Genomic DNA, 144179 nt, shown 5'->3' with positions numbered 1-144179 from the left:
ATCATAAGGAAGAGAAAATACATTTACTATTTATTAAGTGGAAGTGGCTCATCATAAAGGTCTTCATCCTCATAGTCTTCGCCTTGAGTAGGCTGAGGAGGAAGAGGGGTTTGTCTTGTCTTGGGGTGGCTGAGGCAGAAGAAGTGGAGGAGGTAGAGGGGAGGCGCACTCATTGTAACTTCTATTGAAAACAAATTTGTGTATAAGAGGGGGTGACTGAGTTGGCCCAGGGAGAGGGCAGGCTCAGAAGAGGGTTCGGGACAGACCTTGAGGAATCCCAACATTGAATGGATGGAACCAACCAGGGAACTTGCAGGGGAGGCTAGGGAGGGAGAAGGGAGTTGGAGGGGGAGACATAGGAGGGAGCAGAGCCCTGGGGGCCGAGGAAGAACAATTTCCAGAAGTCAGGGTGGGTGTGGGGGTGTTTTACTAACTGGAACCCAGGCTACTTTTAAAAAAATTTACTGTAAGTTCTGGGATATATGTGCAGAATGTGCAGGTTTGTTACATGGGTATACATGTGCCATGGTGGTTTACTGCGCCTGTCAACCCGTCATCTAGGTTTTAAGCCCCGCATGCATTAGGTATTTGTCCTAATGCTCTCCCTCCCCTTGCCCCCCACCCCGCGACAGGCCCCGGTGTGTGATGTGGAACCCAGTTGATTTTGACTCCTGTCCAGAGGTCCTTAGGACCCGCTGGTGATCTCTGATTTCATCTCTAGGGCTCTGCAGTGACCCAGAACCTTTGCGTTTCTGCCCAGGCTGGAGAGGCACAAAGATCCTCACCTCTGGCTGGGTGTGGCAGCTCACACCTGTAATGCCAGCACTTTGGGAGGCCAAAGTGGGTGGATCACTTGAGGTCAGGACTTTGAGACCAGCCTGGCCAACACGGCAAAATCCTGTCTCTACTACAAAAATTAGCCGAGTGTGGTGGCACGTGGCTCTGATCCCAGCTACTGGGGAGGCTGATGCTGGAAAATTGCTTGAACCGGGAGGCGGAGGTTTCAGTGAGCCAAGATCGCACCACTGCACTCCAGACTGGGTGACAGATTGAGACTGTGTCTCAGAAAAAAAAAAAAAGATTGTTGTCACCTCCTTGGCTCGAAGCTGCGGTGGGGAGCTGTCCCCTTCCCTCCAGCCCTGCACTGTCCCGAGGCAGGCAGGACTCCTGAGGCATGAGGAAGGACAGGGCCATCCAACGTATTTGTCTCACATGCATGCTCCGCTGCAGGGAGCCCCGTGTTGGCTTTCTAGGAATTTTGGGGGAACAAAGTCAGGAGGAAGGTGGAAGAGTGGCCGTCCTCAGAGCCCAGAGGCGGGCTAGGCTGGGGGCTGGGTGGGACTGTGTCCTATTTTGAGGCAGGTAACATCAGAGGAGAAGGAGCTGGGGGGAAGCAGCTGTCGGGGTGCAGGCCTGCGCTGGCCACAGGCCAGCTAACAGCCATTCTAGCACGGTGCTGGCCACAGGCTGACAAGCCCAGGAACACGGGGTTGGTTTCTTTTCTTGCTGAGGCTGGTGGTTTCTGCACGGGGGTTCCCTGTCATTACCTGGGGCCTCCGCCCTGCCCTGGAGCTTTGAAGTGGAGGGACATCCTACCAAGGCCTGGTTACATGTGTCTGCTGTGGTGTCCCCCGTGGCTCCTGGTGCTGCCCGAGGCTGTGCGTGTGCGTGCGTGCGTGCGTGTGTGTGGGCGCGTGTGCGTGCGTGCGTGCGTGTGGGCGCGTGTGCGTGCGTGTGTGCGTGGGTGTGTGTGTGCGTGTGTGTGTGTGCGTGCGTGTGTGCGTGCGTGTGTGTGTGCGTGTGCGTGTGTGCGTGTGTGCGTGTGTGTGCGCACGTGTGTGTGTGTGTGTCTGCATGACACAGAGACAGAGGAGAACCAGCCTGGCTGTGCAAGCGGGGAGCTGGTCCCCTTCAGAAGCAGGTCAAGGGAGAGCTTATGAGTTTGTTCCAGGTCGCTCTGCTAAGCCACAAGCCTGGTTGGTGGCCAGCTCTCCTCCACTTCTCAGGGGCACACTGATATGAATGTGCAGTCCCTGCCAGGCACCAGAAAGCCCTGCATGGCCAGTGGGGACCAAGATGGAGAGCGTTTGCCTTTCCCTCCAAAGACAAAGAGATTTCCCAGGGCAGGTTGCCAAGGTGTGGGAAGCCTTCCCACTGCAGGGCGATTCTGCAGCTATTTTCATGTGACCTTCGTTTATCATCCCCATTTTACAGATGAGGGAAGTGAGGCAGAGAGTGGCTTAACCTTACCTTGGATCAAGCTTGAACTTGAGGGTGTGGGAGGCCTGCCTACTCAGGATGGATTTGGCCCCATCCCGAGCCAGACCACCACGTTGTGCGGCAGGAGGCACACAGTATCCAAGTTTCTCTCCAATCCAATCAGTGGCCCAATCTCAGCAGCACTCTTTGGGAGCCACTGGACCTTGTCCTCAGATTCCAGAGCTCTGGATCTGCTCCAAGCTGCCCAGGCAATGATGAGATCACGAGCAGGCAGGGCCATTCCCGAGCTGGGAGCATCCTCGGAGGGAGATTGGGCCTGGGCACCGCCTGGGTAGCTGGATGCTGTTTCAGCACTTCCAGCTGTAGGATCCTGGGTGAGTCACTTCATTGCTGTGTGCCTCGGTTTCCCTATCTGTAACGTATGATGATAGTACCTCCCTCATAGACTTGCAGGGAGAAAGACATTACCTGCAAAGGACTGGGGGTGTCTGGGGGAGGTAGGAACTCACTGAATCTGAGCTGTTAGCCCACCTTGACCTTGGCACTGCGGTTCTGCTGTTGGAATGGCTTTGGTGCTGCTCTCAATCAGGCAGCCCCGGAATGTATAGCATCTTTTCAGAGTGGCCCTCCCCGACTCCCCACTCTGTCTCAAGCAGAGCCTCCTCTGTGATTTCCTTTCTCAGCACACTCTTCCCACTTCCTTCTGTGCATTTACCAGGGCTAGTAACTGTTTTGTCTGTTAGTTTACCTGAATTTTTGTCTGTAAATTCTGGAGGGCAGGGGCCTCGTTGGTCTCTTTCATAGCGAAGTACCAGGAGTCTACCCAAAATGAACCTTTGTTGAGTGAATGAGTCTGGGGAGGCCTTGCCCTGGGCCTGGGTTAGCAAGCTGCCTGGATGCTATGATAAAAGCTACCATTAGGGGCTGGGCGCGGTGGCTTACCCCTGTAACCCCAGCTTCTTCAGGCTTTGGGGGCTTGGAGTAGGTGCTGTTGACATTTTGAAGAACATGGTGCTCACTCCCAGCCTGGGACCTGCCTGGGGTTCCTTAGGCGGAGAGGGTTTGGGGCTTGTGCAAAGGAGTTGGCTTTGAAGACCTGGGGAGCGAAGGCCAGCTTTGTCCCGTGCACACTGCTGCCAGTACCTGTTATGCACGCGTAGAGGCGCGTGAGGACTCAGCGGTGCCAGCTCTGCTCTTCCCAACAGCCGCCCTGTGCAGATGGCTCTTCCTTTTCAGGCCTCTGTTTCCTCCGTGGTACAAGCCAAGTAGTGTGTGACATGCCCTGTGCACTCTACAGGGATCCAAGCCTGTTGGAAAAGGGCGTCCATGCAGAGGCAGCGAGGGAAAGAGCACAGGCCGGGCACGGGAGGGTGTGAGTTTCCACTCTGCCACCGCCAGACACCAGCTGGAGATCCTGAGCGCCTTATCGGATGCCTTCAGCCTCAGCTTTCTTAGGTTTACATCAGCTGCTGTCTTGTGGGCTCATGTGGATAAAGGAAATAATGGGCTTGACCCGCAGTAGGTGCCCACCCATGACCCTTGAGTCTTAGTTTTCTCTTGCACACAGGGGTTGGAGCTGGAGACAGGGAGAGAGAGGAGACCAGGAGGCAGAGAGAAGGCCGGCCAAGGGGCGATGGTGCCTGGACGCTGCTCCGGGTGCGGGCATGGCCTGCTCCTGCGGTTTGCAGCGTTGTCCTTTCTGCTGTTTCCCTGTCACAAGGGTGTTTTCAGAATAGGTACCTGTGCAGCTGTCAGCACCTTTTCCTAGGTTAAGGGCAGTCAAAGAAAGCAGGGTTTGACCAGGCATGGTGGCTTACTCCTGTATTCTCAGTACTTTGGGGGTCCAAGGTGGGAAGATCGCCTGAGCCTGGGATGTGGAGGCTGCAGTGAACGATGCTTGTGCCGCTGCACTCCAGCCTGGGTGGCAGAGTGAGATCCTGTCTCCAAAAATAAAAACAAGGTTGGCTGGACGTGGTGGCTCATGCCTGTAATCCCAGCGCTTTGGGAGGCCGAGGCAGGTGGATCACTTGAGGTCAGGAGTTGGAGACCAGCTTGGCCAACATGGTGAAACCCCATTCCTACTAAAAATACAAAATTAGCTGGGCATGGTGGTGCATGCTTGTAATCCCAGTTCCTTGGGAGGCTAAGGCAGGAGAATCGTTTGAACCTGTGAAGCAGAGGTTGCAGCGAACCGAGATTGCGCCACTGCACTCCAGCCTGGGCGACGGGGAGACTATCGCAACAAAACAATACAAAACAAACCAGGGTTTACCCATGTTTGTGGGCAATATACTGAGGCCTGAGTGTGCCAGAGGGAGAGTGGGAAGAAGGGAAGGCCAATCAGAGTGGCAGGGACCCAAGAGGTGGCCACTGCACATCACCAGTGCCCTAATGTGACAGTACCATTCTCTCCCAGGTGTTTCTGGTATAACAGGAAAGAACCTTCCCATGGGGCTCAAGAGCAAGAAATATGTATATATATATATATATATATATATATATATATATATACACACACATATATATATATATACACACACACACACACATATATATAATTTTTTTCGAGACGGAGTCTTGCTCTGTTGCCCAGCCTGGAATGCAGTGGCACGATCTCAGCTCACTGCAACCTCTGCCACCACGCCCAGCTACTTTTTTTTTTTTTTTTTTGAGATGGAGTCTTGTTCTGTCACCCAGGCTGGAGTGCAGTGGGATGATCTCAGCTCACTGCAACCTCCGCCTCCCGGGTTCAAGCGATTCTCCTGCCTCAGCCTCCCGAGTAGCTGGGATTACAGATGTCCACCGCTGCACTTGGCTAAGGTTTGTATTTTTAGTAGAGATGGGGTTTCACCATGTTGGCCAGACTGGTCTCCAACTTGTGACCTCAGGTGATTCAACTTCATTGGCCTCCCAAAGTGCAGGGATTACAGGCGTGAGCCACCACGCCCGGCTATATATATGCATTTAAATCCAGCAAAGAAGTTAAATGAAATTTGGCTCTGAGCCCAGTTGGGGACAGGTTTGGCTCAGTCATTGTGGGAACCCTTCCCCCACTGCATTGGGCCCCCTAAGAAACCTGGGCCGTATGTGATCCTGGAAACAGAGTGAGGCCCTGTCACTTTGACTGCCCTGTGGGGTGTGCCAGTGCGTGTGGGGTCCCAGGCTGGCCACTGGTCTGTGCTCCAGGGACTGAGGGGATTCCCCTCTTGGGGCCTCTCCACAGACCTCCTGCTTGGCTGAAGAGCCCCGGTGCCCTTCAGTGTCCAACCTCCACAGGCCCTGTGAGGCTGGGCCCTGTGCATGAGGCCCACTGGGTTCCAGGCACACATTCACTCCTCACCCACGTACTGTGCAGTGTCTTCCCCATCTCAGGTGAGCAGGATCATGTGCCTCCCCGACCCCACCACCCAAGAAGCCTCATCCTAATTCCCTGAACCTGTGAATATCTTACCTTGTATTGCGAAGGGGAATTAAGAATGCTAATTAGTTGCCTTAAGATAGGGAGATTATCCTGCGTTATTGCAGCAGTGAGAGAAATCTGACATAAGTGACTCCATCTTGCATCTAACCTCACAAGCTAACTGTCCTTGTTCATTTCTGCACTGAGCCAAGCTAACTACAGGAGGAATTTAGTCTACAGTTTAACTTTAAAGCAAGGATAATCATGATCCCTTCCCAAAACGAATTCCAACAAGACGAGGAGGGTGTACACACAGGTCACAATGTTGTGTTGAAGATTTATACAAGCACTGTGACCCGACCAAGGACAAAGAAATTTTGCAAACTCCTTGGACCCCTGCTGATGCCCAGATGTGTGTGGTCACTAGTTACCTCCTGACCTCAACCCTCTGCCGGTTCCCCTTTCCTATTATAAAAGGAAGCTTGGGATTCCTGCCTTCTGAGATGGTTCTTTAGGACAGGAGGCCCTAACCCCAGGGCCACAGACTGGTCCTGGTAGGTGGCCTGTAGGAACAGGGATGCACAGTAGGAGATAAGCGGCAGGTGAGTGAGAAAAGCTGCATCTGTATTTACAGTCGCTCTCCATCACTCGCACGACCGCCTGAGCTCCGCCTCCCGTCAGATCTGTGGTGGCGTTAGACTCTCATAGGAGCATGAGCCCTATTGTGAACGGCGCGTGTCAGGGATCTAGGCTGCTTGCTCCTTATGAGACTCTAATGCCTGATGATCTCCCACTGTCTCCCACCACCCCAGATGGGACCATCTAGCTGCATATTATGGTGAATTGTATAATCATTTATTACATATTACAATGTGATAATACTTGAAATAAAGTGCACAATAAATGCAATGTGCTTGCATCATTCACACCCTGTCCACGGAAAAATTGTCTTCCACGAAACTAATCTCTGGTACCTAAAAGGTTGGGTACTGCTGCTTTAGGACACAAATCTGCCATCTCAGTTTGCTGTTCTCTGAAAGTCTCTTCCCTTGCCTCTCCTCCTTGTCTCTTGACTTATTGGGTGTTGTGCAGCTGGCAGAATGAGTTTCGACTCGGTTGCATTATCTGGTTATCTGGGTGGGCTCAATGTCATCACAAGAGTCCTCGAGGGTAGAAGTGAGGCAGGGGAGGGGGACAGGGATGCACTGTGAGAAGAACCTCACTCAGCGTTACTGGCTGTGAAGCTGGAGGAAGGGTCAGGAACACCGAGGCCTTGAAAAGCTGGAGGCGGGTAAATGGGTGCTCCTCTCGGGCCACCTGGAGGAGCACAGCCCTGCTGGCCCCTTGATCTTTTCCCAGTGAGATGGTGTTGGTCTTCTGACCTCTGGAACTGGAATGTAATGAATGTGTGTTGTTCCAAGCCAGTACATTTGTGGAAATTTGTGACAACAGCACTAGGAGAATGAACACAGCCTCCATAGGTCATCCACCTCCTTCCCAGGTCTCCTAACAAAGGCTGGATCCAGGGCCTGAAACACCAACAGTGGCCTCTGGGCCGGGGAACCTGGACTCAGGAGCAGAAAGGCCAGCTTCCCTCCAGAGGGGTAAATTCCCTTTCCTGATTTGCGGAGGGAACCACAGCTACTGTGGGCTCGGCTTGCTGCAAGGGCTTTGCTGCTGGAGAGGGGTGAGTCCCTCATGCTCCTGCTGGTCCCGTCCAAACCAGTGAAGGGCTTCACCTCCCCAAGAAGCCAGACGGGCTGAAGGGACAGCTGCCTGGAGGCAGCTCCTGGAGTTTCATGTTCCCAGTTCAGAAATATCTCTGATGAATGAATTTGCATCTTGTTTATCCCCAAATGACTGAAACAAACACAATTTTAGAAGCAAAACTCTTGGCTGTATGAAACATGTTGGGGGTGGAGCTTTGTGGTTCCGCCGTCTCTGAGCTGGGCGTGGGTCTGGGGGTCCCAAAGAGGCCCAGCCCCGTACATTGGTCTGCTGATATCGATAGCAGGGCCCTTGGGGTGGGGACCAGGGAGCTGTGCAAGACCTGGTGGCTTTGGGAGGTTTTCATTGCACTTGGCTATGCCTGTGCACAGCTGTGTACATGGTTTCTTGTAGGCTGTAAGGATAAAATTAGAAAATTCGTGAGCATCAGTGTAGCTCTGGCATGGCCCTGGGGCCCGTGTTCACACAGGGACTCAATGCTGACCAAGTATGTGGCCGTGGGAAGTCACAGGATTTATCGGAGCCCTAGTTTCTCACCTGGAAGATGGGGCTAAACTAGACCAACCCTCCCTAATAAGGCGTTGGGGGAAGAAAATAAAATATTTCACCAAAAACCTTGGAACAGTGCCTGATAGTGAATCTAGAAAACCGTTGTATGCGTCCTCCTGATATCAGGTGAGGAAACAGGTTCCGAGACAGGATGAGGAGGTGCCTGTGGTCAGGTTTGCATCTCTAGTGGGCATTCCCAATGGATGGCAGTGTGGCAAGTGACTGAAAGTGAGGTGGGAGGGGCTGAGGGGAGGGATGAGCTTCTGGACTGCAGGTCAGAAAGAGGCAGACATCAGGGCCAGGTAGCTACTGCAAGAGAAGAGATGACCGGCACACTTGCTGCGTGAGGCATGGTGCTCGGCCCACAGTGAAGACGCCACGAATGTGTGTTGTTACGATGATGCTGTGTGTCTCTGTGGATCTCCCTCAGCGGCCTGACCACCCCTGGACAAGGTCATTTGCAGTCACCTGGTGGGTGGGCAGGCACTGGGGAACAGGCTGAAGTGGGCCCTGTAAATGAGCTGATGTCTCTCGACTATGAAGGCCTGGCTTTTGGAGCCCAGGACCAGTCCCTTCTCTGGGGCATTTGCCTTTGTGAAATCAGTCTCTTCTGCTGGTCGCAGGTGAGTGATGCCTGGGCTGAGCGGCCTGAAGCAGGGCAGCCAGGGGAGTTCATGCCCTAGGGAGTGGGTGACGCTGGCCATCTGCCTGAGGCCATCTGCTTCTGCTGGTGGCTGGTCATGAGGGAAGTGGCCCTGGGTCGAGGGGACTGGTGGCTTTGTTGGCTGTAGGTTTGAGAGGAAATGACCCCTGGGAGCAAAGGTCCGTGAGCATGGACACATTTGTCCTATTGGGAGGCGTCCGCAGGCCACCTGCTCCTGGACTGGACAGGCCACGCATCCAGAGATTGAGGCCAAAAGTCGATCCACACAAAATCCTGGGCACAGCGAAGGGAGCCACACAAAGCTTTCAAACTGACGGCCCTCGGGGATCTGCAGCCAGTGTAGACGGCCCCACCCTCCGGGGCTGGAGATCTCTGTCTCTGCCGGCAGCAGAGTTTCAGGTGGGTCACTGGGCATGAGTGGCTTTTCCTGAAAATATTTTCTCAGCGGCTATCAGCAGGACCTGGAAAACTCTTGAGAAGAATAAATGGTGACGCGGGGTGTGGTGACAGGGCGACAGGGTGACTGACATGTGTGTGATGTGGTGACATTGACTCAATGACAGGGAGATGGGGGATGGTGTGACAGTGATGGTGTGACATGGTGGCACTGTGATGTGACAGAGTGACAGCGATGATGCGACACTGTGACTGCAATACAGTGACAGGGCAATGTGGACACAGTGATAAGGTGGCACTGTGGTGTGCTGATGCTGTCATGTGGTTAGGCTGTGACATGGTGACTCAGTGGCACTGTGAGGGGTGATGCGGTGTAATGGCTGTGACTTCCCTGAGTCAGCCCACACGGTCTGGGGGGGCCTGTGGGTCGGAGCCAGAAGAAACCCTACTGCTAGCCATTCTGGTATTGTGGGTGGCTCCTATCAGTCCCCATCCTGGCCAGGAAACACTCATCCTGGGGATCCCCGGTGTCCTCACCCTCTGCCTCTCTCTTCCTCTGCCCCCATGTCCTAACTCCCTGCTCTACCCCTTGGGCTGCCCAGGGCCTGGGGGTGGTAGGAGGGCAGTACTTGGGCTAGGAGGCTGGCCTGTCTCTCAAAGGTGTTGTAGCACAACGTGGATGCATGACTTTCACCAACGTCCAGAGACCCAGCTCTCTGGGGTGATTGGGGCTGGGGGGGGTGTGCAGTGGAAGAATGAGGATGTGCGGGCAGCCTTTGTGCAGCCCAGCGGTGTGGCCCCACTGCCTCCACAGTGTAGCCTCTGCTCCAAGCTCTTGTCTTGGGAGTCCAGGCTTTGCAGCTGGTGAGCATTTTAGCTTTCATATTGCCGTCAGTACAGGGCGAGCTCCTTGTCTTCCTGGGGCCACACCCTGGGGATTTCTGATTACCCTGAGGGGATGCCACACCACTGAATGGGCTTTACAATAGTCCCTGCCTCTTAGAGCTCTCAGGAAATGAAGCAAGATAAAGTGCATGGAGCATCTAGTGTGACGGATGTGCTGATTGAGGGCAGCTGCTCCGGAAGGGGCCCTGGCCCCAGCTTGCAGGAATATGCTTTAACTACGTTCCTGTGATCTGCAGGCAGCTCACAGCCATGGAGGCCTGGCTCAGGAGCGGTGCTGGCACTGGGATTTGGTTGCCTCTGTCTCTGGAGCGTGCCCCGCAAGAGAACAGGACACTCCTCCTGCTGGACTCCAGCTCGATGCTAAGGCACTGAACGCACATCGCATAGTATTAACTAAATTAATTCAGCGGCTGGTGCAGGAGGTCAGTGAGTCCTGCCTGGCCCCCCATCTCCAGTGTTGACGGCAACACTAGCTAGCATGCCAGGCTCTAACCACTGCCCTGCACCATGCAGAGTTTCACACTCAGGATGGAAGCCAATCCTTGGGGCAGGGCTGCTGGTGCCTTCTATCATTCATATTATTATCTGCAGTTGACAGCGGAGGACATTGAGGTTCAGACTTTGAGTGACTTGCCAAGGTCTCCTGGCACCTGCTCCTGGCCTCCTCTCTGTGTTGCCTTTTCGGAAGGGCTTGTCACCTGGACACAAAGTCCAAGCCCCTTCCTTGGACTTTGCTGCCTAGAAGTGCCTTCCTGGGTCTTGGAGCCCCCAGACGGCAGGTGGGGGCTTCCCTTCCTGCTTCTCTGGGTCTGTCCCAGGCCACTTGGCTACGGTTGCCTTGGCAAAGAGCTGGACCATCTGTGCCGGGAAAGGAGGCAGGGATACTGGTGTCACTCTGGGGTGGTCTCAGACCACACTCAGCAAAGTAATGCTGAGCAGGGAGATCGTGGTTACTCTGGGGCCTGCATGGATGCATTCACAAGGGTTTTGAGCAGCCTGGTGCCCCATGATACAGTCATAGGGCAGTATCAGGGTCAGTGCTCCAGGCTCACTGCTGTGGTCTCAGCCTCCACCAGGCTGGCGTGGCTCAAGAGCAGGATGCTCAGCTGTGGCCTGCAGCTGGCTTCTTGCTGGAGGCCCGTCAGCCCCAGAGGGTGTTTGCAAGAACGTGCCTAGAGAAACACAAATGTTTTGAAAGTAAACAAGTTGATGCAGCAAGCACACTGGGTCAAATCATGGGAAAATGGCAAGTCATGGTACAAAAATGTCTGTGTATGGAAACTGTACAGGGTCAGGGCGAGATTAAATACAGCTTTACAGAGCCAGCCTCAACCCCAAGCTCCTGTGAAAATCTGTCAGCCATGTGGTCACCGTGGAGCAAAGATTCATGATGGGGAAATGGGAAAGGACCTTTGAAGAGGGTGCGTTTCATGCAGCACCCACTCTCCAGGGTAGGAACTGCCTCAGATTCCAACAGTGGAGCCAAAACAGAAGCTCCTTAGTGTCTGGACTCAGACCTGCGGTCATACCTCAATTGAGCCATTGGACAAGTGACTTCCCATCTCTGAGCCTCAGTTTTCTAGTCTGAAAAAGGGGTGACAGTTGTGCCATATCGGGTATAATTGGCCCAAACCTAGAAGTGAAGTTGCATGTGAATTGTGTTCACAGTGCTGGCCCCAAGGTCCCTGCATGGTGGCTGTCACTGTCACTGTTTATATCAGTTGTGAGATTGCTGCCACCTGGCACCGGGTGTGTATGTCAGGGGGACCCTGGGGCCCATTATTCCACTGAGAGGCTGCTGACAAGCCTTGTGCTGGCAAGCACTGGGGTACCCGGGGTGTCTGTAACACCTGAGAGCATCTGATGCGGGGTTGGTGGAGCCTCAGGGACAGGAAGGGGCTGGCCAACTCTCCTCTCCTTCCTGCAGCAGCCTGCCTGGCTTGTGGCGTGAGCGCTCCAGAACTACAGGCTGGAGAGATGCATATCTGAGGTGGTGGAGGCACAGCAAGCCCGCATGTGTGGATCGAGCTTTCCCATGCCCCACCTTGTGCTGTGGGCGATCCCAGCTCCCCATCTCTTATCCAGCTCCAGCCCGCTGGGGGCAGCTCTGTGGTGGGAAGCTGTTGGCTCACAGCCGGGCCAGCTGCCCACTTTCTGCTCACCTTGCATGGCTGGGGAGCATCAGGGGGCTCCCTGGTCCCATTTAATGAGGAAGGGGTGTATAAGCCCCACTTGAGTTAAAAATGGTCAGGATGGGGTGGGCATGGTGGCTTGTACCTATAATCGCAGCACTTTGGGAGGCTGAGGCAGGCGAATCACTTGAGGTCAGGAGTTTGAGACCAGCCTGGCCAACATGGTGAAACCTTGTCTCTACTAAAAGTACAAAAATTAGCTGGGCATGGTGGCACATACCTGTAATTCCGGGTACTCAGGAGGCTGAGGCAGGAGAATCACTTGAACCCGGGAGGCAGAGGTTGTGGTGAGCCAAGATCATGCCACTGCACTCCAGCCTGGGCAACAGAGAAAGACTCCATCTCAAACAAAACAAAACAAAACAAAACAAAAAACAAAAAAAAAGCAGGCCAGCCCCAGCGGATGGAAGAACTCAACTATGGCTCTCAGCCCAGTGTGTGAAGGAGAGGTGCCCATGGCTTCTGCACAGGGGTGGCACACTCACAGTAACTGCTATAGACTGGATTGTGCCCTCCCCCCAGTTCATACAGCAAAGTCCTAACCCCCAGTGTAATGGTATTTGGAGATGGGGCCTTTGGGAAGTGATTAGGTTTAGACAAGGTCATGAAGGTGGGGCCTTCATGGTGGAAGAGCTTGCTCTTTCTCTCTCTCTGCCACGTGAGGACACAGCGAGAAGGCGGCCACCTGCAAGCCAGGAAGAGGGTCACACCAGACAGCAACCCTGCTGACACCTCGACCTTGGACTTCCAAGCTTCAGAATCGTGAGAAAATAAACATCTATTATTTAAGCCCCACTCTATGGCATTTTGTTATAGCAGCCTGAGCTGAGTGAGACACAGACCCTCCAATATTAAAAGGGAAGGACTTCTGCTCGGGTGCCAAAAGTGTGCAGAGCTGCTCTGCCCAGGACCTGCGTCATCCTTTTCCAGTCTCTTCTACACATGCTGGTTCCCTCTACCAGACTCTGGGCTGTTCTGTCTGCAGGGTGAGTGCTGGGTGCTGCCAGGTGTCAGATTGGTTTGTGAGGGGCTGTATTAGTCCGTTCTCATAGTGTTATAAAGAGATACCCAAGGCTGGGTAATTGATGAAGAAAAGAGGTTTAATTGACTCATAGTTCCTCAGGCTGTACAGGAAGCTTGGCTGGGAGGCCTCAGGAAACTTACAACCCTTGCAGAAGGTGAAGGGGAAACAAGTATGTCTTTACCATGGCAACAGGAGAGAGAGAGAGAAAGAAAGGAGAGAGAAAGAGAGAGAGCCAAGGGGAAAAGTGCTACACACTTTCAAACAACCAAATCTCATGAGAACTCACTATTGTGAGAACAGCAAGGGGGAAATCTGCCCCCATGATTCAATTACCTCTCACCAGGCCCCTCCTCCAACACGTGGGGATTACAATGCGACATGAAATTTGGGTGGGGATACAAATCCAAACCATATCAGGGGCTCTTGGTGACCCTGCCCCTTGAGCAGGGAGTCCCCCGTCAGTGCCAAGCAGGGCAGAAAGCATGGTGAGGGGTGAACTGTTCCAACACCATTGCTGAAAGGATTAGCCTGTATCCATTAACTTGCTTTTGCACCTTTGCCAAAACTCTATTGGCCATATTTGTATGGGTCTATGTCTAGGTGCTCTATTACGTTCTATTGATCTATGTATCCATCCCTCCACAATACGACACTGTCTTGATTAAAGTGGTTTTTATTTTTACTTTTTTGAGACAGAGTCTTGCTCTGTCACCCAGGATGGAGTGCAGTGGTATGACCTCAGCTCACTGCAACCTCCGTCTCCCGGGTTCAAGTGATTCTCCTGCCTCAGCCTCCTGAGTAGCTGGGATTACAGGCGCCCACCACCATGTCTGGCTAATTTTTTTGTATTTTTAGTAGAGACAGGGTTTCGCTATGTTAGCCAGACTGATCTCAAACTCCTGACCTCGGGTGATCCACCTGCCTCGGCCTCCCAAAGTGCCGAGATTGCAGTCGTGAACCACTGTGCTTGGCTGATTAATGTAGTTTTTAGTAAGTTCAAAAATCAGGTAATGTGGTTTTCCCAACTTAATTTTCCTTTTCAAAATTGCTTTGGGTATCTAGTTTCTTTACTTTCTATTAAAATTTTGGAATCTGCTTGCTTATATATATATATAAAGATCTTGGCCCAGCACAGTGGCTCACGCCTGTAATCTCAGCACTTTGGGAGGCTGAGGCAGGTAGATCAAGAGGTCAGGAGATTGAGACCATCCTGGCTAACATGGTGAAACCTCATCTCTACTAAAAATACAAAAAATTAGCCAGGCATGGTGGCACGTGCCTGTAGTCCCAGCTACTTGGGAGGCTGAGGCAGGAGAATCGCTTGAATCCAGGAGGCAGAGGGAGGCTGAGGCAGGAGAATCGCTTGAATCAAGGAGGCAGAGGTTGCAGTGAACCAAGATCGCACCCCTGCACTCCAGCCTGGGTGACAGAGCAAGACTCTGCCTCACAAAAAAGAAAAAGAAGGTAAAGATCCTTGTAGGATTTTTGATTAGAATTGTGTTAAATCTACAGGTCTGAGAATTGACTTCTTTCTTTTGTGAGTCTTCCCATTCATGACCATGGTATACCTCTTGATTTATAGGGAAGTACCAGCTCTCTTGGTAATTAATAGAGTGAGAACGTACTTATCGCCACTCCTGTGTACCCCCCATTCCCACAGGGATGTCATTAATCTGTTCATGAGGGATCTGCCCCCATGACCCAGACACCTCCCATTAGGCCTCACCTCCAACATTGAGGATCAAATTTCAACATGAGGTTGGCTTCTTGGATTTGTTCCATCAGCTTTTGTAGTTTCCAGCATGCAGATTCTCTACATATTTTGTTTTATTTATGCTTAGTATGTTTTTTCGAGATTTAGTAAAATGTATTGGTTTTTCGATTTTTGGTTTATAATTGTTCAATACTGGTATATACATGCATATGTGATTGATTTTTGTGTTGATCTTTTCTCTTTCAACCTTGCTAAAATCACTAGTTTTATCAGTCTTCATTTTTAGATTACTTGGGATTTTCTATGTAGATAATTATGTCATCTGTAAATGGGCAGTTTCATTTCTTCCTTTCCAATGTGTATGCCTTTTGATTATTTTTCTTTCCTTATTGCACTGGCTAGGACTTCGTGTATGATGTTGGATAGGAGTGGTGAAGAGTGGACATCTTTGTCTTGCTATTTATCTGGGGGGAAGCATTGACGATTAAGTAGGATGTTAGGAATAGTTTTTTTGTATTTGCCCTTCATTGAGTTAAGGAGTTTCCTTCTATTTCTAGTTTGCTAAGAGTTTTTTATTAAGACATCATAAATGCATTTGAATTTTGGCAAATACTTTTCCTGTACTAATAGATAATGTATGAATTTGCTAGGGCTGCCGTAACAAAGTGCTACAGATTAGATGACTTAAACAACAGAAACTTATTTTCTCACAATCCTGAAGCCTAGAAGTCTGAGATCAAGTCCAACAGGGTTATTTCCTCTGAAGCCTGGCCCCTCAGTTTGCAGATGGCCATGCTCTCCCTCTATCTCCACGTGGTCTTTCCTCTTTGCATATCTGTGTTTGTTATGGTCTGAGTTTGCGTCCTCCAAAAGTTCTGTGTTGAAATCCTAACCTCCAAAGTGATGATGTTAGGAGGTTTGGTCTTTGGAGCCCTCATGAATGGGATTAGTGTCCTTATAAGAAGAGGCAAAGGCTGGTTGTGGTGGCTCATGTCTGTAATCCCAGCACTTTGGGAGGCCAAGGTGGGAGGATGTCTTGAGCTGAGGAGTTTGAGACTAGCCTGGGCAACATAGCAAGACCCCGTCTCTAAAAAAAAAAAAAAAAAAAGCTGGTGTTGTGGTGCATGCCTGTGGTCCCAGCTACTTGGAAGGCTGAAGTGGGAGGATGGCTTCAGCCTGACAGGTCGAGGTTCCAGTCAGCTATGATAATACCACTGCCTTCCAGCCTGGGCAACAGAGTGAAACCCTGTCTCTGAAAAAAAAAAAAAAAAAAAAAAAAAAAAAAGAAAAAAGAAGAAAAAAAAGAGGCCAAAGCTAGCTTGTCCTGTTTCCACTATGTGAGGTTACAGGGAGAGGTCAGCTGTCTGTAGCCTGGAACAGGGCCCTCACCAGAACCCAACCATGCTGGCATCCTGATCTCTGACTTCCAGCCTTCAGAACTGAGCTATGAACGTTTATCATTTAGGCTACCCAGTCTATGGTTATTTGTTATAGTGGCCTGAACTAAGACAGTCCAAATTTCTTCTTCCTTTTGATATGGTTTGGCTGTGTCCCCACTCAAATCTCATTTTGAATTGTAGTCCCCATAATCCCCACTTATGGTGAGAGGGATCTGGTGGGAGGTAATTGAATCATAGGAGTGGTTTGCCCCATTCTATTCTCATGATAGTAAGTTCTCATGAGATATGATGGTTTTATAAGGAGTTTCCCCCTTCACTCAGCTATCATTCTTCTCTCTCCTGCCGCCATGTGAAGAAGGACGTGTTTGCTTCCCCTTCTGCCATGGCTGTGAATTTCCTGAGGCCTCCCCAGCCATGCTGAACTGTGAGTCAATTAAACTTCTTTCCTTTATAAAGTAGCCAGTCTCGGATAAGTCTTTATTGGCAGCATGAGAATGGGTAAGTATACTTTCCAGTAGGACACCAGTCATATTAGAGTAGGGCCCACCCTAATGATGTCATTTAACTTACTTACCTCTTTAAAGACTCTGTCTCCTAACACATTCATATCCTGAGGTGCTGGGGGTTGAGACTTAAACATCAGATTTTTTTGGGGTAAATAATTCAGCCCCATAATAGAAATGATCATGTAATTTTTCTTATTTAAACCATTAATATGGTGGATTGCACTGATTTATTTCCAAATATTGAAGCAGGCTTGCATTCCCAGGATAAATTGCACTTTTACTTATGACATATAATTCTTTTTATATATTGCTAGATTTGATGTGATGATATTTTCTTGAGGACTTTTGCATCTCTCTTTATGAGGGATTTTGGTTTGTAGTTTTCTTTTCTTGTATTGTCTGGTTTTGATTGCATAGTAATGCTGGCAACGTAAGATGAGATGGGAAATGTTCTCTCTGCTTTTATGTCCTGGAGGTGATTGTGTAGAATTGGGGTTATTTTTTAAAAGCTTTGTAGAACTCACCAGTGAAACCCTTTATGCTTGGAAATTTCTTTTTTGGAAGGTTTTTAAAAAATTATACATTCAATTTCTTTAATCGTTATAGGACTATTCAGATTACAATTTCATCTCGGATGAGTTTTAGTAGTTCCTTTTCTTAGGGATTGTTACATTTCATCATTGTCAATTTTATGTCCATAGAGTTGTTCAGAGCATTCCTTTATATTATCCTTTTAATGCCTGCAGCATTTGCAATGATATCCCTTGTTTCATTCCTGATATGGGTAATTTGTATCTTTTCTCTTTTTTAATTTATCAGTCTTGCTAGAGGTTTATCAATTTTATTGATCATTTCAAAGAACAACTTTTGGTTTCACTGAGTTTTCTTTCTTGCTTTTATGCTTACAGTTTTACTGATTTCTGCTCTCTCTTATGATTTTTGCCTTCTGCTTGCATTGAGTTTGTCATTTTTTTCTACTTCATAAAATGGAGGTTTAAGTTATTGATTTGATACCTTTCTAATAAATGCTTTAATGTCTCTTTCTGCTCAACCTTCCATTATTTCTGGGTCTGTTCCATCATATGATATTTCTTTTGACCTAGGAGCACATTTTCCTGCTTCTTTGTCTATGTAATAATTTTTTGTTGGATAAAGGACTTTGCAATTTCGTACTGAGTGCTGGATTCTGGTGTATTTTTTTTAACCTTTAACTGCCCTTTTTCGGAAGGGCAGTTAAGTTACTTGTTAAGTTAAATTTGATTCTTTGGGGTTTGTTTTTAGGATTTGTAGGTGGGTATCAAATGTCCTTTATCCTAAGGCTAATTTAGCCTCTGCTTTGAAGGCATGGCCCTTCTGCCTTCTCTTCCAAATGCGCTCTGCAGATCTAGCTCCCTGCAGACAGAGTCCAGAGACTCTGTGTGTTGAATGAGTCTCAGCACTCTGTTTGCAGTGAGCATGATCAATTCCTGGTCCTGTGTGAGCTTTTGAAATTGTTCATCTCACAGTTCTCCAGTAATGTCCCTTTCCCTGGAAGCTGTTCTTGTTGGCCTTGTGTATCACTCTATTCATGCCTAGATTGGTATTCAGCCCAAGACTCAAGAGAACCCCTAGTCAAATTCCTACTTTGTTTCTCTCTAATGCTCCCTTCTTTTGAGTACTCTCCCCATGAATCCCAGTTACTCTGGTTTTCCTGAACACCAATCTCTGTCTCTTCTACTCCATGAAATTGTAGGTCTCTGGGTTCTTCTTGCACCACAGACCAGAAATGATCTCTAAGCATAAAGCCTGAGTAATAGTGAGATTTGCCTTATTCACTTCCCCTTTTCTCAGGCATCATAGTCCTATGATGCCTGTTTTCCAATGTCTGAAAAGTTTCCTATGTTTTGTCCAGTTTCTAGGTCAAACTGGTGGGATGGGAATTCCAGACACTCTTGCTTCCTCATGGTTACCTTGAAAAATATCTTTATTTTGTCTTTATCATTGAATAATGCCTTAGTTATGCATACTATGCTAGTGAAAACATATTTGCCCTCAGTACTTTGAAAATGTTGTTCCACTGGCTTCTTATTTCTGTTGTCATTGAGGAGTTTATTGTCCGTCTAATTGTAGATAATCTGTCTTTTTCTCTGAATGCTTTTAAGACATCTTCTTGGCTTGGATGTGGCTTTCTTTGACTTTATTCTTCTAAAGATTTGTTACATTTCCTGAATATATGTATTCTTGTCTCAAATAAGTTCTGGAAAAATCTTTTTTTCTAATATGGCCTTTCTTTCATTTTCTCTATTCTCTTTGTCTTCTAGGACTTTAATAAGAAGTTTGTTCAACTTTTCTTCGTATTCTTAACCTGTCTTTCTTTGCTGTATTCTGGGTACTTTCTTTATGTCTATCTTCCAGGTCACTAATTACTTCTTCAGCTCAGTCTAATATCTCTCTCTCTCTCTCTCTCTCTCTCTCTCTCACACACACACACACATATTCCTCTATATTTTATTTGATTCTTTTTCAAATTCAAATCTTCCTTGTATCTTTTAAGAGTGTCTTATTCCTCATGTTTCTAATTTTATCTTTTATTTATTTGAATATTTTAAACATCCTTATTTTGCACATGGTATTCATTCTTCTGGGTGCCATTTCTCTTGTTCTTGCCTGTTGTGTTTTTGCGTGTGTGTTGTAATTTTAGACTGTGAGCTCATGTTGGTGTGGGATGAGGTGTTGTGTATACTCAGGATATTTGTATTTTCTTCTTCCAGTTCCCCCAAGTGTTACTGTCTAGATGTCACTTTATAATTGTTTCTCGGCTTGCAGTTTCCTGCAATGTACATATAATAGAAATTTAAATCCCAAACCCATTTGAGGGTATGCTTGCTCCCTCCTTTACCACTTCAATTTTAGGCCAAGAGAGACAAGCTTCTTTGTCATCTCTCTTTGATAATGGGCAGGCTCTTTTTCCAATCTACTACTTCACTAAAGATATGGACTTTTGAGGGTCCTGGCCATACGTGGAGGCTTAGGGGGGCCTCAGTGTAAGACCAAAGCCTCATGTCTATCCTTATATGCTTCTTAAGACTTCAGCTCCTTGATGAATAAGACTCACAATGTCCCTAAGGTAGTTGTGGCATCATTGCCATCATTCTGGCTTTTATATACTCATTTATATTTGACTGTTAATTTATTGTGAGCTCATTCAGGTAGGGATGCTCTTTTATTTTAACTAGCATTTCTATGTATTTTATAAAGAAGATGTATTAGTTTCTCGGGGCTGCCATAACAAATTGCCACAAACTGGGTTGCTTAAAACAATAGGAATTCATTCTCTCCCAATTCTAGAGGCTGTAACTCTGAAATCAAGATTTTTTTCAGGGCCCTGCTCTCTTTGAAGGCTCTAGGAGAGCATCCTTCCCTACTTCTTCCTAGTTTCTGGCAGTTTCTGACCATCTTTGACATTTTTTGGTTTGTAGATGCCTCATTCCAGTCTCTACCTCCATTTTCATATGACCTTCTCTTGGGTGTGTCTGTGCTCAAATCTTTTTTTCCTTATGAAGACACCAGTCATTGAATTTAGGGCCCACCCTAATTTAGTATTGTCTTATCTTAACTTGATTACATCCGAAAATACCTTATTTTCAAATAAGGTCACATTTATAATTTCCAGGTGGATAAGAATTTTTGAGGGACATGATTCTACATGCACAGAAGGTTTTCAAGCTGCCTAGTCTGCCACAATTTTAGAAGTTCAAATCCTGTGTGGGAAACTGGGACCAGCAGGCAGCTGAATCTGTAGGAAGATCCTGGGCTGGAAGGCACAGGCTGGGCTCTGGTGAGGAGGGAGGCAGCATGGCTGTTCCCTGAAGCTCAGGGAGGGTGGCTTGCCACCCTTAGGGCAGAGATGGTGGCTACCTTCTGTCAGCACAGTGGGGGCCTCAGTTGCTGGCAGGCTTCTGGAAAAACCCAGGGTCTGGGGACCAAAGTTCCAAACCAGGACTAGGCTTTGTAGGTGGGTGGGTGGGGTTGGATGGGAGAGGGAATTTGGAGCACAGAACATTCTAGAGAACAGAAGAGGTAGAGTGCAAAGTGCAACTAGTTGTCTTTGGTTCTTGAGGAAGAGCACAAACACAGAGTTCTCTCGAGAGATGAAAGGGATGAGGTTTGAAAGCGCTAGTATGTTCATCATTTTCCTTGAGCTTCCTTTGGCTCATTTCACTTCCCTTGGTGGTGCATATGGGGCAGGGGCTGTTCACTAGGATGTAGACATCACAGGTGCCTGGGGCTTTCCTTTGAGTCCTGACAGAGATGGGCTTTTCTCTTTCCTTGGTCACTTTCCAGACACATGGAGAGCTGGCCTTTCAAGGGTTAGGCGAACAGAAGGGAGTCCTTGGGAGGGCAGAGCAGAGACAAGACTTGAGTCATCCCAGAGTTAAGGGCAGTCGGTCTGAGCAGGGCCAGGTGATACTCTTCCCTAAGACTGGACCTGGACAGGACCCCATCTTCCATCCTTCAGGACCCTAACTTACTTTTTAGTGCTTCTCCCATTCCAGTCATATGGATGGGGCAAACTCAGTGCGACTGAAAGATTGACTAGGGCCAGGGATGGGGAAGAAGAATGGATTCTAGGGGGATGGCAGAGGTGTTAGAGAAGGATGGGATGATGGTGGGGAAGAGGACGAGAGAGGAGTCTCTTCTGCCCATTCAAGATAAGCTCACCTGGCCCAGTGGGAAAATTAAAGGACCATTTTGCTTCAACCTCTGGACTTCGTGTGTGTTCAGTGGTCTAATAGGAAGATTTTGGGGGCACAGTCTCTCTCTTGCTTAGCAAAGGGTCCTGCACTCACTCCCCAGCGTAATGGCAGGGGTTCTTTGTGCCCAACTGTAAGCCCAGCTCCGCAAGGTACTGGAACATGAGATAAGTGTGACTTCATTCTTGTCCTCAAGGAGCTCAGATATGCAACACTGTGTCAGACCCTAATTTTACAAGCTCTCAGCATGACTGGTTTTTGGAACATTTCTGTGGTTGGCTGAGTTCCCCCTCTCTTAGCCCCCTAAGGGATACCTCAAACATGGGAGGGAACTGGCACTTCTATTGCCCCATCTCATTAATAAGTTTAATTAACCCAAGGCAACATTTACCAATGTTAATTCCAGATTGGGAGCATGAAGTGAAGCATGCTGGCAAATTTCACCCTCATGAGACTCCTCCAGCTTGCTCTCAACAGCCAAAAATGGATAAAACCTATACCCTTGGGTTTTGCAACTGGTGACACATGCCTGTCCACTGTTGCTCACGTGGGCTCACTGATTTGCAGGAGACAATGCTGCTTAAGTGTATCCTTTCAGGGTTGTCACTGTGCCTTTCTGCAGAAGCATTTGCACCTCTCTGCTGTGACCCTCCATGTTGCAAGCAGGGGCCCGGATGCAGACCTGCACCAGTGTTCCCAGCTGAAATCCCAGGCAGAGGCAGTGTCCTGCCTTCCTGTGACCAAAGTGAGTCACTGTGGGGACAGACAGGCCTGCTTAGCAAGGCTCTGCCTGTGTTTCTCCTGGCCACTCAGCCCAGCTCCGTGTGCAAGGAAGGATGGAAACAGTGCCCATGGCAACCCCTGAATGTTGGCTACTGCTCCACCTCACATTGAACCATTTCCAATAGACTTTTAGCAGACTCGACCTAGCAGTTTTGGAAACTCGTCTGTGAATTCCATCTGGGCAAAGTCACGGAGCCCACCAAGGGAACTGGGGTCTGTAGAGATGCCTTTGCCAGTAGACCTGGGCCACTCTCTTTGGCTGTGGGGAGGCAGAAAAGTGATGGACTGTACCCATGACTGGTAAACAAAGCCTCACGTGGGCAGAGGGGAGAGGTCAATGTCAAATGCATGATGTGGGCCAGGGAAGGGCTATCCCACTGCTCCCTGAGAGGCGAGTCAGGCTATGAGTAATGAGAAGGGAAGAACTGCACTGGGGCCAGCCAAGGCCATGCAGGCTGCAGACCACCCCCTGCCCAGCTCAGAGACTCCCTGGTCTCCCTGCCTTCTCTAAGCCTCGTCTGAACAGAGACTGAGCTCCCACTATATGAGTTGTGTTTGAGATTTAGACCAACATGAGAAAGGGCCCAGAGCTGGAAAGTAAATCAGCATGAACAGTGAAAGGCTGGCTCAGTTAACTCTTCATTTAAGTACCAGAAAACCCAGCTCAAACTGGTTTAAGCAGTAAGTGTTTGAGTGAATGAAGAAATAAATGAAGAAGGCATATATTGACTTATGTCGCTGGAACATCCAGGAATTGATGGATTCATTGTTGTCAGGGCTTGATTTCTCTTTTTCACCTCTTTTCTCCTGCATGTTGGCTTCTTTCTCAGGTTCTATTTGTTGGCAAAGTGGCTGCCAGCAGCTCCAGGCTCGAAAGCATCCCTGGTTCAAGTACAACAGAAAGGAGAGAAGGCCTCTGGGTGGAATTTTCTCAAATTACTGCACTTACCCAGGCTGGAGTGCAGTGGCGTGATCTTGGCTCAATGCAGCCTCGACCTCCTGGGCTCAAGTGATCCTCCCACCTCAGCCTCCCAGGTACCTGGGCCTACAGGTGTGTGCCACCATGCCTGGTTAATTTTTTGTGGAAATTGACTTTCGCCACACTGCCCAGGCTGGTCTTGAACTCCTGAGCTCAAGTGATTGGCCCACCTTGGCCTCCCAAAGTGATGGGATTACAGGTATGAGCCACTGCACCCAGCTGGGAAGAAGGAATTTGTAAACAAATAATCTTGTCCTGGGAGCAGTGGGCATTTGTCCTATCTGGATGGGCCACTCTTCCCTCCCTGATAAGCAGAGATGGGGCAGAAGTTCTGAAGGCAGAGACTGGCCTGGGAGTGGAGGTCTGTAGAGTATAGAATGGGGAGGAGACCGTGACCAGAGAGGCAGGATCCAAAGGTCAAACTGAAATCCAAAAAGGTGAAGACAGCCCAGTCGTCACTGATCTGTTGAGCTGAGCAGAGGTAAACCTGGCGCCCCAATATCAGATGAGTCAGAGATGCCAGGCCTAGGTGGAAAGGTCAAAGTCAGAGGTTGGGGTCAGAGCTGAGTCGTCCAGTGCCACTGGCTGAGTGGGGGTGAAGGGGATGCAGATAGGACACCAGATGTGGGATCTCCCTGGAAGATCTTGCCTCATTCCTTAGGAGGCAAGGAACAGAGAGACAATACCCCATGGGAAGTGCTGGATGAGTAAATGGAGTCAAGGCAAAGGAGAAGCTCACTGTCGTCGGGATGATCAGGAGATGGTTGAGGAGAAAAAGATTGAAGCAGCCCCTGGAAGGATATGTAGACATTCACTGTTGGAAAGGTGGTGGGAGGCCTTCCTGGCCAGGAAAACAGCTTGAAGAAGATGGAGTGTTGGGAGAGCACTGGAAGGGGAATGGGTGGAAGTCTTCACACCAGATGGAGGGAGCATAGATGTCTTCACACCCAAAGAGGAGACCGTAGAAGTCTTCACACCAGACAGGGAGAGTGTAGAAGCCTTCCCACTGGAGAAGGAGAGCATGGATGTTTTCACACCCAAAGGGAGAGCGTGGAGGTCTTCATACCAGACAGGGAACATGTGGAAGTCTTCACACCAGACAGAGTGTGGAGGTTTTCACACCCAAGGTAGAGAGCGTGGAGGTTTCCACACCCAAAGCAGAGACTGTGGAGGTCTTCACACTAGATGGGCAGAGTGTGGAAGTATTTTCACCGGGATTTAGTGTGCAGTGAGAAGCAGTGTAGCCTGAAGAGGGAACTGTGGATCCCAGGATCTGAGAAATGGGGCCCAAGTTTGAGTGAGCTGATTTCTGAGACAGCATCCAGGCTGGAGGGGCTGGCCTGAGATGTAGCTGGTAGGTGGGACATGGAAGCCGAGTTCACATCATCATTCTCCATACAGGTGGAGCTAGGGTCTTGGGGTGGGGTCTAGGGTCCTCTTGGAGGGGGACATGGTGGTGGGAAGCCACGTGTGCACAGTGGGGTGAGTGCGGAAAGTGGTCAGCTCTTCCTGTACGCCTGGGAGCAGCGGGACCTGTCTGCCTGGGCTGCCAGGCATGCAGCCAGCTCCTACTGCAGGAGGGCCTGGCCTGAGCAGTGGCCAGCCAGCTGTGGGAGGCTCCAGTTCTGGGGCTGGGCTCTGTTCGGCACTGGCCTGGAAGGTTTGGAAGCTCAAGAGCCAGCCTGAGGGGGGTCCCTCCCACTAGCCAGGGAAACTGGGGGGCAGGACAGAGCTTTTGGGCCACACAGGTCCTTGGGAAGGACTAATGAACCCACTGTCCGTTCAGTCACTCATTTAGTTTATTCTTTTAATCTTTTCATACCTTAGTTTTTGTATTCAGGCAGCAGATATTTGTGAGGTGCTGTGTCAGGGTCTGTGGCCAGCAGACAAGGTCCCTGCCTCTTCCTGCGGTACCCACGGCCTGGAGAGGGAGACAGCCAGCCAGCAGGCTCTTCCCTCCCAGAGTGACAGGAGCAGTGTGGGGCCTTCAGAGAGAGAGGGAAGGGCATCTATCCCTGAGTGGGCATAGTCAGAGAGGGCCGCCTGGAGGAAGTGACACCCAGGCTGAGGCTTGAAAGGCCGGTGAGAAGTGAGCAGCGTGAAGTGGGTCGTGGGGAAATCTGAAGTGCAGGGCACAGGCTCGAAGGCAGGAGAGGGTAGCCCAGGGCCTGGGGGAGCAAGGAGCCCAGCACTGTGCTGTGCTGCAGGGCCCTGGCCTGGGAGCAGGTTGAATTTTCATCCCTCCTCTCCCCATGGTCATGGCTACTGCTAATTCCTCCATTGGTGCTGATGGCCTCAGGCCTGGGGTTGGCTCTGGGGTAGGGTCTGGGGTGTCAATTCTGACTCCTGATGGGGCTAACTCTGGGACTGAAAGCCCTGTTGTGTCCTGGGGACCATGGGGCCAGAGCATCTGCAGTACCTGGACAGATCCCAGCTCTGAGGAACCTGAAAAAAACATGGCATGCCTAGAAGGATGAGCGTGGCTGGGACTTACATTTGAGAACCCAAAGATGACAAATATTGCTGTCTAATTCCAGGATGGTGGAGGGAGGCAGCCAGGGTGGGAGGATCTGAGCCGGGTGTGCAAGTGGGTGCCTGCTGGGGAGGTGACCTCCTCCGTGGGTGGGCCGCACCTGCCAGCAGCTGTGGGTGCCAATGAAGGCCAATGAGGTTTATTTCCCTGCGACTTAACTTGCCTCATTCTCCTGAGCACCTTGGTGCAGATGAAAGAGGACGAAGCGTCACAGTCTCACTGGCTGAGGATCAAACACAGTGCAGATGTGGTGTGGCGAGCACCAGCTGTGGGCAGGGACCTTCTCTGTGCATGACTCCCAAGCATGGAAACATGCTCAGCTGTGCCAGAAACTGACCAACTGACGACAAATCAATATATCAATGTGATCAGCTGCCTCCTGCCAGGGAGGTAAGAATGTTCCATGAGAGCAGGTCCTCTTCCAAGCAGGAAGGAGCAGTTTTTCCGTTTCCAGCCTCCTTGGCATCCCTGAGGCTTATGGCCTGCTGTGTGCCTGGTGGAGGGGAAAAGGTCTCTCTTGATCACCCGTAGCATTTAGGGAGCCGCTGGCAGGAAAGGCCAGGACTTGATGCTGGCTCTGCACGTGCACCGCTGAGCTTTATGCTGGGTCAGTTTTGAAAGTCCTGCTCCCCATTGACCATGCAGCCCCATGCCTCTTCCACCATGGAGGCGGACAGCGGGGCCCCAGGGAATCTCCAGGGCCAGGCAGGTGGCTGGCCGTTGGCAATGTGGGCTCAGATTTGCTTTTTTTTTTTTTTTTTTGCCATAGAGTGTCTGAGAGTTTTTCAGTGGGCTTAGCTGCTGCACAAGCCTGAAGAGGGAGGCTTTGAAAGAGGGGGTGGGAAGCTTGTGTCTGCAGGCTTGGCTCTGGAAGATGGTGCATGGGGAGGGGGACCCTCGGCCTGTACATCTTGGACAGGGTCAACTGCAGAAGGTGGGCACTCAACTGGCCGGCAGGGATGGTCTGGGTGGAGAAGACAGCCGATCTGGGTCCAGGCTCTGCAGGGTTTTTATTGAGAACTATTAGACGCATTTCCTTTAAGAGGGTGCGGACGGAGCTGGCAGCATCTGGTGGATACCACCGGGCTTTGCAGGCGAGAGGTCAGACCAGGGAGGCCACAGGGTCCAGGAGGGGCCCCAGGTTCCCTCAAATTTGTTAGAGCCCAAGCCTGGGATGTCAGAGGGACGTCTTGGTGACATGCTGGGGAGCTGGGTGCAGTCTTGTGAGAGTGTAGATTCGGGGTGCATTCCAGCCCTGCTGTGTAACTGGGCAAGTGGCCCAGGCCCCTTGAGATTGGACTTCCCTGTTGCGGGATTATGTAAAGTTCCTAACAGAACCTCTCTGCTCCTGAGTACCTACTGCGTGCCAGGCCCCTTGCATCTCTCATAGGATCGTGTCCCATCTTGGAGGTGGGCACGGCCTCATTTCATGGAGGAGTTTGATGAGGCCTTGGGAAGGTCGTTAACTTGCCCACACCTGGAGACCTAGAACTGTACCTGGTCTGTCTGGCTTCAAGTCTGGGCTCTTTTCCCACCCTGTGTGGCTTTAACATGTGGGACTGTGTGTAGCTTTGTGCTGGTCACATAGTGGGTGCTCAGTGAACATTAGTAAGGTCCCTTCCTCTCCTTCCCTCCTCAGAGCCTCTTTTTCCTCCACCCTCTGGCTATGCTCAGCTCCATACACATTTATTGGGGGCCTCATAGGTACAGGCAGCTGAGCCCAGGAAAAGACCTGTGCCTCACTTCTGCAGGGCAGAGGCTGCAGGGAAGAGGCTCCCCACCCTGCAGCCCTGCTTTCCACCCCCAGGGTGTGGCCATGTGGCGAGTTCTTGTAAACAGAATGTGAGTGGAAGGGTGACGTCATTAAATGACATCATCAGAGGTGACTTCATTAAAAACTGGGTGTGCCATCCCCACAGAGAGGATTCCAAGGGCCAAGGGGAGGGTGGGGCTACAGGATGGATGGAGCCTGGATCCTAAACGAGCCCGGGGAAGGCTGCCCGGCCAGGAGCATCGACACCGGATGTGACCTGAGACCTCGGCTGTTACTGTGTTAAGCCACTGAGACAGCAGCTAGCATCACCTTAACTAATCAGGAAGTCCACCGAGATGGCGACAGAAGACCGCCTTTCCCTCTGGGAGTTCACGAGTGCAGGAGGAGATAAGGCAAACACAAGACAGCTGTAACTAAAAGTGCATGTCGGAAAAGGACATGGGGGAGCTGGAGGCGGGAGAGTTCTCGTGGGGGATCAGGGAAGAATTCAACCCATGTGGCCAGGAAGAGGCCATTTCAAAGTTGCTACAGCAGAGGAAGGGAGCCCCGTCTGAGAGCTAAGCCCAGGTGCTATGTCTGAGGACCCCAGGGAGTAGTGGGGCCAGTTGGCGCAAGACTGAAGAGGATGGGCTTGATTTTGTAGGCAGTGGGAGCCATAGAAAGTTAGCAAGAGAGAGCATGCCAGAGGCCCTGTGCTTTAGGCAAATCTTTCTATTTGCTGTTCAGTGGCTGCCTGGAGCAGGAGATGTCGGCATGGGAGACCAGCAGCGTGCGGGAGGAGAGGAGCTCTGAGAGAGTGGACTCTCAGGACCTGGAGACAGAAGAGGGGCAGTGAATGAGGGCAGGCAGCCATGTGAGAGGTCTCTCTCCTCTCTTCCAGGCTGTGCCCCTGGTGCGGGGGTGGCACCCTTTATAGAGATAGGGAGCCAAGGGAAGGAGCAGCAGGATGCTGAGGGGGACTGTGCCGGAGTCTGTTGACCCCAAGGTGGATGAATGGCCCTTCCTGTGGTCTGAGGCCAGGTCTTGGGAACCAGCCTCAGGGTTCTGCCTTTCTCTTTGGTGTGGTCTGGAGCTTGTTACTGCCAGGGGCAGGTGCCTCAGGGTGCGTTAGGTAGTCGAGGGTCCCCAGAATGCCTGCGCAGCCCGGCGCATCCCTCCTGCCTCACAGGTGCCCCGTGCACACTTGCTGGAGTGGATGATGGTTTGGAGAGGGAGTCGCTCTGCAGAGCCTGAACATGCAGGACCGCGGGGTAAAGAAAAGTGATGCCGCAAGCACAAACATACCAAGAACTCATCATTTTTGTGTTGCCTTAAAAAATCTATAGACTTTGCTTTTTGCATTTATGAGAAATCTGCCTTGCAAACAGGTTTCAAAAATAATCCCTCTCGCATATCTGTGTCGTGCTCACCATCTGCAGGGACAGGGTGTGGATGTGTGTGCATGGCCTGCGGGTCTAAGCCTGGGACAGAACAGGACAGGACAGGCTTCGGTCATGTCAGGAGGGACGGGGTAACACTTGGAGAGCTCTGCGGTTGGCTGTGAGAAGCAGTGAGTCATGGGGCCACCGCACCAGCCACGGTTGGGGGCCGGAGGGGATGCCGTGCATGGTCAAAGCCTGAAGTCAACCTGCTGATGTCAACCTGGAAGTGTCCGCTGAGTCCATTCCATCCTCTGCTTTCCTGGACTCATGGCCCAGCTTAGGCCCCAGCAGCTCTTGCCTGGCTATGGAAATCTCTGAACTGATCACCTGTGTCCAGTATCTTCTACCACACTGTCCCCAGGCAGATGGTCCTGAAAACCCATCTGCACCCCTGGCCACCACACCGATGATGCTTCAAAACTTCCCTCCATCCCTTAATGTCTACAGGATGAATTTTAATATTCCGGAAAGGTGGCACCCTGTATCCCTCGGCCCTCACCTTATTCACAGAGCTTAGAACCTTTGCAGTATCCCGGGCCTGTGCGCTGCTGCCTGTGTTCCGATGTGTTACTCTTTCTGCAACACATATATTCACTTCTCTCCCATCTCTTTGTCTGGGTGGGGGTGAACCAACAAGGCCCGACAGTAACTAGAATAGCAGTCCCCAGAGGAGATGGGCATCTTTGCACTCGAATGACATGATGGCGTGCCAGCGGGTGGAGTTGGTGGGCGCATGCATGCATGTGCATTGTGTGATGGGTGCACCTTTGCATGCACAGCCTGGCTCCGGGGAAGTTCCCGTGGCAGAAACAGCTTATGCCTGAGCCTTGCTTTGGGCTGCAGCCCCTGCAAAGTGTGCCATTCTTCCTAGGCTGTCCTGACTGTGCCCTGCTGCTGGACATCTAGTCACATCAGCCAACACCCCAAGCAGGAGACTCAAGAATTACTGCACATCCACAAGCACAGCCCCATGGACCCGTGGGTGTGGGAATTGGAGCAGTTATAATTTGCATAGGCCGACCCTCAGACGAGCAGGGAGCTGAAGATTTCTTGATAAGCAGCTGCACCGGTCTTTTGTAGCATAACAATGGGGTTCAGAGAGCAAGCATCTGAGTAGGCCTTGGCTGGGGAGCTTTTGCAGCTGGTTCTGTCTTTGCCAGCCACCGTCACTCAGCAGGCACGCAGGAGACCTCCGCTGGCCTCCCAGGGCCTGTTTACAGCCAACCTGTGGCTCTTCCCGCCAGGCACGTGGCTGTGTCTCATTCTCACCCCAGCACTAAGAGATGGCTGCTTTTATCCCTTATGGTAGATGGGGACCTTAGGGGCTGAGCAAGAGGCCTCACAGGGACTGATGGCAAAGCTGGAATTAAACTTGGGCATCTCTGACTCCCAAACTCTGTTCCCTTCTGCTATACTTGCTGTCCCGGAGCAGTCAGAGAAGAATGGGCTTCACCCCCAGCCCCTTGCCTATCTCTTTTACCCTCAGCCCCAGCCACTCCTCTCAGACCTTCTCTTCTAGGCACAGTAAGCTTAAGTCCAGAGAGGTGCCCAGCTGACAGTGCCCAGCAATGCATGCCCTGTGGTCATTACGTGCATCATGTGGGCAGCCAGCATTTGCTGGAGGCACAGTCCATGCCACAATGTGGTTGTCAACAAAAATGCCGTAGACTGTTCTCCAGGCCCACGCCTCCTTGCCATGCGCTTTGGGAGCCCTCTCATTCTGACCCTGGACTTGGCCCCGTGGCTTGCTTTGGCCAATGGAATGTGAGCAAATATGTTGTGAGTGGAGGCCTGAGAATGCTTTTGCACAGTGGGGCTGGCCCTTTGTTGCTGCTCCTGGAACTCTGCTCCCATGAGAAGATGCCCTGCAAACCTCCTGGGTGATGAGAGACCCGTGACCCAGTTGCATCTGTTGCCCAGTTGCCAGCTTGCCAACTGCCAGGCATGTAAGCAAGGCCATTCTGGATCAACCAGCCACAAGCACACCCACCAGTGGACCACAGATGCAAAAGGGAGCCCAGTGGAGATCCGCTGAGTCAGCCCTAAGCACTGTCCAGCTGACTCACAGAACGGAGAACTAAATAAATGCATGTTGTTTTACTGGGTATATACCCAAAGGATTATAAATCATTCTACTTCAAAGACAGACACACACATATGTTTATTGTGGCACTATTCACAATAGCAAAGACTTGGAACCAACCCAAATGCCCATCAATGATAGACTGGATAAAGAAAATGTGGCACATATACACCATGAAATACTATGCAGCCATAAAAAAGGATGAGTTCACGTCCTTTGCAGGGACATAGATGAAGCTGGAAACCATCATTCTTAGCAAACTAACACAAGAGCAGAAAACCAAACACCACATGTTCTCACTCATAAGTGGGAGTTGAACAATGAGAACACATGGTCATAGGGAGGGGAACATCACACACCAGGGCCTGTTGTGGGGTGGGGGGCTAGGAGAGGGATAGCATTAGGAGAAATACCTAATGTGGATGATGGGTTGATGGGTGCAGCAAACCACCACGTCATGTGTATACCTATGTAACAAACCTGCACATTCTACACGTGTATCCCAGAACTTCAAGTATACATTTAAAAAAATTCAAAAAATATGCATGTTGTTGTAAGCCACTAAATTCTGATGTGGTTTGTTACACAGCCAAACCTAACTGATACTATTGCCATGTAGCAATCCACCCCCACACTTAATTGCTTAAGGCAACCATTTGATCTTGCTCGTGGATATGGGTTGGGGATTTGGACAGGGCACCGTGGGAGCGACATGTCTCTGCTCCATGATGTCTAGGGCTTCGCTGGGAAAACTCAAGGCTGATGACTTGGGGTATTGGCAGCTGAGGACTGGAGTCACATGGAGGCATCTTCATTCATGGCTGCTCACTGACATTGTCTGAAACCTGGCATCACGGCAGGGGCTGTCAGTTGGAGCCCCTACGTGTGGCCTCTCCACGTGGCCTGAGCTTCCTCACAGCATGGTGGCTTCCGGGTACCTGGCCTTTAGTGGATGCCCAGGCTCCAAAAGCGGATACCAGCTAACAAGGTGGAAGGCAGATGCCTTTTATACCCTAACCTTGGAAGTCATGCTGCGTCACTCCTGCTGTCTTCTGTCCATCCCAGGCCAGTGACAAGCCCTCTGCTCCCCGGAGATTCAAGGGAAGGGAATTAGACTCCACTTGGTGGGATAGTGGTGAGGTTCCCAATGAGCATGTGTGGGAAAAGTGCACTGTGGTCGCCCTTGGAAAATACAATCCACTACTCACTGTCTCACCTGGTCCCCGCAATAACCCAGTGCCGGTACTATTATTATCCCCAGTTTGCAGATGAGAAAACTGAGGCCCAGCTCATTGGTCATGGGTGCAAGGCAGCATAGTGAGTGGATGTTGGAGCTGAGTCTGGCTCTAAAGCCTGTGCTTTACCCAAGCCCCTCTACTGCCTTTTACAGAATGCCTTTTTGTACTTGTTTGCTGGCTCAGTGGACTTCCAATTCCTCCGTTTCAGCTTCCTGCTCTGTCTGCACTGTAGCGAGTCACTGTCCAAGAAGCATCTGCACTTCTCAGTGTCTCTTCTGGCTCTGTCAGGGGTCCCTGTCAGTTCTGGGAGTGGCTGATGCTCAGGCTGCCTCCTGCCCGATGAAGGCACCTGTAAAACGTGGTCATGTGGGAATGGCCCAGAGAATGGGAGGTGGGCAGAGCCCTGACTTCGAGCCCAGGTGGGGTTTGGAGGCCGTGCGAGAGGTGGAAGCAGCGGCTCAATGTAGGCTTCCAAGGCCATGCAGGGTCTCCGTGCTAAAAGCAGGATTAGGTTGCGTTCCCTAATCCCGAAGTAATGGAAGTGAAAACGTGTGGACAAGCGGGGTGTGGTGGCTCATGCCTGTAATCCCAGCACCTTGGGAGGCCGACGCGGGCAGATTACCTGAGGTCAGGAGTTCGAGACCAGCCTGACCAACATGGTGAAACCTTGTCACTACTAAAAATACAAAAATTAGCCAGGCATGGTGGTGCACACCTGTAATCCCAGTTATTCAGGAGGCTGAGGCAGGAGAATCACTTGAGCCTGGGAGGCGGAGGTTACAGTGAGACGAGATCACACTGCTGTACTCCAACCTGGGCAACAGAGCGAGACTCTGTCTCTCTCTTTCTCTCTCTCTCTCTCTCTCTATATATAAAATATATATTATATGTGTGCATATATAATATATATATTATATTTGTGTGTGTATATATACACATATATATAAATTTGTGACTGACCACTGCCCTGTCTCCTACAAACACCGATCAAGTTTGAAGGTACCTAGCTGGTAGACAACTGAAATCCCTAGAGGATGGAGATGGGGGTCAGATCTCTGCACTTCAAAAGACCTTTGTTTCCTGTGTTACAAAAAGAATTATTATGTGAGTATTTGCAGCCCTGTTTCCACCTCTAACCCTCCTCCCAGCCCACTCAAAATTCTTCCTTTGCCCACTGGCATTATCCTCCTGTTGAAGGACCCAGGCTGGGAGTGGGGTTCTGTGAGAGGGTTTTGGATTTTTATTGACATATGAAATACACTTGTGATATGTGTTGATGGACAAAATACCCACTAGCAGGAGAATGGAGGACAGGTGTCACACAAACTACAGGACGCTCCATGAAATGTGAACTTCAGATACACAAAGAATACTTCCCAGGGTGAGTATGTCCCACAATGTAAAAGCTCATGTGTCCTAAGTGTACAGCTTGACAAATTTTCACAAAGTGTGACCAGCCCCCAGATCAAGAGAGAGAACATTCCAGGCTCCCAAAATGCCCCTCGTGTCTCTTTTCAGTAACTACCCACCCCACCCATTAGCTTGACTTCTTACAGCGTGGATGAGCTTTGCCTGTTTTTGGAAGATCACACACAAGGCACCATCCAATTTGTATAATTTTGTGTCTGGCTTCTTCTGCTCTTCCTTACGTCTGTGAGAATCACCCGGGTTGTACACAGCAGTTGCTCATTTTGGGTGATATTGCTGTATGGGACCTGCTTGTACTATAAAAATTATTGTCGCCTTTCTGAAATTCACATTTAACGGGGCATCCTGTATTTTATCTAGCAATTGTATTCCATTCTCCTGTTGATGGACGTTTCGTAGTTTTCAGTTTGGGGCTATTTTTAATAAAGCTGTTATGAATATTCTAGTACATATCTTTTGGTGAACATATGGACATATTTCTTTTGTGCATTTACCTAGAAGTGGAGTTTCTGGGTCATCAGGAACACATATGTTCAGCTCGGTATATCCTGCCAGACACTGTTCTAAATGGGACCAATTTATACTCCACCAGCAGCCTGTGAAAAGTCCAGTTGCTCGACATCCTTGCTGATCTTGGTATTTTTCTGTCTTTTTCATTTTAGCTGTTCTGCTGGGGGTGTTCTGTTTTAACTTCATTGCTGTTTATCACTGATGGTTCGTGGAGCTGAGCACCTTGTCCCGTGCTTAGTGGCCCTTTGGGTCTCCTCTCTCAGGAGGGGCCTATTCCAGCATGGTACCCATTGTTTGCTGGCTGTTGTTATTATTTTCTTGTGACCAGGTCTTGCTACATTGCCCAAGCTGGATGCAAACTCCTGGGCTCAAGTGATCCTCCTTTTCAGCCGCCTAGTAGCTGGGATTGTAGGCCACTGGGTCCAGCTGGCCCATGGTTTTCTAGGAATGTCTGCCTTTTAAGAAATTACTTTGTAGGCATTTCTTAAATGGTCTGGATACAAGTTGTTTGTCAGATATATGTCAAATATCTTCTCCAGGGGAGAATTTTGGAGAAGAGCTGAGAGAGAACTTCTGGTTAGTTGTAGGCCTTGCAGGTAACTCAGAGGAGGAATTGGGTGGGAAGAGGAGGAGTAAGAAGTGCTGCGGGAAATGAATTGCGTGTCATCTAATGGCCTTGGAGAGGCACAAGTGAAGACCACAGTGTGTTTCCTTTGGCTGCCTTCTTCATTCTGAGAATGAATCATTTGGGACCCTGTGGTATATTTAGATGGACATGAGGGCATGGATGGGTTTCCCTGTATTGAGCTTATCATGCATCTTAAGCTGGGAAGCACTTCCTGCAAATGTGTCTGTCTCCACACAGATGGTATTGCATATTTCCGTACTCTGAGGGCAGAGGTCACCCTTCAGGGAATGGAGATCCCTATTTTGCATACAGGTATGAACATCTAAGAACAGACATTAGATAAGAGTAAGTTGTTTAGTATTTGAACACCAGTGGACTAAAAGTTACACTTAATTCATAAATCAAGACTGCACAGCAGATGATATTTATGGCAACTCTTGCTGGAGGAAATATTAAAAGTTGTAAGAATTTTAAATGCTGTAACATAAAATGCTACAATCTCTGGTCATAATTGATGACTTCCTCTTGTATGTATTGAATAAATTAATTTCACTGCTCTATAGATGACATTAATATGCTTTTATAATTAATTTAGTTCTGAGAGCTGCTTTGGGTGCCAGGATTTTATTGGAGGGAGAAAATGGCTCAAGGAAGAAGGTGAGATGTGAAGAATAATTTTGAAATCAGATAAAGAATAACATTCTAATAGGAAGTAGCATGCTTGGCATGACCCTGTTGTAAAAGAAAATACACCAGGAAATTGCTCAGAGGCAGATATTAAGGTCATGAATGTGTGCATGTTTATGATATTGCTGCCTTTTCATTGGGATTCTGTATTAGTTTGTTCTCATGCTGCTAATAAAGACCTACGTGAGACTGGCTAATTTATAAAGGAAAGAGGTTTAATTGAATCACAGTTCAACATGGCTGGGGAGACCTCAGGAAACTTACAGTCACGGCAGAAGGGGAAGTAAACACATCCTTCTTCACGTGGTGGCGGGAGACAGAATGAGAGCCAAGTGAAGGGGGAAGCCCCTTAAAACCATTGGGTCTCGTGAGAACTAACTCACTATCATGAGAACAGGATGGGGGAGACTGCCCCCATCATTCAATTATCTCTACCTGGTCCCCCCCACAACATGTGGGGGTTATGGGAACTTTGATTCCAGATGAGATTTGGGTGGGGACACAGTCAAACCATATCAGATCTTCATGTGCTAGTCTAGCGGGTAAGAATGGAGTATTATAGAAAGCCTGCCCCTCTGGTGGGGATCATGGAACTGCCTCAGAACTCGAACCTTCTGTGTCTCGAACCTTCTGTGTCTTCCAAAGCTGCTCTCAATAGCAGGATTCTGAGGCGCCCAGGACGGGGCACTAAATTATCAGGATGCCAGCTTCTTAGAAAGCAGACTCTTTCCCAGTAGGTTTCTTACAATGAAAATAACCAAAATATAACACAGAGCTCATTTTATCTTGCCAGGCACCGTGCTAAATTCTTTGTATTTATTTTATTATTAATAATCATTTCTTTAATCTTAAAAAAGCGTTTAACTTATTAAGAATGCATGCTTATTAGATCTTCTTTAGAAAATATAGTTCGACAAATTCAGCCATAATTTCACCCCCAGAAAGTGTCATTCCCACTGCTCTGGTTTAGGAGGGTTTTGGAAGCTAGAGCCCTGTACACTGGTGGATATTAGGCCAGGCCTTTTTTTTTTTTTCCCAAAAGTTTCCCTTTCCAAAATGTGAAGGACTAGTAGTTTGCTTGGAGAGAATCTTTTCTGTTTTCTTCTCTCTCCAGTGCTTGAGTATAAGATATTGCTTGATTTGAAAAACTGTATTTCATTAAAAAGCCCTCAAGACATGGTCAGTTCAGATGCAATTGTGGGAAAGGAAAATGATATTTTTCTATTTCTGAGAAGCACGAGTTGAGGGCTCAACACACAGTGAATGCCCAGGAGCCGACGTTAAACAACTGAAAAGATTAATTGGAAAGAGGGATCCCCAAACACAATTTCCCCTGACTTAATATTTCACTAATGAAGTCAACCCTGACTGAGCACAGGCCACATGCCGGGCACAGGGAGGGTGCTGGAGGCTGCTGTGTGGTATCTACCTGTTGTGTATGTGTTGGGCATACATGTGAGTGCATGTGTAGTGGTGTGTGATGTGTGCATCTGAGTGTGTGTGCGAGTGTGACTTGTGTGTACTCACGTGTGTGCGAATGTGTGCTCATGCGGTTGTGTGTGTGTGTGTGCAAGTGTGTGAGGTTGTGACTCTATGAGTGTGTTTTCATGCATGTGTGTGTGTGTGACTGTGAGTGGGTATGTGTGCGTGTGTGCAGGACGAGAGGAGCAGATGCAAAGGGAAATAAATGCTGCTATGGGAGCCCAGGGGGCTTGCCAGGGAGACTGCATGAGACCTGCACACGGCACTCTCTTCCTTTGATTTGCAAATCCCTCCTGGAGCTCCCTTCCCACCTCCTTTCCTCCTCTATTGCTCTAAACTCTGAAACCAGAATTGCTTGGGGTTCTTCATATAACCTCTCAACAACCCTACCCTTCCAAGGGAGGACAAACTGACTTTCAAAGCCAGTATCCCCAATCTCAAGTCCTGGTCCCTCAACTGGACTTGTGGCAAAATGTTTAGAGAGCATGGTAGGCAGCCTTCAAGATGGCTGCCTCCTGAAATTCAGGCTTTTGTGAGATCCCCTCCCCTTGAGGATGAGCGGGGCCTGTTGATTCTCTTCTCTTCATATTCATAGAAGATGGCAGAAAAGACAGAATATGACTTCCACGATTAAATTACAAAAGGACTTCTGTCTTAGTGATCTCTCTCTGTCTCAGATCGTAAGCTGCCATGTTGTGAAGACACTCAGGTGGAAAGGCCCTGTTGTCATGTGAGGCACTAACTCTCAGTACCTCGGAATGTGACTATAATTGGTGATAGGATTTTTAATGAGATAATTAATTAAAATGAGGTCATTAGGGTTGGCCCTAATCTATTATGACCAGTATCCTTATATGAAGAGATTAGGAACAGAGGGGAAGACCCTGTGAAGACATGGGGAGAAGATGGCTGCCTACAGGCCAAGGAGAGAGGCCTCAGAAGAAACCAACCTAGCAACACCTTGAACTTGGACTTCTAGCCTCCAGAATTGTAAGAAAATAAACATCTGTTGTCTAAGCCATCCAGTGTGTGGTATTTGTTACGGCAGCCCTAGCAAACGAATACAGGCCCAATACCATGTCAGTGAGCTTGGAGGTCCAACAGCCACATGAGTGAGCTTGGAGTGGGATCTCCCAGCCCCTATCACACCTTGAGGTAATCACAGCCCTGGTTAATGACGCTCCTGCTGCCCGTGAAAGAACCTGAGTGGGAGGTGTCAGTGAAGGCACATCTGGACTCTCGATCCACATGGTGCCTTGGCTCTCCTGTGAGATAGTGAATGTTGGTTGTTTTAAGCTGTTGAGTTTTAGGGTAATTTGTTTTACAGCAAAGGAAAATGAATATGCCTCCTCATCCTTCAGGGCTAGCATGACACATATTTCGTTGACGGAACCAAGGCACTTTTGAGGGTGAAAAGAAATTCTAAAATAACAAGAAATTTATATATTTTGGAAATATTTCTTGATTGACAAGTTGTTTTTTATTATTTTGGTTCTATAAATGGTTCTACAACAAACTATTTTCAACAATAAAATTCTTTCTAAAACAAAAAGTAACAGCTGGGCATGGTGGCTCATGCCTATAATCTCAGCATTTTGGAAGGCCAGGGCCAGAGGATCACCTGAGCTCAGGACTTCGAGAGCAGTCTGTGCAACATGGCAAGATTCCATCTCTACAAAAAATAAAAAATAAAAAAATTAGTTGGGCATAGCAGTGCCTGCCTATAGTCCCAGCCACTAGGGAGGCCAAGGTGGGAGGATTGCTTGAGGCCAGGAGTTCGAGAAACATATGGTTAATGAATTTGAAATTATTGACATCTGTACTCCGCTCTTCACTATAGATCATAATATTTTGAATTGGGAAAATATTCTCTCTACAGATGTTGAGGCCCTAGTCAACTCAAGGGAAATGAAGGATATTTTCAATGCTAACTTTTTGACGTTAAAATGTGAAACTCTTTCAGCCTAAATATTTTACCATATCCTGTCTTTTTGCCTCCTTTCAGAGTAACTTTCTTCAGCAAATATTTTTACAAGACAAAATTCATCAAATAAGTCATATTTATTTGTGATTCTTTCAAATGCTTCGTTAAATTTGGAAGCTGCAAAGTTGTATGCTTTCTCAGTTTCGTGCCCTCCTGGAACAACATATTTCTTTCTAATTAAAATAGAAGCTCCATCAAAAGAGTCTTGTCACAAGTCAAGATATTCTGAAATATCATTATAGAATTTCCACGTTGAGGTGTAATTGTTTAACGTGCTGAGTTTCTCCTTTTTTTTTTTTTTTTCTTTTAGGGATAAATTCCAACGTCTTTTCATTTGTAGGCTTTGTTTTCAATTACTGCAATTCTTTCAAAACTTCAAAAACTGAAAGATCATGTGTTGAATAATCTGATCAAGCATCTCCAATTTTTTGAAAAGCATGTATCCAAAATTTAGAGGACTCATTTACAAAAAAGTTTAATATTGTCACAGGATACTCAGATTGACTTCAAAAGCTCAAACTTTTCTAAAATCTGATATATGGCAGGCAGCAAAGAGAGAAAGCACACGACCCATGCTGTAGCATGGTTTTTTCCATCTTTAATCAGCTTTGTCACAAAATTTTTGTTATGTAGCATATATATATATATAAAATTTGTAAATGTTGGCAACTACAGCTTTTACTTAAATTGTTAGAATATCACAGTCTATTTGGAACCAATTATAAATTATATGTGAACCATCACCAATTCCAAGTAAATTTCCACTTCATAGGTTTTTTAATTTAGTAAGAATACTGTTTTTACCATGACATCGTGCTTTACCAAAAGCTGTATTTTTATTATCATTGCAAAACAAGTACTATTTAGCCTCAATGTCAACCTTTAAATGCAATTTACAATAGTATAGCATAGAACTTTATTTTTCTTCCTGGAACTTTTAATTGTTTTTCTTTTCTTTCTTTTTTAAGAGATGGGATCTCGCTCTGTTGCTCAGGCTGGAATGCAATGGCACTATTATAGCTCACTGCAGCCTCTGTCTCCTGGTTTCAAGTAATCCTCCTTCCTCAGCCTCCCCATTAGCTGCCACTACAGGTGCTTATCACCATGTCTGGCTAATTTAAAACCCTTTTTAGAGATGGGATCTTGCTATGTTTTTTTCTTTTTGACAAGAGAACTACAGTATATACCTCGATTATGTCTTTAAACTATCTAGTCTCCAACCCTACCTTTTGTTAAAGAAAATGAGAAAATGTTCTCTTCTTAAAGGTTCCCCACCCCACCTCTGCCCCTACTCCCCCACCCCTAGGGTTCTCTTACCCCTTGTTAGGATCTGGATAGATTTTTTTTTCTAGTTCTGTTATCTAGAAGTTTTTCTTTGGATGCCTGGGATATGTCTACCCTGTTTTTAGAATTCCCATATCTTTTTTCTCGCTTAGATACCTTCTTCATTTTGCTGGAGAATATCCTGAGAGTATTTTTCAAAAAGAATATTCGGGATGCAGATTTTTAAGTATTATCGTGCCTGAAAATGTTATTTTGCCATACACTTATTTAATAGTTTTTATTCAAAAACAGAATTGTAAGTTTAGAGTTTTATTTCTTTAATGAGAACTTGGGATCATTGCTCTAGTCTGGTTTTCAACGTTGCTGATAAGAAGTCACACTCCAACATGATTATAATTCCCTTGCCAATAATCTGTTTTTCCCATCTGGAAGCTTTTAAAATCTTCTCCTTGTCCTTGGAGTTCCAGTTTTCATGACAGTTTATCTGGAGGCAGGTCTTTCTTCATTTATTCTGCTTGGTATCTAGAAGGTCCGGTCAACCAGAAGATGTGTAGATTCCTGCAGTACTTGGGAGATGCTATACTCTCATTTGTATAACGTATATATTTTCTCCATTTTATTTTTTCTGTAATTCATAGTAAATGAATATAGAACTTCATAGATTGAGCTTATATATCTCAGGTGTTTTCTCTTGTATTTTTCTCTTTGTTTTGTTGATATATATTCTGAGAAATTTCTTCAACTGTACATCTTTTTCCATGAAATTTTTCTTTTAGCAATTGTACTTCTGAGAATTCTTTCTCGCTTTCTCATCGCTCCATTTTAAGCAGAGCCTGTTTTCTTTTTAGGGACACAATACCTTCTTGACTTTCTCTAAAAGCACTAACTTTTTAAAAGTTCCTTCCTGTTCTTTGCATTTTGTTTGTTTGTTCTTACCTTCCGCATGGTTGGTGTCCTTCATTACCTGGTTTGGTTGTCGTATTTATGAAGAGAGAAGGGGGGAGTGATGAACATTTGGAGTTGGTGGGGGTTTCTTCGTCTTTAGGGCAGATGCAGTTTGGTACCTGGGGGGCCTTAACAACCTGAACATTTATTGATTCCTTCGGCACCTGGGAATGCTATTCTATCGTTTATGTACTTTACACATTTTCTCCATTCCCCCCGCCTAGAATTCCTACTAAATTCTAGTGTTTCCCCCAGAGCCTTCTGCTCAGAGTGGGAGTCCTGAGAGCTCTCTGATGTGGTGGGCAGGGCTGTTGTCCGGTTGGTTTTATACTGGTGTGAACAGGCAAGGAACAGGCAGGCCAGTGGGGCCCCACCTGCCAGGCACTCACACACATATACACACACATGCATGCACACACACACACCACACCCCACCCTCTGCTGCAGGGAGCCCCATCATCATGAGATGGGGGTCCGGGGCTCAGAGCTGGGGTCATAAAACCTGTGCGGAATTAGAACCCTGGTGATTCTGCAGCCAGGCCGTGGCATTGTGAGGAAAAGGGGCAGGAGGGCTTAAGGGAGGCTGGGTGGGAGAATAGAGAAGACTTGTGGACTGAAGAGAGAGGAAGGGGGAAAGCTGGTGAGGGGCCATCACAGATATAGAATGTGCGTGTGTGTGTGTGTATGTGTGTGTTTGGAGGGGTAGGGGACAGCTGGGCAGGGTGGAGGGAAAAATGCCTCTCCAACTCTGGACCAGGCTCCGAGGGGCCCTGGAGGTGGATAGGCTATAGTTCCTCCCCCAGTGCTGCCCCCTTTCTCCCCTGACAGTGGCCCAGGAGATGCCCTCTGTGTTTAGGGCAAGCGGTGCCACCCACACTGTGCTCCAGTGAAGGTCATGATGCCTTGTCACACACATGAGCTTATTTCTTCCTAGCTCTTGTGCCCTGAGTCGGAGCATGGACCTAGGTGTTACCCAGACTTGGGTGTGGCCCTTGGCCCTGCTGGTGACCTCAGGCAAACTGCTTAACCTCTCAAAGCCTCAATTTTGTCATGTACCGCTGGGACAATCACAGTTTTTGTCACTTAACTTTGCAAAGCCTCAGGTGCAGCGATGTTAAGTGGGGGGCTGTGATGCCCACGTGTTAGGTGGATGTGAGGGTGAGAACAGTCATGGGCAGAAAGCCTTTGTGGTGTCCTTGTGACACTCTTGCTTCCACTTTAGAGTTGAGGAAGCTCACCCGGGGCTCAGGGGCTCTCTCAGCATCACCAATGGACCCGGGTTCCATGGCTGTGGGTAGAGAGTCGGGTCTCTGGATCTTGGGGGCTTCCCCTTCTGTTTTGCCTGTTGAACTGGACAGAGCCTCAGAACAGCCCAGAATTCCCATGTTGCAGAAACGCTTTCCAAATGGGGAAGGTGTGACAATTCCTGACACCTTCCCCAGACACGGGCAAGGCTTTACAAGGGGATCTCACACCTCTGCTGAGCCCTGGCAGGAGGGAGCTGGCCTTGACCTGCCCAGCACGACAGAGCTTGACTGCAAACAGCGATTGTCTGTTTTACAGCCCAATGGCTGCTCGGTGAAACATGTTGTGATGCTGAGCTTGCTGGCTTCCTGCACACAGTTCAGAATTTGCAAGTAAAATGGATTTTGTGTCATTCACACTCATCTGGAATTCGAATCAGCTCACCGCTGCCCAGCTCCCCACTGGTGTTGGCTGCAGCTGGAGCCCGCTGTTCCTGGTGTGGCGTGCTTGCTCTGCAGGCTTGGGGGAGTGTGGCAGCTGAATATTGGTCCAGTTACGGTTACGGTCACGGTTACTGTGTGCAAAGTGTTTCCACCGCTGGCTTGTGTATAGGCCTCCCATAACCCTGTGAGATGGACAAGCTGGAAACTGTGCCCATTTTCCAGGAGAGCCAGGGCCAGCCTCATGGGCCTGAGGCCTGTGCAATCGCAAAGGGCCCTGTGATCAGGCCCTGAGCTTCTTGGGTTAATGCTCTTCTGCCATCATCTTGAAATTTTAATAATTTTATCTTTGAACTGGTGTTTTGCAGGTGAAGTCTAATGGGACCATGGAGTGGGCACATGAGCTGGAGATTCATGCAATAGACATGCCTGCTGTTCCTTGCTGCCTCATCAGCATGTCGTATTCTTGATGCCCCATGAGCAGAGTGTTCCAGGGAACCCATGATGCATGGAAGCGTGACTCAAAGTGAGTACAAGGGATGCGTGTTGTATGCACAGCTGAGTGAGCAAGGGCATAGACAGCCCTGACAGGCCACACTTTCCATTCAAACCAGAACTTGCTTAGAATGCAGAAAAAGGGCAGCGATGTTGGAAGAAACACAAACGACCAAGGAAACCTGTCATGCCTTTTCTTACTCATGTCTCTTCCCTGTGTTAGCCAAGCACTTACACCGAAAGTGATGACACAGAAGGAAAGGGGAAGACGGAGCAGTCATAGTTCCTTTTTGCTTCAGTTCTTCCTTACCCATCAGTAAGGCAAAGGCAGAGAGTGTTGGTAGAATGTGATTCTATCCAGGAGTGAAATAAAAACAGAAAGCAGTTGAGTTTTTTTTTGTACAGCATTTCTACTGTTCTAGCAACGACAAAAATATACTTGTACTTACAAAATATCAGATACAAATTATAATTCTGACGATTTCCCGTATGAGTTAAATGTTCTTATATTTGTATCTAAAACTGGTATTGTGCAATGTAATGATGAATGGTAAAATTCATGTTAGTAATTAAAAATTTTAATTTTTCTTTACTTAGAATGGCATCAAGGCATCAAATAGCAAATAAAAAGTATCACGACAAGATGAGAGAGAGAGACTGGAAGAAAGAAGAAAGCTCTATATTTTAGTAACTTCAAGGACACTTTTTTCCTGCTTTTTGAAGAAGAGGTCCCACATTTTCAGTTTGAACAAGGAGCCCCACAATTGTGAGAACAGCCTGACAGAGGGCATGGAGACTGAGGATACGAGGCCCACTCAGATCCCAGAGTTATTAAGAGGTGAGTTGGGGTAGAATGCTGGACTCTGATGGAGTCTAGGAGCAGGATCAATGATGGAGATGATGATGAGGATGATGGCGTTGAAGAAGATGATGATGGTAGTGGTAATGATGGTGGTGCTGGTGATGATGATTATGATGTTGATGGTGGTGGTGGTGGTGATAATGGTGATGATAATGAAGATGGTGGTGGTGATGATGGTGGTGGCAATGATGATAAATGATGGTGATGAAGATCATGATGATGGTAGTGGTAATGATGATGGTGGCGGTGATGATGGCGGTGCTGGTGATGATGGTGATGATTGTGATGGTGATGATGATTATGATGATAGTGGTGATGATGGTGGTGGCAGTGATGATGAATGATGGTGCTGAAGATGATGATGGTAGTGGTGATGATGATGGTGGTGGTGGTGATAATGGTGATGATGATGAAGACATTAATGGTGATGACGATGATGGTTATAAAGTAACATTACTGAGCTAAGCATGATATATGACACATGCAGTAGCTCACTCATATTCTTGGCAATCTTGGGAGGTAGATATAACTACCTTCTACTTTTCAGAGGAAGAAACCGGTGCTTTGAAAGGTTGAACAACCTGCCCACATCACTTGACTGGCAAGCAGCACAGCCAATCACCATGGACCCACAGCCTCAGCCACCAACTTCTCTCTGTCCTGCCTGCTGGGGTAACACAGCTAATTCTTTTGCCCCTGTCTCCTTGGATGTCAGGCTCCTCCTGGTAAGAAACAGTGCCATTTATTTTATTTATTTTTCTTTTAAAATCATGCATCATGAGATTCCTCTTCTTGGCATTCTGTAACTGATAACACTTCCTGTCTTGCCCTCCAACATTCTCCACACAGCAAGAAGACAGAGTTGTCTACTAAAAATGTAAATCTGATCATGTTGCTCCCTGCTTAAAAGCCTTTGATGGTTCCCAGCACCGTCAAATGAAACACAAACTCCCTGAACACAACCTTCCTTAACTTTCCATGTGATCTGCCTCAAGGCTTCTCTCCACCCTCCTCTCTGTCTCTGCTCCTTGAATCACTGTGCTCTAGCCACACTGGCCTATTTTTGTTCCTCCAATCTGCTAAGCTCTTTCCCACCCAGGACCAGCTGATATTCCTCCTTCTGCCTGTGACACTGTTCACTTCCATCGCTCTTTGCCTGGCCAAATGCAGCTCATTGTTTAATTTACATCATAACTGTAAATACACATTTGCTTTGGTCACCTGGCACGTAACTAAAGCTTGGTAAATAACAAATTACTTTGTTTTCTGTTATTTAGCCAGAACTAGCCCAAAAAAGGGAGAAAAAAAGAATAATGAGAATAATACATGATGAGTAATAAAACGTCCCAAATATACAGTTTTTCGAAGTGGCTATAAAGTCTCCTTTGCTTCCCTGCAGCCCTCCTTGGTCCCTCTCTGTTGGGTGTACATCCTTCCAGACCGTTTTCCATGCACTTCAGAGACAGGATAATTATCAAGATGCTATTTTCTTTGCATCCTTGTATTTTCCTTCCCTCAGATGTATGAGGTAGCCAAACCTTTATGAGTGCAGCATGAGTTTTGCTGACAGCTTTTGGAGGTCAGGCCACACTCTACATATAACAATCCACTGTGTAACTTAGCCAGGAATTATTTATCAACCCCCTTTCTTTGGAGAAGATGTGGGACACAGAGAACACAGACCTCACCCAGACATTTGCTTCAAAAGCCAGGTAGCCAGGAGCTGTCGGGCTTGGTTATCTCATAGTGGCAGGCCTCTAAGGGGGGATGTGAACTAACGTGAAGGAGGCATGTGGGCTGGGCTGGCAAGGGTCAGGGTTTTGTGGTTCTAGAAGGGGCAGGAACCTGGGCCCTACTCACACACATCCCCTGGAGGGGCCATGGTGAGGGAAGGGTTTTGGAAGGACATGGATGTCAGGGACACACAGAGAGAGGGACTGCAGGTGCCCAGGCTCCTGGTTCACTAGAATATCTGTTTCCAAGCTTGGCACAAAGATAGCAGAGCCATCCACCTTCACAGGATCACCTGGATTGGATCATCTGGGTAGGATCATCTGGGTTGGATCCAAGTGCTGAACTCCCAGAGCTGTTGGCAAGCCCTTAGAGAGGGCTGCTGGGGCTTGATGATGCAAGACCCCATCCTTGAATCTCATGGAGGTCTTTGACACTGGAGGGATCACCCAACACAAAGGCATTGTATTACTTAACCATTTTGTTGAATGGGGGCTCCTAGACAGGTTTATGTTGATTTAGGGTGAGCTAAGAAATGTGATATCTTAACACCTAAGTAACATAATACTACTGGACTGGATGACATTGAGGTCCCTGCCTGCTGTGGCCCCCTGGCAGGCCACATCTGGAATCAGGTCCTGCTTTTGGGGGTGGTAGAGGGGGGTGGCAAAGTTGCTTCCTTCTCAGAGCCCCATATCTGTGGCATGGGCTCCCTGCTGAGTGGCTCCCTACCCCAGTGGGAGGTGGGATTCCGTGAGAGGAGGCAGAGACCAGGCTGCAGCCTATAGAGGAGGGCCGCGACGCTCCCCCTGCCCTGGTAGAGACTGCCTTTGATAGTGGGTAGGCTGCCCACAGCTCTCTGAGGTGCTCACCTGGTGATGGCTACTGGGGTTCAAACCAGGGAGCTGGTAATTTCCTGAAAGCTCCTCCCAGACAGAGACATGAATGGCCAAGCCAAGTTCTCAAGCTAGAATCTGAACCCAGGACTATCTGGCTCCCAAACCTAAGCTCTTGAAGGAGGAGGCACTGTACAGGCAGGGAGGGCACTCTTGCCCTCTTGTACTTTTCCTGGCCACCCCGAAGGGTGCCTTGGCCATGTTGTGGTAGACTAGCCCTGCTCTTACTGGGACACATCTTGGTCTTGGGCATGGAGAGTGGGATGTAAGGATGCGGAGCCCTCCTGAACCTGAGGCCAGCTTCCTCTTTCCAGTAACCTCACAGATCAGCCCGTGTGGGGCTCTCAGTCAGGCTGGAACTTAGGCTTAATGGGATCACCAGGGGATGGCCAGATGCGGCACAGTCCTGGGTGGCCTCGGTTTTCTGTCCTGGACAATGGGCTTGATCATCTCCCAGGCCCTGTACCAGGATGTGCCTGGCAAAGCTGTTTTCAAGGCTGGGACAAGAGGCTGAAGTTTCCAGGTTCCTCTGGGTCAGAAACTGTTTAGAACGTTTTGCTAAAATGCCAGCTGGCTCTGTTCAGGACTGGACAATGGGGATCACCTGCCAGAGACAGCCCCTGACTCCTCAAGAGACTGGGTTGTGTGGGAGGGGAGCCCAGTGAACCCTGGGAGGTGGGCAGGTCCCAGAATCATGATTTCTCATGTCCAGGAATGGCCTTAGCTATGAGTGCAGAGGGGCCTCCGGTCCTAGTGGGCCCAGTGTCTGAGAGGGTGGCCCTCATGTCATTGCAAAAAGCCTTGGCTCTGATGATAAAAGGCACACATGCTTACAGAAAATTTGGAAAATACAGACAAGTATGAAGAAGACAATTCAAATGACTAATCTCACCACTGAGGGGTTACTGCATTTGGAGTTTTGGTGTATTTTATTTTAGGATTTTAAAAGTGTATATTTGGATAGATTTATGAAATCAGGACTGTACGACTTCAGGTCACACTCTGCGTATAACAATCCATTGTGTAACTTAGCCAGAAATTATTTATCAACCCCCTTTCTTTGACATTTAAATTCTTTGTTGTTTGCTATTATAAACAATGAGGTGACATTGACATTTACAGGTGTTTCCTTGGGATGACAGCTCTTTGGATATCTATATATTATTGTGGAAAATGTTCTGCCTGTTCTAAAAGTTTTTGAGATATGGTCTCAAATTGTTTTCTAGAAAGCTCATATGCCACCGGCAGGATACCACAGGTATCAGAACAGCCACACAATGCAGAAACAGGGCATTTGGGGGGTTCCCTAGTGTGGGTCCAACAGCCCTGGCCTTGATGGGTTCCGGGGTGCACCTCTCATCTCTGGGCAGTGGCCATATCCATGATGAGCCTGAGTTATCAAGGAAGCACCATCCATGGAGGTGCTGGATTGAGGCTGAGTGGGTAATATGACTTAGAAAGCTTCCCTCCCACGGTTATAGTGTGTTTCTATTTCAGCCCAAGGTGAACTCTGCTGTGAGGAAGGACTCAAGCTCTAGGCCTCCCCGAGGGTTGAGGGTTGTAGGAGCAGTCAGGCCTGGACCAATGTGACCGAAGCTGGAAGGTTCTGTTTGTGCCCAGACCTTTGCAGCCTGACAATATCCGCACTCCAGGAGCACAGGGCATCTTTTCACTTTGTGCTCCAGGGCCCCAGGGAGCCCACTTTGCCAGGTGCCAGCCCAGTCTGGGAGTGTGGGTGAGCTCATCCCCCCGGAATCTGCCAGCACTGATTGCAGGAGCTGGCTCTGACTCGCATTGGATGGGGTGGGGCAATCTCAGGGGTGTTCTGTGTGTCCCTTCCAGAGGAACCAGGTCCCCATGACCCACAGCGGTAGCTTCACCAAAGCCTTTGGGTATTCGCTTTTCCTCTTTCCTTTTCTTACTCTTTCACTCCCTCCCTCCTGCTTCCTGGGCTCACCTTCCCCTCACCCCAAATCACCTGCACCAAGTCCTTGTCTGAGGCTCTGCTTCTGGGGGAACCCAAACGTAGACAAGGATTTACTAGATGATCTCAGCTACACAGAGACCAGTGAGGTCCTATAATAATGGGGCTCACGTTGGCCATTTGAACCCTTCTTGGAAGGAACTGTGAGGATCTCCATAGCCATGATGCCGCTCAAACTGCCGTGAGAGCTGGTGTCTGGGACAGCCACCAAGTGTGCCTGTCACAACTTGCTGGGGCCTCACTGACCAGGTGCATCAGTGATGGTAACTAATTTACAATGTCCTCTTAGTAAGAAAATAAATTAATGGATTATGAGTGAAACATAAAGCCTGTATGAGCTTTGAAGATCAAACAAGAGATGCTGCAGAAATTTCAGATTTTCAGAGGGCTGCTTTGAGTTCCTGCTCCTGAGGGCCCCAGGGGATTCAAGTTTACCATCCTCTGCCGGGGGCTCCCCTGGGACCAGAGGGAGGGCTCTGAATGGTCACTAATCTTGACGACAACTTGAATTTGTAGAGCGCGTGCACATTTTTGTCTCGCAGCACCTTGCAGTGAGGTCAGTGAGCAGCATCGGTTACTTTTATCTTCATCTCAGGCAGAGACAGGTTCAACATTGTCTGAAGACTCGGCCAGCCAGGGCTCACCTAGGTGGCTCCCAGGTCTTCAGACAAGGTCTGTTACTGAAACACCAGGGGTTTGGTCTAGGTTCTGCTGCTCATCACACAGAAAGCCAATCACAGAGACAATGATTAAGGCCAAGGAAGAAGGCTTTAATCGGGTGCTGCACCTGAGGAGATGGGAGATCAGTCTCAAATCCATCTCCCTAACCGACTAAAATAAGGGGTTTATATAGCAGGGAAGAAATGTAACTATGTATGGGAAAACAGGAACTCAGGAGGGCTAAGTAGGGAATCATGATGAAGGAGGGGCCTGGTGTCTCATTGTCTGGATCTGGTGAGTTTCAAGCTTTAAGCCCAGAAAAGTCAATTTCTATGTTTATTTAAAAAACAACAACAACTGTCTGTGGGCCTATTGGGTCAGTTTTACTCCTTTCAGAATGCCACAAGGCTGCCTGGGGGCGGGGGGAGTTTGGGCTTGACCAAGACTGATCGGTTGGCTATGTTAGGAAGTTTGTGATTTGCTGGAGAGCTACGCATCCACAGTCCTGACCCGGGATGAGAGCTGATCTTGTCTGTACTGGAAGATGGCTGGTCTCAGATATTTGTTCAAGGGCAGCACCACCTGAGTGCCAAGGAGTTGGTCGTGAATGCCACTATGGCACTTTTTGCCGGAGGAATGTTCTGTCTTCCTTTTTCTCATCTGGACCAGGACTTGTGTGTGCACTGGAGACGAAATCTTGTGTCCAGCCAGGGCTGGAGCTGGCCCAGCCTGTATCACCCTGGCCTAGCACCTTGTTCTTTGGCTCAAATACCCTGGGCCCACGGATTGCTTCAGGGTCCTGGGAAGAGAGGGAGGAAGCGGCAGAGGTGGTGGCTGGGATGGTTCTAGAAGCAGACTCATTTGTTTTGGAAGGCTGCACACAGACTTGCTCCCCTCTAGGGTTTGGGGAAATGAGGTGAATTTCAAGCTTTAAGACCAGAAAAGTCTTAATCCATTGCTCACCTAGAAATCCAGGGCTGAGAAATCAGTTACTGAGTTGGTTCAGGCTATGTGGGGAGGGGGCCATCATCCCGCATGGGGACCTGAATTTGTTCCTCCCCCTGGCTTTGGTGGGTGGCAGGAGGCTGGCACCTTGGTTATGCCTGGGCGGACGCAGGCCTGGGATATGCCTGCTCCCTCTCTGCCCCGCCTCCCTTGGACCGTGCACATTTCCATTGATTAGAAAAACAGTTGCAGCAGGTTCTGGTGGGGCCGGTGCTGGTGGGAGGGAACTGTTTCCAAGTCTCTGGAATGTTGTCAGCACGTGAACCATGACCGCACCCTTGCTGGGAGAAGAGTCAGCTTCTGGGGATTATATTAATAATAAATGGCAGCCATTATCAACCCTGATCCTGCAAAGGTGATAGTAACAGCCACGGTGAACACCACGATTGGTCCTTCTCAGCACTGACTCATCACCATGATCTTATGATGGGCGCTGTTATTGGTTCTGTTCCACAGGTGCAAAAACCCGGCTTAACAAGGTAAGTGACTTGCTCCAGGTGGCACAGTCACTAAGTGGCAGCCCAGGGTCCTGAGGCTTGATCTCTGCGCCATCACCTGCCACATCCTGAGCACTTTTTCTGTGCCAGGCCTGGCATTCAGACTCCACAGGCATCATTTCATTTTTATCTCATAATGACTTTCAGGGAAGGAACTGCTGTTAACATCATCTTAATTGGGGCTCAGAGAGGTGCAGTGATTTGCCCTAGTCACACAGCTCGTGGTGGACCAGGCTCTAGACCCCTGGCCTGTCTGACCGCAGAGCCCTTGTTCTTTATCACTGAGCTGCAGCTCTTGCAACCAAGAGGCCAAAGCAGCTGAGATCACAAGACAGGGGTGATGCATAGGCCGTGGTTACACCTTCCACCCTCCACTGGTCACTGGGCAGAGGCCATGTGCCTGTGAGGGTTGCTTAGGCAAGGCTGAGGCCTGCTTCTTGGGTGGCAGTGCACAGAGCAGCACTGGGCACCTGACATGCCAGTCCATGTGTGGCTGGGAGCTGTGACATGCCAGTCCGTGTGCGGCTGGGAGCTGTGACATGCCAGTCCGTGTGTGGCTGGGAGCTGTGACATGCCAGTCCGTGTGTGGCTGGGAGCTGTGACATGCCAGTCTGTGTGTGGCTGGGAGCTGTGACATACCAGTCCATGTGTGGCTGGGAGCTGGCCATGAGCTTCTGGGTTAATGTTCAGTTGAAAAGCCTCCAAAAGAAGCACAATAACCTGGACAAGCTGACTAATAAGGATCTTTTCTATAATTAAATCATAACATCATCATCCTTCCAACAACGGATGGATTCATTCGTTACGTACTAGCATTTTTCTGTTCAACTAGAAACCCATTGCACACCTAGAAAATACAGAGATAGCCATGAGCCTTCAGGGTCATTTGCTTTGCACATCAAGGCATTGCTTCATTCATCAAATGTTGTTTGCAGGGGAGCTGGGGTCCCCATACCTGCCCTCAGGGAACTCATAGTTACTAGGGTAGATGCAGAAGTATTTTGGGTAGCTGTAGCCAATTGATCGAGTGGCTGATTAACTGAGTTAATGAATATTTATTGAGCATCTACTATGTGCATGAAATTGATATTTAAATTAGTCATCTTTTGCATTCATTTATTAGTTTTAGACTTGGAAAGTGGCTTGCGATATGTGTTCTATAAAAACCCAACAGATTTGTGACCTTGTTCACTTCTGGGATAAAGATGATCTTTCATAAACTAGAAATTAGATGAAGGCTTTGAGTCATGCTCCATAACATCATATACAAATATGAGAGCTTGACTCTACCCCTGCGTTTCTCCCCCTTGACTGCACATTAGGACCATCTGGGTAGACTTCATAAAGTGGCTATGCCATTGTCTTGGCCTCATGCCTGCAGACTCTGATTTAACAAGTTTGAAGTGGGGCTCTGGGGAAAAGGGGTGCTTTGAAACATCCCCAGGTGGTTTTCTGTGCTGGGCTCTGTGAATCATTGGTCTGTACCAGCTTTTTGTTTGTTTGTTTGTTTTGTTTGTTTTTTGAGACAGAGTCTTGCTCTGTTACCCAGGTGAAGTGCAGTGGCACAATCTCGGCTCACTGCAACTTCTGCCTCCCAGGCTCAAGTGATTCTCATGCCTCAGCCTCCCAAGTAGCTGGGATTACAGGCGTAGCCATGACACCCTGCTAATTTTTGTATTTTTAGTAGAGACGGGGTTTCATCATATTGTCCAGGCTGGTCTCGAACTCCCGACCTCAAGTGATCCACCTGCTTTGGCCTCCCAAAGTGCTGGGATTACAGGCGTGAGCCACCACACCCAGCTGATACCAGCAGTTCTCAGAGTTTAATTTCTCATGCTTAGGCTGTATGCAGTCCACTAAACTGGAGCAGAGGCGGGGGTCAGGATAAATGAATGCTGCAAGTCAGACAGCTTGGCTGCTTCCTACTTCTATGGTGAATGGCTGGAAGTGTCCAAGTAGGAAGCTACTAGACCTGCTTGTGTCATGGACATCCCTGTTGGTGATGGGTGGCTCTGAAGTAGAGGGCTAGAGGTAGGGAGACCAACAGGGGGCTTGTTAAAAGGCCCAGATGGGAGATAGGGAGGCCCTGAACCAAGCCAGAGGTCAGGAGGCAAAGGGAGAGCATGCACGTGGGAGACACCCCGAGAGGGCAGGTGATTTCCAAACACGTCTGCAAATTCTTTGACACTCCTCCGATGGAGAGGTGGTGTTGGTGTCTCCTCCTCTTCGATTTGGGCTGACTTTCTAGGGGACAGAGGCAGTGGAAGTGACGGCACATAACTTCTGAGGCTAGGCCCTGGTTCTCGTGGGACTTTCACCCTTGGAGCCTGAACATCCATCTAAAGAAATCTGACTGCCCTGTGGCTGCCATGCTGGGAGGAAGCCCTGGCCACACAAAAGGGCCTGTGTATGTGCTGTGTTCTGACAGTCCCCACTGAGGTCCCAGCTGACAGTATCATCTGTCAGACAGGTCAGGGAAGACGCCTCCGATGATTCTAAACCCTAGTCCTTGAGTCCTCTCAGCTGAGAGCCCAGACACTGTGGAGCAGACACAGGCTGTTTCTGTGGTGCCCTGCCTGGACTCCTGGCTTACAGAATCCAACCCAAGAACACAACAAAAGAGCTGTTTTGTGCTGTGAAGTTTTGGGGTATCTTTTGTACAGGAATAGTTACCCAAACAGATGAGCCCTGGGACTTGGTGGCCGGCTCGATGCAGGGGCAAAGCAGGGGGGGGTGCCCCCATATTTCTAGCTGTCTTTGCACCTGTTGGAGTGGAGAGGCCCGTGGGATACTGGCTAGAGGTTTCCAGGGAGGGGGTAGAGGAGCTCCGTGGTGACCAAGGTCCACGTCCTTCCCCAAACCATTTAGACAGATGAATGCACTCCGGGTCCCTCTTCAAAGAGCGATGCGTGTCCCTTACAACTTGCAGTGGTCGCCCATTAAAGTGTGGCCCACAGTCCAGCCGGCTCAGCATCCCCTGGGCCTCATTAGAAGTGTAGCCCTCAGGCCCCACCTGGTGTCAAGAGCAACCTGGGAGCTTGTTAAACCTCCATGGGCCAGGGCCTTGCCGCTCGTGCCCACTGACTGAGAGCCCTGGGCAGGCCTTGGAAGCTGCGTGTCTGACTTACAGGGAGGTGCTGGGGCCACAGGCCACAGGGGCTGACTGGAAACTGGCATGGGATGCCTTGCTGTGGGCCCAGGGGCAGCTTCACAGAGTGGAGCCCACGACGGGGACTCAGGGCTGTTGCCTCAGGGAGTCGAGGAGCAGTGTCTGCTCCTGTGGCCTTTCCGTGGTTCCTAGTGGTGGGGCCTTATCCGCTCCAGGGCAGGTGAGGCCTCTGGTTGCTGGTTGCGTGTAAGGGCCAGCCTGGGGGCCTTTGGGAACTTTTCCAGGTGAAGAGACAGCCCGGGGGCTGTTTCCCAATCCAGGAGCAGACACTTAGCATTGCAGGGCCTGTTTCCCTGCAGCCATTTGACCCAGAGATGTTTTGAAGAGGCCTGGAACCTAAACGGGTAGACGCTCAGCTTTGTTTTATGATCAAGTGCTGTGAAAGGTGAAAGGTGAAATCCTCCCCTGATCCCTGCAGCTCAATGTGGGGCGGGGACTGGGACAGAACAAGAGTCCACGGGAACTGTCGATGGTGGAGCTGGATGCACCCACTCCGTGGCCACATCCAAGCAGCAAGCAGCCTGCTCTGCCCGCGGGGCGTGGGAGTCTGTGTGTGTCTGTGACTCAGTGGATGTCAGCGTGTGTGTGTGTGTGTGCATGCATGCGTGTGTGTGTGCATGCACACGTGTGTAGCTTCTCTGAGCTCCTGAGGCTGCCCTGATCGCTGGTCAGAAGCCCTTCCTGTTTGCTGCACTGGGCTTGCAGTTGTCAGGCTGTGCTACCCACCCTACATGAGGGTAGATGATAGATGGAGAAAGAGCGTCCTGGAGACAGCCTTAGGTGGGCCGCCTCTCCTATCTCCACTACACAGGTGAGGAGGTGGAGCTCCAGGGGGCTCAGAACTCACCAGCATCTCCTGATTAGCAAGTGGCTCCATAGCAGGTTGATTTTGGAGATGAATGCTTGGCCATGCCCTTGAGACCTAGCAGTGCTCCTGGGCCCCAGGAAGTGCCCTTGGGCAACTGCTGTAGGTCAAAGGGTAGGATCCATTGCCCAAATTCCAGTCCCGGACTCCTGTCTGCCTCCCAAAGCCTCTCTGTCACTCATTAATGTCCAACAGGACACTCCCTATAGATTCACAAATAGGACACTCAGAACCACCTTGGACGCCTGCATGATCCACAGGTGAGCAGGGTGAGGCAGATCCATGCAGGTGAGATTGACTGCCCCGCTGAGCCAGGGATCTAAGTGCTTGGCAGTGGATATTCTCTGTACTTGCAGTGGCATGACTGCCAGGCACCGGGCCAGCCTTAGTGTCCCTGCACTGTGGGCCCACCTGTGCCAGCCAAGCAGGGTGGAGAGGACCGCTGCTTCCAAGATGTCACTTTGCCACTGAAATGTGCTGATTTAAAAAAATCAAAGAGAGGGGTTTATTTATTGCTGAAGTCATTTCAAATGGAATTAGACACCTAAATCAAATTTGCTGCGGGATCTCTTTCTTTTTTTAAGCACCTCCAGAGCGCAGTGTTGGCATTAACTCTGTGTACACACAGAAAACCAGGCTTGCTGAGAACGCCAGAAGGCCTCAGAGTCGTGCAATGAATTCAACCTCTTCCTTTATTATTATTAAAATTATATTCATAAATTAAAATTCGGTAGGACGTGGGAGCACTTTACTTTTAATAGAGCACGTCTATGTGTAATGTGGGAGTTGGTCCTCCCAGCAGTTATTTCCGGGGGAAGGTAGGGGGTGGTTTATTATTATTGCCCAAGTTGTAGGAAAAGAAACACACTCAGATATTGAGGGATTTACAAACAACGGGGGACAGAGGAGCCACCATGTGCCCAGGTCAGTCGGCTCCACATCTGGGCCATGTCCTCCAATCTGATGACACCGTGAACAAAGCCACCTTTGATCCCTGCTGGGCTCCTTCTGTGCGTTTAGATTCTGTCATTAGGACTAGTATGGGAAGAGGAGTGGGTCTGGACACCAGACCCTTCCCTGAACTCCCAACAGCGCTCCGGGAGCAGTGGGGGCGCAGGGGTGGGGTTGCCAGATAAAATGGAGACTTCCTGGCCACATGTGCATTTCAGGCAAACTGTGAGTGCTTTGTTGGTATAAGTATATTCCAACTATTGCATGTGACATACTTATATTAAAGTGGATTTGCTTCGCTGAAATGCGAATGTAACTGGGCACCCTGTATTTGTGCCTGCTAACTCGGGCACCCTAAGTGGCAGGCTGGAGGTGCTTCTCTTGCTAGTCATTCCCTCTCAGCCCTAGAACTTCTCACTGCCAGGACAGCAGGACCCATTTTCCTGGCCTGCCCAATCTTCCCTCCATGCCCTCGAGGGAGGCTGTGAGCCTGCTCTTATCTCTCTAGACAGACTATGGACCACAGATGGGAGGTGTGGGTGCCAGATGCCTCTCATGACGCTCTGCAGATGGACATGGACTTGGCCCTTCTGGCCACGACTTGGCCAAACCCCTCTTTGCTGTCATTCAGTAGCCCGGCTCCTTTGGAGAGAAGGGTTAGGGTGGGTCCCACCTTAGCCTTGGGCAAGTCACTTCACTCCTCTATGCCTCAGTTTCCTCACCAGCAGAAGAGGGTGGGCATGGGGCCTGCACCCCCAGGGTTGTCTTGGGAGCAGACGCATTACTATTGAAAAGCTCTTGGCACAGAGTCCTGCACTCATGAAGCACTGCTGAAGAATTTGTTAAACATGATGAATCCCACGGGACCAGCCGGATGCCCTGAGCAGGGAGCCGAGAGGATGCAAACCCCAACGCCCAGTGGCCTGCGGGAGGCAGGAAAGATGGTGCAGGATTTCTGGGCATGGATAAGTGTCTTTTCTGAGAAAACATTTCAATGTATTTTCAAAGAAACACGATACCTCCTGTTTATCTGCTGCTTAGAATTCCAGGTTTGGAGGGATTTATTAGACCTAGATGGTACTCTCTTTGCAGAGAAAGCATTGCTGTTTTAAATGCGTGGCCTTAAATTAAAGCTCTCTGAGACACCGGACATGATTCCAGCCCTGGGCAGGCTTAGTAGCCCCCTGGCTGAGCCTTGGCCTGGACCCTGGGGGCCTTCTTGGGCCTCATCACAGGCCCTGGTGCTGAGCAGGGATGACTGGTTCCAATACCCTGTGCCCACCAGGCTGTGTGCTGCCTGTGGCAGGAACCTGGTCAAAGCCATTGCTGTATCCCACCTGGGGTCTGGCCTTGTGTGAACTCCCCACTGTTTGCTGAAAGAATGGAGGACAGGCAGGCTGTCTCAATGGGGTCCCTGTGCTCCCTCCGTGGAGCTCCCACTCCCTCGGGTCCATGAAATTTTCTCTGACACCTTGAGATGTTGCATGACAAATCTCCTTTTGCCTAGGCATTATTGGACCCTCAGCTATATAAGCATATTTTTTCTTTTTGTTTTTTGAGACAGGGTCTCACTCCATCGCCCAGGCTGGAGTGCAGTGGTGATACCACAGCTTACTGCGGCCTCCATCTCCTGAGTTCGAGTAGTCCTGCCTCAGCCTCCCAAGTAGCTAGGACCATAAGTACACACCACCACGCTTGGCTAATTTTTGTATTTTTTGTGGAGACGGGGGTCTCACCATGTTGCCCAGGCTGGTCTCAAATTCCTGGACTCAAGTGACTGGCCTGCGTCAGCCTGCCAAAGTGTTGGGATTACAGGCGTGAGCCACTGCACCCAGCCCATTTTTTTTTTCTTTAAACAAAGGAGGTTTCAGGAGGGGTGACAGCAGGTGAGATGGCGCAGTGGCCTGTATGATAGCAGACTATGTGCCCACACAAAAGAGGGCACTTTCTGTGCATTTTATGTAAGATCAATCTTTTAATCCTCAAAACAACTCTCTGATGTGGGTTTCATAATTATTCCCCCCCCTTTTTTTTTCTGAGATAGGGTCTGGCTCTGTCACCTAGGCTGGTGTACAGTGGCACACTCTCGGCTCACTGCAACCTCTACCTCCTGGGCTCAAGCCATTCTCCCACCTCAGCCTCCCAAGTGGCTGGGACTACAGGTATGTGCCATCAGCTTGGCTAATTTTTGTATTTTTTGTAGAGACGGGGTTTCACCATGTTGCCCAGGCTGGTCTCAAACTCCTGAGCTCAAGTGATCCGCCGGCCTCATCCTCCCAAAGTGCTGGGATTACAGGCGCGAACCACCGAACCACCGTGGCTGGCCATTATTCGCATTTGACAGATGAAGTAGCTGAGGCTCAGAGGTTAAGTGCCTTCCTCAAGGTCCACAGCCAGCATGCATGCAGCTAGAACTTGAACCCAGGCCATCCTGCTCTGAAGTGTATGCTCTTAAACACCTCACCGTGGAGTCTACCTCTAAGCCCACCAAAATATTTACTTTCTGGCTTTGCACCAGAGGCCTCCTGAGGGCAGATCCTTCTTAGCACACAGCAGTGATCATTCCATTCAGCAGCCTTCTCTGAGCACCTTCTCCATGCTAGCTTCTGAGATGTGTGTAGGAAAGGGAGATTGTCGACACAGTTCTAGCCCTATAAGTGCTTGTAGGCTAGGTGGGGCCAGAGCCATGAGTGGTGGTCACCAAGGGGAGGTGGCAACCAGGTCACAGATGCCCCCACCCCAGCTAGATTAGCAAAGGGATGCCTCCTATGGCCTCCCACCTCTGCCTTGTGTTCCTCCCCTCCTGCCTGAGGCCTCTCCCATGCCCTGAAGGATGGGACCTCAGCTGACTGGCTCATCCCTGTTTCACAATCACCTTCCTGTTCCCATCCCTGCAGCTGGACTGAACGGCCCTGCCCAGTGGGGGCAGCTTCAGGGCCCTGACAACACGTAACCTTTTGCTTTCTGCAACCCAAATCACCCACAAGCCCATCCTTCAGGGACATGGACCTCCACTTTGTGGCATGTGCCTTTCATTCTTCTTACTCTGTCTTTGTCTATCTGTGGGTCTCTCAACATATGTAGTTAGATCATCTTGAGTAAGATGTTTAATCCCTGGCCAGGAAACCCACACCCAGAGTAGCGGAACCATCAATAATCACAAGATTTATTGCATCAGTTCCCGGGTCAGTGGAAAGAATGATGGCCTCGTGGGGAAGTCTGGGCAGCTGGTGCCATAAGTCCAGCTCCCTCAGCCGGGATGAAGGACACGGCTTTCCCCATCGTGGCTGGGGGAGCTGGCAGGGGTTGGCTGCTGTCTTTGAACATCCTGGGCACTCCTCTCATTCTTACTGTCAGAATTTGATGTGTTCCATCTTGATGCTAAACTCTACAAGAATATAAACTCTTTGAAACCAGACACAGTGGGTAATTTGGGGGAACACATTTCAATATCAAGATGGATTATAATCATGGAAATACTTGGAGCGCTTCATTTTGTCTTTCTACATGGGTTAAACAGACACTGGTTACCATGGAGAAGGTTCCAGTCATTTACAAATGGCCATTCAACCGTTCTCCATTTGACAGTTACTAGCTGAATGCCTACCGTGTGCCAGGCTGTGCACCCAGCAGTGAGGACTGAGAGACACTGACTCTGATGCCTGCCCTGGTGGCCCCCACCTGGCTGAGGACTATCCCAACCAGGGCCAGCTGGGTCCTTCCCCATGCTCAAATGCAACGTGCAGTGGGGTCATCTGGAGGAAATGACTCAGCAACTGCGTTAAAGCACAGCTGTCAGCCCGTGGGTCAGGTATCTTCTTTCTGCCCCGCCAGAAAGAGGGTTAGAGAGAGTGTTTAAGAGCCTGGATTTAAAGCCCTGGCCCTGCCACTTCCTGGCTGGGTGGCCTTGGGCAAATTACTTAACCTCTCTGCACCTCCGCTTCTTTAGAAACATAGGGCTTTCATATCTACCTCACAAGGATAAAGGGCAACTGCACATAAAGCAGTTTGCACGCAGCTGTCACACGGTGTGCACACACCAGCTGGCAATGACTGTTGTTTGCATTGTACCCTCTGCCCCTGAAGAATGCGGTTTCCTGCGATCTCCCGGTTCTGATCATGCTGCTGCCCATCTTGGAGGTGCCAGCAGGCTCGCTGCGGGGGGACTCCTCTCCTGCCATGCAGGGCCCTTTGCTGCCACCTGTCCCCAACCAGGTCACCCACCTGAGGCTCTCCCAACAGGCAGACATGGAAAAGGAAATACCCCTGGAATATTTTCTAGGCTTTCCTGTTCCCTGCCCTGGGGTAGGCTGTTCCTACTCTGAAATGCCTTTCTGCCCTTGCACTCTCCCTTGTTAACACCCTCTGTCCAGGCATGTCTCTGGAGCCACACTCTCCAGGAAGCTCTCTTGGGTTTCTCCTCTCTCGTAGCACTTTGCCTGTCCCTCCGTGGTTCCTCTCAGTTGGGCTGAGAAGCCCTCCAGGGCAGTGACTGGGTCTTCCTGAGCCTGTGCATGGTGTAAGCAGGGGCTCCTGCGGTGCTGACCCTGCCTGGGCTGGGACGGGGATGGCCGGACACTGGCAGCGGTCACAGCAGGGTGTGGAGGGAGGCAAGGAGGTATCAGGACAGCCGGAGGCCTAAGGCCAGAGGAAGAAGCAGTTGCTTCCACTTGCTGGGCTGGTCCTTGGCCAGCTCAGTGCCTCAGGGCTGAGACCCTGGTTGGGTGAACAGTGTTGAGCGGAGAGAGCTTGTGTCTGGGTTTGTGTCCCCATTTGTTTCTTGAAAGGAGCAATGACTTACGTGGTCAGGGTGCTGTTGGTGAACACTGCCAGTTTTGTGACCATCCCCTGGCAGGAGGACTGACCCTGAGGGCCAAGCTTCCTCTGAGGGGACACTGCTTCTGGTCAGTCTCCAAGCAGTTGGCCTGTGCCCTTCTGCCACGGGCTGCGTTTTCCTTCTGCCTTCAGTGAGTGGGGCCAAAGTTGGAGGCACCCTGGAGCTCGTGGTTGGGAGAAGCGGGATGGAAGTGCAGGTCAGGAATCCGAGAGCCTCCTCCGCATCACCGGGGCTGGAGGGACTCCCCAAGAGCCTCCCTTTACTCCAGCCCCTGTTCCATGGCGCCCTGCTCAGATCACAGCAGGGCCTGTGTGGCCAGCGCTCTGCGCATGCCAGGCTTTGTGAGTCACCCTGGGGAAGAGAGTGTTTGTCATCCAAGGAGTTTGGGAAAATCCCTTTTGCGGAGATTCATATTCCCCAATAAATAGCCCTTCAAAGGCTCCTGAGAAGTCCTGCAGAGAAGAAGCTTATTGGGCTTTATTTAAACCAGTGTCGACAAACTTTCCTGTAAAGGCCCACCTAGTACGTATTTGAGGCTCTATCACAACTGCTCAGCTTGTCCGTTGTGGTGTCAAAGGCAGCCTTGGACGCACCTACACCAAAGTCCCCATCAGGCTGCATTGACATACGCAGGAGCAGGGCTGCCTTTGGCCTGTGAGCTGCAGTTTGCTGGCCCTGATGAGAACCATCGTCTTTCTCCCTTTCCTTCCTCCGCTCCTCTTCCCTCCTGCAATGTTTTATGGAGGCCAGTGACGTGCTGAGAGCACGTTTGCACTCAGCCACTTGTTCTCAAGTCAGGGTGCTTGTGTTTCACGCACAGGATCCATTCTTTAAGTTACTGTGTCATTCACAACTTGAATAATTCAAGACCTATTTCCCGCAGCACAGACAAAGGACAGGGCGTGATTATTCACCAGCTTCGTGCTGCTGACACAGGGGGAACAGCAAGCCCCGATCAGAGCTCATTCAGCCAGCAGGTTGGCAATGAACGATTCTTGATATGTTTTGAACGTTTTAAGAGGAGAGATTTGCATTATTTAGTATTTTGTGCATAGGGAGGCTTCCTTGACATTTTTATTTTTAAATTTTAAATTTTTGTTTATTTTTATTTTGAGACAGGGTTTTGCTCTGGTACCCAGACTGGAGTGCAGCGGTGTCATAGCTCACTGCAACCTTGACCTCCTGGACACAAGCGATCCTCCTGCCTCCGCCTCCCAAGTAGCTGGGATCATAGGCATGCACCACCAGACTCAGCTGATTTTTAAATTTTTTTCTGTAGAGACAGAGTCTCCTTATGTTGCCCATGCTTGTCTGGAACTCCTGGGCTCAAGCGATCCTCCTGCCTCAGCCTTCCAAAATGTTGGGATTACAGGTGTGAGCCACTGCGCCTAGGCTCTTGACATTTTTAAGCCACACTTTCTCAAGAATTTAAATCACCTGGAGTGTACCACACACCTGTTAGCATCCCGAGGGCTGTGGGTCCCATGACACCCACTTTGGGAACCATGGGTGTGGCCTTTCACAGTGCCAGAGTGCGCTTCAGCAGGGCAGCCGCTGCGAAATCACACCCCTGCACCAGGAATCTCCCAGCTGAGCAAGGCCCGAGTGCTGGGCCCAGAGCTGGGTAAGCCCTCGCAGTGGTGGCTGCAGTGGGAATGGCTTCCTCTTCCCTGGCCTTCTCTAGCCTTCAGCCCATGCATCCCAGGAAGCCTCAGTGGGGCCCTGCAGCAGGGCACTTCCAGGCCTGGGGACCTTCGAGCTAATCTTTGACATCGAGGGGTTTGGTGGGACTGATTCTCCTCGCATTTTTACCACTGCTGAGTCAAGTACCTTGGAAAAGGTTAAAGAAAGTTCCACCATTGGCTTTTACTTAATTTCCTTTGTCCACATCTGCCAACAACTAAAGCAAAGAGGAATGGCCTTCTTGAAGGTGCTCCGGTCCTCAGTTCAGATGCCCACAGAGCTGTCCAGGAGTGCGGGCACCTGGTGACAGGAGACCTCTTAAAACACATTGATGGAGCCCTAATGTGTGCAAGGACTGGGCCAGGCCCCCCACACCTTCCTCTTTCAGTCTTTATTGCAATTCACTAGCAAGGCTTTGTTGTTCTATTTCTCAGATGAGGATGCTGGTGCCGAGTCCGGTAGCTTACTTTCCCAAGGCCACATGGCCAGTGAGTACCAGAATCAGGGAGGAATTTAGACCTCATGGCTATAACGCCACACTCCTTCCTGGTTCCTTCTGAGACCAAGGCACGTTAGTGGCATCCTGCCAACCTCTCTGTAAACTTAGGTCTCTCCAAGCCTCCCTGCAGTAGTAATAATTGTTCCATGTGGCGTCTGCCTGGCAGAGTTCAAAGCGCTTCCATTTCAGAGGAAACACTGATGTTTCTGCCTGCCCTGCCCAACTTGCTGTCATCCATTCTTGGGAATGGCCCCTTAATATTCCCTTGAAGAAACCACCCTCCTTTCCTCTGACTGGGGTTGTGTGGTTGACCTCCATCTCCTCTGCCTCCCTCAAATCACACAGATTGGTTCAGGAATAGGGACGTGGCCCAGCCCAACCAGTGAGACTCCGTCTTGGAAGTTATGCTGGAAAGAGTCGCTGTTGCTTTGTGGGGGCTGCCAGGCTGGTAGAAACTAGGCCTAGAGTGCTGGGGACCATGTTTTCCATCTGCTGGAGGATGTCTTCTTGAGAATAGAGCTGACCTAGGGGGAAAGCAGAGTGAGGTGGAGGGAGGTGAGCTCTACCCGTCACCGGAACACCTGGGTCCAGTTGAGCCTGAAGTAGAATCATGGACTTTTCAGTTTCATGAAACAACATATTTTCTTTTATGCTTGAGGCTGCTGGTTTGGGTTTCTATCTCTTCTGTCCAGTCATTCAGTTTCCACTGAGAGGCCCCAGAGCATGGTGGTTAGGGAAGATCTCAGAACCATGGCCAGCTCTGCTACTTACTACCTGTGTGACATTGGGCAAGTTATTCCATCTCTCTGTGCCCCAGTTTTGCAGATTTCATGCTCAAATCTGTGAGGGGCCACCCCAGGGGCTCCTCCTTCCTCTCTGTTCATGCTCTTGTCCCTGACCAGAGCCCTTTCGTTTCACATGCAGTTCCAGGCTCCAGTGAGGCCTGGAGTAGTTTCTCACTCAGACCCAGTCCCCTCATCCCTCCCATGCCCACCTCTGCAGCCCCCAGTGAAAAGAGAGCTCCCCTTCCCTTCCTGCAGGGCAGGGGCCAGGGCACAGCCACCCCACAGTCACTGCTAACCTGTTGGGGTTGGTGATGACTTTCCGTCCCAGAGACAGCGGTTGCATTTAAAAAAATGAAAACTCATTTTTAGCACCAAAGTAGTGCACAGACATAGTTTTTTGTTTTGAAAAGTTCAAACAGCATAAAAGGATGTAAAAATAGAAAATACAAGTTTCTCACCTCCTGGCCACCCCAGTCTTATTCCCCAGAGATAACCACAGCTTGCAGTTTCCTGGGTATTTTTGCTGTGCCTCGGCAAAACCATGCGGCTCTGCGTTTGCTTCTTTCAACTGAAAATAGCCTTTGGAGAGCCTTCGTACGGGCGCTTCCGGCTCTGCTGCAAGGCTCGCTTTTGTGTGTGTGTTTTCCTTTAAAAATTGTGGTAAAATATGCATAACAAAAAAATGTATCATCGTAACCATTTTTAAGTGTACTGTTCAGTAGTGCTAAGTACATTCACATCCTTATGCAACCAATTTCCAGAACTATTTCATCTTGCAAAACTGAAACTTTATAACCATGAAACAACAGTTTCCCCTTCCCACCTCCTTCCAGCCCTGACAGCCGTCATTCTACTTTCCGTCTCTCTGAATTTGACTACCCTAGAGAACTCATACATGTGAAACCATACAGTATTTGTCTTTTTGTGGTTGTCTTATTTCACTCAATAGAGTGTCTTCAAGGTTCATTCGTGTCGTAGCACGTGTCAGAGCTTTCTTCCTTTTTTTTTTTTTAACACCCGACCTCAAGTGATCCTCCCACCTCAGCCTCCTAAAGTGCTGTGATTACAGGCGTGAGCCACGATGCCAGGTGCTTTCTTCCTATTTAAGGCAGAATATTATTGTATTGTCTGGATATGCCACCTTTTGTTTATCTGTTCATCTGCAGATGAACATGTGGGTCGCTCTCTCCTTTTGGCTATTGTGAATAGTGCTGCTATGAATATGGGTGGACAAATAGCTCTTCTAGACCCTGCTTTCAATTCTTTTGGGTGTGTACCCAGAAATGGAATTGCCGGATCATATGGTAGTTCTATTTTTAATTTTTGGAGGAACTGCCATACTGTTTTCCATAGTGGCCACACTGCTTTACATTCCCACCAGCAGTGGACAAGGGTTCTAATTCCTCCACATCCTTGTCAACACTTGTTATTTTCTGGTTTTTGCTAGTAGCTATTATGATGGGTGTGAGGTGGTTATCTCATGTGGTTTTGGTTTGCATTTCCTAAATGGTTAGTCTTGTTTCACGTGGGGTTTGAAAGATATAATTATAAATATTTTCAATACACTCAAAAGTAGAGATAGAGCCGCCACCCAGATTCAACAGTTAGTAAGATTTTTGCCCTATTTGCTTTCTCTGTCTCCTTAATGATTTCATAGCAAGCCCCAGACACAAGGTCTCTTCGCCACAGAATCCAGTGGGCGTTTCTAAAACCCTGGGTATCTCCTTACATGCCTGCATCACTATCAGCCTAAGTGTTACCTTGGTATTACCTAATATCTAGTCCATAATTAAATCTCCCTGATTGTTTTAAAAATGCATTGTTTCAGTTTTCATAGGGGCCTTCTAGAAGATCTGTGTCCGAGCCCAGAGACTCTTTTTTTTTTTTTTTTTTTTTTTTTTTAATACTTTAAGTTCTAGGGTACATGTGCACAACGTGCAGGTTTGTTACATATGTATACATGAGCCATGTTGGTGTGCTGAACCCATTAACTTGTCATTTACATTAGGTGTATCTCCTAATGCTATCCCTCCCGCCCCCCCAACAATAGGACCCGGTGTGTGATGTTCCCCTTCCCGTGTCCAAGTGATCTCATTGTTCAATTCCCACCTATGAGTGGGAACATGCAGTATTTGGTTTTCTGTTCTTGCGATAGTTTGCTGAGAAAGATGGTTTCCGGCTGCATCCATGTCCCTACAAAGGACACGAACTCATCCTTCTTTATGGCTGCATAGTATTCCATGGTGTATATGTGCCACATTTTCTTAATCCTGTCTGTCACTGATGGACATTTGGGTTGATTCCAAGTCTTTGCTATTGTAAATAGTGCCGCAATAAACATACATGTGCATGTGTCTTTATAGCAGCATGACTTATAATCCTTTGGGTATATACCCAGTAATGGGATGGCTGGGTCAAATGGTGTCTCTAGTTCTAGATCCTTGAGGAATCGCCACACTGTTTTCCATAATGGTTGAACTAGTTTACAGTCCCACCAACAGTGTAAAAGTGTTCCTATTTCTCCACATCCTCTCCAGCACCTGTTGTTTCCTGATTTTTTAATGACTGCCATTCTAACTGGTGTGAGATGGTATCTCATTGTGGTTTTGATTTGCATTTCTCTGATGGCGAGTGATGATGAGCATTTTTTCATGTGTCTGTTGGCTGTATGAATGTCTTCTTTTGAGAAGTGTCTGTTCATATCCTTTGCCCACTTTTTGATGGGGTTGTTTGTTTTTTTCTTGTAAATTTGATTGAGTTCTTTATAGGTTCTGGATATTAGCTCTTTGTCAGATGAGTAGATTGCAAAAATTTTCTCCTATTCTGTAGGTTGCCTGTTCATTCTGATGGTAGTTTCTTTTGCTGTGCAGAAGCTCTTTAGTTTAATTAGATCCCATTTGTCAATTTTGGCTTTTGTTGCCGTTGCTTTTGGTGTTTTAGACATGAAGTCCTTGCCCATGCCTATGTCCTGAATAGTATTACCTAGGTTTTCTTCTAGGGTTTTTTTATGGTTTTAGGTCTAACATTTAAGTCTTTAATCCATCTTGAATTAATTTTCATATAAGGAGTAAGGAAAGGATCCAGTTTCAGCTTTCTACTTATGGCTAGCCAATTTTCCTGGCACCATTTATTAAATAGGGAATCCTTTCCCCATTTCTTGTTTTTGTCAGGTTTGTCAAAGATCAGATGGCTGTAGATGTGTGGTATTACTTCTAAGGGCTCTGTTCTGTTCCATTGGTCTATATCTCTGTTTTGGTACCAGTACCATGCTGTTTTGGTTACTGTAGCCTTGTAGTATAGTTTGAAGTCAGGTAGCGTGATGCTGCTAGCTTTGTTCTTTTGGCTTAGGATTGTCTTGGGAATGCGGGGTCTTTTTTGGTTCCATATGAACTTTAAAGCAGTTTTTTCCAACTCTGTGAAGAAAGTCATTGGTAGCTTAATGGGGATGGCATTGAATCTATAAATTACCTTGGGCAGTATGGCCATTTTCACAATATTGATTCTTCCTATCCATGAGCATGGAATGTTCTTCCACTTGTTTGTGTCCTCTTTGATTTCACTGAGCAGTAGTTTGTAGTTCTCCTTGAAGAGGTCCTTCACATCCTTTGTAAGTTGGATTCCTAGGTATTTTATTCTCTTTGAAGCTATTGTGAATGGGAGTTCATTCATGATTTGGCTCTCTGTTTGTCTGTTACTGGTGTATAAGAATGCTTGTGATTTTTGCACATTGATTTTGTGTCCTGAGACTTTGCTGAAGTTGCTTATCAGCTTAAGGAGATTTTGGGCTGAGATAATGGGGTTTTCTAAATATACAATCATGTCATCTGCAAAGAGGGACAATTTGACTTCTTCTTTTCCTAACTGAATACCCTTTATTTCTTTCTCTTACCTGATTGCCCTAGCCAGAACTTCCAACACTATGTTGAATAGGAGTGGTGAGAGAGGGCATCCCTGTCTTGTGCCAGTTTTCAAAAGGGAATGCTTCCAGTTTTTGCCCATTCAGTATGATATTGGCTGTGGGTTTGTCATAAATAGCTCTTATTATTTTGAGATACATTCCATCAATACCAAATTTATTGAGAGTTTTTAGCATGAAGGGCTGTTGAATTTTGTCAAAGGCCTTTTCTGCATCTATTGAGATAATCATGTGGTTTTTGTCTTTGGTTCTGTTTATATGCTGGATTACGTTTATTGATTTGTATATGTTGAACCAGCCTTGCATCACAGGGATGAAGCCCACTTGATCATGGTAGATAAGCTTTTTGATGTGCTGCTGGATTTGGTTTGCCAGTATTTTATTGAGGATTTTTACATCGATGTTCATCAGGGATATTGGTCTAAAATTCTCTTTTTTTGTTGTATCTCTGTCAGGTTTTGGTATCAGGATGATGTTGGCCTCGTGAAATGAGTTAGGGAGGATTCCCTCTTTTTCTATTGATTGGAATAGTTTCAGAAGGAATGGTACCTCCTTGTACCTCTGGTAGAATTCGGCTGTGAATCCATCTGGTCCTGGACTTTTTTTGGTTGGTAGGCTATTAATTATTGCCTCAATTTCAGAGCCTGCTATTGGTCTATTCAGGGATTCAACTTCTTCCTGATTTAGTCTTGGGAGAGTGTAAGTGTCCAGGAAATTATTCATAGTTTTTCTAGTTTATTTGCATAGAGGTGTGTATAGTATTCTCTGATGGTAGTTTGTATTTCTGTGGGGTTGGTGCTGATATCCCCTTTATCATTTTTTATTGTGTCTGTTTGATCCTTCTCTCTTTTCTTCATTAGTCTTGCTAGCGGTCTATCAATTTTGTTGATCTTTTCAAAAAACCAGCTCCTGGATTCATTGATTTTTTGGAGGGTTTTTTCTGTCTCTATCTCCTTCAGTTCTGCTCTGATCTTAGTTATTTCTTGCCTTCTGCTAGCTTTTGAATGTGTTTGCTCTTGCTTCTCTAGTTCTTTTAATTGTGATGCTAGGGTGTCAATTTTAGATCTTTCCAGCTTTCTCTTGTAGGCATTTAGTGCTATAAATTTCCCTCTACACACTGCTTTAAATGTGTCCCAGAGATTCTGGTATGTTGTATCTTTGTTCTCATTGGTTTCAAAGAACATCTTTATTTCTGTCTTCATTTCATTATGTATCCAGTAGTCATTCAGGAGCAGGTTGTTCAGTTTCCATGTAGTTGAGCGGTTTTGATTGAGTTTCTTAGTCCTGAGTTCTGGTTTGATTGCACTGTGGTCTGAGAGACAGTTTGTTATAATTTCTGTTCTTTTACATTTGCTGAGGAGTGCTTTACTTCCAACTATGTGGTCAATCTTGAAATAAGTGCAATGTGGTGCTGAGAAGAATGTATATTCTGTTGATTTGGGGTGGAGAGTTCTGTAGATGTCTATTAGGTCTGCTTGGTGCAGAGTTGAATTCAATTCCTGGATATCCTTGTTAACTTTCTGTCTCGTTGATCTGTCTAATGTGGACAGTGGGGTGTTAAAGTCTCCCATTATTATTGTGTGGGAGTCTAAGTCTCTTTGTAAGTCTCTAAGGACTTGCTTTATGAATCTGGGTGCTCCTGTATTGGGTGCATATATATTTAGGATAGTTAGCTCTTCCTGATGAATTGATCCCTTTACCATTATGTAATGGCCTTCTTTGTCTCTTTTGATCTTTGATGGTTTAAAGTCTGTTTTATCGGAGACTAGGATTGCAACCCCTGCTTTTTTTTGTTTTCCATTTGCTTGGTAGATCTTCCTCCATCCTTTTATTTTGAGCCTATGTGTGTCTCTGCATGTGAGATGGGTCTCCTGAATACAGCAAACTGATGGGTCTTGACTCTTTATCCAATTTGCCAGTCTGTGTCTTTTAATTGGACCATTTAGTCCATTTACATTTAAGGTTAATATTGTCCAGAGACTCTTAACCCCATCAGTCTTTTGCGAGACAGGTGGCGGTGAGGTTGGGAGCACAGGGTACACAGTCAGATCAGATTTAAATCCCAGTTCTGTTGTTGATTGGCTGCTAGGTGGCCTTGGCAAGGTACTTATCCTTTTGAGCCTCAGTTTGTTAATCTGTGCAATGGAGATAGCCACAGCATCCACAGCCTAGAGATTAAATGAGATAGCATGTGACATGCTTAGCACTACCTTGGGCACATAGTGAGTGTGCAAGAATTGGGAACTGCTTCTGTCGTTACTATGACTTCAATGTAATTTTCACAAAATCTCACTCCCACAGAGAGTTTTCAGGCATCATGAAGTCCTGCAGGAAGGAGAACAGGAGGGGCTTCTATGCCTGTGCCCCCATCACGGCGAGTTGAGGGTGCTCCATTGTCCTGGGGTCGACCTGTGTCTGGGCCCTGTTATTCTCTCTCGAAGACAGAAGCAAGCTGCTGTCCATATGCTCGGCTGCACTGGGCTTAAATAAAAAATGATAAACTCTGCGGCAGGAAGGGGATGGAGTCTTATTTGCAGATCAAATACATTCTGTTAAGATTGGTTTCTGCCATTTCCTCCGCTCTTGATCTGATGGCCTTCTTGGTAATTCAGTAATTGGTTACTCTGGAGGCTGACAGGCAAATGGGAGCGGGATGGGGAGAGTGGAGCCTGAGGGAGATGGGTACGGTCTGAAATTGATTTATCCTAATTGGGTCCAGAGCCAGCAATCTTTTAGACTGAAAGGGAATCGTGGATGCTGAGGCTGAAGGTTGCAATAATATTTAGTTTAACCTGAATAATTTTACAAATGGAGAAATGAAGGGTGGGGAGGAGAGAGGAGTGCCCTGAGGCCCTGTAACCATTTGAAGGTTGAGCAGGGACCAGAGCCCTGGGCAGTCAGACAAGCTCATCCGCCTCAGGCCCTGCCTCAGCTGTCCTTATTAGGTGACAGGAGAGAGTGGGCCGTGTCCTAACCAGCTGTGTGGCATTGGATGCTCTGGGGCTCAGCTTCCCCATCTGTGCAAAGACAAGATGGAGCAAGGAGGAGTCCAGGCAGCTTGTCACATCCTCTGCCTCCCTGAAGGTTAGCTCTTGCTGGTAGGACCTTGCCCCTGCAAACTGCCACTTTACACATGAGCCAAGGTGTACTGGTTCAGAGTTTACCTGGCACCTTTTGCACTTTCAGCTTCCTCTGATGGGACTGTAATGAGGATTCATAAATGGGACACTAGGTTCTTTGCTAGGTCTGTGTTGCTGATGCCCTTGTACCCCTCATTTTTCCCTTGTACCCCCCAGATCTTCATCTAGAAGGGAGTGCAGGTCCCAGGCCCAGCATGGTCACTGGCTAGTTGGGAGAAGTCAGGCAGCCAATCTCTTTCTGAGCCTCCTTGGCTCAGCTCTAAGGGCACCAGGAAGTACCAGAATCCAGGGGTTAAGTTCACAGGCTCTGACTGCTGGGGGCACAATCCTGGCTTGCTGAGTTCCTTGGGCAAGTACTTGGCCCCTCTCTATGACTCAGTTTCCTCATCTATAAAATGGAAATAATCATTAGGACCTACCTCATAGGGTCATTGCAGGATGTCCAGCAACACTGCATGCAGAGAGCCCAGTAGCTGCTTCCAAGTGAGCTCCGTTAGGCAGCCACTGCTTTCCTGGAGAGCAGAGAACTGGGCTTTGCTATGACTCCGGGGGCCGGGTACTGAGCTCTGAGTGTCGCCGTAGCACCCCTCAGAGCTCGCTAAGAGAGGAGGCCATGGAAGCGTGACCCACGGACGGGCATTGCATTCCTTTAGCGAGTCAGAGTTCACCAAATAAGGGTCATGTGGCTTTAGCTCCTCTTATCAAATCCTTGGAGATACCGCAGCCAACAGGCTCTTAAAAAATGAACTTGCAGTTGCCTTTCAAAACCTAGAGGTGTGGGAGAACACAGGGGGCCTGAGGGAATGGCTGTGCCCAGTGTGTGAAAGCGCTGGCCGCTGAGGGGCTGCAGTGTTGGGGGATCCTGCGAGGGCTTGGGCCTCCCTGGAGCAGCATGGCACTGCTGTGGCGAACCCCAGCCTCCTCTCTTCAGCTGGAGGATGGACCTAGTGAATGATATAGTTTGGATGCTTGTTCCCTCCAAGTCTTCTGTTGAAATATGATCCCCAGTGTTGGAGGTGGGGCCTGATGGGAAGTGTTTGGACTGGGGGAGTGGATCCCTCATGAATGGCTTGGGCCATCCCCTTGATGATGAGTGAGTTCTCGCTGAGTTCACCTGCAATGTGGGCATTTAAAGGTGTGTGGCACGTCCCCCCCACCAACTCTTTCTGTCTTGCTCCCGTTCTTGCTATGTGAAGTGCCTGTTCCTCCTTTGCCTTCCGCCGTGATTAGAAGCTCCCTGAGGCCTCTCCAGAAGCAGATACTGCTATGCTTCCTGTACAGCCTGCAGAACCATGAGCCAATGACGTCTCTTTTCTTCTAAATTACCCAGTCTTGGATATTTCTTTATAGCAATGCAAGAACAGCCTCATACAGTGATCCTTGGCTGGAAGCTGTTGCCCATGCCTTTGCCTGCACCTGGCACCCGTAAGCCGAGTCCTCTGGAGGGGTGGCTACTGTGGATTTTTCTGGGGTCAGTGACCCGGCATGGGCCCCACACCAGGAAATAGCTGAGAAGCAAGGTCTGTGGGGGCACTGGGATGGGTGAGTGAAGCCTGAGCAGCATCTTTCAAGGGCAGGCTCAGCATATTTCACATTTGAAGATCATTCCTGAGGGAATTTGGAAATCTTTCTTCAGAATGGAGCGATGGTCTTGCTGGGAAAGGAGCATCCCCTCAGGGCCCTGGATTTAGGCCCAGTTCCCACTGGCCGTGTAGTCTTGGAAAGGCTTTGTCCTGTCTCAGGGTCACAGTTTCCTCTTCTAGAAAATGGGGAAAACAGCCTTTCCTGAGGCTTCGGTTTCTCCTTGACAAATTAGGGCTAATAATGCCCGCTGAGGATGACCCTGAAATAACAAGTGTGAGAAGCTCACATTGCACCTGGCACAGAGGTGCATACAGACACGTGGGACATGTCAGACAGTGAATGGCTGAGCAGCCTGCCCAATTGCAACTTGTCCTCTGCACAGAGGAAGCAAGAAATAGGAGAGGAAGCGTGGGTCCGACGCAGAGTCAGCGAAGCCCTGCAGACAGAGCCGGGCACGTGCTTGGGTGGCGAGGGGCAGGACATGCAAGTGAGGATTGTCTTCTGAGGTCAGACACAAGTATGAGTCCAGCTCAGAGTGCAGAGCGCCCTGGAGCACGACTTAAAGACCGGTTTGCAAGCTCTGACCCTTTACTTCCTTGCTTTTTGGCTTGAGGTCAGCCACTTAATGGGTGTGTCCTTTTCTATGAATGAGACCATTTCTAATGGCTGCCTACGGGGCAGGAGTGGGGACCCGTGAGCCACGGGGAGATGATGTGTGAGCTCCTCATGCCTGGAACTCAAGTTTTGCCCACTTGGCTCACACTCAGGGTCTGAGGCCCATCTAGGTGGGGTTCTCCCAAGGTAGGTAAGGACTGGTGAGGCAAAAACAGAGGCCCCGGCTGAGGAGGTGAATGGGGCTGAAGTCCGGCCCCTGCTGTGCTGGCTGGCAGTGCATCCTGAATTGGGGCTGTGTCTGTCCAGAGATGGGGCACCATATTCTAGATTAACACAGGCCGAGTCTGTTTGCCAAGCTGTGTGCTCATGGTGTCTTTACAGGGGTGAAGGGCTGTGTCTTCTCGGTGCAGAGTAAGCAAGATAGGGACCATCAGTGGCCTGAGGCCTGATCTTCTCTCCCTCAGTCTCCAGGGGCACTGTTTAGCTGCCCTGTACACATAGGGCCCTGGCTTATGCCATCTTTCACCCTATTCTGCCACTTAGGTATGGGGAGGAAGCTTAATACCATCACCATTCAGGGAATGTAAATCTTCCCAAAAGAGTCTCTTTTCTGATTGTAAAAGTAATACATACTTATTGTAGAAAATTATGAAACCACAAGGAAGTATAAACAAGGAAATGAAAATCGTGCATAGTCCCACTACTTAGAGACACTCTGAAATGTTGAAAAGTAGTTGTTTCTGCTTGTATTATTTTCTCTCCATATTTGAGCATTGGAATCATATTGCATATGGTTTTGTGTTCTGCTTTTTAAACTTAATGTTATATTACAAGTGTTTTCTCATGTTCTAAATGTTCTTCCATGCCATGGTTTTGTGACTGCCTGATATTTTGTCACATGGATGTGTTATAATCGAATCAGCCAGCCCAGATGGTTTTCAGCTGTACACAGTCTTAAACACTAGTGTTCATTGTACATCTTTGTACTTGTGTGGTTATTTCTTTTAGGATACCTTCCAATAAGTGGGCTCAGGGGCTGTAGGGTATGGAGGCAGCCATGAATTGGGCCCTAGTAACCCCCACCTGCTGTTATACACATTCCTGCTGTGTAATCCCTTCCCCTTGAGTGTGGGCTGAGATCTAGTGACTTGCTTCTAATGAACAGAATTAGGCAAAAGTGATGGAATGTCACTTTCAAGGTTAGCATACAAAAAATGGACTTGCATCTTGCTCGTACTCTCTTGCTTGTTTGACTTGGGGAGAGTTGACTGCCATGTTGTGAGCTGCCTTATGGTAAGGTCCACATGGCAAGGAACTGAAGGAGGTCTGGCCAACAGCCTGGGGAAACGGAGGCCCTAGGTCCAAAGTCGCATAGGAAATGCATCCTTCCAGCAACGATGTGAGTGAGCTTGGAAGAGGATTCTCCCACAGTCATGCCTTCAGGTGAGACTGCAGCCCTGCTGAGGTCTTATGAGGGACTTTGAGGGGGAAGTACTCCTCCAAGCTGCACATGGATTTAGGGCCCACAGAAGCTGTGAGATGATGTTTGTTGTTTTAATTCTGTAAGTTTTCGGGTGATTTGTTACACAGCAATAGACTAACTACACAAAGGAAATGCACATTCTTTTAAATGTATATTTCCATTGTGCCTTCCTGAAAGTTAACTCCAATTCCCACCCATTTCTCCAGCAGAGAGGAGTGTTAATGGATGAATTTTCAGGAAGGGATACTGCTGACAGCCAGGGCCACTGCTTGGACCTCTTGTTCTGAACAGCCTAGCCTCTGTCTCCAGTGAAGTCTGTCTAGGGAGTGTGGACGTTTCCCCAATGCCCAGGCCTGTTTCCAGTGAACTATCTTGGAGCTTGGGTCCTGCCATCTTTGCTGAGGTTCTGGTTGGCTTGTTAAGGGTGAGGAGGTCAGGCCGGGTGCCTTTTCTCTCTAATGGACTCCCAGGGCATCTGAACACATCCCAGAGAGCCATTTATCAGTCTCCATGGTCTATAGCCTTTATTTTAACTGTAAGAGAACACAGTTTGGTTCTTCAGTTTGGATTAATGTGTCTGCATTTTAAATTCCTTTTAGAGCCCAGGGTACTTTCTTGCAGTCTCAATAATTTTGGAATTTAATAGAAATGAAGAAAATTCCATGGCCTCCCAGAAATACACTGTCCCTTTTGGTGATGAGCAGAGCAACGGGATATGGGAGGCCAACTCTGAACCTCTTTCCCACTCTGTTCCCTGTTTCACTGCTCTGATGTCTACAGAGGAATACTCAGTATGGCTCCCCTGACCCCACTCCACTCCTCTGGGAAGGTGAGACCCTGCACCAAGTGGGCTGAAGGGAATGAATGACCATCTTCAGGCTCAGGCCCTTCCACAGGAGAGCTCCACGCCTACCCCTGGCGTCCTCTCACTGGCCAGGCTGTGGTGAGGATGAATGGCCCTCTGGAAGGCTCTGATGGATCCATAATCAGTTTGCTTCATTAGGGCCTGCTGCTTGGGGAGGCCAATCGTGCACTTGGAGACATGGCAAATGAAGCTCTGCTGTGGGACTCTGAGATGAGGAGACCTCTTGTGTAGACACCAAGTCTATCCTGAGAGTCTGATTCTGGCTCAATTCCTTATAAGCTGGAAACTTGGCTATGGGAAGCAAATTAATATTGTTTATATTCTTTATTCATCAGCACATCTGAAGGCCCTAAGGATGCAATTCTTAACTTTTTCTGAACCCCACTGAAAACATAAAAACTGCACACATCCAGATAGCCACACAGATCTTATACATTGTGTTGGGGGTGATTGGGTGTGGGTGTGGCAGTCTTCCTGGGCCTATTCACGCCCCCCTTGGAAAGTTCATGGATTCCTCCACCCCTACTGATGGGACATCTTGGAGGTGATCCTTCTGTTAATTTACTCATTTTTCTGTTCCTCAGTTTATTTAACAAATATTTATTGAACACCTACTATGTGCCAGGGAGTGAACATTTTTATCCTCTTAAATTGTCATGCATTTGGCCACGTGACAGGAGCCATTGGCTCCTGTCAATGGGACATGAGTTCATTCTGAGGCCAAGAGATGACACAGAGTATTTTAAGTATCTCCTTTCTATATGAAGCAATACATACTTATTTCAACCTAAAAGTCTCCAAGTCACACCAACCCACAAGAATGTTAGAGTGGTCCCCGGTGTGCCAGGCAGGAAGGGCCCCTGCCTTTTGCAGCTGGACCAAAGGATTAAAAGAGGGGGCCGGGCGCGGTGGCTACGCCTGTAATCCCAGCACTTTGGGAGGCTGAGGTGGGTGGATCACAAGGTCAGGAGTTTGAGACCAGCCCGGCCAAAATGGTGAAACCCCGTCTCTACTAAAAATACAAAAAATTAGCCGGGCATGGTGGCAAGAGCCTGTAATCCCAGCTACTCGGGAGGCTGAGGCAGGAGAATGGCTTGAACCTGGGAGGTGGAGGTTGTGGTGAGCCAAGATTGCACCGTTGCACTCTAGCCTGGGCGACAGAGCAAGACTCCATCTCAAAAAAAAAAAAACAACAAAAAAACAACAAAAAAACAAAAGAGTGGGTGCTTGTGATGCCACTTTCAACGTCCAGCTTTTCAAAACAGAGTCCCGAGTGCTCGGAAACTCTGTCTTTAGAGGCTGGGTCTGTCATGTCTCTCGGGCTGCCCACCACCATTGCATATCCTCCATGTGGAGCCCCAACTTGTAGGACTTGAGTGAGACTGGGGGCTGTGAGCTGGAGGTGAAAAAGTCTGTGCCAAGAGAGCTAGAAAAGCAAATGCATGGGGGCATCCATTTCTCGCCCAGATAAAAGAACCCATACCAATAATCACAGCAAATAAACCCCACCAAGTGTTTAAGGACAACAGGAAACCAGTTCTACACAAACTCTTTCAGAAAACTGAAGAGAAGGGCAGACTTCCCAGCTCATTGTATGAGGCCGGTATTGCCCTCAAGTCAAACCCAACAAAGATATCATAAGAAAAGAAAACTACGGACCAACATTCCTAATATATGCAAAAATTGTCAACAATTAAATGATCCCAACAATATATTGAAAAGGCACAGGATTACAAGATTTTTCTAGGAAGTGGTTTTTTTTTTGTTGTTGTCTTTTTTGTTTTGTTTTTTGTTATTGTTGTTGTTTTTGAGACAAGGTTTTGCTCTGTCACCCAGGCTGGAGTGCAGTGGTGCAATCACAGCTCATTGCAGCCTCAACTTCCCAGGCTCGGGTGATTCTCCCACCTCAACCTCCCATGTGGCTGGGCGAGGTTTTTTAAAATTGAAAACCTATAATTGTAGTTTACTCTGTTCATAGGTTAAATACAACATATGACCATCTTAATGGATTAATAAAAAGCATAATTCAAGATTCTATATCTATTCTTGATTACAACCCTCAGATACTTAGGAAAACAAGAGAGTTCCTTCAACCTGATAGGGTCATCCACAGAACACCTGCAGCCAACATTATTCCTACCAGTGGTGAGAAATGGGCTGCTTTCCTCCTAAATTCAATGATAAGGTGAGGATGTCTACTTTCATCACTTCCATTTGATGTTAGATTCAGGTAAATAGTTCTAGCCAGTGCAATAAGGCAAGACAAAGAATAAAAGGCATCCTGTTCAGAAAGGAAGAAGTTAAACTGTGTTTACTCCTAAACAACATGCTTGTGTCTGTAGAAAATCTTATGACTTTTACAAAAAAGCTGTTAGAACTCACCGTTGAGCTTAGCAAGGTTACAGGAAAAAGATCAATATACAGTAATCAATTTTATTTCCATATACTAGAAATGAACAAATGAACATTGAGGTTAAAAATATTTCCATTTACAATAGGGTAAAAATGAACTGATATTTCAATAATATTGAGTTTTTCAATCCACCAGCATGATATAGCTCTTCATTTATTTAGGTCATTTAGAATTTCTCTTAGCAATGATTTACAGTTTTGAGTGCACAGATCTTTCATATCTTTTGTAAGATTTACTCCTGTGCCTGCAAAGATGTGTAGAGCTTAATTATCAGAATCTGTAAATATGTTACATCACATAAGAAAATGGCCCTGGAAGATATGATTAAGAATATTGCAATGGGGAGGTTATCCTGGATTATCCGTGTGGGTCCAATATCATTGCAAGGGACCAGATAAGTGGGAGGCAGGGGGTCAGACTCAGAGAGATGGAGATGTGACTTTGGAAGCAGGGATCACAGTGATGCCAGGCCATGAGCCAGGTTGTAGGCATCTTTGGGGGCATATTCTTCCTATCACAGGAGCACAGTTTACAAAATATATGAAAGACCAGTATGCTGAAATCTGTAAATCATTGCTGAGAGAAATTCTAAATGTCCTGAATAAATGGAGAGGTATATCATTCTGGTGGGTTAAAAAAACTCAATATTGTTGAAATGTCAGTTCTCTCCAAATTGATCTGTAGATTGAACTCCATCTCAATCGAAATCGCAGTGACATTTCCATAGAAATCAATAGGTTGACTCTTATTTAGAAATCATGTGGAAATGCAAAATATCTAGAATAGCTAAAACAATTTTGAAAAAAAGAAAAAATTTGGAGAACTATGGTATCAGCTTTTAAACTTTATCATAAAGCAATAGAAATCTGAAATATGGAATATTCGAATAAAATAGACATAAATGTCAAGGGCAAAAATAGAGGGCTCAGAAATTGGCCCATGCATATATTGTCAATTGACTTTCAATAAAGATGAAAGGGCAATTCAGTGTAGAAAAGAGTCTTTTCAACAAAGGGTAATGGAACAACTGGATATCCATATGGAAAAAAAGGGAAACATTTCTTATACTATATAGAGCATTAAAGTGGATCATGGACCCAGGTGAAAAACCTGTAATTATGAAACTTCTAAATAAACATAGGAGGACATTTTTGCAATTTTGGATTAGGGAAAGGTTTCTTACATATGACACCAAAATCACAATCCATAAAACTAAAACATCGATAATTTAAAGTTCAAATAGAAGAAACTTTTGCTCTTCAAAAGACACTGTTAAGAGAATGAGAAGGCAAGCCATGGATTGGAGAAGAGTATTTTCGATCATGTATTTGATAAAGGACTTATATTTAGAATATATGAATAATTCTAAAAGCTCAATAATAAAAAAATCTAATTTAAAAATGAAAAAGGTTTTTTAATAGACACTTTACCAAAGAATATATCTGGATGGCAAATAAGCACATGAAAAGATGCTCAACATCATTAGCTATTAGTGAAATGTAAACCAAGACAAGAATAAGATACCACTCCCCAGATTCACTGTATGAAATGTTGGTGAGAATTGAAAGAACCAGAACTCTTATACACTGCTGATGAAATGTAAAATGGCCCAACTGCTTTGGAAAACAGTATGGCAGTTTCTTAAAAAGTTAAACACAGCTACATTATGACTCAGCTATTCCATTTCTAGGTACATACCCATGTGAAAGCATGTGTCCATAAGAGACTTGTGTGAAATATTTGAAGTGATAGTCAATAACTGCATACAACCCAAATTTCCATTAACAGGTGAGTGGGTAAGCAAATTATTGTGTATTCATACAATGGAATACTGCTTAGTTATAAAAATGAATGAACTGTTGATATGTGCAACCATGTGGATGAATCTTAAAGTGATTATGATGAGTGAGAGAAGCCAGACAAAAAAAGAGTACATAATGTAGGATTCCATTTCCATAAAATTTTAGAAAATGTGAATTCATCTATGTGACAGAAGTTCTTCTGATTCCTGATCCTTTGTATGCTTTATTTCCTGTCCGACTACCAGAAGCTTTCAGCATCCTCACTGTTCTGAAATGTGACAGTTGTGCCCTTCGGTGTGGCTCTAATTTTAACCTTTGTGCTGTAATCTCCACAAGCACTTTCAATCTGGAAACTTTTATCCTTCTGCTCTGGGAAATGCCCTTCATATTGGGTTAGATAATTTCCTCCAGAGATTCCTCTGTTCTCTCTTTTTGGCACTCCTATTGTTTGGATGTTGGACCTTCCCAACCATTTCTAATCTCTTTTCCTCTGTTTTTTTTTTTTTTTCCTTTGTCTTTACCCCCTACTTCCTGAGTGACTTTTTCAGCTTTTTGTTGTTGTTGTTGAGACAGTCTCACTCTGCCACCCCGGCTGGAGTACAGTGGCACGATCTTAGCTCACTATAACCTCTGCCTCCCCGGTTCAAGTGATTCTCATGCCTCAGCCTCCCAAATAGTTGAGACTGCAGGTATGTGCCACCATGGTCAGCTAATTTTTGTGTTTTTGTAGGGACAGGGCTGCAGCACATTACCCAGGCTGGTCTTGAACTCCTGGCCTCAAGTGATCTACCCACCTCCCAAAGCACTGGGATTACAGGTGTGAGCCACTGTGCCTGGTCTGCTATTCTATTTCTAAATTCTAAGAGCTCTCACTTTGATTTGTTTTCTAAATGTTCTATTTTTCATTTCTAAATGGCGTTCTGTTCCTGTTTTAGGGAATGAAATACCTTCTCTTAATTTACTGGTGATAGTAATGATTGTTTCAAAATTTTTTCTCCTTGATTAGTCTCTAATGTTCTCAAGTTGCTTTTCCTTGTTTGTTTTGTTCTTTGTGTTCCTTGTTAGAGATTTTATTCTGATATCTGGCAACCTTTGGCCATTAGCTCACGGTTAAGAGTTGGGGACTAAAATGCTGACCGGAAGCTCTGGGAACCTGGGTGTGGCCTGACCACTGTTGACTTCAGTGCTGATGGATCTAGTTGGGCTGTTTCCTTGGAAAACTCCAGATGTTGGAATCTTTAGGTCTTAGTTTTTAGACCTATCAAATTTCCAACATGGGGACCTTCTAATCTCCTGCTTGGAGGCTGGATCTCCTCTCAATATTCTGGGAACTGAGACAAAGAATAGGTTGTGTGTGGGTCTGTCTTAGCATGAAGCATGCCTAGTTCATTTCAGGCCCTGTGACTGGCACCCTTTACTGCAGAGACCCCCAGTTTACCTCACTCCAAAGAATGACCTTCCAGCAGGAGGGAAGGGCAATAGCTAAGATATGTGGAGTCGGGGAGGACAGCATCTAACAGCTCTTTAACTGGGCTTTTAACAAATCCTTCAGATTTTAGCCCCATCTTTCTGTTTTTCATAGGCTACTATTGTCACCAATTTGTGAGCCTTTGAGGGTTATGGGGTGTAAAATGAGTTCTTACCTTTTTTTCCCAGGGGGCTTAGGGTTCAGGGCTTTTGGATTGGCCAAATTACTGACTATTCATCCATCTGCTTCCAAGCTTCCAAATTTTATGGCTGTTTTTTCCCGTTTTTCTTTTGTTTTTCAGGGTTTATGCCTTTAAAAAAGGAACAAAAGTAAGCATGTGTATTTAGTTTACTGTCTCATCTCTAATATATCTCTACAATCTTCTGAGCAATTGTCCTTTGGGTGTTTGAAGATAGCTCTTGATTGTGAAGAAGGAAAGGAGAGGAGAATGGGAAGGAGAGAGGGAGATGAGGGGTGGGCAGGGTGGGGTAGAAGTTCTTGCAAAACTCAGGAGAGGGGCAGGCAGTGGAGATGAGCCCTCTGGGCCATGGAACAACCTTGGAGGTGTGGTAAGAAGTGCTGAGGGTTCCCCAGGTTCTGAACCAGCTCTTCTGGGGGCACCACATACCCAGAGGGACTGGAGTTGCTCCGGCTGGCAGGGTCTTGATCATCTGTGCTGGGCTGAGAGATGGGGTGAAACAACCAGAGTCTCTTCCATCACTGGCCTCCAGGACCACAGCATGGCTCCAGAAGAGAGGGTTGATCCTTTCCCTTCCCCACAACAGTCTTCTCTGGGTAGGACAGTCCTGCGTCCTCCAGCCACCTGTCACCCAACCTTGAGGGTCCTCCTGCTATCCTGGTTGCTCTCCTTTTGCCACACCTCCTGACCCAACACCACCCAGAATGGCATTTTCATGCAGCTGAACTTATTTCAGTTGCAGGCCTCCTCCTTCCCCCAATGCATTGTGCCTGTGCCCAGGGGGTGCCCTTGATGTATCTGCTCTGATTTCAAAGCCTTTCACAGGTCCAGGAACCTCCCATTGTGTTTGTGGCTGACCTGACACCCAGTCCCAACCCCATAGGCCTGTCTGTCTCTACCATAGAGGATGGAAAAATCTCAATACCCACTCTTCCAGTCTCCTTGCAAACTCGGGCCAGCTTGTTGCTCCCTTCTCTTCTTCTTGCTTTGAATGTGCTCTTGGTTCCTGGACCTATGATGGCCATGTTGTGACTGTGAGGAGGAGGCTATGAAGTCGTGATTGTTGAACAATGAGATGCATGTCAGGGAACACCTCCCTTCAGGTTTTTCCTTAATGTAAGAAAATAACCCCTATTTCTTTAAGCCACCATTAGTTGGATTTTCTGTTACTTGCAGCTAAATGCATTCCTAATTGATATGCTGCATTCATCTCTGTCTCCCAGACTTGGTGCTCTGGGGCTGTGTTTTTGGAAACAATTGTCAGAGTTGGGCTCACCTCTGGGGGTCTTGCCCAAGCCCCTCATTTCATGTTGGGAGGGAGAAAGGAATTGTCGGGCAGAACCACCAGGGGTTCCCTGGGCTCAGGTCCTCTGGCCAGGCTCCCTTCTCCTGTACAGGCGTCCTGGTGCCCCTGCCTCCTGCTCAGGGACACTTGTGTCCAAATTCCTGGGTCCCCAGAGGGACTGATTTTTCTTTCCAACGGGCTCTTCTGGAAGGGGTTTGGGAGGGTGCACCGGTCTGGGCTGTGCCCCCATCTGTGTCCAGGCTTCTGATGTGGACCTGTGGGAACCTTCCTTTCCCCACCTCCAGCCTCAGAGGGAGCCATGTCCTAGCCCTGAGTTGGATACTGAGTAAAAAGCAATCATGACCCCCACATTCCCTGGCAGGCCCATTTGCAGGCCTCAGAGGGGGAATAATGGGTGTCTGGGTGGTGACTGTAGTAACAGAAACTCTGTGGGCCAGTGACAAGGCCCAGCTCTGGCCTCTCTGGGCCTCACTTAATAGCCTGTGGATTGCAGCATGGATGGCAGCCAATGCCATGGGCTCTGACAGCTGGAAGGGCTCAGTGTCGCCGGCCTAGGGGGACTGCACTCGCTGAAGTGAAGTTTGGGGCTGGCAGAGAGAGGCCTGCATGTCAGGAAAACCTGTTCATATGACAGATTTGCTGTGTGACTCTCCTGTATGGACCACCTCCCAGGCACGGCACGGGAGCTTCCTTGATTCCTCTCGCAGGTTTTTTTTTTTTTTTTTTTGAGACGGAGTCTTGCTCTGTTGCCCAGGCCGGAGTGCAGTGGCCAGATCTCAGCTCACTGCAAGCTCCGCCTCCCGGGTTCACGCCATTCTCCGGCCTCAGCCTCCCGAGTAGCTGGGACTACAGGCGCCGCCACCTCGCCCGGCTATTTTTTGTATTTCTTAGTAGAGACGGGGTTTCACCGTGTTAGCCAGGATGGTCTCGATCTCCTGAACTCGTGATCCGCCCGTCTCGGCCTCCCAAAGTGCTGGGATTACAGGCTTGAGCCACCGCGCCCGGCCCCTCTCATAGGTTTTTATGGAGAGCGGACCCAGCGGCAGCCTCGTGTGAGACCCTGTGGCCCTGTGGTGTGCAGAGAGGTGGCATCTTAGTTTGGGTTCCTGGAAGGCCAGGCCTGAGACTTGGGTGCAGGGGGGCTATCAGAGCACATCCCAAAAAGTGGAGGCATGGGAGTGGGGAAAGTAGGAATAGGAGGAGGAGACATGAACACAAGGGCTGTTGAGGTTGCTGCTGTGGGCCCTGAGGCTCGACACCATTGGGACCTCCTGGGTAGGGACAGAATTGTCCACCGGAAGGGCAGAAGACAGCTCGCCCACTGGCTCGCGACCCTTACGGTCAGAGGTTTGCCCTCGGGGACTTCAACCCCACATTTCCGAGCTGTGCATGCTGGGCCTGGGCAGACTCCCATGTGCCTGCAGACACGCACGAGGCCGGTGTGAGGCCAACGCTTTCAGGGCCAGGGAGTGTGAGGCCAGCCAGCGCCTGCCACCAAGATGCTGAGGCAGAGGTGGGCTCAGGGGTGGGTGCCTTGAGGGGAACCGGGGGTGTCTGTCACATGCCGTTTGTCTGTCCCCAGGGCATGGTGAGGTTGGAAGGCCTCTGGCTGGTGGAGAGGAGAGCACAGAGTGAGGCCTGAGCCTCCTGTCCCAGGGCGTATCTCCCGTACGGCTTCCATCGCAGTCCCTTCATTACCCTTGCATGACACCACGCTACCTTGAGCACACCAGGGTAAAGGGCTTACTTCTGAAAAATGTGGTCAGAGGAGTCCAGCTCCCCAGCACAACTTCCTGGCCCGAAAACTCTCGGGAGCTCTAGAATGTTCTTCCAAGGTGCCGAGTAATGATTTACTCATTGCTGTCAGATAGGGAAGTCTTACCCACCTTCTTGAAAAACTAAGTTAGAAAATCAAGCTGGGCTTTTATTTTCCCCCATAGAAGCTTAATTAGTAATAGAATTTTAAAACACGTGGTCATGAAACTGTTAGTCTAAACTTGAAAATGAGCCCTGCTAAGGTGGCTGCAATGGTTCCTGAAACCTGGGGGCTGCCGGGCTGGTGGAAGAGCTCCTCCTCCCCGTCTGGTGTACCTGGAATGTGCATGTGGGAAGCTCCTGGCTGGGGAAGCCGCGCTGCAGAGGATGCGTGTTCTCAGGACCCGGTAACTCCTCGTGGCTCTCAGTGGGCAGTGGGCATGGTTTCAGGAGGCCCCATGGAGTGGCACTAATTCTGTCTGTCACGCAGGGCTGTTCCCAGCTGAAGGAGCCTGCTCGTTCTGCACAGCCAGGTTTGAGGTCAGGATAACTCGAGTGGAAGTGAATGTCCTTTGCTGTCTTCTGGGAAGGTTCCCCAGGGAGGCTCCGAGGCAGGGGTGTGTCCCGGAGCCTCTGGGGGAGGGTGGAAGAGAATCACCTGAAAGCAACAGGGCCTGGGGCAGCCACTGGGGAGCCCAGATGTTCTGGGCACTGTGCTGGGGCTGGGAGTCAGGCAGGGGTGGGTAGTGGAGAGCAGGGCTGTGGTGGGAAGGGCAGAGCTGGTGGGGGCAACAGAGGCAGGAACAAGGTCCCCAGTCTAGTGGGTCAAATTCCAGGTTCCAAAGCCCTGGGCAGGAAACCACCATCGCCCCACCGAGGCCTTGTCCAGCCGTGGCTAGGCCTGTGGTTTTCAGCTTAGCCAGGGACCCAGCAGACACAGGCATCAGATTTACAAACAGCACAGGATGGACAGAGATCATTTATACTGGAAGCCAGAATTAGGATGAAAACAAGATCCCTTGGCTGGGAAGGGGGACAATCTTGGCAGAGGAGAGGATTCAGGAAGAAGGGGACAGGCCCTGTAAGGGGTCTACTGTGTGAGTGCAGTGGGCTGGGGTGGGGAGGTGGAGGGATGGAGACAGCAGCCTAGACAGCGCATGGCTGGGGGTCTGCATACCCACACCCTCCACTGGGGGGGCTCCAAGGCCATGTCTGGGACATGCCCCTCCTGGGCTCCCACTGACTGGATGAGAGAGGGGGCTTGATCTAGGGGATCCAATCAGATTCATCTCCAGGGAATTTGGGATTGGATCAGAGATGTTGGCTGGTTGGCTGGTGGCACTGGAATGGAGACAGCCATGCACATCAGAGTGTCTGAGGCAGCGCAGGGCGGAAGATCTGCAGGAGAGGGAGGATGAGAGCCTGAGGGCCCGAGAGGGGGTGAGGATCTGCACAGCCCCAGGTGGGGTGAGTGGGCTGGAGAAGGCAGTGGCTTCTTCCAGCCAGTGTCTGGTCCCCACTGCCCATACCCACACTGCCTCAGTTCCTGGGTTCCTTGGTGTGTTCCCATGCCCCTGGTTAAAGTCCACTGTTGTGAGCTGATCTGAGTAGGCTTCATTTACTGCATCTGAACAGGCCCCGGAGAGCCGGGACCTCACTGCCATGGTGGGACAGAAGTCTACGGGAGGAGAAGTGGGCAGGAGCAGGGCCCGGGTGGGAACGGGTGGGCGGTACTGCTGCCCTCTGTGTGGCAGGACCACACTAGATCCCAGCAGCCCACCTGGCACCAGCTCTGGAGAAGGGCAGCCCAAGCTGGTGACTGCTCAGTGGAGGGTGGCCCTGGTGTCGAGGGGACCTGCACCCTGGCAGCGAGGAAGGACCGCAGGGTCCCACCTTCCACCTGGAGAGAAGCTGAGTCAGTGAAGGACGGAAAAAGCACGTTTGATGTTTGAAGACTTGTTAGAGGAAAAGAGGAGACTGTTCTGTGCTCTCCAAGGATATTAGATGGGTTCCAAAGGTCGAGGGTCCACTTTCGGCTCAGTGTAGGGGAAACCTTCTCCTGTGCGGGCCTGCTACAGCACTGGAGGCCTTGGGCATAGGAAGCTCTCCGTTTCTGCGCTGAAGGACCACTCCGAAGGGTGCTACAGGGCCTGCAAGTGTGGCATTGATGTGTGGACTGGACGGTCATAAAGAACACCTTTACCTGCAGAGAGGACCCAGGCCAGGGCAGAGACGGCCCCAGGCCATGGCGGTGAATGTGAGTCAGCTGCAGAATCAGACGTGCCCCTGGCCCACAGGACAGGCAGGTGTAGCCCCTGATCCAGATCGAGCCCATGGAGTAGCAGAGGCTGAGAAAGAGGAGGAGCAGAGATGTGTCTCTGGGATGAGGCAGCTGCAGCAGGAGGGGAGCTCGGAGAATACGCAGAGATATTAACAAGGGATTTTAAAGACATTTTGCGTTGAGACGTGCAGGGTCATCTCTTCTTTTACCTCCCCATGAAAATTCCAGTGAAATCTGCCAGACTCGCCAGTGCTACTGGAGTTGGACTTTTCTCTGGGAGTGGGTATGTTTGGAGCAGGAGGGGGCCCTTGGGTGGGAAACCCAGTGACTCTTGTGGGAGAGCAGGACAGGCCCAAGGAGACTCACATGCTGTACGGGTTACACACCTTGTTCCTTTCTTTTCTCAGCGTCTGGGACCAACTTCCTGTCCAGGTGGTTTTAGGTGGTCTCTGTGGGTCACCTCCCTGTCAACCTCAGGATGCCCTTCTCTTTGCCAGATAGCTACGGGAAGACTCAAGCCACAGGTGCCCCTGTGAACCCCTTCACCAAAGCCGACCCAGAGCTGTTCCTCTGCAGTGAATGTCCCACTGCCCGTGTCTGCTAACTGGAGATTGAGAAGGAAAGGAGGCTCTTTGAGAAACTGGCCTAAAATGATTGTGGTCCCTCTCCAGGGAGACGGGTCACAACCTGGGAGAGTGTTTCAGGGGTGACAGAAACAGGCCTCAGTGAGGGATGGAGCGAGGAGAGAGGGACAGGAGGGTGGGGGGTGGGGAGAGAGAGAGGGAGAGAGAGAGAGAGAGAGGAAGCGAGCAGTGGAAATTCTTGCCTGGTGTCTTTCCCAGAAAGTGACCTGTGTGGAATTTCTCTGTGGCATGAACCCATTAGCTGAGCTTGGCAAAGCGGACTGGGGCTGTGGCCATTTCTGGGGCAGCCCCGATTCGGCAGGTTTTTGTAATTATCTGTTAGTAATTATCTGCGAAGACTTTGGTAAACAGCAGCCTGTTTAGCTATCCTTGAAGAATTAAGTCATTACATTTATTGCTCTATCCACTCGCTATTAACCTCCTAAGAGGCTTTTCCACGTCAGGACTAGGGTTTTCATTTGATGAACTCTAAGGAGAACATTTGAGTCGGGAGGCGTCAGGGGTGAGGAGCGGCTCTCCCTCGGTGAGACCGTGCCAGGCATCTGCTTGTGGCCGGCATCCCTGACGATGGCAAATGCGTTTCAGGAAAGCAGAAGTTTCTCACAGAAGCAGATCTGAGGAAGCCAGGAGCCTGGCTTGGAACTGTCTGCAGGATTCGGGAGACACACAGGCAGGCAGGCCAGCCGGGCCCTTCCTCGGGTGGGCGGACGAGTGTGGCTGGCATGGTCTGGAGTCGTGGGCTTTAGGGCTAGGAGAAATGATCAAGGTCCTTGTTTTTCTTGAGGGGGCAGTGAGCTCGGCTGCTTGGAAGAAGGTCAGATGAAGACCAAGGACGTAGATTCATTTAGGGTCTGCCCTGTCTTTCGCTTTGGGCTACGGTTGCTCTTTTACCTCCGGATGTTTCAGAGATAGCCCATGACCCACAAAGATGGGCCCGTTGCGGGATATGAGGGCCCCTGATCCATGGAACAGGCAGGCGAGGCCTCTGAGCCAGACACTGCTAGTGAGGATGGATGGGTCCTCCCAGGACTAAACCTGAGAAACCGAACTGGTTCACACGCCTTTGGTGACCCAATATTTGCTGCCCAGTGTCCTGCTGGGTGGCATCTGCCAGCTGAGGGTTTGGGGTGATGATGGTGGGGGTATTCTGTGCTCCAAGCTGCTTCATGGGGCATGGTGGGATTTCGCTCCCAGGCGTGCTTCTCTCTGAGGGCCTCCTGCATTGACAGGAATGAGGCATTGCCCTACCACACAGCAAGTGGGCAGCGGGCATCCAGAAGGCCCTGGGCAGGGTCCCAAAGGGCCTTAGTGCTGCATGCCTACTGTGTCCAGGCACTGTGCTCAGCAGGGGGTGCACATTGCTAAGGAAACCCAGGCTTGGCCCTTGCTTGCACGTGGGGTTTTGCTAAGAAGGAAAGACCGTAATAAATCTTGAGATGTGACCAGGACCAGCAAGGCATTGTTGAGCCTCCAGACTCAGGCCACGGGAACTAATAAAGGATTGGATCTTCAGGACTAATTCTCCAGCTTGTTCCTTAGACTCTGAAAGCCATTATGCAGGAAGGGAGTTAGAGGCAATAAATGAATCGGATCAGTGCAAATTCATTTGGAAGAGGCCATAAAAATGCTTCATTTAGGAAATTCTTCTGACGAGGCCCTTCTCTATCTTCTTTTCAACAATCAAGGGTACAGTAATGGAACTTTGCAAAATTCCAAACTGGAGGATAAGACTGGTCAACAGATTTCTAAAATACAGAAATGAATTTACTTGCAAGGACTTAATAGGTGGAAAACGGAATGATTCACATTTTAGTACAAATTACCCTCATTCCTAAGCTCTAGGAAATAGGGATTGTGTCAGAAAATTGGGGCTGGATAATTGCTTTACCGTCAATGTAAGGACTTTTAAAGCTGGGCTGCATCAGAATGACTGGAGGGAGATTAAAACAAAAATGCCAGTCCCACAGATCTACTGAACTCCAGACTTCTGGGGCTTGGGAGCTGCTATGGTTTGGCTGTCTGTCTCCACCCAAATCTCACCTTGAATTGTAATAATTCCCAGGTGGCAAAGGCAGGACCAGGTGGAGGTAACTGGATCATGGGGGCAGTTTCCCCTGTGCTGTTCTTGTGCTAGTGAGTTCTCATGAGATCTGATGGTTTTATGAGGGTCTTCCCTCTGCATTCGGCACTCATTCTCTCTCCTGCTGCCCTGTGAAGAGGTGCCTTCCACCATGATTGTAAGTTTCCTGAGGCTTCCCCAGCCATGCGGAAGTGTGAGTCAATTAAACCTCTTTCCTTTCTAGATCACCCAGTCTTGGTCAGTTCTTTGTAGTGGTGTGAAAACAAACTAATACAGGGACCTCAAGTCACATAATATGTGGTATGTCCTGATATGTACTGAAAAGATGTGGAAGGGTGTGTGGAAAGAGACCAGTGCCAAAGCTGCCCTTGATGGAAAACACGCCAGAGCCCAAGTACTGCTTGCCAATGCCAGTGGCCACTGGGTAGCCTTTGGAGGCCCCTCAGGTCCAGCCCCTTGCCCTCTTTCTCCCTCTCTAGCTCCTCCTTCTTCCGTGTTCTGGTTCTATCTTGCCCTTGCCCCTTGGGCTATTCTTGTCCTGCCTACGGGCGCCCTTGTGTCCCAGCCCTATCACCTTTTGTTCTTGGGATAGGAGCAGCTTCGAGACAAGCCATTGTCCCATTGCGAATGTGAGTGGGCCCCCCAGACTCACTTTGCCATGGTATAGGGCTAAAAGGCTCCTCTCCATTAGAGTGAAGGGCTAATGAGGCAGGGCTGAAGGAGTCCTGGTGACAGTGCTGCTCAGGTAACTGATGCACCCTTTAGTGCATCAGATGCACACTCAGGTAACTGATGCACCTGTGCATGGGAGAGGCACGCCCTCCCCGGAGCAGTGAGGCACTCTTTGGCAGCGGAAACTCCTTCAGTGTGAGATATGCCCAGCAATCCCATTCAGCCCCATTCTAGGCACTTCGCCTCTCCCTGCCTGCACCTACGAGGACCTTCCATGGGTTAGAGCTCACAGTAAGCTTTAGAGGAGCGTTGGGGGAACTGTCTACAATGGGCCCAGCTGCAGGGAGGGAGCCAGGCAGGAATCTGGGGACATGTACTGAATCTGCGGATGAAGAGCGGATGGAGACATTCACCTCTTGGCGTCTCTGGGGTGTCCCCAGCCAGGGCTGAGGCTCCTTCCTGGTGTCATGTGTGAGGGCCACTGGCTAAGGCCTGATGGGGGACTCTGGGAAGGCACTCACCCCAGATGTGTGTTTAAAGTTCCCACTGCAACTGCAGGAAAGGGCTCAGGAAGCTGGGACCTTCACTCTGGTCTCAGCCCAGCCCTGAAACTCACTGAGACTGACTTGGCTCAATCTTACAGTGACCATGCACCTGCCATGTGCAGACCCTGGCCAGGTGCTCATGTGACACAGGCAGCTCCAGTTCCCTGGCCATGTGGAGCCTCAGACATGTGGGGTAAGCAGATAGATTCTGAGATAAGGCTGATAATAAGGGCATGTGAAGAGCTGCCTGTGGAGGGAGACATCCATGTTGTGAGTGGGGTGAGGTGAGGGGATAGGGTGAGGACTAGAGGAGGTAACATTTGAATTGGACTTTGGAGGTTGAGTAGGAGCCCACTGTGGGAGAAGAGCCTGCCAAGCAGAAGTAACGTCGCAAAGACAAGGGCCCCAGATGGTTATCACACTCTGGGGACTGCAGAGAGTGTGGTGTGCAGAGTGTGGATGGGCTTGGGGTCCAGTATCCTCTTGGCTTGACTCCAGCACCCTGTGATTCCATCCTGTGATGGGATTGCTTAGTTAGTGTGGGAATTGATCTCCAAGATGGCTTCCATGATTCTACCTCCAGGTATTCATGCCCTTGTGGTGTCCCCTTCCACACTGAACAGGGCTGGCCTATGTAACCAGTAGAAAACTGTGGAAGTGATGGGGCAGGACCAGTAGAATACTATGGAAGTGATGGGGTGGGACGACTTCCAAGGCTGCATCACAGAAGGCACTGCAGCTTCTGCCGTGGTCTCCTGGACTGCACACTGGACAAACCAGACACCATACTGTGAGGAGGCTCAAGCAGCCTGAGGAGAGGCACACGTGGAGAGGAGCTGAGGCCTCCTGCCAACAGCCACGTGAGTGCACCACCCAGAAGTGGGTCCTCCAGCCTCAGACAGGCTTTCAGAGGACGGGAGCCCTCACTGACCTCTGACTGCAGTCCCGTGAGAGACCCTAAGAATTCAAGACCCACTCACGCTGCTTTTGAATTCCTGACCACAGAAACTGTGAGAGATGTGAAGTGCTTATTGTGGGAAGCTTTCTTACGTAACGCTAGATTACGAGTGCAGTTGCTGCCCATGGCTGCCACCTGCTGGTGTTCTTGCCCCTGTGTACCCCCTCCCCTTGAGTGTGCGCTGTGATGGGATGTCACTCTGAGACTGCACAGCAAAGCCTCTGGCTTCTACCTTTCTCCCTCTCTTGCTCTCTTGTCTCCCTTGCTCTGAGGGAAACTGGCTGCCATGTTGTAAGCTGCTCTATGGGGAGGCCCATGTGGCTAAGAATTGAGGGAGACCTCCTGCTAGTGGCCAGTGAGGACCTAAGGACCTCAGTCCCACAATTGGTGCAGAGCTGCACCGGCCCACAACCATGCGGCTGAGCTTGGAAGTGGATCCTCTCCCAGCTGAACCTTGAAATGACAGATGCCCCAGAAGGTACCATGGTGCCAGCCTTGTAAGAGACCTTGAGCTGAACACACAGCTGAGATGCATCTGGCTTCCTGACCCGCAGAAACTGTGTGGCGATAAACATTTGTTGTTTTAAAGCTGCTAAGTTTGGGGGCCATTTGTTACACAGCAGCAGATAACAAATACAGTTCTGGTTAATGGCACCAGCCTCACCTGTCCTGTTCCTAGATATGCTTAGCTTAGCTTTGGTCTAGACGTGGGTCTCCACGTACAGCTATAACCTTGGTCATCTGGGGCTCAGACTAGGAGGGGGTGCACTGAGGGAATGAGATATGAAGAGGCACACCCCAATATCTGTTGCTTTCTGGAAAACTCAACCTCCGAAACTAAGTCAGCAACCACAGGAGATGGCCGTTGCATAGTTGTTAAGCATAGGGGAATAACACAGGTTCAGAGCCAGCTTCTACCACCTCTTTCCTTTAATAGAGTTACAGGTCCTCCCTGAGCTCCCATTTCTCAGGGGCCCTCCTGAAGCAGAGAAGCAAGCCACAATGTGGACAGTTTAACTGGCACCAGCCACAGAGCTGACACGAAGATGAAAAGAGAGGTTCTTTGTAAGGAACTTAGCCCTGGAACACGGCAGGTGCTTGATGTGAACTTGGCCTTGTATTATCGGGGCACTTGGCACCATAGGCATCACCCCAGCCACTGTTGGCATGAAGACCTTAAAATGCCATCCTGGTTCCTGGACCTGGGCATTTTTTTTTTTTTTTTTTTTTTTTGAGATGGAGTCTTGTTCTGTCACCCAGGCTGGAGTGCAGTGGTGTGATCTCGGCTCACTGCAAGCTCCGCCTCCCAGGTTCATGCCATTCTCCTCCTCAGCCTCCCGAGTAGCTGGGACTACAGGCGCCCGCCACCATGCCCGGCTAATTTTTTGTATTTTTAGTAGAGATGGGGTTTCATCGTGTTAGCCAGGGTGGTCTCCATCTCCTGACCTCGTGATCCACCTGCCTTGGCCTCCCAAAGTGCTGGGATTACAGGCGTGAGCCACCGCTCCTGGCCAGACCCCGGCATATTAACGATGATGCCTACATCTCAAGGACAAGATGGTCTCAGTCGTGCAATCACAGAGGATTCACTTGGAGCTTCCCTGAGGAATATTCTTTTGGGCCAAGTCACCCCCTTGCTCTGGTGAGGCTGAGCTTGAGCTTTGAATCCTGCCTGGAATATGAAGGCCCTGTGAAACACCACCATGTTCCCCAGCTCCCCTCCACTGCACGCGCCAAGGGTCTCCCTCACTGGGCTGTTTATTTCTTGCTGTATGAAGCGATGATTTAATTCTTGCCTGGGATATCATTCAGCCCAAGTTCGTGCTGAAGTGAGGCATATTTCAGCACTCACCAATTTCCATATAGATAAAAAAGAAAAAAAAGAGAGAAAGAAAACAACCTCAACCAGCCTCTTCAAGAGCTGTGCATTGGAAACTTGTTTCTTAAAGATGGATTGCCCGTTGGGCTGCTAAGAGGTTTTTCTTGACTTGTCAACATTTTATCCCCCAACAAGCATTCTTGGCTATAAATTATTCATTGCCCAGTTAGTGGTTAAAAAAAAAAAAAAAAAAGAAAAAAAAGCTGCCTGGGGCTGAGATACTTTCTTAATTCCCCCTCTGCTTTTCAGATCCAAGTTGTTTTTTTCCCTCCTGCTGCTAGAAAAGTAGAAATAACTGGAAGTCTCTGGACTCAGAGGTGCGTGGCTGTGGCCGGATGAGAAAATAGAGTTGAGCACAGCATGAGCTTGGCTGGGGTCGGGGATGGGGGCAATTACAGTTTTGGGGTCAAGCCTGGACACTGGGGTCAAATGTAATTAACATATATTTGTTATGTTACAGTTGACACATATTTGTTATAATATATGCTAATTATATTTGACCCCAGTGTCCTGACCCCAAAACTGTACTTGCTCAAATATATGATAATATATGCAGTCTCTACCCCCACTGTAATGGAGAAATGGGAAGCAGGTGTGTTTGGGGCTCTTTTCCCTCCTTTCTGTTGGCAGAGACTTCAAGGTTTTCACGAAAAGTCTAGAAGAGGCTGGATTCTGTTCTAGTCTCAGCCATTTCAGAGTCCACAGCTGGAGAAGATGTCAGCCTTTCTCTGCTCACCTGATTCCACCCTCCCTGAACCCCTCCCCAGGTCAGGGGCCTGCCAGGAGACAGTGTCCACCTTGTCCTTCCTCGTGTCCACCCACTTCTGTCCGGCACACACCAGGCCTTGCTCAGCCTCTGCAATTTCTGATAGTAACTCCCCAGGGCAACTGACCCCTCCTCCAGGTGGATTCTCAGGCCTACCATTCTCTGCCCCCACGGGGCGTGGAGAAAGGTCTGGGATGGAATCAGGCTTTAGGGCTTCGGCCCTGAATTAGTTTCCAATGGCAGCTGCAACAAAGCACCATAAACTGGGTGGCTTGAAACAACAGAAACCCATTCCCGCATGCCCGGGTCTTCAGACCGTGGGCCTCTGAGACCCTGGGTAGAACCGCTCCTTGCTTCTCTCCAGCTCCCCAAGGTGACTGATGCTTCCGGCCCACAGGTCAAATCTCTATCTCCACGGTCGCATGGAGTTCTCCCTGTCTCTATCTGCGTCCAGGCCCCCCTTCTTATAAGGACAACAGTTGTATTAGATTTGGGATCCACCCTACTCTGGTACAACCTCATCTTCACTTCGCTGATTACATCTGCAGGGACCCCATTTCCAAACAAGGTACTAAGGGTTACGACTTCAGCGTATCTTTTTGGAGGACACAATTCTGCCCATCACAGGGTCAGAGAAGGGAGGAGCCCCCAGTGATCAGGTCCCAGAGTAGAGCATCAGAAGCCAAAGGGGTCACGTCCTGCAGAGCCCCCAGCTTCCCCAGCAACACATTTGTACTTTATTATCCTGAATGACTGTTGTCCCCAGGCTTTGAAACAGGACCTTGCTAGGCATGTGCCAGGCTCTGGTGTGTGCCTGGAAACCTGTTTTTTCACATAGAAGTAAAGGAATGTGAAACAAATTGAGCTATGGGACTCACCCACGTCAAACGGGGACAGGACCTTCCCCAGGAGACCAGCTGCTTTCCATTTCATCCCAGCAGCCGGGTGTGAGGGCAGAGCTGTCCACTTGCCATTGGTAGCAGAGGTAGCCTCTTGGTGATTCCTGAGGTCTTTCTGTGACTCCATCTTGACTCCCAATTCTTCTCCCCTCTCCCCTCATTCTTCTCAAGCATTAGGGCTTTGCTTGGGTTGCATTTCTGGGTGAGCTCTAGGAAGTCCTCTGAGCTCTGCTGGTCACCTGGAGAACCGGCCAGCATTGGCTAAGCATCTACCGTGCCAGTGCCCTGCTGCACAAGGCCGTTTCCTGTGGGGAGTGATGCATGGGGCTGTTTGCTGGGTCTGATGTGGACATGGTATTATTTACCCCCAACCCTACCCCCTAAACTTGGCAAAAAGGATTAATGATTTTATTTCCAAATATTTGTGTTGGAAATTAATGCTGAGGGAGAGAAGGGCTGAATTTGGCTCTCAGAGAAGGCTCCTAGCTGTTGGGTTTGTAAACACCAGTGGATGTCTGCATTTTGTCAAGGCCGGTCCTCCTTCTGGTTTCCATCATCCTCCATTAGCCCAGCTATGGCCATAGCGTGTTGGATTCCATTACCCAGACAGCAGACCAAAGAGGCAGAGTCCCAGTAATCCCTGTCCATTCCCATTGGATGGGGTTGTTATTTTCTGGGTCATTTACCTTTGGTTCAATTTAAGTTTACTTTAACACAGATTAAGCAGCCTTTAAATGGAGACCCTGGGGTTCCTCCAAGCCTAGGCTGCCTCTAAGCGTGGGAGCAGGTCAGTTTGGAACAAAAGCAGCTGAGGATGAGGATAGGAGGTTGGGATAAGCCTCTGACACATGACAGTTGAGGAAGAAAGGTGATAAGTGCCAAGCCCTCGTATTAATCTGTTTTCACTGCTGCTAATAAAGACATACTTGAGACAAGGTGATTTATAAAGAAAAAGAGGTTTAATGGACTCAGAGTTTCACGTGGCTGGGGAGGCCTCACAATCATGGTGGAAGGCGAAAGGCAAATCTTACGTGGTGGCAAGCAAGAGAGAGCGAGAGCCAAGTGAAAGGGAAGCGTCTTATAAAACCATCAGATCTCGTGAGACTTATGCACTACCACGGGAACAGTGTGGGGGAACCGCCCCCATGATTTACCTCCCACTGGGTCCCTTCCACAACACGTGGGGATTATGGGAGCTACAATTCAAGATGAGACTGGGGTGGGGACACAGCCAAACCATTATCACACTCTCATTTACAATATTTTACTTAATCCTCACAATAGCTATCTGTATGACCACTGCACAGATGAGGAGGCTGAAGCCCAAAAAGGCCAAGTGATGTGCCCAGGTTACCTAGCTAATAAGTGGCAGAGCTGAACAGGTCCAGGGTTCCTGAATAGAGGATTTCTCCTTCAGGCAGGCGGTTTCCACAGCCCTCTGATTACTCCGTGGTGAGGAGTGGCCTAGTCCAATAATGCGCTTTCTTCCTCGGGCTCGGGATCTGAGCAGAAACCTTTGCAGCTGAGTGCTGCCTTCTCACTGGCTGGCTGGGAGCTACATGTGCAACGCATCTGAGTATGGGCTGCAAAACTCAGAAGGGACACTCTCCTGGCAGCATCTGGTGAAAATTCTTTTTCCATTCAAAGGCTGAAGAGTCAAATAGAGACCGTTGTTGGAAATGAGAGGGCTTGAAAGCACTTTGCAGAAATGTGGACTGTTGCAAACAGAAACAGGAGTAGTGAGACCTCCAAAAATCAATTTATTAATTCATCCCATTGTATTTTCTGCTGTCAAGGTTAGTTTTATTTTTATTGTCATTATTTCCTTTCTTAAGACTGATTCATTTTTTGTTTTTGAGATGGAGATTCACTCGTTTCACCCGTTTCACCCAGGCTAGAGTGCAGTGGCACAATCTTGGCTCATTGCAACTTCTTCCTTCTGGGTTCAAGTGCCTCAGCCTCTGGAATAGCCTCTGGAATAGCTGCCTCAGCTTCTGGAATAGCTGGGATTACAGGTGGTTGCCACCATGCCCCAGCTAAGTTTTGTATTTTTAGTAGAGTCAGAGTTTCACCATGTTGGTCAGCCTTGTCTTGAACTCCTGACCTCAGGTGATCCACCCGCCTCGGCCTCCCAAAGTGCTGGGATTACAGGCATGAGCCACCTCGCCTGGTCGAGACTCAATTTTTTAAAATGAATATTGAGATGAATAGGTAGGCCCTTTGTTTTCTGCATTATTACTTTTGTTAACAGTTTTGTTGAGGTGTAATTCACGGGTCCAATTCATTCATTTAAAGGGAATAATTCAATGGTTTTTGCTCTTTTCACAGAGTTGTGCGTTCCTTACCACTATTGCTTTGAGAATATTTTCATCATCTTCAGAGGGTGCAGCCTGGGGTGTGTGCACAGTCACCCTGGGATGGCTGGCTTCAGCAGGGCTTTCTTTTCCTGATCTCTCCTTAGGGTGCCTGCTTCATTTGAGAATATATCCAGCCCATTAGATCCCACTAATTACTTGATGATTGCTCTCTCTCTATTGGTTTTTTTTCTTTTTCTTTTTTCTTTTCTTTTTGATACAGAGTCTTGCTCTTTCGCCCAGGCTGGAGTGCAGTGGCATGATTTCGGCTCACTGCAGCCTCCGTCTCCTCAGTTCAAGCAATTCTCCCTGCCTCAACTTCCTGAGTAGCTGGGACTACAGGTGCCTGCCACCACGCCTGGCTAATTTTTATGTTTTTAGTAGAAACAGGGTTTCACCTTGTCGCCTGGGCTGGTCTCGAACTCCTGGCCTCAAGTGATCTGCCTGCCTTGGCCTCCCAAAGTGCTGGGATTACAGGTGTGAGCCACTGTGCCCAGCCACTCTATTGTCTTTGAAAATGTCCCGGGGTATAAATTGCTCCAGAGTCTGATTCAAGTAAATCCAGGCAGAAGTAGATTTTGAGGCCAGTCTTTGAGGTTTGTTAGGACCTCAGGAGGGCTCTTCTTGTTTTTTCTGTTTCCCTTGTTCTTTCTGGTGAATTAGCTGGTCTTTGGTTTAGCTTGCTCTTAATTAAAAGGAGATGTTGTTTTCAAGAGTGCCCTTAGGCTTGAACTTTACCACAGCCTTTTTCAAATAAAGTCAGTTCCTTTGGGAAAAGCTTCAGAGCTCCCTTTTTTCTTATGAATTACCTTTTCCTCTGGGTAAACTCCCTGAGCTATAACTCTGGGCACTGAGGGATGGTGGCCTCTGATAATATAATCAAGTTAAATTAACAGATTGATGCTCCACGAGCAGAGAATATATCTTTTTAAAGTTTTTTTTTTATTTTATTCATTTTTTTTGATGGAGTCTCACTCTGTTGCCCAGGCTGGAGTGCAGTGGCGTGATCTCTGCTCACTGCAAGCTCCGCCCCCCTGGGTTCACACCATTTTCCTGCCTCAGCCTCTTAAGTAGCTGGGACTACAGGCGCCCGCCACCACGCCTGGCTAATTTTTTGTATTTTTAGTAGAGACGGGGTTTCACCATGTTAGCCAGGATGGTCTCAATTTCCTGACCTTGTGATCCGCCTGCCTCGGCCTCCCAAAGTGCTGGGATTACAGGTGTGAGCCACCGCGCCCGGCCAGAATATATCTTTTTCTCAAATTATTGATGGAGCATTTGTAAAAATTTACCAAATACTTATCCAAAAAGGTAACTTCTTTAAATTACAAAAAGCAGAAATTGTGCAAGATTTTCTCAGTTTGCTTCTACCTCATAACCTCTGTCCATGAGCAAACTGGAGTGAGGGTGGTTGGGATCTCAGTATTCTTGGCCTGCCACGTCTTTGTTCTATGGATAGTGTCTGGGAGAAAGGTAGCTCCAATTTTCCAGCTACCCTCACTTGGAACTTAGCCTTTGGAACTTCAAGTTGGACGGGATGAGAGAGGATGGTGGCCTGGCTCTCCTAGTGAGATATGCTGAGCTTTAATTGGCAGAGGAGGGCTAGGTGGGTAGCTCCCACCTGTAATCCCCGTACTTTGGGAGGCCAATGTGGGTGGATCACTTGAGGTCAGGAGTTTGAGACCAGCCTGGCCAACATGAAGAAACCCCATCTTTACTAAAAATACGAAAATTAGCTGGGCGTAGTGGCGCACGTCTGTAATCCCAGCTACTCGGAAGGCTGAGGCACGAGAATTGCTTGAACCTGGGAGGGGGAGGTTGCAGCAAGCCGAGATGGCGCCATTGCACTCCAGCCTAGGCAACAAAGCGAGAGTCTGTCTCAAAACAAAGCAAAACAAAAATTGGGAGATGAGGGGAGAGGGAACCCTGATTTCTTGGCCACACCCACCTGGAATTAAGCTTCTGTCAAACAGAAGTGGAGAGAGTGTGTTACGGCTGAGATACAGCGGATTCTCACTGTTCTTACCGAGTTTTAGTAGCTGTTCTTGAATAAGTGTTTTTTTATTCATTGTATGCCCTTAGTTTCCAGTCTCCAGAGATTTTTAAATGGTTGGTTGTTTTTTTTAAAGGTAGTTTTTAAAGGTAGTTTCTGCCAGCCTTGTTTGTTTCACTGGGAAGTGGTCTGTGGTGGTACTCATGCTGTCATCCTGGAAGCGAAAACTGTATTGTTTTATTTTAACAATGAGGGCATCTTAATATTATAAATGTACCTCCTAATACAGCTTTTGTAGTAGGCAGTAAGCTTTGACAAGTCATATTCTAATTTTCTGCTGTGTTTTTTATTTATTTTCTGAAGCCGATATAAAAAATATTTTAGTTTCCAAATGAATTGTCTATTTTAGGTTCTTCAGACGTTCAGCATTTTAGCCTAGCTTTGTTGGATTTTGTGGTTTGGAGAATGGCTTGCACAATTTCTGCTTTTTGTAATTTAAAGAAGTTATTTTTTGTATAAGTATTTGGTGTTTTGCAAATCTCCATTGATAATATGAGAAAAAGGTATATTCTCCGCTTGTAGGCACAAAATTCAGAATCTACCTGTTATTTTAACTTGATTATATTGTTATGATTCTCTAGGTCTGTGGTAAACAGTACTCCAATAGACAGAAACAGGTAGAAGGAGCAAGGCAAATTTGCAAGGCAAATTTGCAAAGCAATTTCAGCGAGCTCATGGTGATTTCATGGAAAACACTACCTAGTACATTTTTCTCAGAGGCTTATCTAGGTAGCAGGGCATACAGATTAATAAAACTTTTGGCCTTGGAGGGACCTTGGAGGTTTTCCTGTTCCAATTCCTTGTGTTACAAATGAGAAAATGAGGCCGGGCGTGGTGTCTCAAGCCTGTAATCCCAGCACTTTGGGAGGCTGAGGCGGGCGGATCACAAGGTCAGGAGATCGAGATCATCCTGGCTAACACGGTGAAACCCTGTCTCCACTAAAAAATACAAAAAATTAGCTGGGCATGGTGGCGGGCGCCTGTAGTCCCAGCTACTCAGGAGGCTGAGGCAGGAGAATGGCGTGAACCCAGGTGGCGGAGCTTGCAGTGAGCCGAGATTATGCCACTGTACTCCAGCCTGGGGGACAGAGTGAGACTCTGTCTCAAACAAACAAACAAAAAAAAAAAAAAAAAAAAGAGAGAGAGAGAAAATGACTTGTCCAAGGTGGCACAGCTGTCAAGTTCTGGGTCTGGAAGCTGAATCCGGGTCTCCTAGAGTCTGGTGAGGGCATGAAGTCTGTGTTTTTGCCCTGCTTTTGGTGTTGTATTTTATTTTATATACAGTGTTGTCTCTGAGACAGCTGGTGCCTTAGGACTGGGTAGAGAGATGTTTCCTCTGAAAACAATGGCCTTATATATTTAGTTGTAGGTACTTTATAATTTGCAAAGTATCTTACAGTCTGCGAAACAGTCATATGTCTCATCTAATCTGATCATCACAGCCAAGTGCTATTAAAGGCAGTGCTGTGAAGGAGGAAACCAAGGCTGAGAGATGGGCAGTGCTGGGTCTTCTGTCCCCAGAGGCCAGGTGCCTCAGTCCCACCTTGGCCCGGAGTCAATGTTCAGACTCTTTTACTTCCTGAGTGATTCTTTTGGGGTAAAATTGTAACATCCTGCAGAACTTTTCCTTCCTCCCTTGGAACAATGCCCTAGACAGCTGGCTGGGTTTTGCAAACACAGTGAGAGCTCTCGGGAATTCTTATTTTTAAATGCTAGTCTACCTTGCACCTGCTAGAATGAAGTATAATCGGCTGGGTGTGCACTCACAGCACGCCTCTGCTTGTCTTCTGGGACCGTCTTGGCCCGTTCCCTGCCTTTGCTTTCCTTCCTGGGCAGTTCAGTGGCCCTGGCTCAGCTGCGCTCTCCACCTGGTGCTGCTGTTCAGCCAGCCTTCTCATGGGGGGTTTGATCCCCTGAAATTGGCCGTGAAGTGATCAGAGGCTCCTCACTCCCTGTCCTCACATGATCATTGTTATGTAGGGCTGCACTAGTTATCTGTTACTGGTAACAAATGACCCCATATTTAGTGCCTTAAAACAAGAATATACACTTGCTAACACACACGGTTTCTGCAGTCGGGAATTTGGGAGTGGTAAGTGGTCTAGCTTGAGGTCTCTCATGAGGCTGTAGTCTGGTATTGATGGGGCTGCCATTGTTGAAGGTTGGCCTGGGGTTAGAGACTCTCCTCCCCAGGTGACTCCACATGTGGCTGGCATGTATGTGTGGCTGTGGGCAGGAGGCCTCAGTTCCTTGCCATGTGCACCTCTCCAGAGGGCTTCTTGAGTGTCTTCACGAGATGGTTATTGGTGTCCTGCAGACACCAAGGATGATGATAGCAATGATCCCACAGCACTTGCCTTAGGTGGCGCTATTTACAATTTATATACCTTAGCCGATATGGAGGAACACGAAAGAGCAGATCTCATACTAATAAAATACCTACACTTTTGGGACCTGAGTTGGTCACTATTGTGAAATTGGCAAGCAAAAATAACCGTAGTACTGATGGGCTAACAGCACAGGGTGCTGGGTTCCCGAGTCCTCTGAGCTGTCCCTGTGTCCTTGTCTCCGGGATCTCTGGGAAGGTTTACTCAGCTGTCGTAGAGGGCAGGCTGGCTTCTGACCAGATACCAGCTGTCCTGGCTGGGTTTGCATTTCCAAGGCTGAAGACAGGAAGGAGGATTTTTCAGGTGGTCTCATCTCTGTCCTGCTGGAATTGCTGGCGCCTACTTTTCCCCACAAGCAAGGTCTATACCACTGCAGCTCTCGAGGCCTCTCCAGCAGGTCAGCCATGTGTCTGCTGTATCCATCACAAGGTGAGCCAAGTTCAGATTCATAAACATGTCCCATCAAGACTTTTCAGTTCCCTTCCTTTTTTTCTCTTTAAAATGGAAGAAAACCATGGTAAGCCTGCTGTAAAAAACAAAACAAGACAAAATAAACCACCAGCCACCCCTGTGAAGGGTGTAGGAAGTTGTATGAAATAATTTCAGGGCTCAAGAAGTTCTCAGGAACTTGGAGTTCCTAAGACCACCTCAGTTAATATCTGACGACAATGTCCACGACAGATAGAAACCACCTGTCCCTGGGAGGTTAATTGGGACAGGGCTGGACGGCAGGAAATGACTGAGGCTGACTGTGGCTGGACGACCCCTGGCCAGTGTTCCGCCCAAAGCCTCAGAGGACTCACCAACCCATCTCTGCACCTGTGCCCCCAGGTCACACGCTGCTGCATAAACTCTGCCAAGCCCCAGGGTACTCTGAGCCAGCTGTCCACTCTGATCGGGGTGGGGGTCATGGCTGTCACTTCCACCAAACCCTCACTTAAAATCAGTGGGGGAAAATCAACTACCAGTGAAGCATGTTAGAGTCACAGCGCACCAAAAACATGGGCGAGAGGGACATGGACGCTTCAGGATGCTCCTGGCGGAGTTTCTGAGCCAGGGCTTTTCGGGTGACATGTGTTTTATCAGGTGCCAAAACCGGGTGTTATGACATCTCAGCCCTTGGTGAGGCTTGCGGGGGTGGCAGCCAACAGCCCCAGGCCAGGAGTGTCCAGCACAAGCAGCCTCAGTGTACCTGAGTGTGCTGTAGGAACGGCCATTTTCTACGTAAGCTGTTGCATTATTTTCCCAGGGCTGTGGCAACAAATCACTATAAAGTTGGTGGCTGAAAATAGCAGGAATCCATTCTCTCACAGTTCCGGAGGCCAGAAGTTCAAACTCCAGGTGTCGGTGGGGTCACACCCCCCTGGAGGCTGCAGGGAGAACCCCTTATCGCCTCTTCAGTTTGGGGTGGCTGCGGGCCGCCACCCTTCCTTGCTTGTGGCCACCTCACTCCCGTCTCTGCCTCTGTCTTCCCCTGGCCCTCCCCTCTGTGTGTCTTCTGTGTCTCATAAGGACGTGTGTCACTGGATTTAGGGTCCATCCTAACGCAGGATGATCTCATCTCGAGGTCCTTAAACTACATTCGCAAAGACCTTCTTTCCCAATAAGGTCACAATCACAGGTTCTGCTGGCACATGGGCGTGTCTTTTTGGGGATCACCCTTCCACCCACTCCAGTGCTGCTGTGAAAGGCTGAGGGATGTCCAGGTAGCCGGGTGACCCTGGCCAGCATCTAGTGTCAGGGGCCCACGTGGCCATGGAGGGATTCCTAGCTGTACCATGTGCATGACCTTGAACAAGCTGCTCAGCCTCCGTCCACATCACTTTCCCTGTCTGCGAAAGGGCAAGTCCTGGGGGTGCTGTGGGATGACCTGAGGCCGTGTGTCAAAGAGCGTGGCACTGGAGCCCTTCCTCTGGCCACGTCACACACAGGGAGAGGACTTGCCCAGTGTCCCTGGGGAGCAGGTCTTGGATGTGGATGTGAGGACCCAGTCCCTAGTCCAGCACTCATGCCAGGAAGCTGTACTGCACCTGAGCTGAAGGCCTGGCGTGTCTATGGAGGAATCCAGTCTGTGGTCCCACCACCTGTCCATCCGTCCATCTGTCGGTTTGCCCTCTCACTCCTCTCTCTCTCTCTCACCCACTCGGTGCCTGCCCAGGGCATGGAGAGCTGTCCTTCCTTACCAGAAGGAGCCCACACTTGGAGTGACAGACACATCCAGCAAGAAAGCTGTCTCCTGTCTACCCCTCTGGGCCCTGCCCTGGGGACTCTCACTGACCGTGCTGGTGGCGGGGCATGCTGGCTTGGGCGGGAGGCTGGGTGTGTGCTGGTGTGATCTTTGAAATCACTGTCACCTCCTCTGGGGCAGATGTAAGAACTGGGCCCACGCTTGAGCTGGCCAGCCCATGGACTCTGGGTGGAGCACACCAGAGGGGGTGCTCCCTGAGGTCTGGCGCAGGGTCGGAGGACTTGGGGACAGCCCCGCTCAGTGCATCTGCAAGCACAGCACAGCTGAATGCAGACCTCTCCAAGGTCATTCCAGATTGCACAGCAGCTGGATTTATCTGCTGTTTTGCTGTTGTGACGAGTCAGTGATATTCCCAACAATGAGGGGCGCATATCCTGCATCAACAAACACAGGAAGCCATCCTGTTTGGCCTGAGGACGTGCTCTTCGGCCTGGAAACATCCTCTGGTCCTAGTTCTGCAGCTGAGGTGCCTTCCTGGGCAGTGACTGTCAGGCACACATCCCCTGGCTCGGCCGAGGGGAGGAAGTTTGTCTGGGAAGGCTCTTGGCGCTGCCATTGGTACAGCCTGGAGCTCAGCCTGTGCTTCCTGCACAAGCCCCTGCACAAGCCCCTGCACCCCCTAGCATCCTCCTGCAGCCCCTGCATCTGTCCATCCTCTGGCTCTGAGAGCAGCCAATGGCAGAGGGAGGAGGCCCCACACTGTTGGCTGTCTTTTTTTTTTTGAGATGGAGTTTCACTCTTGTTGCCAAGGCTGGAGTGCAATGGAGCAATCTTGGCTCACCGCAACCTCTGCCTCCCGGGTTCAAGCGATTCTCCTGCCTCAGCCTCCAGAGTAGTTGGGACTACAGGCATGCACCACCACTTCCAGCTAATTTTGCATTTTTAGCAGAGATGGTGTTTCTTCATGTTGGTCAGGCTGGTGTCGAACTCCTCACCTCAGGTGATCTGCCCACCTCAGCCTCCCAAAGCGCTGAGATTACAGGCATGAGCCGCTGCGCCCAGCCGTGTCTTTTCCATTTTAGGGAGACAATCGGCAGGGAACCTCCCTGGTCACCTGGGCTGTGGAGCACTGTCTTTCCTTGGGCCCACCGTCTGCCTGCTCTCCCCAGCTCCCAAGTCGATCAGAGAAGTCTTGGTGAGAAAGAGGAGGCCCTTGGCTGGGCAGTGCAGCTTCCTGTTTGTATTCTGGGGTCACCTTCCTCAAAGGTGCAGTGCACTTGGAACCTGAAGACCAGGTTTCTGGCTCCAGCTAGCAACATTCTGCTGGATGACCTTGGCAGGTTCCCCTCTCCGAGCCCCCAGTAGCTCAGGGACCGCATGTCCTGATGGGAATCCGTCCTTCCCATCCAGCAACAGAGCTTCTCCAGTTCGAGCCTGCCTGGGAGTTGCCGGGGCTCTTCTTGAAGTGCAGATTCTGATTCCGCTGGTCTGGGTGGGGCTGAGATTCTGTGTCTCTGCTAAGCTGTGAGGTGGGGCCTCTGGTCCCATCTTTGGAGTGTTAAGGGATAACAGGATGAGTGCTGGCACTGTGGCGCATGGGGACATCCAAGCCTGACCCCTGCCTCTTCATTCACCATTTCCAAAGCACTTCCCATGTGCCTGCTGCTGTACGGAGCTCCAGGGGTCTAGGCAGGGGAGCTCCCCGCTGCTGGTGGGGGTCTCTGGTCAACTGTCCAGGACAGCCTGGGTGGTGAGTGCTGAGATGCAGGGGCCTGCAGGAACTCCATGGGGTCACCTAACTACAGTGGGGAAGGGGGACAGGAGATGGGCGGGGGCTGGCAGGCAGCGAGGCCAAGCATGACAGGGTGGGCATGTGCCCTGACGTGTTAGCAGAAAGGCAAGCCCTTGCCCAGGGCAGATGTGTGGGTGTGAGCCGGGCATAGGGGGGATCTTTGTAAACCACACTGGATGCTTAGACTCTGTCCTGCAGGAGGCCACAGCTCCAGGAGTGCTGGAGGCCAGCAAGGACACTCACCTTGCCTTCTAGACAAGCAGTGGAGCTGCCCAGCCCACCCTCCCAGGGCAGAGCTGGACCTGAATCCAGGTCCCCTTCCACCGAGCTCCCAGCAGGCGCTGCTCAGTCATGGTCAAATGCATGATGGCTGCATAATGAGGAAGAACTCAGCCCATCCCAGGAAGGGACCCCAGGAGGCCAGAGGCGTATGAAGGCAGTGGAGGACATGGAGGAGACAGTCACTTGGCAGGGCCTGGGAACAAAGAAGCATCGGGTGGGGCTTTGGGTTGTGTCTTGGGTCAACTGGGTGACAGAGGCGGGTACAATTCCAGGCCAGGTGGTGTGGTGTGAACGGAGCAGAAGAGCTGAGGCTCCTCCCCAGCCTGTCCGCGGAGCAGCTGCCCTACTCTGAGCCCCACCGTTTCAGCCCCGCCAGTCACAGTCGCAACTTCCCTGTGCTCAGCTGTTCCGAGGATGCGCCTCTGTCCTTCTTTGGCCTGAAGGGTCCTCTAGGGTCAGGGGTCGCCTGGCTTATCACCGGGGTACAGTGCCAGGCCCAGCCCACACTAGGGCTCCCGTAGTTAATCATAATGATAATGCCAGTGCCCTGCGTCAGCTTCCTATCATGTGAGGAACAAATTACCACAAATGTAATGGCTTAAAACAACATGATTTTGTTATCTTGCAATCCTGGAGGCCAGAAGCCCCAAATCGGTCTCAGTAGGCTACAGTCAAGGTGTCAGCAGAACTGGTTCTTTCTAGGGGCTATAGGGAAGAATCTGATTCCTGGCATTCCCAGCTGCTAGAGGTGGCCCTCCTTGGCTCGTGACCCTGCCTTGCTTGGACCTCTGCTCGTCCTCACTTCTCCTTATCTACTGTGACGCTCCTGCCTCCCTCCTGTAAGGACCCACGGGATACATTGGGCCCACTGGCTAGTCCAGGATAACCTGCCCCCGGGTCTCTAGATCATTGATTTAGTCACATCTCTAAAGTCTGCTTTGCCATGTAAGGGAACATCTTCACAGGATCTGGAATTAGGATGTGGACGTCTTTCGGGTCCAGCATTCTGTCCACCCATGTGCTGTGTCAGGCGTGGTCCTAACTAACGCAGTCCTTCTAACAATGCTGTGAGGTCGGTACTCTTAGGATGTTCATTTTACAGATGAAGAAACTGAGGCACAGCAGGGTCACGAGATTTGGCCAGGTATGGACAGAGCCCCACCACCGGTTACATATCTCCAGAGCCTCAACACCCACCCTTCGCGTGTTTCGCTGACCTGAGATGAAGGGAGGCCGCGAGGATCGGCCTTGAGAACTGCGAGAGCCCCGGCCTCACTGCACTCCTGGGTCAGCTGGGAGGCCGTGTCTGAGTGTTTTCACTGTCCGGGCTTGAGTTCCAGCTTAACTGCAAAGGGCTGTGGAAGGGCCACCTACCCTCTGTGAACCTCAATTTCTTCATCTGTGAAATGGGTACACCTGTTTCTCCCTCCTCAGCATTATTATGAAGTTCAGCACGAGGATGCAGGTCAAGTGCTTTAGAACACAGTGAGGTCGGTAGTAAGTATCAGTAAGTAAAGGCAAGGGGTCACTGCTGTGAATGCGCTTTCACGGATATGAGGCCTTTGGACTCTCACATGCAGACAAGGAGGCCTCTGCTGACCCTGAGTGAGGATGAGGGTGCTGGGCTCTTGGCTCAGCTACGAAAGGAGCCCCTCTGGGTCTCAGCCCCTGCTTGCTGGGTGGCCTTGGGCAAGTCCCTTCCCCCTGTGTTTCCCCTGCGCAAAACGGCATCATTCATCTGCATGAGAGCTTGCGTCCTTCCCAGTCCTGCTCTCTATAGGGCTGTGAAGCAGGGAGGCCCCAAAGCGCCCCCTGCCCCCACCCGCCATGGCTTGGCTGCTAAATGATCAGAGAGGGAAGGAAAGTGGTCGCCGTCGGGCACTGGGGGACTTGTTGGCTGCTACTTGGCAACAGGTTGGCTGGGCACTGGAGGGCACAAACAAGGTATTTAAGAATGACCTCCAGCCGCACTGGGGCATCACAGCCCTGGGCCCTCTACCTTTCAGGAGGGCTCCTGAACCGCTATGAATAAGATGCACCTCCAGCAAAAGAAACTACCATCAGAGTGAACAGGCAACCTACGGAATGGGAGAAAATTTTGACAATGTACCCATCTGACAAAGGGCTAATATCCAGAATCTACAAAGAACTTAAACAAATTTACAAGAGAAAAATAAAACAATCCCATAAAAAAGTGGGCGAAGGATATGAACAGACACCTCTCAAAAGAAGACATTTATGCAGTCAACAGACACATGAAAAAATGCTCATCATCACTGGCCATCAGAGAAATGCAAATCAAAACCACAATGAGATATCATCTCACACCAGTTAGAATGGCGATCATTAAAAAGTCAGGAAGCAACAGGTGCTGGAGAGGATGTGGAGAAATAGGAACACTTTAACGCCATTGGTGGGATTGTAAACTAGTTCAACCATTGTGGAAGACAGTGTGGCGATTCCTCAGGGATGGAGAACTAGAAATACCATTTGACCCAGCCATCCCATTACTGGGTATATACCCAAAGGTTTTTAAATCATGCTGCTATAAAGACACATGCACACTTATGTTTACTGTGGCACTATTCACAATAGCAAAGACTTGGAACCAACTCAAATGTCCATCAATGATAGACTGGATTAAGAAACGTGGCACATATACACCATGGAATACTATGCAGCCATAAAAAAGGATGAGTTCATGTCCTTTGTGGGGACATGGATGAAGCTGGAAACCATCATTCTGAGCAAACTATTGCAAGGACAGAAAACCAAACACCGCATATTCTCACTCATAGGTGGGAATTGAACAATGAGAACACTTGGACACAGGGTGGGGAGCACGTTGTGCACATGTACCCTAGAACTTAAAGTATATCTATTAAAAAAGTTCAGTTTGAACAAATAGTGACCAAAAAAAAAAAAAAAAGGTGCACCTCCCAAGCCCATTCCAGGTTCTAACCAGCTGCCCAACAGGGCTCTGAGGGTCAGGCCAGGCCCCTTTGCTCCTCATCTTCTCCATGTCTCTCTCTCTGTAAGGTAATTTTGGGACAGACGCTGTCCTTGAGTAAACCTTCTATTATTCTTTTAAAAATGCAGTTGTTTACCGACAGGAACATTGCCCCCAGCTTCTCCTACTGAGGGACACAAAAGAGACTCACGACGGGGCGCCTCTCTTCATCCCTCCCTGAAACGGATCAGGAATTAAACATCCTTTAGAAGGCCTGGGGCCTGCAGACCCCTGGCTCCCGCCTGAGTCCCCATCTGCTGTTCAGCCTACAGGCGGCCCCGGGGAAGCTGCTGTCCTCTCGTCCATTCTGCTGGAACTGCACATTTTTCTTCCAAGTTCAGCCTCCGTGGTAAACAGGAGACGCCAGATTTCTTTCCGTCCTCCGTCCCCACCCGTGTCAACTCACCCGGCAGATGTTTCCCACTTGTCTTTCCTCCCACCAGGCCAACAAGGTTTTGAATCAGAGGAGGGAAAATGTAATTGCAGAGAGAAGTCAAACATCTTTAACCTTTAAAGGAGACATGTCGTTCGTTTATTCAGTGAGCACTGTCTGTGTGCTGTGTTGGGATTTGATGAAGCCTGAGGGCCCTGCCCTCCAGGCACTCACAGTCTGCTGGAAAGGATAAGAAGAACATGGATGGTGGGCGCTGTTGAGTGGCCTCCTGGCCAAAGTTGGGGGGTGGGCACTGAGGTAAAGAGGGACAGGAGCTAAGGAGAAGAGCTCCCAGGAGGGGTCTGGGAGGGGAATCACACGTTCCCTAGCAGCAGAAGGAGAGTGGGGAGGAGAAGGGTTTCCATGCGGGGGACACATGCCCCAAGCCACAGAAGAGCAAGGAAGTGGGTCATGCGGGAAAAAGGGAGGAGCTGGACTCGATGCACAGGGCAAAGGAGGCCAGGTGGAGCTGGGGCTGGAGGCCGGCCTTGAGTGCAGGCTACCGTGGCACCTGAGGACTTTTGAAAAAAATTTTTTGAGATACAGTCTCACTCTGTCACCCAGGCTGGAGTGCAGTGGTGTGATCTCGGCTCACTGCAGCCTCCACCTCCCAGGTTCAAGTGATTCCCCTGCCTCAGCCTCCTGAGTAGCTGGGGCTACAGGCGTGCACCACCGTACCTGGTGAATTTTTGTATATTTAGTAGAGATGGGGTTTCACCATGTTGGCCAGGCTGGTCTCGAACTCCTGACCTCAAGTGATCTGCCCACCTCAGCCTCCCAAAGTGCTGGGATTATAGGCATGAGCCACTGCACCCGGCCTCCTGAAGGATTTTGAGCGGGGTGTGATGCAGTCAGACTCAGGACTCAGACAGAAGGCAGCCGGAGGCAGCAGACTGGCAGCAGGGGTAGCAGCGGGAGGTGACAGTGGAGGTGAGAGGTGGGTGGGCCTAGATGGAGGCAGGTCAGGAAGACACAGGGTCGTGAAGGGGACAAGTGAGGGCACTGTGTGTTCTGGTGGGCAGCGGTGTGGGAGCAGGGAGGCATAAGGGCCTCAGACTCCACCGGGAGCTCAGGCCAGGGCTCCGGGCTGCAGTCAGCTGGCTGGGACAAGCCGCATCTTGGCCCTGAGAGTGGGGTCCTGTGCAGGTACCGGGGCAAGGGCCTGGGAAGTAAAAATACACACATGTGCTCATGTACACACACGCACACACGAGTGTGCAGATGCAAGTGCACACAGTTGGGGGATAATAACAGACATTTATGGAGTGTTTACTTTGTGTGAGGCGCTTCCCTTTTCTAAGTACTTTCCATGCACGAATTTAATCCTCCCCTCCTCATTTTACAAATGAGAACACTGAACTTTGGTGAGAGCATGCAGTGCACTGTGGGCGCCACTGGTGACGGCAGAGCTGGATCCCAAACCTGGTGGCCTGACTGCACAGCTGCATCACAGCTCGGAGGCGAGGCCCAGAGAGCAGACACTCCCCTCGTGGGTGGGGGTTGCCTTGCAGAGTGGGGGCTGGCCTTTGGGTCTTCATGCTTTCCAGCACACTGGCTGCCCGTCTGAGAAGTGGGTCCTCTTTTTCTTAAACCAGTGTGAGTGCCTTTCACACCCCTTCTCTCCTGTTGTTTGATGGGTTTTAGGTGTGCAGAACCAGATTATACACAATCCTTGTTCATGACCCTCTCAGTGTTGGTCCACACAGGAGCCTTTTCTGCCCTCCCTTCTTCCTTCCTTCCTTCCTTTCTTCCCTCCCTCCTTTCCTCCTTTTCTTCTCCCTCCCTTCTTTCTTCCTTCCTTCCTTCCTCCCTCCCTCCCTCCCTCCCTCCCTCCCTCCCTCCCTTCCTCCTTCTCTCCTTCCTTCCTTCCTTCTTTCCTTTCTTCCTTCCTTTACTCCTTCCCTCCCTCCTTCCTTCCTTCTCTTCTTTTTCCCTTTCCTCTTTCCTTTCTCCCTCCATTCCTCCTTTCCTTCCTTCCTTCCTTCCTTCCTTCCTTCCTTCCTTCCTTCCTTCCTTTCTTCCTTCCTTCCTTCCTTCCTTCCCTCCCTCCCTCTCTCCTTCCTTCTCTTCTTTTTCCCTTTCCTCTTTCCTTTCTCCCTCCCTTCCTCCCTTCCTCCTTTCCTTCCTTCCTTCCTTCCTTCCTTCCTTCCTTCCTTCCTTCCTTCCTTCCTTCCCTCCCTCTCTCCTTCCTTCTCTTCTTTTTCCCTTTCCTCTTTCCTTTCTCCCTTTCTCCTTCCCTCCCTCCCTTCCCCCTTGCTGCTTCCTTCCTTCCTCCCTCCCTCCCTCTCTTCCTTCCTTCCTTCCTTCCTTCTCTTCTTTTTTCCTTTCCTTCCTTTCTCCCTCCCCTCCCCTCCTCTCCCCTTCCCTCCCTCCCTCCCTCCTTCCCTTCCTTCCTTCCTTTCTTCTCTTCCTTTTTCCTTTCCTTCCTTTCTCTCTCCCCTCCCCTCCTCTCCTCTCCCCTCCTCTCCCCTTCCCTGCCTCTCTCCCTCCCTCCCTCCCTCCCTCCCTTCCTTCCTTCCTTCCTTTCTTCCTTCCTTCCTCCATTCTTTCCCTTCCTCCCTCCCTCCCTCCCTCACTCCCTTCCTCCCTCCCTCCCTCCCTCGTTCTCTCCCTGCCTCTCTCCCTTTATTTCACTCTAATAAGCACCAATGAGTGTTCTGACAGTGACTGAGTGCGTGGTCCTCCCCCACCCAAGGGAACAGACTCCTCTTGATGCTTCCCTTGATCTCCATTTGATCGCATTGCAATGCAGTTCTGAAAAGACTTTTAATTTTCATCATTTTTAACTTTGGAAAAAGGTATTATGCCATAAAGTTTTTAAAAATAAGTTTTTAAAAGAACAATATTAGGTTTACAGAAAAACTGAGAAGATAGTACAGAGCTTGTATAATCTTTTGGACTTTTTTCTCTCAAAATTTTATTGCTATTTTGGAAAACAGTTTGGCATGGATTGCAAAGTTGTGCCTTCACAAGCCTTGTTGGGAGGAAACCCAGCAATTCCTGTCCTAGGTGTGTATGAGGCTGTTCCTAGCAGTGTTGTTCCTAGAATCAAAACATTGAAAATAGCTCAGATCTCGTCAAGAGAAATAAATAGATGAATACATTGTGATATGTTTATACATTGGGATATTGTAGAGCAGTAAAACTGAGTAACAGCAGACAACAAAGATAGAGATGAATCTTACCAATTTAATTTTGAATGAAAATGAAGGGATGGCTAAGATCTTTTCCCTCTTCAGTATATAGGGACTTGAAAAAGCTGTCCTGGAGTTTGGAGCAGATTCAGCTAAAGGCCATCACATTTTGGGAACAGAATGACGAAAGTCAACAGAACACAGCGAGTCTCTGCAGGAGAACCACCCGAAGGCATGGCTCTGAGCTGGAGAAAGGGCCAAGCCTGACTAATGAGTCAAGGTGGCCGGAGCTGACTACCTGTAGAAAGGCAAGGTATGTCTCAGCTGAGGCCAGACGGACCTGTGTGTCAGGAGCCTTGGCCAGGGAAACTGGCTCCCCTGGGATAGGCTGGCGAGAGAAAGACCCTGAAGTTGGCTGCACAAGGATTGCGGTCACCAGAGAGTAGGTCCAGAGCAGGGCAGGGAGGTTCTCCAAATGCCGCCCCAGCTGAACAAATTGTCCCTCAACCCATCCAATTTCCATGCTCACCTAGCAACACTCATATTTCCAAAAATAATTTTTATTACAAAACAGTACATGCTTATAAAAGAAAAAATAAAAAATGCATAAAGTAGAAAAAAGGAATAAAAATCATCCATGCCTTCACCACTCATGGTTACATTTGGGAGTATTTTATTTCAGTCTTTTTCATATACTGATAATCAGATTGTACCCATTACTTTAACTGATGTCTTTTATCCAAGCACATTTTCCCATTATAAACCTTTTGCAATTGCCGTATTTTTGGAATGTGTAACAGTCATTGAGTAAAGTCCATCCATCCACCCATCCATCCATCCATCCACCCATCCATCCATCTATTTATCCATCCATCTGTGTCACTTCCCCTTCATAGACTATATTCTATACAGAAAATAAAAATATGTCAATGGCTGTCCTCCAAGGGTTGGCTATTTTGGCTGTTTCTAGGCTTTCACTATTATAAATAATCTTGCCAGGAATAACTCGGTACATAAAGCTTTTTCAATATTCAAATTATTTCCTTAGAAGACATTCTTAGAAGTGACATTATTAGATCAAAGGGTTTGCATGTATTTAAGGCTCATGATACAGCCAGGATGCTTTCCAAACATATGGCAATGATTTACCCTACTGCAGGCAGCCTGTGATCAAGCCCATTTCACTGCACCCTTACAAGCATTGAGTAGTCTAATTTTTAAATAGCTCTGCTAATTTCTGATGATCAGTTGAAGGCAATCAGTGGTATCTTAAAGAGGAAAGGAGCCATCCTGGAATATTAGGTCCTGGGAAAGCTCTATCCTTCAGTGTGAGTAGTTATGCTGTGATCTGATTGATTACTAGCCTGTTATCATTTTACTGTGTGTTAGCCAGGCCCCTGGGCAGGAGGATGACATGTAGTTCCAGCGTCAGCAGCACTGAGGCCCAGACTCAGACATTTAAAGGCCAAAGAATCCAGCCAGGCATCACTTTGATTTCTCTTAATTGCAGTCCCTTCTGGAGAAACAGATTTGGTAGAAGGAAGGAAGGAATATGAAGGTTCCAGCCACTGGGGAAGGCCATTGTCAACCACACAGCATCTATTCTACTACAGTCTTCTTCCCACTAGGAGAACTGCAGTTTGTTTAGGCAGTTGTGTGGATTCACTGATCTCAGGGAAGGAGAGCCCCAACCCCAGCCCTACAGGATGAATCATGATTGGACTAAAGCAAGCATTATAATATAATCCCTACTGGCCATTCATTGGTGACTGCAGTCTTGGCCAAAGCAATGTCAGAAAAAATTGGCTGTGTGGGACAGACTCAGCTGGCCTCCTGCCTGGGATGCAAATGGAATGCCAGGGGTATAGCAGCCACCTTGTGACTATGTTTTGATGAATGTTAGGACAAAAGCCAACACACCAAGAACGGCTGAACAGAAAAACAGATAGAGCCTGTGTCCCTGAACAGCTGATTCACTCCTCGACGGCCTCTTCTCAGACTTCTTGTTACATAGAAAAATAAATCTCATATTTGTTTGTGCCACTTTGGTTGGCTTTTTGTTTACTTGCATTTTAATGCATTCCTGGTATTAATCAGGACAGGTAATGCTAGCTTCTATAACAAACACTTCCCAATCTCAATGGCTAAACACAATAAAGTTTTATTTCTCACATTCGTCACAGTCTGAGGAGGGTCCATACAATGACTCAGGAATCTAGGCACCTTACATCTTACGACTTTATCTTTTTCAACACAGGGTCTCTGGGGTTGCCATGGACAACCATGCACACGGTTTTATGGCCAATCCTGTAAATAGTATGTGTCACTTCTGTTGATATTTCTTTGGCCAAGACCCTGGCATATCGCCTCCAGCTCACTGCAAGGGAGGCTGGAAGACATAGTCTTCCTGTGTGCCCAGGAAGAAGAAATGGGATTAGTGAGCTGGTAGCCAGTCTCTACTACACACTCATTGAAAGGGAAAAATCCCAAAGATGAACATGTTTACATGACAATTTGCCAAAGACCCATCTGGGAATGGTGTTCCTGATCTGGCGAGCCAGACTGGCTTAATGCGTAGCGGCTGAGCTGGGCCTGATGATCGTCAGTCTGTCGTCTGCATCTGAGGTTCACCTTGCCAATTTTTAATCCTGTGAAAAGTGATACTGACATTTCCCAAGAGTGTGTTTTAAAGAATAGTAAGACTTTTTTAAAAATTTGTACATCTTTAAGAGATGCATTCCCTGTAGCATGGTTTGAAATGTATAGGCAGGGTTGAAATTGCCTTGGTCAGGTTGACTTCTCTTAGGTTTTTTTTCATAAACCCACTCATTAACAGCCATGAGCACAGGTTTTGTGCATAACTCTGGGCTGCGCTTGGGACCCCAGCACAGGCGTGTTGGGTTGCTGTCCTCCAGGAACTTGCCAACTGGCCAATATGTGTGTCTACACATAAGGGAGAAAGGGCAGGAGGGGGCCAGGAAGGGTGCTGTGGCTGAGAACCCAAGTTGTGTTGAACCACACATGTTTACATGGGAAAGCTTGCTGCTCAGGGCAGTGCTGACCTGAGGGGTGGCCTCTCAGAAATTCTGATGCCATCATCCATTCATTTCATCGGTTGTATGGGCAAAATGCTGAGAATGGTGTCTGGAATATGGCACTTTATTTTCATTAGTCCATTTGTTCATTCAGCAAACAGGAAATGGCGCCTGTTATGTGCGAGGCCCTGGCTAGCTCTGAGGACAGGGAGAGCCCTCTGTACGGCTGTAAATCTGGCAATCATGTCCAGCCGCAAAGCTGACCAGATTGACAATTACAGCACAGGGGTGAGGATAGTGCTATTGATTATGGAAACATGCAGGAAGGGAACCTAATGCTTCACTGGGGTTAGGGTGGCCTTCCTGGAGGAGGTGGCTTCTAAGTAGAGCTTTAAAGGATGAATAGGAGTTGGCCAGGCAGAAATGGTAGATAATTTGCAGAGCTCAGTGCAAAGCAGGAAAAAAGTGCCTCTGAAGATACTAAAATATAAAGCTTTTCCTTTCTTCCAGTCTCTTTCTAGACTTACCGTGGTATTTTAAATTTGCTATTTAATGATGTTCTAAATAAAGAAAATTAAAAATTTAAATTGTTAGCATGAATTTTACCATTCATTCTTTACATTGCATGATGTCAGTTTTGAATAGAAATATAAGAGCATCTAACTCATGCACAGAATCCCTGAATGGCACAACTTGCTTTCTGTATTTCTTGCATTCATATGTGTTTCATTCTTACAAGAATAGTGGAGACCCTCAACTGTTTTTATTTTGCTCTTTGATATAATCACATTCTGCCAACACTCACTGCCTTCACCTTACTGATGAGTTAGGAAGAATTGAAGGGAAGAAACTAGGGCTGCACTGCCTTTGCCTTCCCTCTGAGTCGTCATTTTCAGCCCGAGAGGTTGGCTAACTCGGGGAAGCGACAGTATGAAAGGATAAGATAAAGTCTCCTCGGTTATTCGCGTTTCTAAGAGTGCCATTGTTTTCTTCTAAGATGGAAGCCGGTTCTGGTTTGAAGGGAAAGTGTGGCCTCTTAGGTCCGTAAATGTCCTGCTCAAGCAGCGTGTCCTTGTGTTCCAGGCAAGGCTCACTGAACTCCCGTCCCGGGCCCACCAGAATTTGATGCTTACCAAGCGACAAGGAACAGAGGACACAAGTTCAAAGATGAAATTAAGAATTTCAAGACGGTGACAGCGGAATAGTAAACCAAACCTGGATCCCTCCTGAGCCCGGGGCTTCACGTGCAAAGTGCATGTGTTGTGGACGCCCTGTGGTGAGCCTGAGACAGCAGAAACCGAGGCCGCCACGCATCTCGAACGTGCCTCCTCTGCTCCCACGCGTGCTTGACCCATCTGGACTTCATTTACAAAACGTAAGTTTGAATATGCAATTATTAATAACTGCAAGATGGCAACAGGAGAGTATGAAACCAAAAGCGTGGCCCTTCTGAGTGGGGCCCTGTGCGACTGTACAGGTCACCGATGGCCAGGTGACAAGATACGCCATGGAGAAACTGCATGAAGGCCCAACGCGTGCCCATGTCCTGTGTCTCCCTTTGTCATTTGTAGGGTGTGGGGATCCCTGTACCCCACTCTTTCCTATCCTCCTCCTCTTGCCCCCATCCACTCTGCCGCTGCTCTCCCATAGCTCCAGGTCCCCCAGAGCTAAATGCTTGGCTTTGGGAATGCAGGGCCCCTGCCAATGGGCCTGGCAGTGGGCCTGCTCTAGGAGCACTGCAGTAGGCAAGGCCACCTGCCTTGTGGCTGCCACCCACCCAGGGCTGCGGAAAGGCCTGGCCGAAAGAGGGCTGGGGGAGCCTGACTGGAGCGGGGGCCTCTCCTGTGACCGACACCAAGGCTGTCCAGAGTGCCTGGGGAGCCCAGCAAGGCCCTGCCACACCCCCTGCAGCATCCGGTTTGGCCCCTGCCTCTTGCCTTCCAGCCCAAACCCCTCCACCCTGTAGCCAGGGAAGTCTTTCAGAAGCACACATTGGGTGGTTTGGGTCATCAACCTTGGCTGGTGTGACAGGGTCACAGTGGCCGGCCCCTGTTCACCTCTCCAGTCTCATCGCCAGAGTCTCTTTCCAACTGTCTGACCCGGGCCAGTCCCTCCGGAGGGAGCGTCGTGGTGTGTGCTACCAGGATCGGGAGGTCCCATGGTGGGATGCTGTAAACAGGGGCTTCAAGGCAGCACAGAACGGCTCAGGTACCAGGCAGCCAGACCCCAACTCTCAGTTCTGCTGAAGCCACGGGATGCCTGGGTGTTGAAGTAGACCTGGTGCAGAGACACAGAGTGCCAGCATGTCTGGAGGGGAAGCAGGGATGGGAGCGATGTCGGGGACAGAGACTCATTTCTGGCTGAGCACCTGGCTCATCTCATCCTCTGCCTTTTGTCTGAGCTGACCGTAATTAGTCCTCTTAGTTCCCTGCGGGTGAGCCAGGCTGTGCAGGGGTTCAGAAGGCCTGAAGCACATCTTCTCATCCTGGTCCAAGCTGGACTATTTCTGGCAGTTTAATTGTGGATGCTGTGTTCCTGGCGTGAGAAGGAAGGCAGGAAGGACCTGGAGGAAGTTGGAGCAGGAGGGAAACTCTGGCCGCGTGACTTTTCCAACCATGGCCCCTTAGGAACAGGCTGCTCCTGGCAGCTCAGCTATTCTGCTGCCACCTATTCTAGCTCGTGGCGGGAAGCTGGCTTAGCTGGGAGGGGAAGCTTCTTGTTAGACTCAAGGGACCAAAGTGCATTTGCAGAAGAGCCATTGAGATCTGTGTAACTGTCAAGTTCTGGGTACCCACTGAGTTCTGTGTAAAGAGGGGGTTAGGCTTGGGGTCCAACAGACCCAGACCAACAGCACCTCTGTCCCTCCCAGGGTGGTGTGACAATCCTTGGAAATAACTACATGGCCAGGGCCAACTTGGTACTGGGCACACAACACACGATCCATCAATGGTGGTGGGCACCCCTGTCTCTTCCTTCCTTCCTTAATAAAGACATCTCAGGGTGAAAAGGGGATGGCGCTAGGCAATACTAGGGTGGAGTGGAGGGTCTTTAGGGTGTACAGCCAGTGTGGAAATCCACAGACCTGAGGGTGGGCCAGCAGGAAGGAATTTGGGTGAGGATGGTCTTTAAAAACCCAACAGAATAGAGTGGTTACTGACGACTCTCTTGATACTTAAGAAGTGAAAAAGAATCAGCTTCAAAATCTAAGACAATGGATTGTAGTATCTTTGCTGGAATTCAAACTCAGCCTGAATTCTGGGACACATTATGAAACAATTAGTGAAGAAAGCTGAGATTATGGAGAAGTTCAGTGTGTTTGTTATTACTTTGTTATTTATTTATTTACAGGGCTGAGCAAAGGGTTGGCATCTAATCTATGCCCCTGAAAGTGAACTGACTGTAGTTCAAAGTGATACCATTTTTCTTCTGATGGTAGGGTTACTACGGGCATCCTAGGAATATGTCCTCTGCATAGGCTATTTTAGCATCTGGCAGGGCATCCGAGAGTTCTTGAAATCTTCGTGAACCGCAGAGTGAAAATACAAACTGAATGTTGGCCAGTTAAGGTAGGATTGGGTTTGGTTGTCTGACCAGCAGTGAATCTGGTAAACCCATGCAATTGTCAATGTTTGGTTTAATCTACAAAAATGGCTATTTCATATGTTCCACCTACTATTTGTTGGACTAGGGAACCATCTACTTCCCTTCCCACACAAGGGTTCTGTATTGCTGTGAAAGTCTGCTTGTTCATTGGAATGTGAACTTCAGCCGCCACAGTGCCTAGTGAAACAAGCTCCGATTCTGGGGTCAGAAGGCCCTAAGTTCAAATCCTGACCCTGCCACTCCCAAGATTCAGGAAGGAGCATGCAAACTGTGGCGCCTGCCCGTTGGGGGTTCCTGCCCTCCTCTCTGCTGAGGGTCTTTGGTCTGTAACCGGGTCTCCATTGTACTTGGTGTGAAGGATTGAGTGGGGTTGAGGCTGGAATGTGTAGGGTAAGAGCTGGAGGAGCAGGAAGGGGCAGAGCACTGGGTCTAGGATCCAGGGAGGAGCTAGGGTAGGGTTGGGACAGTGGATAAGGTCACATCATGGAGAGGTGCCAGGCAGGTGCTGTGAGCTGAGCAGTGTTGGAGGCAAAATGGAGACATCAGCTGAGGCTGGACACATAACCCAGGGCACCCACCTGTCTCTTCAATATGCTGTAAACCCAGCCATTCTCCACCTCAGTGGCCTCCAGCTGCAAGTCTTCATCCTCCAGATGGAGGGTCTGCAGGCGAACCACAGTGTTGGGCTGGACAACTGTTTCAGCAGCATGCTGGGCTTGTTCTGGGTCTGGGATGAAGGGTCAGTGGCCCCCCTCAAGGTCGGGGGTCAGAGCTTCCTAAGGTGTGAGTGAAATCAGGCCTTGCCAGTTAAGGCCTAAGCTCAGAATTGGCACCCTATCACTTCTGCCAAAACCCCACTGACCAGAGCAGGTCACATGGCCAAGCCCAGTATAAATGGGGCAGGGAAGTGCATGGGCCTGAGCAGGGGGCAGAGGAACGGGAGTGAATGATCACTGCAGGATAATCCAGGCCACCACTGTGTTCAAGACCTGTGCAGAGTCAGCAGGCACTAGAGCGAGTGTCCAAGCCTGCCGAGAACTTCTCTTTACAAAACCAGGGACACACTGCCAGGTGGCTCTAAGAGTTTCTAGTGATAAAAATGGCAGCTCCCATTCTACCTTTGCTGTGAGCCACTTGCATTTCAGCCAGGCTTCAAATGAGCCCCAAGTGGGTGTTACCACTCCACTTTCCAGCTGAAGACACTGAGTTGTAGAGTGGTTGGCAGCTTATGCTGGCCCACAGGTATTCCACACGATATTCCACACAGTATTCCACAAGGTATTCAACACAATATTCCACATGGTATTCCACACTATATTCCACACGTTATTCCACACAATATTCCACATGGTATTCCACACAACATTCCATATGATATTCCACATGATATTCCAAACAGTATTCCAGACAATATTCCACACAGGATTCCACACAATATTCTACACAGTATTCCACATGATATTCCACACAGTTTTCCACAAGGTATTCCACACAATATTACACAAGGTATTCCACATGGTATTCAACACAATATTCCACATGGTATTATATACAATATTCCACATGGTATTCTGCACATTATTCCACACAATATTCCTCTACACTCTACAACTACAATTCTAACTCTGTGTGGAATATTCCACATATCGTGTGGAATATTGTGTGGAGCACAGTGAGGAATACTGTGTGGAATGCTGTGTGGAATACCCTGTGGAATATTGTGTGGAATACCGAGTGAAGTACTGTGAGGAATACCGTGTAGACTACCGTGTGGAATATTGTGTGGAATACCATGTGGAAGGCCATGTGGAATACTGTGTGGAAAACCATGTGGAATATTGTGTGCAATACCATGTGGAATACCATGTGGAATATTATGGGAAATATTGTGTGGAATATTGTGTGGAATACCGTGTGGAATATTTTGTGGAGTACTATGTGGAATATTGTGTGGAATACAATGTGGACTACTGTGCACAATACTGTGTGGAATACTTTGTTGGACACTGTGTAAAATACCATGTGGAATATCATGTGGAATATTGTGTGGAATACCATGTGGAATACGTTGTGGAATATTCTGTGGAATACCATGTATAATATGGTGTGGAATATTGTATGGAATATTATGTGGAATACCATTTGGAATATTGTGTGGAATACCATGTGGAATATTATGGGAAATATTGTGTGGAATATTGTGTGGAATACCGTGTGGAATATTTTGTGGAGTACTGTGTGGAATATTGTGTGGAATACAATGTGGACTACTGTGCACAATACTGTGTGGAATACTTTGTTGGACATTGTGTAAAATACCATGTGGAATATCATGGAATATTGTGTGGAATATGTTGTGGAATATTCTGGGGAATACCATGCATAATATGGTGTGGAATATTGTATGGAATATTATGTGGAATACCATTTGGAATATTGTGTGGAATACCATGTGGAATACCATGCAGAATATTATGGGAAATATTGTGTGGAATACCATGTGGAATGCCGTGTGGAATACTGCATGGAATATTGCATGGAATATTGTGTAGAATACCATGTGGAATATTGTGTGGAATACCATGTGAAATATCGTGTGGAATATTATGTGGAATATTGTGTGGAATACCTTGTGGAATACTGTGTGGACTACCATGTGGAATACTGTGTGGAATATTTTGTGGGATACCATGTGGAACACCATGTGGAATATTTTGTGGGATACTGTGTGGAATACCATGTGGAATACTGTGTGAAATACCATGTGGAATATTGTGTGGAATACCATGTGGGATACTATGTGGAATATCATGTGGAATATTGTGTGGAATACTGAGTGGAATACCATGTGGAATGTTGTGTGGAATACTGTGTGGGATAATGTGTGAAATACCATGTGGAATACCGTGTGGAATATTTTGTGGAATACTGTGTGGAATATTCCACATATCTATTCCACATACAATGTGGAATATAGTGTGGAACACAGTGTGGAATACTGTGTGGAACACCGAGTAGAATATGGTATGGAATATTGTGTGGAATAACATGTGAAATACCGTGAGGGATACCATGTGAAACACCATATGGAATACCATGTGGAATACTGTGTGGAACACTGTGTGGAATACCATGAGCAATACCGTGTGGAATATTGTGTGGAATACCATGTGAAATACTGTGTGGGATACTGTGTGAAATACTGTGTGGAATACCATGTGGAATACTGTGTGGAATACTGTGTGGAATATTGTGTGTAATACCATGTGGAACACCGTGTGGAATATTGTGTGGAATACTGTGTAGAATATTGTGTGGAATACCATGTGGAATACAGTGTGGAATGTTGTGTGGAACATGGTGTGGAATACTGTGGGGAATAGCATGTGGAATATTGTGTGGAATACCATGTGAGATACCGTGTGGAATATTGTGTGGAATATTGCGTGGAATACAATGTGGAATAATGTGTGGAATACCATGTACAATACCATGTCGAATACAGTGGGGAATATTTTGTGGAATATCGTTTGGAATACCTTGTGGAATATTGTATGGAATACCATGTGGAACACTGTGGAATATCATGTAAAATATTGTGTGAAATACAGTGTGGAATACCATGTGGAATATTGTGTGGAATACCGTGTGGAATATTGTGTGGAATACTGTGCAGAATACTGTGTGGGATACCATGTGAAATGTTGTGTGGAATACCGTGTGGAATATTTTGGGGAATACTGTTTGGAATACGGTGTGGAATATTGTGTAAAATACCATGTGGAATATTGCATGAAATACCATGTGGAACATGGTGTGGAATATTGTGTGAAATACTGTGTGGAATACCATGTGAATACTGTGTGGAATGCTTTGTGGAATACCGTGTTGAATATTGTGTGAAATAGGGCATGGAATACCATCTGGAATACCATGTGGAATATTGTGTGGAATACTGTGTGGAATAACTTGTGGAATATAGTATAGAATACCATGTGGAATACCATGTGGGATATTGTGTGGAATACCATGTGGAATATTTTGTGGGATACTGTGTGGAATACCATGTGAAAGATTTTATGGGATACCATGTGGAATACCATGTGGAATATTCTGTAGAATACCGTGTAGAATATTGTGTGGAATACCATGTGGAATACCATGTGGAATATTATGTGGAATACCATGTGAAATATCATGTGGAATACAATGTGAAATATTTTGTGGAATATCATGTGAAATACCATGTGCAATACTGTGTGAAATGCCATGTGGAATACTGTGTAAAATATTGTGTGAAATACTGTGTGGAATATCGTGTGGAATATTGTGAGAAATACTGTGTGGAATACTGTGTGGAATGCTGTGTGGAATACTGTGTGGAATATAGTGTGGAATATTGTGTGGAATACCATGTGGAATACCATGTGCAATACCATGTGGAATATCATGTGGAATACCATGTGGAATGCCATGTAGAATATTGTCTGAAATACCGTGTGGAATACAGTGTGAAATATTGTGTGGAATATTGTGTGGAATACCTTGTGGAATATTTTGTGGAGTACCGTGTGGAATATTGTGTGGAATTCGATGTGGACTACTGTGCACAATACCATGTGGAATACTTTGTTGGACACTGTGTAAAATACCATGTGGAATATCATGTGGAATATTGTGTGGAATACTGTGTGGAATACATTGTGGAATATTCTGTAGAATACCATGTATAATACGGTGTGGAATATTGTATGGAATATTATGTGGAATACCATTTGGAATATTGTGTGGAATACCATGTGGAATATTGTTTGGAATACCGTGTGGAATATTGTGTGGAATACCATGTGGAATATTGTGTGGAATACTGTGAGGAATACCATGTGGAATAGTGTTTGGAATACTCTGTGGAATACCATGTGGAATATTGTGTGGAATAATGTGTGGAACACCACATGCAATATTGTGTGGAAAACACTGTGGAAACCATGTAGAACATTGTGTGAAATATGGTGTGGAATACCATGTGGAATAGTGAGTGGGATATTGTGTGGAATACCATGTAAAATATTGTGTGGAATGCCATATACAATATTGTGTGGGATACCATGTGAAATACCATGCAGAATACTGCATGGAATACTGTGTGGAATAGTGTGTGGAATATTGTGTAGAATACCATGTGGAATACCACGTGGAATATTGTGTGGAATACCATGTGAAATACTGTGTGGAATACTGTGTGGTATATTGTGTGGAATCCATGTGGAATATCGTTTGGAATATTGTGTGGAATATTGTGTGGAATACCATCTGGAATAATGTGTGGAATACCGTGTGGAATATTGTGGGAAACACCCTGTGGAATACTGTGTGGAATATTGTGTGGAATACTGTGTGCAATACTGGGTGGAATTTTGTGTGGAATACCATGTGGAATACTGTGTGAAATAAGGTGTGGAATATCGTTTGGAATACCATTTGAAATATTGTGTGGAATACCATGTGAAATACAGTATGGAATACAGTGTGGAATACTGTGTGGAAAACTGTGTGGAGTACTGTGTGGAATACCATGTGTAATACCGTGGTGAATACCATGTGTAATACCATGTGAAATATTGTGAGGAATATTATGTGGAATACTGTGTGGAATATTGTGTAGAATACCGTGTGGAATACTATGTGGATTATTGCACATAATATTACCACATTCCACATAATAATACCACATGGTATTCCACAGGGTATTCCACATGGTGTTGAAAATAATATTCCACACGGTATTCCACACAACATTCCCTATGGTATTTCACACGGTATTCCACACATTATTTCACGCAATATTCCATGCAGTATTCCATACAATATTACACACAGTGTTTCACATGGTATTCCACAAGGTATTTCACACAATATTCCACATGGTATTCCACATGGAATTCCACATGGTATTTCACATGGAATCCCACACAGTACAGTATTCCACATGGTATTCCACACAATATTCCACACGGTATAACACACGATATTCCAAATGGTATTCCACATGGTATTCCACACAATATTTTACACAGTATTCCACATGGTATTCCTCATGGTATTCCACACAGTATTCCACATGGTATTCCACACAATATTCCACATTATATTCCACACAGTATTCCACATGGTATTCCACATAATATTCCACATGGTATTCCAGCCAGTATTCCACACAATGTTCCACACGGTATTCCACACAATACTTCACACGGTATTCCAGATGGTATTCCTCATAATATTCCACATGGTATTCCATGCAGTATTCCACACAATACTCCACACCATATTCTACACAATATTCCACATCATATTCTAGCCGGTATTCCACACAATATTCCATATGGTATTCCACACAGTATTCCACCTGATATTCCACACAATATTCCACATGGTATTGCACATGGTATTCCACATGTTATTCCACACAGCATTTCACACGGCATTCCAGATAGTATTCCATACAATATTCCACACAATATTACACACAATATTCCACGTGGTATTCCAGACAATATTCCACACAGTATTCAACACAATTTTCTACATGGTATTCCACACAATATTCCACATGGTTTTCCACACAATGTTCAACACGTTATTCCACATGGTATCCTACACAATATTCCCCGCAGTATTCCACACAATATTCCATATTGTATTTCATATGGTACTCCTGATGGTATTGCACACAATATTCCACACTGTATTCCACACGATATTCCACACGATATTTCCACAGTACTCCACATGGTATTCCACACTATTCCACACAATATTCCACATGGTATTCGGCACAGTATTCCACATAGTATTTCACATGGTATTCCACATGGTATTCCTGACAATATTACACATGGCATTCCACACGATATTCCACACTGTATTTCATATGGTATACCACACAATATTCCACGCAGTATTCCACACAGTGTTTCACACGGTATTCCACATGGTATTACACACATTATTCCACATGGTGTTCCACACAGTATTCCACACTGTATTCCACACAGTAATCCACACTGTATTCCACAGGGTATTCCACACAATATTCCACATGGTGTTCCACACAGTATTCCACACAATATTCCACATGGTTTTCCACATGCTATTCCACATGGTATTCCACACAATATTCCACTCAGTATTCCACACGGTATCCCACACAATATTCCACATGGTATTCCACAAAATATTCCAAATGGTATTCCACATAATATTTCACACTGTATTTTACATGGTATTCCACACAATATTCCACATCGTATTCCACACTGTGTTTTACAACATATTCTACACTTCATTCCACATGGTATCCCACACAATATTCCCCACAGTATTCCACACAGTATTCCACAGAGTATCCCACATAATATTCCACATGGTATTCCACACTCTATCCCACACAGAATTCCACACTGTATTCCTCACCATATTTCACTTGGTATTCCACACATTATTACACATGGTATTCCACACAATATTTTACATGGTATTCCACGTTATTCCTCACAATATTGCACACAGTATTCCACATGGTATTCCATACCATATTTCACATGGCATTCCACACAATATTACACACAATATTCCACATGGTATTCCACATGGTATTCCACACAGTATTCCACACATTATTCCACATGGTATTCCACACAATATTCCGCACCATATTCCACACAATATTCCACATGGTATTCCACATGGTATTCCACAGAATATCCCACCGGTATTCTGCACGGTGTTCCACACAATATTCCACACGTTATTCCACACAGTATCCTACACAATATTCCCACCATATCCCACATAATATTCCACACGGTATTCCACACAATGTCCCACATGGTATTTCACACAATATTCCACATGGTATTCCACAGAGTATTCCATGTGGTATTCTGCATGGCATTCCACACAATATTCCACATGGTATTCCACATGATATTTCATATGTCATTCCTCACAGTATTCCACATGGTATTCCACACGGTATTGCACACAATATTTCACATGATATTACATACGGTATTCCACACAATATTCCACACAGTATTCCACACAATATTCTACACGATATTCCACACGGTATTCCACATGGTATTCTACTCGGTATTCCACACAGTATTCCACATGCTATTCCACACAATATTCCACACAGTATTCCGAGTCAGAGCGAGGACTCCAAAGCAGTCCACTGCATGTCCTGAGCTCTGTGTGCTCCGCCTTGCACCCATCTTGAAGGCCTGTGATCCTAGCCGCAGGAGACCCTTGGCCCCAGCTTCCAATAGGCTGCAAAGAGACATTTGGGGTCAGATAGAGCTCCTTGTGTTCCTCCTAATATAAAATACAGTCCTGCACCTACTTGTCTGCCTTTAGGGATTGGCCAGCAGTGGCAATCATTGTTCACAAAGCTAGATGAAAATCATCATTACTCTGCTAAAATGGCTGGCTCTGAGGTCACATGGTAATTTGGGGTTCTTCACAGTGAAATGTGTCATTCTGAGGACATCACACTGGCCCACGGAGAAGCGGGAGGTGATGAAGCCATCTGTTTGCCTGGGCTTCTTTCTGCCATGATCACAGCTCTGTTGCTGGCAGCCTCGGCCCTGGAAATATTCTTAATTCTACAGCTTACTACCATGAACACCACCAGGACCCTGAAATAACACGGACCTCACCGCCACCTCTGCTGGGACCACCTGCCATTTGTAGCTGTTGATCTTGCTGGGATCGGTGACCCCAGGCACGGTGCTTCTGCATGCACGTCCCATAGACTCCCGAATCCAGGCTTTGGGTGGTCTACCATGCCAGCCACCTCTTGAAATGACTTTGGAGAATGCTGTCTCAGGGCTTCTCAGCAGGACATTTGGATGCATGAGGAAACTGATGATCCCATTCCTTTGGGGCTATAGGCCTTCGTGCAAGGCCAATAAAACTCGGGAATCAATATGCTATGAGGGCCTGAGTGTTAGAAAATGAGGCGCTGTTTGTTTCAGGTTTGCCTCCAAAGTTAAATAAATTAATGTAATGAATTCTCTAAACTCATTTACATACACTGCTGATTTGATTTTAGGGAGAAACGTTGGAAAAGGCAGCCCTGTGGATGTACGAGACAGGATTTGACCTATTTTTCGACTTGTTTGTGTCTGCAAAGTTTGCGATCTCTGTAACTGAAGCTGCTGGTGCCGTGCTTTTTAGAACAAACCGAATGTCTTCAGCCTGCACATAAATGAGCCAGTGCCCTGAGAAAGGATATGGGTGTCTTGTGAATTTTGGGGACACTCTGTGGTTGTGGCAGCATCTGACTCAGCAAGTGATCCGAGGAAGGTGGCTCGACCCTTAGAAATTCTATCCTACTTCACTTCCAAATAGGCATCGTACGTGGGAGGCTGGAGCCCAGGGGCTGACCCGTAGCCCGCAGGGCGTGCAGGAAGCTGGTGCCCAGGCTGGGAATGGCCCTGGAGATATGATTCCCGGGTCTCCGGCCGCACTCACTCAGTTTCTGGCTTCTGTGGAGCAGACTCCAGGGTCTGGGGGATGCAGGCAGAGAGGTGACCCCACGCCCCACCCATCTTCATGCTGCATTAAACCCATAGCCTGATCATGGCCACATAATGCTGGTGCATGAAGCACTTCACGGCTTCGACAGCATTCCAGGCACAGGCTGGGGCTGAGGTGGCTACCACAGCGTGGAAACAGCCAGGGCTGTGGCGTGTGCCCTGGACCCACTCCACCCCAGCCCAATTGGTATTCAGCTCCACTCACTGTCATTGACCAGCCCTGGGGGTCCCAGCTTCATGATGAACTCGAAGCCACATTTCAGTCTTGGAGGAGGTGGTTAAATTCCCCTCACATTGACCAAGGGCCAGGCTGCATCCTTGGGAAATAAGGCTTTCCCACGAAAATCACTCTTCACTTGATATATGGAGATGGGGCTCCAGAAGCTGTGTGTGTGTGTGTCTGTGTGTGTGTGTTTGTGTGTGCACGTGTATGTTGATGAGGAATTTAAAGTAAGGGTTGGAAAACAGCAGCAAATGAGGAGGTGGAAGCAATGGGAAACACTCAGAATTCCTCTACTGCCAGAAACGAGGGGGTGAGACTGAAAACCTCCTACGTCAGAGTGTTTGACTGCAGCCCCTTCCATCTCCTGGTGGGTCCTTGAGCATCCCTGCCCACTTTAGTTAAACAGACTTCTCAGTGCCTCGTGGGCCTGGCTTACATGTTCCCTTCTCCAGACCCCGGCTGTTGGAGGTGCACAGGAAGGCCTGGGCATGTCCTTGTCATCGCCAGTGTTTGGGTTCCTCCCGCCGACCCAGGAGCCTGCCTCTGCACAACCTGCTGCGAATGCATATGACCCTGCCTGCCGATGCTTCTGTTTACAGCGGGGCTGCCTCTTAACCTGCCCTTGTCCCACTCCAGGCGGGAGACTTAGCCAAACCCCTTGCACTTCCCAAGAGTGTTCTCTGCTGGCATTGAACAATGGGAATGTACAGAAATGTGTCATCAGTTTTGCTCGCTTCAAAACCTCCCAGGTCGGGTGTCACATGTCACTGATGCAGGAAAGTCAGCCAGGCACTTCTGCCCCAAATCTGGGCATCTTTAAAGAGAAGCCTGGGTAAGGGGGTCAGGGTCATGCTGTGCCCTGTCATCACTGCCCTTGTGTGGTACATCCCCCTCCTCTCCAGGCTCTTCACCTGTGCAAGGATGCCCAAGTGGCCGGGACAGTGTCCGGACTGCCTGTCACACCACCTGGGTTGGACTCCTGGCCCAGCCTTGACTGCTTTGTGACTCCAGGCAGGAAACTTAATTGCTTTTGGCTTCAGTTCCCTCCAGTGTAAAATGGGGATAAAGTGGTTCTCACCTCATAGGATTGAGGGATACATGTGCTAATGTAGCTACAGGGTTTCACACGAAACCTGGCACATAATGAGCTTTAATGCATGTTAGGTGCCAGGGATGTTGCTGGCAGCTGCTGTGTCATCAATCTCCCCAAATCCTCTCTCGCCTCAGGGTTTGCTTTTCGTCCGAGGCTGGGATGGGATGGACCAGCTCTGACCGGGAGAGTGGGCTGCCTGAATGCCACTCCCAGGAGCTCCCTGAACCCACTGCAAGGCCTGCCTGGGTTATTGACACAGGCTCAGGTAACGGGCTCCCTGGGCTTGAATCCCAGCTCTGTGATTTATTAGCTTGGAACGGTGCTTTGCATAAATTAAGCACTCAATATGTTTAGGAGTTGCTATTATGAAGCTCTGAAAATGGGCAAATCCTGGCTGCTTGGGGCATTGGGGGGCGGGGCCCTGAACACACTGTTAGAGCTCATGCCTCACAAGATTCTGAGGTCTCCTGACTATGGAGCTCAAGGTGGAGACCTCCAAGGGCCTCCAGCAGTGGGAGGGAGGGTGACCCTGACCCTTTCAAATGGTGTCCTGGGTAATTCCCGCCAACACGCCTTGGGCCCACTGCCCACACTCCCGGACAAGCTAAACCACCCAGAGCTCTTGATGTTTTCTGTCCTGCTGTCTCCTTGTCTGGAACCCAGTGAACTCAGCCGCGTCCATTCATGCAAATGCCCTGACCCCATGAGGCTTCCCTTTGGGCCCTACACAGGGTGAATCTGTGAATCCCCCCTTCTCTGGGCCACCTGGCCCTACGCTCAGGTGTCCCCCCGGGACTGTGAGCAGCCGAGGGCTGCTGGAACTGGGCCAACTCCTCCTCAAGTCTTGGGTGTGGTGCCTAGTGTGCAGGGACCCCGACAGACTGGGCGTAAGAGGCTGCATGAAATATACAAGAGACCACAGTGCATCGCAGACGCTGATCTGTGTGTTTGTCCTGGCCTGTGAGCCCCCAAAGGGCAGAGATCTACTTCCCTGTATTTTGGAGTCCCCACATCTTCTGACAGAAGGCAGGGGCTAAGAGATGCTGGTGGAAAAGGACTCGAATGGATGACTGGGGCTGTGAGGGTTGCTGGACATGCGGCGTGCCTAGGCGGAGAGGTGGAGGGGACAGCGGCAGTCCTTCTGCCTGCACCGTCGGATGTATGTTCACTCCTACAGAAACCACATCACCAAGGGGGGTCTGGGGTTGAAATTCCTGAAGGAAACCAGAGATTGTTTTACAAAAATACCCTTTCAAAAATAGCAGCTGTTTTTACTTCGCTTCTGAAAGGCGGCGGAGTGGAGCTTCCTGATTTCGAAAGACAAATGTTTGTGCAGCCTGGGGAGAGAGGGGCTGGGCGCCGCGGGGCGGGGGTGGGTGCTCTGGCCAGGGGCCCAGGGGCTCCTTGTGATTTGGGGGGAGTGCTGGGGGACCATGTAGGAGCTGGACATCCAACTCAATGTGCAGCCCTGGTGGTGTGCGGTAACCAGTGACACGTGGAACACTTAAAAAAAAAATCCTTTCTGACCACATCCTCTGACCCTCGCACCTGGAAACTGGAAGAGAAACAGACCCCCTTTTTAACTGTTAGGTTTCCCTGGTCAGAAATGACTCATCTTGTTCTTTCCGGAGACTTGGAAGTTAGAATTTATGGGAGGATGAATGCAGCGCTGCTGACTTTGGGGGCTCCTCGAGGGGGAATGCCAGGGTCCCCACAGAGTGACTTGGTTGCTGATAGGGCCATGTGGTTCCTCTCTCCTCAGTGAGGGAGGCCTTGGGAACCCCTCTCCTCCCTCCCGCTGGATAGCCACGTGGTTAAGAGAGTTCCAGGCTCTCACAAGCTGAGGTGTGAGTCCCAGTCCTATTACTTCCTAGCCATGAGGTCTTGGTCAGGGATAACTTACTCTCCCGGCCTCATTTCCTTTATCTGTAAAGTGGAAATGACAAGCACACTGGCCTGATAGGGTGCTTGCCAGGAGGATACAAACACAGGCCCTAAAATTGCTCATTTCACCCCCCAGCAGGCCGGTAGGATGGTTAGTCTGATTTTCCCCATGGGGAGAATGAGGCTGAGACGGTTATGCTGGATAATCACCGTGGGGGGCTCCATCCATCTCCACAGCCCCAGGTCTTCACGGCCCTCCTGAAGCCAGCATGTGGTCCCTACGTCACAGGTGGGAACGGCAGCTCTGAGCAGCCCAGGACACACTTAGGGCTGCGTAGCCTGGCAAGGAGCTGGAAGGGAGCCCTTTCCTTGGCTGGGCTCTCCCACAGGCACGACTATGACCACAGGTTCCGGAGCCTGCCTTTCCTTCCTGATGAGCAGGTGGCAGGCTCCACGTGGTCAGCGGCACTCCTCTGTGAGCAGGGGGCTGGAGTGGATACTTTTCCTTCTCTTTTCTGCATCTTCCAAAGCTTCTGCCTGGAACTATGCTGTATTTGTGGTTAGAAAACAATAAATGTCATTTAGAAAAAATAGCACTTGCTAAGCACTTTGCTTTCTGATCGTGTTTGGGACTCACAGAGGTCTTGGCATCAGGCTGCTGGGGCTTTGGTGGGGGCTTCAGGCCACCACGTGGTAGGTGGGAGCCCCTGGGCTGCAGAAGCTGGGTGCCAGGCTGGCAGGAGGCAGAAGAGGGCCTTCCCCAGCAGGGATAGGATCTGCAGAGATCTGAGCCTGCAGGGACCGAGAGGCACCCATGCCTCAGCAGGCAGTCAGGAGGGAAGCTCAGCATTTGTGTCTGCTCTGTAATCCAGCTCCTTCTCTCCACCATTTTTCTGGAATTATTCCCACTCCCTGCCGCTTTGTCTTTAAGGACACTGCTTTATCTCATCCGCTACTTCTGCTGGGGCTGCTGAGTATAAAACCTCAACTCCTTGGTCAGAGATTGGGACATTTGACCTAACTCTTTTGCTTCTGTGGACATTTTGACCCCAAAGACATTTTGAATGTCAGCATTTTAACCAGAATTACCCAACAGTGATGAGTTTTCATCTAGAAAGTATCAGAATTCCAGCGGGGACCCCATTAAGCTGATGTAATCCCTCTATCAATTTTCTATACAGCGCAGTTAAGCCATTCCCGATGTTTCCATTTCCATTTTGCTGAAATTATTTTCATAGGGATCAATTTTTTTTTTTTGCATTTAGAATCTTACAGCAGAGATTTGCTTCTTAAATCACTTTTTGTCCATATCAAACTACTAATCACAGCTTCTACCACCACGAGCAGCCACGGGTTCCATCCAGTACTGTTTTTGTGGGTGAAGTCATAATTGGTATTTGAGTTAATGCATAAGGAAATAACAATTTCTGTAAGGCAGGGAGATGGTGGGGGAGAAAGAATGGAGGAGGGGCAGAGAGAAGGAACAGGAGTCCCAGAGGGGGACAGGGAGGAGGACAGAAGGGTCCCTGGGCAGAAATGGGGTGGCCACTGACTGGGAGGATGCAGGAGGAGAGAGCAAGGGTCAAAGTGCCCACTTGGCCACAGGATCATTGCATGGCACCATCCTGGTCAAAGACTGCCCTCCTCCTTCAGTTCCGGTTCAGGGCATACTGGCTGGCACCAATGGGGCGGGATGTTGTGGCTAGGCACGTGGGATGGAAGATGAGACTAAGGGTCCACAGGCCAGCAATGTCCTGGCACAGGAACAGAGCCTGTCCCCGTAGGAGGGTCAAGGAAAAGAGAATGAGGGATCAAGAGACAGAAGGGTGGCTCCGGGCATCAGTCACTTCAGACCCTGGATCCAGCCATGCCTGGGATGCACTCCCTAGGCCACCCTTTACAGTGGCTGATCAAGGGCCCCCCTTTTTGGCCGAGGTAACTGATCTGGGGTTTTGTCATTTGCAACCAAACACCTCCTCCCGAATATCCCCCAGCTCTATGCTCTCAGGGCTGTGGCACCTGGCTAGCTCACATGTTGTTCTGATGGCCCCAAATGTCTGGGAGGACCCCCTTCTCTTCTCCTTGCTGCCACTTCTGCTCAGGGCAGACACACCAGGGGTCCACTTGCCATTCCTTCTTCAGATGTCTATTACATGCTCCCCATGTTCAAGATGGCGTGCTGGGGCTGGCTCGGGGGGCATTCAGGACAGACTTCTGAAATCTCACTAAGCCTCAGTTGGCATTTCTGAAAACCGATGCAATCACAACTGGCGAATGTGGCTGTTGTAAGGACAGTGGAGCTCACACTGGCACAGTGCATTGCCCCCGATCGCAGTGGATACTGCTAGCTCCTTACTGTTCGATTCTGAACGTTGGTCCTGGGGAAGGAGGCTCAATGTGGCTTGGACGGTCTCATTGCTCTCAGAGGTCAGTCAAGGAGGTAGAAACATGAGATTGGCCACCAGAGGAGGAATCCCCGAGTCAAGGAAGCTCAGAGGGGTCAGAATGTGGGGAGAAACAGGCTGACCATGCAGTCTGCAAGCCCACTGCAGTGGTGGGTGGTGGGTAGGCAGCCCTGTGGGATGGGCCCTTCCTGGCTCCCTGTGGGCCTGGCGTGGTACTCAGACACCACTCCACATGCTGTGTCTGTGTCTTGGATGCATATTAGAAGCCAAATCCTTGGAAATGGGCTGGCACCCATTTCTTTTGGCGCCTTCAGCCAGCGCATGTCAGACTTTGCTTTTTACGAGTACAGAATGGCGCCTTCTATGGCACCCTGGGACCTGGTTCTGGCTGAGACATGTATTAGAAATAGCGTGGGCTCCTCAGCAAGGCTGAGCCTGCCCCTGGTCTTCTGGCATTCCAGGCAGCATTGCACAGGTCTGTGGGGGCCGCATCACATTCTGCGCCACCTGCTCATGGCAGCAAGTTAGGCTCTGGGTGGAGACGTGCAGCTGAAGTGTGTGTTGGGACCTGGGAGTCGGGAGCTGGGACAGGTGCTCCATGAACCAGTCAGTTAATACTGAAACATGATCTTATATTTGGAAATCCAAGAAAATTCTATTGTAATAAAACAAAAAGAGTAAAACTTGAAAAATGGCCCTGGCTGCAGAGGGGCATAAATGATGGTGCTTTTCATGGATAGAGGAGGGTGGCGAAAACACAGCTGGGGTGGGACATGCCACTGTTGAAGGCTGTCACTCCTCACGGCTCCAGTCTGCTTCCCCTGGATCAGCCCTGACCTGATGCAGGTCAGCTGTCTCATTCCATAGCCTCAGGCAGCAGAGTTGGGGCCTTGTGTCAGAAGTGTTCCTCTTTACCACAAAGGACACCTGTTATGTTATAGAGAGCAGGCCATGGGGATGGCAAGGGTTGCATAACCCACATCTATTTCCCAAGTTGCCAAAACATACCAGGGAGGGGAGGAGGCTTGGGCTTCTAGAGTAGGAACTCAGAGCTTTCCCCTCTCAGGAGCCAATCTCACATCATTACCTCCTTGACTATCCTCTGAGAGTGATGAAGCCATTGAAGCCACCTTGAGCCGCCTTCACTAAGACCAACCTAGGAGCTCTAGAAGGGACCAGTGTGGGGCAGAGAAGTCCACTGTGAGGTTTCCTGGAAAACTTGTCATCTTTCCTTGAGCTTTGGGCTGAGTCCTTAGGACCTGGGTGGTCCTCTCAGAGACAGCCAGAAGCCCTGGGCCCTGGTCCTCAACTCTGTCCAAGTAGTGTGAACAATACCCAAGTCAGAAGACCTGGTCTGAGTCACAGTTGCGTTGTTAGCTGTGTGACCTTGGGCAGCTCAACCTCTCTGAGTCCCAGCTTCCATCTTTACAAAGTAGGGATGGCGATTTCTCCCTTCTTCCTCTTGTTAACATTAAGAGCGTTCCTGTTTCCTTCCCCTAGTAAGATTGTAAGCAGTGCCTATATCTCAGAGATCCTCCACTAAAACCAACACAAATACTAACCCTCTGTTGAGAACGTTTATGTGCACATCAGCGTTCAAATGTATTTACATATGTCCTCTCCATGGGTCCTCCCAACCTGCAGGGAAAGGTACTGTTTTTAATCTCATTTCACAGAAGGGGCAACTGAGGCAGAGAGGTGACACCATGGGCTGAGGCATCTCAGCTACAAGAGGAAGCGCCAGTGTCTGAACGTGGGCAGCATGGCTGCGAGTCTGCGCTGATGAGCGTGGCAGCACCTGCTCCCCGGTGAGAGGTCCACAGTCAGTGGTGACGGAGCACAGTGCCTGGCTGGCCTCTGGGCTGCTTGCTCTTCCACTGTGAGATTGGAAAGGGACCCTGGCTGACACTCTGAACCCAGGATCTTGCTGTGGATCTTGCGGAGCTGGCAGTGTTTTCCTGGCTGCACTTCCCCTTTGGCTTCCCTCGGACCCTTCCCTGCTGGCTTTTCCATCTATTTGTTTTCTGTTTCATGGAAAGAAGTTTCCCATTGAGGAAAGTGAGGCAGGAGGCTTCTCATCTGAGGTCACGTGGCTCATGGCCGCCAAGAGGAGCTTGGATCGGATGCCGGCCAGTGCCAGTGCCCTCCCAGCTCCAGGTCACATAAATGGGTGGCCCTGCAGAGGTAGCTTTTTAAAGATGCAATGGGATAGCATATTAAAGATGCAAAGGAAAGGGGAGGGAAGAGGAGAGAAAGAACAAGAGAGAGGGAAGGGGACTCTGGTTTCTCTGTTTTGGAGTGAAATAAAGACTCTGTAGACTTTGCATCAATGTGTTGTCTGTTCTTGTTGTGGTCCCAACTTTGGACAAGTCAGTCTGGCAAGCAGGCTGGCTCAGGATGAATAAGTGGAGGGCAAGCAAAGTGAGAAGGCCACCTGTCAGCCTCAGGAAAAGAGCCCAACAAGGGACCAAAGATGGTCCAGCCAGCGTCTGCACCCTTCCTGCCTCTATGCCTCACTGACAGGAGTGCGGGGGGACAGATAGAACCCTGGGCATCCTGGGGAGGGGTGGTGGGGCAGGCGGTTTCATCTGTGACATTCAAAGGGAGCGTGCACCATGAGCTACTGAGATCTGCTCCTGCCCACAATGGCAGTGGTCAGCATGGGGGCCTCGGGGCCAGGCTGCCTGGGTTTGAAACTCGGTTTATTCACTGGCTGTGAGATCTTGGGAAAGTTACCTACCCACACTGTGCCTCAGTTTCCCCTGGTGAGAAGTAATGACCTCATAGGGTTGTTGTCAGGTTAAATGAGATAGGTTAGCTATTATTAGGATTAATATTATCAGTTGCTTTAATTATAGCTGTCAGTTATATACGTGGATTGTTTGACCCTTGTCTCTGAGATAATGCATTCGAGACAGGTGACAATCAAAAACACTTGCAAATTGTATGCATATGATTCCTTGCTGGGGCACTGGGTGATGGCAGGGAGGACTAAGTGACAAGAAATGCACAGTCACAGTGAATCCTAGTCCCACTGCTTGCTCCCAGGTGGCCTTCAGCAGTCACCCCACCGGTTTGACTTTCCGCATCTAGAGAGTGGGGATGTATTGGTTAGAAATGCTTTTCACATGGTGGTGGTGGCTCACACCTGTAATCCTAGCACTTTGGGAGGCCGAGGTAGGTGGATCACTCGAGGCTGGGAGTTTAAGATCAGCCTGGCCAACATGGCAAAACCCCGTCTCTACTAAAAATACAAAAATTAGCCAAGTGTGGTGGCGTGTGCCTCAGTCCCAGCTACTTGGGAGGCTGAGGTTGGAGAATCACTTGAGCCCAGAAGGCGGAGATTGCTGTAAGCTGGATCACAGCACTGCACTCCACTGGGTGACAGAGAGACTCCATCTCAAAAAACAAACAAACAACAACAACAACAACAAAACTCAAAACAAAAACTGCTTTTCACTAGGGATAACAGAGCACTCAGCTGGCATAGGTGTGAAGTTTATTTTAAAACATTCACTTAGCGAGAAATCCAGAGCAGCAGGTCTGGGGTTCTTGCAATGGCCTATCAGGTCTTCCCCACAGGGCTCAGACTCCTTCTGTCTTCCCCCTGTCCCCCATTTTTAGCATATTGGGTCTGTCCTCATGCTGCCTCACGGCCTCAAAATGACTGCTCTAGTTCCAGCCTCTCATCTATGTTCCAGTTAGAAAGAAGAATAAGCAACTCTGCTCAGGAAGGAGGGGAGCCTTCCCTAGGGCCTTTGACTTACATCTTCTTGGCCAGAATCATGGTGGATGATCACCCCAGTTTCAACAAGGTCTAGACAATGGACCACTTAGAGTGTTTAGTAGAGGAAGGCCAGGGAAGGTGGTTGTGGATTCCTTCCAGGCAGCAAATTCACAGGACTCGCCATGCGGCCTTGGGGAGGAAATATGTAAAATGCTTACCCTAGGGTCTGACATAGATTAAGTACCCAAGGAAGCAAACACTTTGTCTTTATTAGGGAAGTCAGGTAAGGAATGAATTTAAAAAGGGAAGGATTAATATCTTACAGTGCAAACTGGTCCTTAATAAATGAATTTCCTTCTTGTTCTCTTGGCCTCCATTAGCGTGGTTGGGTTGGCCTCATGTCCCCCCATCTCAGACAAAGCTTCCACTGAAGTCACCAGCACGGGGGCCACTCTGAGAACCCCTACCCCACCCATGGACTCTCTCTGCAGACTGGGGGCTTTGTGCGGTCTGGGGAAACTTGGCTATGCCCACCAGTTACAAAACAACTGGAGAGTGTGTTCAGCCAGAGCAGCGCTGTAGCGCCCTCAATCTCAGCAGTCCTGGTTAACCCTCCTCTTTCCTGCTCTGCCTGGACTCAACTGAGGATTTTGCTGCCGAGGCCCTGAGATGTATAGCTTAGCCTCTGGACTTCTCCAGAAAGACACAGTTCTGTTCTGTGCCGCTTTATTGTTCAGTGTATTTTAAAAAATGTGTTCCTCTGGATAAAATGCAGAATTCATGATACTTTATTAACTAGAAAACCCTGGGTGTTTATTGCAATAACGTGTCCTTTGGGCCTTTGATTATTTACTGGCCATGGGTAGATCATGCAGGCTCAGGAGGTTAAGGAAGAAAAATTCATTAATTTCACAGCCAACCACAGGTCTCATCTCATAGCCGGCAGCTCACCCCCAGCTGGTCTCAGCAGCTAATGAGCGTGAAGCTCAAACTGGGGTCATTCCTCCCAGACTTTAATGGAGACAGATCTCAAGGTGTTTGGGAACCAGGAGGGGATGGATTGTTAATGAGGAACAGCCTCGAGGACTAATTAAACTTGCCTGCTGCTTCCTGGGTGTGGAGCACCATGGGACAGAGGTGAGGCTGGGTGCAGAGTGCCGGCCGCTGATCTATGGGTCTCCTGGTGAATGGAAGCCAATGATGGCAGCTTTTGATTTATCCTTGGATGGAAGGGAGGAGGGTGAGTTGAATAACAACCCCTTGGAATGTGGGAATTAAACAGATCTTTCTGCCCAGCCTCCTCTGCTTTATGGACCCTCCAGGACCCTTGCCAACAAATCACACAGTCTTGCAGCCGGCTATCAGCCCAGGATGAAATAGACAGGAAGTGCTGGATTTTGATGGCTGCCCCGGGTGACGCTTTGACCAAGGGTACCATCAATCTTGAAATTTTTGGAAAATTGTATAAATTTTATGGGGGGCGGAGATTAGCTGTATTTGTGGGTTAGAAAGCCTTATAAATTAAAAGCATGGTTCCTGGTGGTATTTTTGAAGTTCTCTGTGGCATGTTACATCAATCCTTAAGAAATGTCTAATATTTATTTGAGCGCTTCCTTACCTCAGGCACCATGTGGAGTCCTTTTCATAGATGAGTCCCATGTATTAATGCTCCCTATAATTCTATGAAAGAGGAACTGCTACTATTCTCATGTTGATGATGCAGAAACTGAGGCTCCAAGAAGTTGTCACTCACCTGGGGCTGCATCGTCAGTACTGGACCAGAGACCAGAACTCCTGTCATTGTGCATCCACTCTGGAATAAATAACCAGGCAGGTGAGACCAACTGGCGCTGGCCAGGAGCTAAGGACATCTGGGGCCACGTGTCACCCTCTCCAAACCTCACCCTCTCACCCTGTGAAATGAGCGCTGGCCTTTTGGATCACTGAGACTTTTAGAGGTCGAATGTTCTGTGCCTTGAGGACTATGATTTTTATTATTATTATTTATTTTATTTAAATTTTTTTTTTTTTTTTTTTTGAGACAGAGTCTTGCCCTGTCTCCCAGGCTGGAGTGCAGTAGTGGGATCTCAGTTCACTGCAAACTTCGTCTCCCAGGTTCAAATGATTCTCCTGCCTCAGTCTCCTGAATAGCTGGAATTACAGGCATGTGCTACCAGGCCCACCTAGTTTTTGTATTTTTAGTAGAGATGGGGTTTCACCATGTTGGCCAGGCCGGTCTTGAACTCCTAGCTTCATGTGATCCTTTGGCCTTGGCCTTCCAAAGTCCTGGTATTACAGGTGTGAGCCACCGTGCCCAGCCTGGGATGGTTAAGTTTATGTGTTAATGTGGCCGGGTCACAGACTGCCCAGGTATTTGGCTAAGCATTATTTCTGGGTGTGTCTGTGGGTGTTTCTGGCTGAGCTTAGCACTGGAATCAGCGGCCTCAGTGAAGCTGACTGCCCTCTCCAGTGTGAGTGGGTGTCAGCCGATCTGTTGAAGAACTGAGTAGAACAGAAAGGCAGAGGAAGGGCCGGTCATGGTGGCTCAAGCCTGTAATCCCAGCACTTTCAGAGGCTGGTGGATCACCTGAGGTCAGGAGTTCAAGACCAGCCTGGTCAGCATGGCAAAACCCCGTCTCTACTGAAAATACAAAAATTAGCCGGGCGCCTGTAATTCCAGTTACTTGGGAGGCTGAGGCAGGAGAATTGCTTGAGCCCAGCAGGCGGAGGTTGCAGTGAGCCAAGATAGCGCCACTTCACTCCAGCCTGGGTAACAGAGAGAGACTGTCTCAAAAAAAAAAAAAAAAAAAAAAAAAAAGGGGCAGAGGAAGGAAGAATTACAAACTGCATGTTTGCATACCCCCTACATTCATATGTTGAAGACCTGATCCTAGGGTGATGGTATTAGCGAGTGGGGACTTTGGGATGATTAGGTCATGAGGGTGGAACCCTTGTGCTGGGATTAGTGACCTCACAAAAGAGATGGGAGAGCCCTCTTGCTCTCTCTCTAGCATGTGAGGACACAGAAAGGTGTCATTAGTGAACCAGGAAATGGGCCCTTGCCAGGAACCGAATTGAGTGGTACCATGATGTTGGACTCCCTAGCTTCTAGAATGGTGAGAAGTAAATATTTATTATCTTAGCCACCCAGTCTGCGGTATTTTGTTCTGACAGCTGGAGCTGACTAATGCAGGCAGAGCATCCCAGGTGTCTGAGGTTAGCAGCTGTTGACATGTAGAGGTAGAGGTGAATGCCACAGACAAGGGGGGTGGAGGGCAGGGTCTGCAGTGGTTAGTTTCATGTATCAGCTTCACCAGAGAATGGCACCAGGTTATTAAACACGAATCTACGCGTTTCTGCGAAGGTATTTGGTAGATGTAGTTAACACGTACAATCGGTTGTCTTTAAATAAAGGAAATTATACTTGATAATGTGGGTGGATCTCATCCAATCAGCAGAGGGCCTTAAAAGCAAAACCTGAGGTTTCCTGAAGAAGAAATTTTGCCACAAGATTGGAGCATTAACTCCTGCCTGACCTTCCCGTCTGCTTGCCTGCCCTACAGATTTCAGACTCCATACTGCACCATCAGCACGCCTGCCCAATATTCCAGCCTGCTGGCCTATCCTATAAATTTTGTACTTGCCAGCCCCCACAAGCATATGGGCCAATTCCTTAAAATAAATCTCTGTGCCATAGTGAGCAGGTCTATGCAAACCTACCCCCAAAGGCCAAGGGAGTTGAGAGGCTGAAGAAAGAGCTGACAAATCCAATTTCTTAGAAAGAAACATTTAATAGGGCCTTATGAACAGAAGTGATGTCAGATGGCTGAGAGACAGTGGATTCCTGCACCCACCCTCCAGAAAATATCCCTCCTATAGCAAGCTTTTAGGGTAAAACATGTGCAGCTGGTCATGCCTCAGACTTCCTTGCAAAACTCTTGTCCACTCAGGAGGTCAGACAGTATCTTTATGAGGGGCGATCTATGCTACAGGCATTGTTTAAAGGCCTTTCTGTGGAATACCTTGGTCTGCATGAGTCAAATGTCAGTCATCATGATGGTTTTGCTACAATCTCTCTCTCTCTCTCTGTCAATGTATACATGTTTATATCTCTAATTAGTTCTATTTCTTTGGGGACACCAAGAGCGTCTGCTACAGTCCACCCCTTGCACTGCTTAGATCCTCTTGGGCCTCATGGTAGGTTTGTTTCATCTGTCACTGATTCTTCAAGGTGGTGGCTGGTCCTAGTTCTTTTAAAACAAACAGAAACTTAAAGAAGGAGGCTTTCTGAAGGCTCCATCCTGCTTCCTGATCTACCATGGGTACTTCCAGCACCATGGAATGTGCCAGATCACTGGCCCACATAGCAGAGCCACTTAGTCCACAGCCTAAATGTGCTGTAGAGTCCTCTCTTATTCTGGGACCCACTGAAACTGGCAGCCATCTGCCCCATCCAGTGAATGTGCTAGAACACTATTCCCAGATATGGGATGTCTCCAGATTCCAAGAAGGCCTGTCAAGTATTGTGCCTCTATCTTTTTTTTTTTTTTTTTGCAAGGCACAACAGGTAGTTCTTGAACTGGCAGCTTCACTGATGTGCCAGATCCCTGACTCTTTGTAGGGTTTATTTCCCACCCCTGCTGCACTCGATAATTCCATGGTGCTCCAATCATGTGGAGCAGGCAATAATAAATCAGGTTCTGGTGAGCAGAGGAAGCCCTGGAGGAATGAAATGCGTTGGAAGTTGGCCAGTATGCACCACAGGGGTATGGGTGAGGGGATATGGTTGGAGCATTGACATCACCTGCCACAGACATCTGGCCTCTCCTACAATCAATGGACTCTGGCTTAGGTCTGCAGAGCAGGTGAGAGACCACAAGTCTCCATTGCAGTGGCTGACAGCAGGCTTCTGCACACCTGCTCTTGGTCTCTTTGGTTTTAGAATTTGAGCAGTACCCTCATCGGCTGCCCATCTGGCCTGTCCTCAGGAGTGCAGTGGTCTATTAGCCCTCCCCACAGGTCCCTGTGGGTCAAAGCCTCCTGTTCGCCATTCCATCCTTGCTGCCTGCTGTTAATACATCATCTCCTACTTCTGATGGTTAAGTGCCGCCAGCTGGCCTCTGTGATTCTGGAATCCAAGCATTTCCACAGATGCTGGAGAACCTGGTTCCATCACAGCACCCCTACCATCCACCCTGGCCTATGGTGGGTCACCACTACTGAACCTCTCAGGGACGAAGCGCTTCTCTCACTATCACTTTAGTGAAGGCAGGTTCTTTCGTCTTACATAATTAATCTAGTCTAGCGTACTCCCCTCTGGGAGCCTTGTAACCCATTCCTAGACTCTCTACCAAGCTAGTTCCCACATCTCCTCCCCAGTTTTTCCTAAGCCTCAAGCAGCAGTCCCAGCAGGTTACTAAGACCATCTCTTGGTGTCCGTACCATGATGTTAGATCCCAAGTCATGGGACAGTGCCCCACATTGATAAACTCTCTTTTATCCAGCATTACGCTTACCCCCTCCTGGCCCAGTGCCTTCATTATCTGCTCCTAGGCGTGTCCTCGTTGTTCATGTTGGTTCATTCTGCCAGGTCCTACACCACCATGATGAGATAGCCCTCTCTTCCCAGGGCAGGTCAGTGCTTCCCAGTTGAACCCCTGAGTCTTGGCCTTCATTATCAGTCTAGAAGCCGTGAGGGGAGGGGGCATCTACTGATAAGGGCAAGCATCATTGCACAAGGCACCTGAGTCAAATGAGGCCCTGCATGGTCTCCCCGGAGATGGGGACAAAAAGGAGGGCACTGCCTCTGCTGGCCCCAACAGTTCAGGGGCATATGCAGGATTAAGTTCCTCCCTCCCATGTGCCCCAACTCTAGGTTTCCAGGACCCACTTCTTCCTTATCA

At 48.7% G+C, this 144179-nt stretch overlaps 1 long non-coding RNA gene across 1 annotated transcript; it reads left to right on the top strand.

The window, feature by feature from the left end:
• The first annotated feature begins 43968 nt into the window (after window positions 1–43968).
• On the top strand, window positions 43969–128829 carry LOC135965205 (uncharacterized). Its single transcript, XR_010578116.2, has 4 exons — window positions 43969–44209; window positions 44781–44958; window positions 116817–117108; window positions 127870–128829. It is a non-coding gene; the product is annotated as an uncharacterized lncRNA (long non-coding RNA).
• Window positions 128830–144179: the final 15350 nt, after the last annotated feature.

This window comes from Macaca fascicularis, chromosome 9 (genome assembly GCF_037993035.2).
Source record: "Macaca fascicularis isolate 582-1 chromosome 9, T2T-MFA8v1.1".
Taxonomy (NCBI): domain Eukaryota; kingdom Metazoa; phylum Chordata; class Mammalia; order Primates; family Cercopithecidae; genus Macaca; species Macaca fascicularis.
The sequence above is the reverse complement of the archived record's forward strand: the minus strand, read 5'-3'. Positions and strand labels throughout refer to the sequence as shown.